The sequence below is a fragment of the Macrobrachium rosenbergii genome, chromosome 21 (genome assembly GCF_040412425.1).
Source record: "Macrobrachium rosenbergii isolate ZJJX-2024 chromosome 21, ASM4041242v1, whole genome shotgun sequence".
Taxonomy (NCBI): domain Eukaryota; kingdom Metazoa; phylum Arthropoda; class Malacostraca; order Decapoda; family Palaemonidae; genus Macrobrachium; species Macrobrachium rosenbergii.
In genome coordinates this window covers 545,736-689,914 of record NC_089761.1, presented here as the reverse complement: position 1 = coordinate 689,914, position 144,179 = coordinate 545,736, and the positions used below count along the sequence as shown (strand labels likewise).

The 144,179-nt window shown below is 40.4% G+C and overlaps 3 protein-coding genes across 5 annotated transcripts in view; 2 read left to right on the top strand and 1 right to left on the bottom strand.

Annotated features, from left to right (window-relative positions):
* Window positions 1–28,129, top strand: part of LOC136849652 (uncharacterized) — a 759,811-nt gene extending 731,682 nt beyond the window's left edge. Inside the window, exon 20 of the mRNA XM_067122953.1 lies at window positions 25,195–28,129. Coding sequence (XP_066979054.1) covers window positions 25,195–25,817 — 623 coding nt within the window. The 3' untranslated portion in view covers window positions 25,818–28,129. The remainder of the gene's footprint in view (window positions 1–25,194) is intronic.
* A 10,951-nt stretch (window positions 28,130–39,080) lies between these two features.
* Window positions 39,081–101,737, top strand: LOC136849656 (THO complex subunit 4-like). 3 transcript variants are annotated; one of them, XR_010856348.1, is made up of 5 exons: window positions 39,081–39,420; window positions 79,068–79,145; window positions 99,325–99,571; window positions 99,793–100,994; window positions 101,440–101,737. XR_010856348.1 is itself a non-coding variant. In XM_067122957.1 (5 exons), the coding sequence occupies exons 1-4, from the start codon at window positions 39,211–39,213 to the stop codon at window positions 99,954–99,956; spliced, it is 699 nt and encodes a 232-aa protein (XP_066979058.1). In that variant the 5' UTR covers window positions 39,081–39,210; the 3' UTR covers window position 99,957; window positions 101,440–101,737. The 3 variants fall into 3 exon arrangements, 2 of the variants coding, with proteins under 2 accessions (XP_066979058.1, XP_066979059.1); XM_067122957.1 differs by having other exon boundaries at window positions 99,793–99,957; XM_067122958.1 differs by lacking the exon at window positions 79,068–79,145 and having other exon boundaries at window positions 39,125–39,420; window positions 99,793–99,957.
* A 31,764-nt stretch (window positions 101,738–133,501) lies between these two features.
* Window positions 133,502–134,971, bottom strand: LOC136849651 (uncharacterized). The gene is made up of 2 exons (XM_067122952.1): window positions 134,448–134,971; window positions 133,502–134,081 (listed from the first exon to the last, which is right to left on the bottom strand). Exons 1-2 carry the CDS (start codon window positions 134,969–134,971, stop codon window positions 133,502–133,504), a joined length of 1,104 nt encoding a protein of 367 aa, XP_066979053.1.
* Window positions 134,972–144,179: the final 9,208 nt, after the last annotated feature.

Here is a 144,179-nt window from a genome sequence, read left to right as displayed (position 1 = left end):
TCCGTAGTAGGGCTGATTGGGCCTGGTCCCTCGGGAAGATGACCGTCTCCTTTGGGACCTTATCGGACCGGATCCAAGCCTCCTCCGTAAGCCTGGCATAACCTGCGTAAGGAGATTTCAGGTTGGGAGGGAAGAATTCCAGTTCTTCCAACCTGCGAGTGCCTAAGCCCTCAATAGTGAGGGTACCCTCATGCTGGGGAGCAAAGAGGGTCAGGCGCCAGGGTTCCCTTTATCAAAGGGGCAGGTTGGACGTATCTGGGACGGAGAAGGGTTTGTTGGCGCTCCGCCACTCATAAACCCGGAGATCAAAGTCCTCCGTGACTTCACCTCCTCTGATAAGGAGAGCATCAAGCGTTCAAGAAGACAGCTGATTCGAGAATTGCGACAGCTTGTCGTCAACCCTCTTGTCAAACTGCTTCATAAGAAGCTCAGCAAACACTTCCGCGTCAAAGGAAGGAGGTGGGAGTCTCCTTACTATGCTTTGACCGTGCTCCCTTCCCAGAAGTAGAGGCCTTGCTGAAGCGGCACGGGGCTAGGGGCCGTGGCGTCTTCGAGGAACCTCGGAGCGGACTTTCTGGGATTTCAAGGTCTTTTTCTTAACAGATTTCACCTTAGGGACGGTAGACCTTGCACCGTCCATAAGGCAAGAGGATTTCACAAATCCTCTGAAGGAAGAAGCAGTAGAAGAGGGAGAACTGAATAGAAGATCACCTGCCTCACTTACCCCCTTACCTGGCTGTTCCAAGTCTACGTTCATGGGTTCTAGGTTGAGGTTGAGGGCCGCAACGTCTTTCGCCACAATACCGCATGCAGCGACTTCTTCTTGGGAGGGCTGCGTCATCTCCCGGATCCCGGCGATTAAGGGGGCGGCTATCTCATCCACAACTGAAGCCGAGATCCAGGCGCCGGGGAAGAGAACGTTGCAAACTTCCTTGCAGAGGATGTAGGGTTTCCCTGCCCCGACGTTCCTCCCGAAGCCGCCGACCCAGGACTTAAGGGTGGATACAGTGGAGTCCCGGGAGCTGCGGTCAATCTGAAAGGGGGAAAGAAAGACAGGTGACTGAGCCTCCTAAAAGGAGAATATGTTGCAATTATCCATCAAAGATAAAACTCAGGTTAAACGTGAATCGGGAGTGGAAGATTTTCTTACCGACTCATCCAGAACCTGCTTGTATAGAGCGTAGCACACTTCACAACCGTCTGGGTGCCAAACAGTCAGGTCCCCCACGTGGACTGCGCAGCCGGACTGGGACCTGCAGACTTCATGCCCGCTGGCCTGGTTCAGCACAGCGGTGCACCCCTGCTCCTGACAACGCACCATCTGCAAGTTGAACGATAAATGAGTATGCTAATAAGACTGCCGGAGTAGTGTCTTAGAATAGTAGTTATCCAAGTAGGTCCCGCCGGAGTTAACCGGGGAGAAAAGGGGCTACTGGAACGACATGATTAACTACCTAGAGGGACCGCCAGAGTTAATCCGGAGCGACGGGAAAGGTCCCAAAAGGATAGTTAATTACAATATTAAATAATAATAAACGAACACACACACACACATATATATATATATATATATATATATAAAACCATATCGGATATATATAAAACCCGCCGGAGTAAACCGGGAAGTTAACGGGCCTACTGGGATATGTAAAAGTACTCCATGGGGCCGCCGGAGTTAATCCAGAGCCAAGGGTAGGTATCAATAAGTAAAAAACGTATAAAATATGTGTATATATGTGAAGCGAACAAAAACATCTGCGACTAGGGAAAGATTAACTATAAGGTGTACTTTTCCACTTGGGGCCGGAGAGAGTCCTGTACTTCAAAACGGTGACGGCGGAGGAGGTGTAGTGAACACCGTCCGACCAAACACCGTCCCCACCAGAGTGGGTGAAACAAGGGCATCCGGCCATTAAGCAGAGAAAAACACCAAGATAAATAGCTGGTGGAGAGAAGATACTGGGAATAGGTGTACTTGAAGAGGACAAATATAAGTGTCATACCATGTGAACGACAGAAGACAGTCAGGTGGGATACTCCAACTGGCAACCAGAACACAATCTCCCCACCCGAGGTGTGTTCGAAGAACTATCTCGGATGGGAAAAGACGCGTACTGACACAAGAATGGGAGGGGATAATATAGGCTATGAGTGTGGGACTCTGGTAGCGACCAGGGAGTGGGTAGGCACACCCCGAGCGCCATGAGAACCTACTCCCTCCCTCCGATCGGACGAACATGTACGAACGATACTGAGAGAGAGGAAGAAAGGGAACACTCAAGGACAAAGCAAAGAAAGGGATGAGAAACAGGGGTGTGGGAGCACCCCCGGTCCCCTACTGTGGTCTCGAAAGGAATGACCGGATAAGGTCAGGTGACGAGAGAACAGCCAATCAATGCAGAGGGAGGGGATAAAGGCTATGGCGAAAGGAAAGGATAAATCTCGGCCTTGGTAAGATAACATATAAATGAAAGCTAACCAAGGGTGGGAGAGGGTGGAGGGGGAAAGGCGATAGGAGAGAGAATGTGTTAGGAGGGGTAAAACATGAAGTGGAGAATAACCCGAAGATGTGGCTCGGAAGGAGAAGGCAACATGAGGGACCCTCGTTATTCCAGCTTAACTATTTAGTACTGTAAAGACTAAACGGAAAGGCCGAAATAGGGAGAGGGAAAAGCGTCAGCCCAACTCACCAACCAACGCCACATAAAGGGAAGCCAACATGAATCCCCTACACACAGAGCTCTCTCCTAGCCAGTAGGAGACCGCCAAGCCATAGCCTAGGCTAGCCTTACCCAGCTGGGGGCTGGGGAAGGAAACCCAGGAGAAGTATCTACTCCACCAACTTACAGTTAACTTAGCCTAGGCAAAATGAAAATGATCTAAATAATCATAAGCGCATGTAGAAAGGAAGACCAAGCCCCACGCGATATGAGCGCGGAGGGAAAATGGCCGACCTCCCTGACAAAAATTCTCAGTTAATATCTGTAAATATCAAAGACATCCGTGCGCTTAGCATAAAACAAGCAAAATAAGCATAAACGTACCATCTCAAACAAAACATCCCAACCCTGGAGGAAGCAAATGTCCAAATTATAACGCGTATAACAAGGGATAAAGGCGGATAGGCCCGAGAGGGAAACTCGAAGCCTAAACGACAATAATAGAGACTTCCCCCAGAGAAGGGTGATATAATATATAAAACCCAATTGAATATATATATAAATAATAAACAAAAGGGTACAAAAGGAAAAAAGGACGGGGAATAAGCCCCGACCTAGTCCCGAGCCGACATAAGGTCACATGGCGTCGGGCGATGGGGATGAGACTGGCAATAAATCCTCCTAATTATTTAACTAGGGGGAAATAAAACACCTCAACCACCCAAAGTAATACACAGAGATGGTACTCAACTTAGGTGAGGAATCCAATGAAGATGCCATTGCTTGAGAATTCAAGAAAAGCGCACACGAATAGAAGCACAACAATAGCGAACGCGTGCTAAAAGTGGAATGTGGGTGACGCCGGCTTGTTTACAGTCCGCGAGTGGTGCGGGGTATGTAACGGCACCTCACTCTGTAGGACTTTTGACATTGGGAAGGTTTACAGGGCGGAGGCCTGTGATTGTGACAATCTCACCCTTTCTCATACACGACTCCATACCATGGAGATCGCACTGGGGGTAGTAACTCCGGCTTAGCTTTTTAGCTTTTCTCTGGTATATTTAGCAATAGCTTTACCTTGAAATAAGTGCTGAAAGGTTATTTCACCGGCTGACACAGGTCGAGAAACCCAGAAATGAAGCATTTGTCTACAAGCTAAAATTATTGTGAATTGGTGGATCTCGTATTAATATTTTAAGAGAACTTTTAATGGGCAGAACCCAAAGGATCTTTGTTGTTGTCCATAAGAGTAACTTGAGCTATGTCATTTCAGGTGTTCCTCAGGCTTGTGTTCATGGACCTTTGCTATGTATTATCTATACTAATTGTATGTGACAAGGTCAGGCAAACAATCTGATTCCATATGCCAATAATGCCAACTCATCTAGCTGTTGATCCATCTCCATGCCTTACGTCTGTAGTTGCAGAATCCTTGAATAGCGGTCTGGCACATATTCATGAGTGGATCAGGCTTTGGGGCATGGCGCTTAACCCGTCTAAAACCCAAACTATGGTAGTCGATCCATAACACTTGCCTTTGCATCCTGATTTGACTTTTGAGAAGCTTGTATGTAATATTGCTTCCTCAGTTTCCCAAAAAGTTTGTATCTTGCAGAAATTTTTCGAATATTTCGTGATGATGCTATTATATCTAAATGTTTTAATGCTTTTCCTCTTCCTTGTTTGGAATACTGTTCTCCAGTAGTTTTCCTGTGCTGATTCTTATCTCAAACTCTTGGATAGAATTATGTCATAAGTCAAGTTTATTTTGCCAACTCTTATGTTGACTTGTTGCATAGACATAAAGTGAGTTCATTATTTTTGTTGCATAAAATGTACTGCAATGACAAACATCACTTTCACTCTCTTTTACCTGACCTAGCTGTTTTTGCTTGCACCAGTAGGCAGGTGGCTGCCTTAAAATTTAAACAATTTACAAATTTATTTTGATATTAAAGGATCAAATTTATACATCCCTTGACTGATATTCATATTATGGTTGTAACTTTCTTGTATGAAGCTAGATTCAATGATATTCCTTTCCAGTGCATTATTAGAATATACAGTCCTTTTTGCCTCTTCCCAGTTGATAGCATGATTGCTCTCACTAGCATGTACAAAAATACCACTGTTCTCCTGTGCATATCTTACACATTTCTGGGTTGTCCGACCTGTGTCAGCCGGTGAAATAACCATTCAGCACTTATTTCTAGGTGAAGCTATTGCTAAATATACCAGAGAAAAGTTAAATGCCAAGCTGGAGTTACTACCCCCAGTGCGAGCTCCGTGAAATGGAGTCGTGTATGAGAAAGGGTGAGATTGTCACAATCACAGGCCTCCGCCCTGTAAACATTCCCAATGTCAAAAGTCCCACCGAGTGAGGTGCCGTTATAGACCCCCGCACCGCTCGCGGACTGTAAACAAACCAGCGTCACCTATATTCCATTTTTAGCACGTGTCGCTTTTGTTCGCCTTTTCTGTGTGCGCTCTTTTGTGCCTTATTTTCTTGGCTTAATGGCATCCTCCCAGGATTCTTCATCACCTAAGTTGAGTACCATCTCTTTATTTTATTTTAGGCGGTTGAGGCTCCTTATTTCCCTCTAATTTAATAATTAGGGGATTTATAAAGCCCGCCTCGTCCACCTTCTCCCGGCCTCATGTGACCTTCAGTCTCAAAAGGGATTTTTATGTCGGGGGCTTGTTCCTCTTCATTTTCTTATGTTTTGTGCCTTTTGCTTATCCTATATTCAGTTTGGCATTACTATTTATTGTTTTGTTACCCTTCTCTGGGGAAGTTCGGGTCCTTGTCGTTTAGGCTACGGGTTTCCCCCTTCGGGCCTATCCGCTCTTTATCAATTCTTATATGTGTTGCATTTTGGACCCTCACTTCCTCCAGTGTTTGGGTATATTATTTGAGATGGTACAGTTATGCTTATTAGGTTTATTTTAGGCCTAGCGCACGGATGTTTTTGATATTTACGGATTATGTCCTTTGTTTTTAATCTTGAAGGTCGGCCATTTTCCCTCCGCGCTCTTATCGCGTTGGGTTTGGTCCTCCCTTCTATATGTGTCTTTATAATTATTTGAATTATTGAATTATTTTATTTATGCCTAGGTTAGGTTAACTTTTTAGGCTAGTCTGGTAGATACCTTCTCCCCCTGGGCTACCTCCTTCAGCCAGCCGGCTGTGTTAGGTTAGCCTAGGAGTTAGGCTATGGCGTTCTGTTTCCTTCCTCGGAAGGGAGGTTTAGGTGTGTAGGAGGGCCTCATGGTTGGTGCTTCCCTTCGGGTTGTGTTATGGTTAGAGGTGTTGGGCCTGTGTTATCTCCCTCTCCCTGTTTCGGCCTTTCCGTTTGGACTGTTGAGTCCTAGTAAGGTTAAGCTGGAATAGCGAGGGTATCTTGGCGTAGCCTACCCTTGTCCGATCCACACCTTCGGTTAGCTTTCCAACTTCATGTATATACCCCTCTCCTACCTCCTTTCTCCCCTCCTTGCTCTCTCCCCCCTTGGTTCGCTTTCATGTACTTTGTTAACTTACCAAGGCTTGAGAGCTTTATCCTGTTCCTCACGCTATAGCCTACATCCCCTTCCTCTGCATTGATTGGTTTTGTCCTCTCGGTACTGGGTTTCCGACCTTACCCGGTCGGCACCCTGTCGAGAGTCTTGTTTGGTGACCGGGTGCTCCCACACTCCTGTTCACCATTCCTTTACCTTTCTTTGCTCATTTGGCCTTTGAGGGTTCCCCATTCTCTCCTCTCTCATTATCGTTCGTACATGTTCGTCCGATCGAGAGGGAGAAAGGTGGATCTCATGGCGCCCGGGGAGTGCTTACTCACCCCCTGGTCGCCGCTACTGGTCCCCCTCTCCTGGCCTGTCCCAACTCTCCCCCCTCCCTCTAGCGTCAGTGCGTTGTTTTTCCCCAACCTGGGTGTCGTTCTTCCAGACCGTCACCTCGGGGAAAAATTGTGTACATGTAGCCAGTTAGAGTTTCCCACCTGACTGTCTTCTGTCTTATTCACACGCCATTGATGTTTACCTTCGTTCTATTCATTTAGAACGCGTACGGTTCCCTAGTATCTACCCTCCGCCGACTAGCTAATTTTGTATTTTCCGCTAGGTAGTCGGGCGTTCTCGCCGCTACCACCGTGGGTACGGTGTATGGTCGGTCGGTGCTCACCACACCTCCTCCGCTGTCACTGTATTAGAGTAACAGGACTCCCCTGGCTCCAAGCAGAAACACCCAACTCTTACTTATAGTTGACCTTTCACTAGCATGTGCATGTATATATATATTTATATATATTTTTGAAATTTTGAATTTTACATGTCTTTTCGGGACCTTCCTGTTGCTCCGGATTAACTCCAGCGGTCCCTTTATGTTGTTTTTGATCTTGCATGATCTAGTAGACCCCTTATCCTTCCAGTATGCTCCGGTGGGGCCTATCTGGTCTAATTATCTATTATCCTAAGACACTGCTCCAGCACCCTACTCCGGCGGCCTTATCAGCATACTCATGTACCCGTCCACTTACAGATGGTGCTTTGTCAGGAGCAGGGGTGCACGGCAGTCCTTCAGCAAGCTAGTGGACATGAAGTCTGCAGGTCCCACTCCGGGTGCGCCGTTCATGTAGGGGACCTGGTCGTCTGGCACCCTGATGGCTGTGAGGTGTGCTACGCTCTCTATGAGCGGGTTCTGGATGAGTCGGTAAGTTAGTTATTTCCTTTCCGATTCATGCTTTTCTTTGAGTTTTGTCTCTTATGGATAATTGGAGTATATTCTCTTTTTAGGAGGTTTAGTCACCTGACTTTCTCCTTCTTTCAGATTGACCGCAGCTCTTGTGACTCTTTGCTTATGACCCTCAAGACCTGGGTCAGTGGCTTCGGGAGGAACGTCGGGGCAGGGAAATCCTACTTCCTTTCTAAGGACATCTGCAGCGTTCTCTTCCCTGGCGCCTGGATCTCAGCGTCAGTTGCTGACGAGGTAGCCGCCCCTTTGATCGCTGGGATCCAGGAGATGACTCAGCCCTCCCAGGAAGACGTGGCCGCATGCGGAGAGGTCACCGAGGATGTTGCGGCTCTTAATTTGAATCTGGAGCCCATGAACGTAGACCTGGATCTCCAAGCAGGTAAGGTGGTAAGTGAGGCAGGTGAATATCTGTTTAGCTCTCCTTCTTCTTCTGCTTCTTCTTTCCGGGGATTCGTGAAATCCTCTTGCCTTATGGACGGTGCAAGGTCTACCGTCCCTAAGGTTAAATCTGTTAAGAAAAAGACCTTGAAGTCCCAGAAAGTCCGCTCCGGGGTTCCCTCGAAGACGTCACGGGCTCCTAGCCCCATGCCGTCTACGAGCAAGGCCTCTACCTCTGGGAAGGGAGCACGACCCAAGCAAAGTAAGGAGGTTCCCCCCCTCCTTCCTTTGATGCAGAAGCATTTGCTGAGCTTCTTATGCAGAAGCTCGACAAAAGAGTTGACGACAAGCTGTCGCAACTCTCGAATCAGTTGTCATCCTCTAATGCTTCCGTGCTTTCCCTATCACAGCAGGTCAAGTCCCAAGGGACCTTAATCTCTGGATTCATGCGTGGCGGAGCGGCCAACAGATCTTTCTCCGTTCCGGACACCTCCAGCCTTCCTCCCTTTGATAAGGGGAACCCTTGGCGCCTGACCCTTTATGCTCCCCAGCATGAGGGTACCCTTACTATCGAGGGCCTAGGCACCCGTAGGTTGGAGGAACTCGAATTCTTCCCTCCTGGTCTGGAATCTCCTTACCCAGGTTTTGCCAGACTCACTGAGGAGGCATGGATTCGGTCCGATAAGGTCCCCAAGGAGACTGTCATCTTCCCGAGGGACCAGGCCCAGTCGTCTCTGCTAAGGACTCTATCGGAGTGGCAGGCGGAGAACACCAAACTCACCCCGGCCAAGGGTGCGTTTACGATGTTCTCTTTGGGAGAGGTTCTTCCCACCCCTTGCACCTCAAAAGTGGCTTCCCTCACTAGCCAAGCTTGCATGGAGGGTAAGCCTCTTCCTCATCTCTGGGACACAGATCCCACCTCTCTTGTCTTCCCCAGAGATTCTCAGTTTTGGGAAGGAGCCCCAGCCACTTTCACGGTAACACGACTTGACCCTGACTGCGCTTCTAACCTGTTCAGTGAGCAACTGCCTAAGATCCCGGAGTCGCTCCAGAAAGCTGAAGCTGAGACTAAGGACAGGCTTAGCAGGTCCTTAAACTCTCTGACTTTGGCAGAAGCAACGTCAGTGGTCTACAGCGAAGACGCTTTATTCCAGGTACTGACGAAATCTCTCTTAGCGAGTTTTCAGCAGGACCTGTATGACTTCATCAAGGCCCGGATGAACTGCCGAAAGCACATCTTTTTGGCAGCCACCATCCTTCATGAGCCTAACAGGCTTATGAAAAGTTCCATCTGGGGAGCTAATCTCTTCCCCCAGGAAGAGGTTGATACGGTCCTAGCTGAGGCAACTAGGGCCAATCAAAGTCTCCGCTCCCGTTGGGGTCTGTCATTCAAGAGGAAACAGTCTGAGCCCGCCGGAACCCACCCTAAGTCCGGGAAGAAATTTAAGAAATTCAAACGGTTTCCTACTCAGACTGTCTTGCAGGCTGTCCAGGTTCCCGCTCCTGGTCATCCTTCACCCTAACAGTCCCAACCTCAACCTCAGTATGTGCTGGTCCAATCAGCCTCTCGCTGCCCCTTCATATGTCTCTTCCCCGGCTTTCAATGCTTCATATGAAAGCCAGGGGGCATTTCGTTCAATACAGAATGCAAGGGGAACTAGAGCCAGAGGATACTTTAGAGGTAGGGGAACACCTCGCTCCTCCTCCAGAGGAAGAGGAGGCAGAGGCTCCAGAGGAAGCAGACCCTCTCCCGCCCAGTGAGATATCTCAGGTAGGTGGGAGGTTGTATCATTTTCGGGACCAGTGGAGCTTCAGTCCCTGGGCCCAGAGCATAGTCTCCAAAGGACTGGGGTGGAGTTGGTGCAAGGGTCCTTCCCCCCCAGTCAGGTTCCATCAATCACCGTCCAAGGCTCTGAAGGACTTTGTGAAAGATCTATTACAAAAGAGGGCAATAAAGAAAGCGAGACCTGAAATTTCAAGGCAGACTGTTCAGTGTTCCAAAGAAAGGTTCCAGTCAGCGAAGAGTAATTCTAGACTTGTCTCATCTAAATTCTTACATTCAATGTGACAAGTTTCGAATGCTTACAATCTCGCAGGTTCGAACCCTACTGCCCCGTGGAGCCGTAACCACCTCTATAGATCTTTCAGACGCTTATTATCACGTCCCGATTGCGAGAAGGTTCTCTCCTTATCTGGGGTTCAGACTGGGAAATCAAGCATACTCGTTCAGGGTCATGCCATTCGGTCTCAATATAGCCCCCAGAATCTTCACCAAACTGGCAGATACGGTAGTTCAGCAACTCCGGTCTCAGGGGATCATGCTAGCCGCATACCTGGACGATTGGATCGTTTGGGCATCCAACGCCAATGAATGCCGGAGAGTGACAGCCATAGTAATCGGCTTTCTGGAATCTCTAGGCTTTCAAATAAACAGGGAGAAATCCCGCCTAGTACCGGAGAGTCGCTTTCAATGGTTAGGGATCCAGTGGGACCTGTGTTCACACAAACTATCTCTTCCGCCGGCCAAACGGAGAGAAATAGCCATGGCAACCAGGCAGTTCCTCAAGAACAAGAAAGCTTCCCGTCGTACCCAAGAAAGAGTCTTAGGTTCTCTTCAGTTTGCTTCAGTGACGGATCTACTTCTGAAATCCAAACTGAAAGATATAAAAAGGGTATGGCGGAGCCGAGCCAACGTCAGGTTCAGGGACAAGGTGTCTCTGATTCCGCCGATTCTGAAAAAGAGACTCCGGCCTTGGACGACAGTAAAGAGCTTATCGAAGTCAGTACCTCTTCAATTTCCTCCTCCGGCATTAGTAATTCACACCGACACTTCCCTAAGCGGGTGGGGAGGATACTCTCAACACAAGAAGGTACAGGGGACTTGGTCCACCATGTTCCGCCAGTTCCATATCAACGTCCTGGAAGCTATGGCAGTCTTTCTAACCCTGAAGAAGCTGCGTCCAAACAATCTGATTCATATAAGACTGGTTTTGTTTAGTGTCCCAAAGAAAGACTCAGACAAGCAAAGAGTAATTCTAGACTTGTCTCGTCTGAACTTATACATTCAATGCGACAAGTTTCGCATGCTTACAATCTCGCAGGTACGGACCCTACTTCCTCGTGGGGCCGTCACCACCTCTATAGATCTTTCAGACGCATATTATCACGTCCCGATTGCGAGAAATTTCTCTCCTTACCTGGGGTTCAGACTAGGAAAACAAGCATACTCGTTCAGAGTCATGCCATTCGGGCTCAACATAGCGCTCAGAATATTTACCAAACTGGCAGAGACAGTAGTTCAAGAACTACGGGCTCAAGGGATTATGCTGGCCACATACCTAGACGATTGGATAATATGGGCATCCAACGCCAAGGAATGTCGAAAAGCAACAATCACAGTAATCAACTTCCTGGAATTCTTGGGATTCCAAATAAACAGGAAGAAATCCCGTCTAGTTCCGGCTGCTCAATTTCAGTGGTTAGAATCCAATGGGACCTAAACACACACAAACTGTCACTTCCGCCAGCCAAGAGGAGGAAATAGCCAAAGCTACCAGGCAGTTCCTCAAGAACAAAAGAGCCTCTCGTCGTACCCAGGAAAGAGTTCTAGGCTCTTCAGTTCGCTTCAGTAACAGACTTGTTACTAAAAGCCAGACTGAAGGATATAAACAGGGTATGGCGGAAACGAGCCAACAGCAGAAACAGAGACAAGGTGTGTCTAATTCCGCCGATATTGAGGAAGAGGCTTCGACCATGGTCAACAGTCAAGAGTTTGGCAAGGTCAGTGCCTCTTCAATTTCCCCCTCCATCGCTAGTGATCCATACGGATGCTTCCCTAAGCGGATGGGGAGGATACTCCCAACACAAGAAAATTCAAGGAACATGGTCGACAGTATTCCGCCAGTTCCATATCAACATTCTAGAGGCAATGGCAATATTTCTAACATTAAAGAAACTACGTCCAGCCAGACAGATTCACATCAGACTGGTGCTGGACAGTGCAGTAGTTGTACATTGCCTAAACAGAGGGGGCTCCAAGTCGAGCCATATCAATCATGTAATGATTGCAATTTTCTTTCTGGCAAGGAAACATCTTTGGCACCTGTCAGCTGCCCACCTGGCAGGTGTTCGAAATGTCATTGCAGATTCACTATCCAGGACAACTCCGCTGGAGTCGGAATGGTCCTTGGACAAGACATCGTTCGAGTGGATTTGTCTTCAGGTACCGGGTCTCCAGATAGACCTGTTTGCCACAGAGAGCAACCACAAGCTTCCGTGTTACGTTGCTCCCAATCTAGACCCTCTAGCTCATTCCACAGATGCGATGTCAATCGACTGGAACAGATGGCAAAGGATCTATCTGTTTCCACCAATAAATCTATTGATGAAAGTTTTACACAAACTCAGATCATTCAAAGGTCAAGTAGCACTTGTGGCACTCCAATTGGCCAAGAGCAATTGGTTTTCTTCTACTGGAGTTGAAGCTCCGCACAAACAGATCCCCAATCCAAGATTGACACAAGTAGTGCAAGCTCAGACTGTGTCAGCTTCCTCAAGAATTCTGAGTGCCCTAGCTTTATGGACTTCATGAAGTTTGCAGCTCAGAAAGACGCTAACATTGACCCTCTCAATACACTGTTCATAGAATCAGATAAGAGGAAATCTACACTTAGACAATATGACTCAGCAGTTAAAAAGTTAGCATTATTTCTAAGGGAATCTGAAGCTCAGAAAATGACCACGAATCTAGCAATCTCTTTCTTCAGATCATTATTTGAGAAAGGACTGGCCACTAGTACTATTACTACAACAAAATCTGCTTTAAGAAAAATATTTTTACATGGCTTTAATATTAACCTTACAGACTCATATTTTTCGTCAATTCCTAAAGCATGTGCTCGTCTTAGACCAGCAATCTGTCCACACACGGTTTCCTGGTTCTTAAATGACGTACTTAAATTGGCATCAGACACTGATAACGAATTATGTACATACCCGAGTCTGTTAAGGAAGACATTATTTTTAGTAAGTCTAGCCTCAGGGGCTAGAATTTCTGAACTATCTGCTCTTTCTAGAGAACCAAATCATGTTGATTTCCTCCCGTCAGGAGAAGCTCTGTTGTCTCCAGATCTCAGATTTCTAGCAAAGAATGAGGATCCACAAAATAGATGGTCTCCTTGGAAGATTATTCCCCTTCCACAGGATCTATCTTTATGTCCAGTTAACACTTTAAAAGCTTATTTAAATAGAACTTCTAAAAGAACTTCAGGCCCTCTTTTGTTAGGGAAAATGGGGGTACCATTTCTTAAAGGCCATCAGGCAACAAATTTTTATTTTATTAAACAGGCTAACCCGGATTCAGTACTCGGGTACATGATATTCGGTGGTAGCCACCTCAGCTAATTATTTTCACAATATGAATTTTGATGACCTTAAAAGTATATGGGTGGAAATCACCAACGGTATTTAAACGCCACTATCTTAAGTCCCTAGAGGCTCTTAAATATTCCACTGTAGCTGCAGGAAGTATTGTTCCTCCTGGTCCAGCTCAAGACTAGTATATATAACTTTTGTTGATCCTTATTGTAATGTAATTCTTGATTAAATTACCTATTGGCATATTCTCTCGCCTACCTGCCTCGCTTGCTAGCCCTGCTTTCTAGCCCTTTTAGGTCAGGTCTGCTTCACAGCCTGACTCCTGCCTGTAACATTGATATCCTGTTTTTAAGACATAATCTGTTTAGCATTAAGTATCTTGGTGTTGGTTATTTGGTATTTCTAGACTATGTGCCCTATAGTTTTTTAATTATATTTTGAACTTTATAATTTGAGGTTATTAAAACTCAGTATTGTTCTCTTAGTTTTATTTAGCTCCATTAAGGTAATCTTTTAGATGGTACCACCAAACTATTGTATGGCTGATTCTCTGTTACTATTTCACTGGGTGACACAGGTCGAGCCCAGAAAAGGGATTTTGACAACGGAAAATCTATTTCTGGGGAAGACCTGTGTCACCCAGTGACCCATCCTTATACTTCCTTTCCCACCCGGATAGCATACCAAGCTTGGAGGGTGCTAATTTTGGGATGAAGATGGCGGGCGAGTGGTAGGTGGCAGCAAACGGAAGGTAGTAGGTAGAACGGCTCTCCCATGTTGGGGCTTTGAGAATGGAGAGATCTGTTGGGCAAAGCATCTGTGATAGTGGCTACCACTCACCCCTTAGTGCATACCGACACCATTGTGGTGATCGATCCAGGGTAGTAAACCCTGGCATTATGGATAGCTTTTTCTCTGGTATATTTAGCAATATTTATACCTAGAAATGTGTGCTATTGGAACCGTTTCACTGGGTGACACAGGTCTTCCCCCAGAAATAGATTTTTCTGTTGTCAAAATCCCTTTATAAGGCAGTACAAGCAAATTTTTTGTGTTGTAAGGTTCTTTTTGGTTTTGATATATAGTCTTTTTTGCGCTTCAAATGCAGTGTTTAATACATTGTAAGGATATTTCAATTTCTTGCCTGCATTCCTAATCTCATCTATTTCCCCATCAATATATTCAGGGCTACATACCCGTAATGCTCTTAAAAACGGATGAAAACACTGATTTTTTAACCTTATTGCTTTGTCCAGAATAGAAATGCACATAGGAAGAAATATTAGTGGGTTTTCTATACACACTATATTTAAACCCACTACTATTTCTACATATGAGGACATCCAAAAAGGGTAAGCACCCATCATTTTCCATTTCCATAGTGAATTTAATTGATGGTACTAATTGATTTAACTTGGCAAAAAAGTTATTAACATCTTGGTTCCCTGGCCATACACAAATTATGTCATCAACATGCCTAAACCATGTTATATTGCGTGGGGTTATGTTTAATATTTTCTTTTCAAAAAATTCCATACATAAGTTACTTAACACTGGGGATAGAGGGTTCCCCATTGCAGTACCAAAGTTTTGTGAGTAAAAGTTACCATTAAATTCAAATTAACGTTCTTTCACACATAATTTAATCAGTTCAAAATAAAGTACTTTTAGAAAATGGGATATCCAGCTGTGCGTTCTCTAATAATTTGGATAAAAACTCCATCAGATCATCAATTGGTACCTTTGTGAATAGTGATACTACATCAAAACTTACAAGCCTGGATTCACTATTAATCTGTACAATATTTAGTTTGTTTATCAGGTCCACATTATTTGAGATGATACCTACTATTGGGTTAAGAATATCCACTAGGTACTTCGCTAGCTTGTAAGATGTGGAACCAACTGAACTGATAACACCGTGTAACACAATTTTTGTTCCCCGGTTCTAAAGGTAATTTCCTTGCTTGTTATATCAAATTATTATAAAAAAACACCATTATTTAATCAAAAGTTTGGGTTTGTGGTCAGGACTTTGAAATTTCAAAATTTTCATATTTCTCAAGAAAATACAGTCATACCTCGAAATTACGCAAGGTTAGGTTCCGGAGCCCCTCGTGCAAGGTGAATTTTCCCGTAAGTTTGGCATGGTCTTTAAAAATGCTAATAAATGTTTATTTCCAGAGTTTAAGTACTAAATATGACCCTAATCATGCTCCCAAAGTATTAAGCTAACTTTTAAATGAACTAAAGTTAGTGTAATTTCATTTAAAATTTAGCTTATTACCCTTAAAAAAGGAATACAGTAAATGGTTGACATAAAAACTGAGTACTGCACAGTTTCATAATAGCACATTTACAGTAGGTGCGTATGTATACTAATGTTACCCCTAATTCATGGGATGCCGTTTTCTTTGTCACTTACAGTAAAAGCCGTTTTCTTTGCGTCACCAGGCAAAACGTCATGTGTCAGTCAACAAAAGTACAATTCCATAAAATATCGAAAACATGTACATAATGTTCGTAGAAGGTAGTACAGTACAGGTAAAATTCAATCAATTTAAAATGATATACTGTACAGGTAATGACATACAGAGAAATAATAAGTTGTAAAAGTATGTTTGAGCGCTAACTACGAATGAGAGAGAGAGATACTGTAATAAAGTAACTGTACTGCTTTTGTATTATATTTACGTGCAAATATATAAATACAAATTTTCCATTCTGATTTTACACCAAAAAACACAAAAACTTAAAAATTAAACACTTTCTACAGGGGTATCATCTTTGAAAAATGCAGTAACTAAGGGTATCACATCTTGTAATAAAAGTACACCAACTGAACGTGCTGTAATTACATGCACATACAGATAGCACCAGCACTTTTCTCCGAGGTGAACAGAGTAATTTTCAAAGAATGACAATTATACAACTCTTAGTTACATCTCTGATATTACATTAACGAATTCATTTTATCAAATGAGCGCGACTGAACAACCTCATCTCAAGGTCATGTAAAGTCCTTGTGACAAAGACTTTGCAAATGGACATAATACTTGTATGATATTTATGTACAGAAATATAAATATAAATTTTCCATATCGATTTTACAGTTAAAAGCATGAAAACTTATAAATGTACTTCAAACATTAAACAAGCATTTTCTGCAGGGTATCATCTTTGAAAAATGCAGTAACTTTGCAAATGGGTATCACATCTTGTAAAAGTACACTAAGTGAATGTGCTGAAATTACCTTTGCATCATATTTATGCATGTACAAAAATAAAAATAATACATTTTCGATACAGATTGTACACACGAAAGCATGAAATTTTTCATAGAGATTTTACACATGAAAGCATGAAATGCATTTTTCATAGAGATTTTGCACATTAAAACATGAAATGCATTTTTCATACAGATTTTACACATAAAAGCATGAAATGCATTTTTCATACAGATTTTACACATAAAAGAATGAAATGCATTTTTCATACAGATTTTACACATAAAAGCATGAAAACTTGTAAATTACTTCAAAAATTAAACACCCACTTCTGCAGGGTTTCTCGAGAATTTCGTGTGTTTGAAAAAATCGCGTATGCCCATTAGTTAGGTTCCAGTGAAAAGTTCGTGTGTGTGTGAATTCGCGCAACTCGAATCGTGTAAGATCGAAGTATTACTGTACATTTTTTAAAATGAACCAGTTTATAAAATTCAGTCAATAAAGTAAATATATTTATTACGTGACACAAGCTTATCAAAAGCAAACAAATAAAAGCATATTACACTTTTGAAACAATTATACACATCATAAATGGTTGGATTTCCTCGATTTGCGGTTGTAGTTCAGGTCGCATTCTCGCACTAGGTTCCAGATATAGTCACCCATCATTTTTTCATTGTTGTGGCCCTGGTACCTCCTCTCTATCTCTTTCATATCTTGGTGGAATCACTCGCCTTGTTGTTCTGAGTAGGAGCCCATATTATCCTTGAATCTGTCCAGGTGAGCGTCCAGCATATGGAGTTTCAGCGACGTCCTGCATCCCATGGCTCCAAAAGCCTTGATCCATCCTGCATAAGTTGCTGGTAGTTTTCTGCTCTGTAGTTGCCCAGGAAACCCTTAACAACTGCTTTGAAGCAGTACCAAGCTGTTCTCTCAGTACTACTGAGCTTATTGGAGAACTCAGTAGACTCAAGAACCTTCTTTATCTGAGGTCCAACAAATATTCCACCTTTGAATTTGGCCTCAGATAACTTGGGGAAAAACTTAAAGTACTTGAAAGCAGATGATTCCTGGTTTAGGGCGTTCACGGACTGCTTCATCAGCCCCAGCTTAATGTGCATTGGCGGCATGAGCACAACTCTAGGATCAACCAGTGGCTCCCACATGACGTTCCAGGTCCCAACTACAAATTCTGTTCGCTGCTCCCATTTCTTTCTTTTGTAGTGGTCAGAGGGAGCTCTGCTGTCCCAAAGGCAGAGGAAGCATTGAACTTTGACAAATCCTCCTTGGAGCCCAAGCAGGAAAGCCACCATCTTGAAATCACCAATGATTTCCCAATTGTAGTTGCTGTATTGCAGAGCTTCCAAGAGAACTTTCACACTGTAGTAATCTTCTTTCATGTAGACTGAATGAGCTAGAGGGAGCGTCGGTAACTTGTCATAATTGTGGAGGAGGACAGCTTTTAAACTTGTGGTGCAGCTGTCTATGAATAGTCTCCACTCGCTGGGCACAAACGGCACTCCAATAGAGTCAGATAGTCCAGGTACGTCATGGCAGAAACAGAGGCCATCCCTAACAGTGTAAAAGCCTGAGAAAGGTTCGTGTTGAACTCTCTGACCTGTAATATGCACATCTTACTTGACCAAGTTCCACTGCTTCATCCTGGATAGGAATAACTCTGCATTGGACTATGTCAGACCCATATCCCTGTTTAAGTCATCGAGACTGACAATCGTTGGTGCGATTCACCCCACTCTAGGCTCTAGAATATTTGCGATATTTTCATCAAGCAAGACTTACATCTTTTTATGTAAGAATGTTCTGGAACGATGTCGTTATTTCTTTATTACTAATATTGTGAAAAATTTTAAATATATGATTAAAACATAATATACACAGTAAGTTTTGCAAAAAATAAAGGCATTTTTTAATAAATTTTAATGAATAGCCTAGTATTTTTTACAAACCAAACTTTATATTGTGTAATAGCACTTTTTTCTTTATGTAGAACCTAAGCAACACGAAAAAAATTATTACAAGCCAGGAACAGAGAAATATTTTTTTTTTTTGTTACACTGTGTAATTGGCCCATGGTCGGTATGTTTATCAGTATTGTCCCCTGAGAGTATATTGTGATTTTTAGCCAAATGAGCTTTGAAGGCCACTCCTACCTCGACACTGGCCTGTGGGTGGATATGTAGCTCCAACGGTTGTATATGTTCATCAGTACTGTTCCTGTAGTATATATATTTGTGACTTCTTATACTCTGTATCAGTCTTTCGTCAATGGCTTGGAAATAAAGTCGAAACTGGTCAGGACCTCTTATATTTCACCTGTGGTAATGTGTGATAAATGAATCACGTATAAATAATCATATATATATATATATATATATATATATATATATATATAATATATATATAAACATATATATATATATATATATATTTATATATATATATATATATATATATATATATATATATATATATATATATATATATATATATGATTATTATCACTTTTTGTATGTGATTCATTTATCACACATTACCACAGGTGAAAATAAGAAACGGGCTACATAGGTCCTGACGGTTTTAACTTTATTTCCAATATATGGTATATATATATATATATATATATATATATATATATATATATATATTACATGTAAGTGATCCTTCAGTTATCCGCAGTAAGAGAGCCAAGACCCTGCCGATTAACTCTTTCACGGTACCAGCTTTGTAAGAGCCTGACGCCATCTCTTCCAAACATGTGTGTGTTCGTCGCCCATCGGAGTGGACAAGACAACAAGAGCATCTTGTTTTCTTTCTCTAACGGAACGCGACTTCAACCACACAATATTTCCGTCTCTTTCTTCCTAACCATTGTTGTCTTGATGTATGTACAATCACCACTACTTGCATTGCCATGCAAGCATTCTAATCATGTACTCATAATGTTCCAACGAATCTTCTGTATCAAACTGTGTGTATGTTTCTGTTTGTGAAGACGCCAAATGTCTCGCCATTTCACATATATTATGCTACTGCATTGTATTCATTAATCTGTCTTGGATCTCATGCAATTGGCCATATGTAGAATTTCCTGGCCTTTCCATTGATATATGTTTCATCACTGTATGTTAATCATGTCTCTCAATATCGCCATCTGTTTGTTTGCCGACAAACGCAGATGCCCGAATCTGTACCTGTTTTTACCTGTCTGTGTGTAGATGCTACCTTACTGCTCGCACATGTCAATAACATCTTCGATGATTCTGTACATTTATCTCAATAAGGAACTACCAACAAGCCAGTAAACACCCAGCCAGTATGTCACTCAATCCCCAGTCCTTACACTGGTGACCCCGGAGTGACCCGAAGGACCCAGCCGACCCAAGATGACAACCCACGCTCCAACAGACCCTTCGCTGCCTCGCTGCTTCCCGCTGTTCCGGAGTTCTCAGTAGAAGTCCGACCCTCCGAGATGACCCACCCCACCACCGGAGCCCTGGATGCCTCCTCCAGGAAACCTGAAGCCGCCCCCGCACTCGTACTGGACGAGCTGACCAACGAAGGACCAGCCAGCATCATCCTCAGCCTGCTGCCGCCCCTCTCGAGCTGGCTACCAAGGATCAGCCGCCGTCATCCTTCAGCCCTCGAGCCAGCCACCGAAGGATCATCCAACGTCACCCTTCAACCCGCTCCTGCCGGCCGGTGCCGCCCTTCAGCCTCCTACCCGCCCCTAGCCCAAGCCCTTCGAGCCAACTACAATTGTCGGCAAGACAATTTCCGCATCGATGCCTCGCTTTGGGGGGGAGGGGGAAGTATTGTATGAGCCCGTCGCCCCGACGCCGTCTCTCCCAAACACAACCGCACCGCACCCTCTGCCTGAGCAGTCGTCTCCGCAGCCGGGCCGATTAATCAGACGTTACCCACATCTTGGGGGAGAGTATTTGTAAGAGCCCGACACCGTCTCTTCCAAACACGTGTGTGTTCGTGTGTTCGTCGTCCATCGGAGTGGACAAGACAACAAGGGCATCTCGTTTTCTTTCTCTAACGGAACTCGACTTCAGCCACACAATATTTCCGTCTGTTTCTCCCTAACCATTGTTGTCTTGATGTATGTACAACCACCACTACTTGCATTGCCATGCAAGCATTCTAATCATGTACTCATAATGTTCCAACGAATCTTCTGTATCAAACTGTGTGTATGTTTCTGTTTGTGAAGACGCCAAACGTCTCGCCATTTCACATATATTATGCTACTACATTGTATTCATTAATCTGTCTTGAATCTCATGCAATTGGCCCTATGTAGAATTTCCTGGCCATTCCATTGATATATGTTTCATCACTGTATGTTAATCATGTCTCTCAATATCGCCATCTGTTTGTCTGCCAACAAACACAGATGCCCGAATCTGTACCTCTGTTTTTACCTGTCTGCGTGTAGATGCTACCTTACTGCTCGCACACGTCAATAACATCTTCGAAGATTCTGTACATTTATCTCAATAAGGAACTACCAATAAACCAGTAAACACCCAGCCAGTATGTCACTCAATCCCCAGCCCTTACAGCTTCACCATTTTTGGTTGGTGGCAGATTCACCAACCCCTCGGGCTGTACAAACATGCATAGCGAAAAGTTTTTTCTTTTGCCCCCTGTAACCTTATATTTCATGCTACCTTAATGAATTTGATGTTACAGTAAAACTAACGAGTTGTAATTCATTGTATTATGTTAAAAAGTCTCTAAAACTTAATAAAGCGTCCACATCATGAGTTGAAGTTAGCCATATTGGAAAATTTGTTGCCACTTTTTTTCTTAATTCACCAAAAATTGCTACAGTATACGGATACCTAAATTGATTTTTATTCAGCACAAAAGCAAAATAAATTGGCTCTCTTTTGAGATATAATTCACTATTATTTGTGTTGGATATGATCTGACAAAGATAACTGAAACAAATGCAAGATTTACGCACGAGTTGTAGGTTATCGGTAAGTGATACCTGTTTGTTAATAATTTTCATAAAATCACCAAAAGTGGGTCAATTGAGATATCTAATTTTTTATTTACACAGTGAGAAAGTAATATAATTTGCATTTCATATGATATATCCTTCATTACTATTTGTTATGTATGACACAGCACACTCCTTAATAAAAAAAAAGTAAACAAACTCACATGAGCAGTCAGAGAGAACTTATGAATAAAAGGAAATTTCAAAATTTATATATATATATATATATATATATATATATATATATATATATATATATCAATAAGGGGTAGAGGAGACACACACATGTACAAACTGTCTTTATTCCAACGTTTCGTAATTATCCATTTAATTACATCATCAGGGCTGTTAAAATGAAACATAAAATGCCTTGTAAAATTGTAAAAAGTAAAAATTAAGAATTTAAAAAGGTAAAAATTATTCTTACCAAATTTAAGAAGTATATACAACATTAAAATTAAGGGAATGAACACAATTTAGAAAATCTTTACATTAGACTAAAAAGTAATAGAAATTCAATAAACTAAAAATGAAAATAGCAGCGAACAGAGTAATAGAACAAAAGGTTAAACGCCCGACCTAGAGGAGTGACAGCGTCAAACTAAACGTAAACATAAATGGAAACAACACAAGTCAAGACAAATACAGAGGGGAGGAGGAAGTATGAGTGTTTAAGGACGGAACAAGTTGTTTAATCAAAAGTGATTATAAAATAACAAGATCTTGGGGGTTGGTGGTATGGCCCAAAATGGAGAAGTCCCTATTATCGATATATGTTTTACAAAATTTGGAGTGATTTCTGATATTGTTCCTTATTGTAATTTTAGATAAAGTTGACTACATATCACGTATGCAAGCCCTACCGGATGATGATACGACATACAAAAAACTAACAAAAAATCCCCTTGATCAAGTCATAAAAAGTTTCAACATCACAGTGAAAAAAATCCTTAAAGATAAAAAAGAACTAATAGGTCAGTTGTCGGTAAAATTTCCCTCGTTACCTTACTTGTACGGATTAGTAAAAACACACAAAGAAAACAATCCTATGCGGCCTATTATCAGTACTGTTGGCTCAATATCATATAAACTTTCGAAACATATTACCAAACTCTTGTCTCCGTTACTTGGAACTATCTCAGATTCTCACATATATAATAGTCTAGATTTAGTTGATAAATTAAACAAAATAACTTTTTGCCCCACTGATAGATTCGTTAGTTTTGATGTTTGTTCCCTTTTTACTAAAGTCCCTATAGATTCCATTTTAGAGTATCTTAGTAATGAATTAATCCATCACAAATTACCTCTACCTGTAAGTCATATCATTTCTCTCACTAGGTTGTGCATTTGTGATTGTAAGTTTATATTCAATGGTGCATTTTACCAACAAATATTTGGTATGGCAATGGGCAACCTTTTATCCCCACTCCTGTCAACTTGTACATGGAATTCTTTGAAAAATGATATATACCTAATATCATTTATACTCCTTTAAAGTGATATAGGTATGTTGACGATATTTTAGCTGTTTTGCCTGCTGGTATTGATGTAAATGATTTGCTCTGTAATTTGAATAACCAGGTACGATCCATTAAGTTTACGTTAGAAATAGAAAAAGACAATTGCCTCCCTTTCTTAGATGATTTAATACATAGAGAACCATTTCAATGTAAATTCAGTATTTATAGGAAACCAACCAACAACTTAACTTATGTCCATTTTTATTCAGGCCAACACCTCAACATCAAAATATCAATTTTTTCCTCTATGTTTTTACGAGCCTTGCGCATTGTCACTCCCCAGTATTTGGATAAAGAAATTGAATACATAAGAAAAATAGGGACAGATTTATGTTATCCTTCACATATACTAGATATTTGTTATAACAAAGCCCACAAAAAGTTTTATAGTGAAAGTAACATGAAGAAAGAAACCCCTGAGAACATTCTTAGCTTGCCTTATTTTAGTGGTTTTGAAAACATAAAATCATTGTTAAAACCTTTTAATGTAAACCTTGTTTTTTCTTATAATAACACACTCAAAAGAATGTTAATAAAAAATAGCCCTAAAGAAAACAACAACATAATATATAAAATTCCATGTTTGGATTGTCCCTCCTTTTATATTGGCCAGTCTAGCAAAGATTTAGATGTACGTATTAAGCAACATAAGTATTCAGTCAAAACTGGACAAGCATCCAAAATATATTCATTCATTTAAGTGAAAACTCTCACAGGATAAATTGGACTGAAAGCTCAGTGATTGCCAGATCGAAAGATTTCTCTTCAAGAAATCTATTGGAGTATTTTATTATCCAGCTTACTTCCAGTTGTAATTTTAATCTTATCCCTGGCATGTATTATTCGGACCCCTGTATTAGAAAAATGTTCAAGAATGACCTAAAAGATAATATCACTGACTTAACTACAAGGTAGCTACTTGATATATATTTTCTATATATCCGTATGTTTAATATAATCTTTTTTATTTGTAAAAATGTTCATCTTGCAAAAAGTTATTATTGTTTACAAAAAAAAAAAAGAGAATTATTGTGTTGTACTGAAAATTTTTAGGTGTTCAGTCACGAACCTGTATAATCTTTTAATTGTCCTGTCCCTGCTCTTGAACGGTTGATCCTAATCCTTTGTAAAAACCTCTTAAATATTTAATCCTGTTTTGGCAGATCTACTAATTCTTCAATTGTGTTGGATTCCAGGTACATATGTTTCCTTTATAATCCCCATCTGTCATTTATATGAGCTTTCTTTGTAAACATACTTTTATATTTCTTCAGTCTGCTAAGTAAAGGACTAGTGTCGAAAGGCCTGCAGCACTCCAGTGTTTCCGTTTCCTTAATATTGGATTCTATCTTTATTTATATATTCATCACGTTCCATATTTTCATGATTCAGTTATATATATATATATATATATATATATATATATATATATATATATATATATATATATATATGTAATTCTAATAGCTACAGTGCCCTCTTAACTTCTCGAATTCTTCGCGCTTTTTTGGATATGCTTGTAACTACGAAGCCGAAAGGATCCAAACGGAAGAAATTGAAGAGTCTGTGAATGCCAGGTTGGCAACGTGACCTCCCTGTGAATATGGAATTCGGGTTCGCTTCCCGCGACCAGCGTTCACAGGCTCTTCAATTTCTTTCGTTTGGATCCTTTCAAGCCAGAGTTACAAGCATATCCAAAAAGTGCTAAGAATTCGAGAAGTTAAGAGGCATTGTGGCTATTAGAATTACATATGTGTCTAAATTAAAAGTGACCAGTAGATTCTACATTATATATATATATATATATATATATATATATATATATATATATATATATATATATATATATATATATATATATATAATGTGTGTTTGTGGGTATATAGTTAGATCATTTTGTAGTTGATATTTGAAGTTGCAGTTTATGACACTCAGTGATATATATATATATATATATATATATATATATATATATATATATATATATATATATACACACATATATATATATATTGTATATAATTTGTAAAAATGTGTATGGGTATATAATTAGATAATTTTGTAGTTGATATTTGAAGTTACAGTTTATGGCACCCAATGATTTAGAAATGATATGTACACATTGATTTGATGCTTATGACTTTTCATGTGAATTATTGTACAGTATTTGTTTATTTTGTAACTTAAGTTGATTCCAGTACTTTTGAGTTTTACTTTTAATAGTACTATAGCTTTGTTTTTCTTTCAGCTACAATAATACTGAAGCGTCTCGGCTTATTTACTTTGTTGTCCGAAGAAATGAGCAGACTGACTGAAGAAGAAAGGTTATCTTCAAGTGTTTCAACTTCTTCTTCAAGAGAGATTCCAAAAGGGAAAGGGAATTCTTCATCTGAGAAATTAGAAACTTTTAGTTTGAGGTTCTCACACAGGGCTAATTTTAAGTCATCTGTAAATGACAGCAAGTGTGTGCCAGGCATTGAAGAGCTTGAAGAACGAATAAGCTTAAGCCAAAAAAGTAGTCAGGATTCAATGGTTGGACATGATGGCAGGCAGGGGGGAAAAGTTTGCAAACCCGAACTTGCTTTGGAAATATCCTTTTCTACAGTTACAAATGGAGTAAATAGATCAAAAAAGAGTTTAGAGCCCCCTAAATGCAAAAAAAGAAAAAGAAATTTTGAAATGGTTACAAAAAGAAAATCCAAAGCATTTGCGGAAGAAAGGGAAACTATAATCAACAAGAAGTCCAAAGCATTTATGCAAGAAAGTGGGGAGTTAGATATATGTGCAAACTTTAGTACTGAAGAATCACAGAGGAAAGTAATGAGAGGTGCGCAAATAAGAATGATCCCGTGTTTGAAGCTGTACTTATGAAAACATCAAAGTCTACAGTAAAATTTGGCATGTCAGGGGTAGACTTAAACGATGAAAATGATGAGCAGATTAACGTCAAGTCTCTTTTGACTGAGATAGACAGTTACAATGTTCAAGAAAAACAGCAGAAGTTCAATTCTCAAAGGAAAAGAACTTTAGAGAGCTATGATACCTTTCCAAAGCAAATAGTATCACATGCAGACACTGAGTCTCAGTTCAGTCACGCGGTTAATGAAATGTCAGAAAAAAATTATTTTGATGATAGCATGAAATGTATCAGCATCTCTAAAAAAAAGCAAAAAATAGAGATAAAAAATCATGGAAGTATGAGCAATAATGTAAGTTATGAAAGTAGTAGGAGCAATAATAAGATTTATACTGAAGAAGATGAAACTGAAATTGGAATGGTCACTGAAACCATTAACATGAAACTAAAAAAAAATCAAACGAACAGTATCTGTAAGGGAGGAATAAGTTCAGCACTGGATGAAATAAATGCTGATAGTACTAGAGGAGTAAATACTGGTAGTACTGGAAGTTATCCAGAAACTGTGGTTGTCAAGAGTAGTCCTCCTTTTAATTTACTGCATAGATTTGCTTTTCAGACAAAGAGTGAAAACTCCAACAAAATGTATCAGCTTGCTGGAAAAGGAAATGAAAGTGTTAATAAAAATATAGGGACTCATAGTGGACACTCGAACAGCATGTGTCAGCAAATTGCTAAAACAAATGAATTAGAGAATAAAAATGTAGTTTATCCTAAGATGAATTTATTAGATAAGGAAGATACAAATGAGATAAATGAAAGAGAAAGTTCTGTATACCATGAAAACAGGGGTATATTTATTCAAGAAAACAAGCATCCTAAATCAACAAGGTTTAAAGAGGTACCTAATGATGAGAAAGATAGACAAAATGGTGAGATGAGTTTTACTTATCCTGACACACCAAATATTAATCCAAATAAACAGGAAAACAGTTGTAGCAAATATAATTTTAGAAACAGCACACCTGATTCCTTGGTATTGCAAAAGGATGAAGTCTTTGTAGAAATGACATCTGTTAGTAAATGCATCAAGGATACCACTAGCAAGGATCTTGCAAACGTAACTTGTAAGGAAAATACAAGTAGACCCAAGCCCGGTAAACAGGTGTCAAATTTCAAGCGACTTTCACCTTGTTCGAGTCAAGGGTCTTCTTTCAAGTGCCACCCTTCTCCATATTTCATTGGAGGACAAGTTTCGTGTGAAGACCTCGAGGATGTTGATTTTGATTTGAAATTGTGAGGCTCAATAATAGGTTGCAGATTTTGATTACAGGCATTGTTTTTATACATAGATGTAAATTTGGGGTTTTTCAATTTTATTTTTATTACCTGATTTTCATGTTTCCAAGCACTGCCAAAATTTTCATACATATACTGTGTATTTGCCCCTGTGCTTTCCACATAAGCTCAGTGTGTATTATGGTGATAAAGTTTTGTAGTAGATTAAACTACATTTTTGTGTCCAGCCAAAATTGCACTTTTAAGTTATTATCTTTCTTTATTATCAAATGAGTTATAGATGGTAGAAGAAATTCATTTTCCATTTTTATCTAGTTTACCTTCGTGCTCAATAATCTGGTAATTTAGAATTCAGTTCTGCACACAATGTTCTGCCACAGAGGTGAGTAATAAAGCCTTACAGAGACCTTATTGTAGGCTGACTTTTTTAAATGTAAGAAGTTGGGGATTATGTTTGAAAGTCACTCTATTGTATTTGCCAGTGTATCAGACGTGATGGCGCATTAGACACCCTGTTATGAAGGATATTTTGAAGGAAAAACTATTTTGAGGAAAAAGAACTTTGGTTGTGAACCCTAAAAAACATACAGCTGCTCAGTGCCTATGTTCTTTCGCATAGGCTGTAACATCTAGCTTCAGTTTGGTGTTGTGATAAAGCCTTTTGCTGCTGCTGCTGCTGCTGCTGCTGCTACTTGTGAGGCCAGGCTTCTTCTTTCTGCTCCGAAGAAGAAATTCTGTGGTTGTTAAAATGACCAGAGAATAATTAATCGACGACTTAGGTTTGTGTTGTTTACATCTCTGCATTCCATACGCTTCAATAGTTGAAGGAATCGCCACTAAGGTGTAACTCCATTGCTACAATGAAATATCAGTAACTTGAAGAGTTTGAATCTTGTTTCTGTATAATCACTTGTTGACTTGGTCTCTACATATTCCTTAATAATTCTTGTCATTTATTTCTGTTCACTTTTAGTTTTTACCATTGTAATTATAAAATGTATACACATACATGAAACCAGTCGATGCATTCTTCTTTTATTTCAGTCCTATGACCTGTGGTATATACTATGTATTATATACTATGTGTATTTTAACAAGGAATACCGGCATCAATAACCTTTGATGTTCCGATGGTAGAAAACTTGAAATGAAATGAGATACTGAATGCTGAAAATTGAAAGTCTTCCATTGCAGCCACACATAGCCTGTAATGAAAAGTTGGAAAGAGGCCAAAAATAATAAATACTAATGGGAGATTGAAATAATAGAAAGTGTGCAGTAAGGATATATGATTTACCACATAGTCCTGGCATATAAAGACCAAAGACAAAAATGAGAAATGAGAACTATATAATCTGTAACATGGGTATAAACCTGAAGTAAATTTTGTTAAGCAGTATAGCTCCTCTGCAAGGTACAATTCAGTGCCACCTCAGATTAACGGACAGTGGGGATATTATACAGTGAGTAAAAAGCAGCAGCTTAGGGGAAACGAAGGGAGGTGGCAGGGGGTCATGTATGATATCCAGGAATGCCAAATGAAATCAAGATCTAATGTACTGTAATCAGACCTGTGATGATGCATGGTTCAGAAACGTTAAGAAGGAAGGAGGAACAGAAGCTGGTGCAAACTGAGATGAAGATGCTGAGGTAGATTTTTGGGATCTCGCTGTGTGAGAGGCTAGAAAATGAAGAAATTAGGAGAAGTGCAGGAGTGGTAGAGATCACTGATATGATAAGAGAGTTAAGATCGAGATGGTTTGGGCACGTGGTAAAATGAGTGAAGGTGGTTTGGATGGAACCTTTTAGGGATGGAAGGTCAAGAGGAAAGGCAGATGGTTACTGGTTAGACGGCATAAAGTGAGGGAGGTTTTGGAGAAGATTTTAGCCGAGAAAAATGCTTTTGATAAGTTAAGATGCAACAAATATAATGAAAACATTTTATGTCTGTACCACAAGTCAGCATTAAGAGTTTGCAAAATAAAATTGCCTGGTGACATAATTCTGTTCAAACAAGGAGGGAGAAAAGAGTTAAAACATTGTACTAGCTTCTTTCAGAAACATTAGAAAACATTTACGCAAGATACCAACTTTTTTGAGAAACAGAGGAAGCAATATTACACATACTGTATGCTTTTAAAAAGTCAATTTCTTATCCAAAGTTACACCAAAGATGAAACATCACTGACATTTAAAACAGTACTGTTTAAATGTAAATCAGGATGCATTTCTGGACTGACTGTCGTACTTTGAGTTTTAAAAAGGTTAAGCTTCATGCCCCAAAGTCTACTTCACTCATGAATAGATCTCTATTTAAGGACTATGCAACCACAGACCTAAGGCATGGAGATGGAATAATAGCTAGAAGAGACAAATCATCGGCTTATAGGATCAGTTTGTTCTTAAGATCTAGTCACAGGTATAGATAATAAGTAGCAAAGGCCCAAGAACACTGTCTTGAGGATCTGCTGAAATTACATTGCTATAGCTAGCATATTGGCCTTCAACTGAGGCCCTATGAGTTCTGCCTATTAAAAATTCTTTTAAAATACTAATAAAAGATCCACCAACTATCAAAAATCATAATTTTTAGATAAGTGCTTCATGATTCAGACAGTCGAAGGTTGCACTGAAATCTAAACTGACCATGCATGCCTCTGCAGCCTCATCAAGATCACTCTGCAAGGTGGTAGATATTGACAACAGTGCATCACAGGTAACAAGGCCTTTACAAAACCCAACTGTAATGCTTTTATCTAGTTACTATCTTCAACAAAACTACGAAAACAATTAGGGAGCAGCTTCTCATAAACCTTGGTTAGGTTAGGTTAGGTTAGGTTAGGTAGATGAAACAGGTGATTGAAATAGGCCTATATTCTGAGGGGCATGAAGATGAAATTAGTCCTAGGTAATGGAGAAATGTTTCCCTTCCTCCAAACAGAAGGAAAATTTGCAGGTCCAACTAATCTTCTGAAAATAGCAGCACTCTTAGGAGCAATGAAATCAGCAATCTTTTTAAAAAGATGGGATAGATCCTGTTCGGTCTCTGCCACCATAATTGTCAATCCCCAGAAGCAAATTTTGATTTCCCTAGACCTGAAGGCATGACTGGGACAACGTCAAGGCCACTGCACTCAAAGACGTGAGCCAAAAGTTCAACCTTTCTATTTAGGACATTATGCAGCAGTTCCATCAGCTTCTACAAGGGGAGGCAAGTTAATCAACTCCAAAGAGTGATAACTTGAGGGTAGACACTGCTTATGGTCGCCACCCTCATTATAAGCTCTCTCATAGACAACCCGAGCTTAACTTCTAATCTCATTGAAATTATGCCACAAAATTAAGCGTCTTGTTTTTCATGGTAAGCAAGCTTAAATGCAGCACTACACCATGGTTTATCTTTAAGACGAAACTTGTGGATTTTAGAAGGAATTCTTCTCTCGACAATAGTATTAAGATGACCATTTAAACCATCAGTCATATTCAGACTTTATAACTGCCACTCCACCTGACCTCGATAAGATCACAGTGAGCACCTTCATAATAGGTGCAGGGTTTCAAGTATACTTTTCTTGAAAAGCTGACATCAGGAATAACCTGATCCATCCCCGCATTAACCTTAATCAAGCCATGATCAAATGAGCCCACTGATACAATCCCTGTAACATCTGTGAACACAACAGTTTGGTGTGTTCACATCCAGAAATAGTGGAAAAATCTAGAGCAGCAACATCATGATTACCTGTGGCAGTAACTGAACTCAGCCATTCAGTGCAATGAGCTTTGTAATCGCCAACAAAAATGAAACAAGCCTTGATGTCAGCTTCCTGAACTGCTGCCTTCTTAGTAAGCAAGCAGCCACAAATAGTCATCCAAATCCGGTTTCCTATTGCTGGCAAAAACAGTCTTCCACAGACTTTAACCACCTGTGTTTCATGAAATCCACACTCATACAGTGGCCTATGAGAAAACCCTTTATGCACAGAGCCATTCCACTGGCCCTTGGAATGGCATTATTCTTAAGGAAAATTGACTTTGTAAACCCTGGAATCAGCAGTTCTGAAATGTGTTGCAAATCAGATAAGACTTTCAGAACAAAAGAGGATATCAAAATAGACAGTGTGAGGCTCCAAGAAAAGTCAGAGATACGAGACTGATGCTTTATTATTCTCGACAGGTGTTTATAAGACAAAAAGCGGACAGAAAGGTAGCGGGCGACCCGAGACCCCCTGCGGCGTCCATACAAGATTTGTGTTTTGCAGCAAGCATAAAAATACGTACATTTGTTACATGACATAAAAGATAGTCTCGGCAATTGGGCGGCTACTTGGAAATCTTAGCTTAAAGATGAATAATATTGCCAAGACCAGGAAGAACATTTTTATTAAGAGCTTTCGAGGTATAAAACCTCATCATCAGGCTGAAAAACCGACAGGGATGGTAATCGATGAAATTACAATAAAATGAATTGTCATAATAATTCTTCAGCAAAAATACTAACCAAATATATGAAACGAACAGTAAATACAAACTAAAAGGATGAGACGCAAAATAACGAAAAATTAAAAACAAACACAACATAAAAATATAACAATAAGGTGAAATGCAAACAAACTACCACTCACAAAGTAAAATATTTAACGACCCAATTGTGTACCTACTATGAAATTACACGATAGCTAGTTGAATACCAGACGAGTTGTTGTTCAATTCCGGTTTCATCTTTTTAATAACCAACGACTCTGAAATCAAAAGGTCCAGTCTATTTGAACAAAAAGACAGAACCTGAAAATCCAGGTCAGTGAAAGGATGGTCCTGTGCTAAACTGTTCCCTAATGGCAGAAAAGGGTGGTTTGAAAAGAGGAAACCTACCTAGTTCTAATAGAAAGACCTCTGTGTTCCAAAATTCAGTGTCTGAGCCAGAGGGAACTGGATCCCACGTATCGCAGACCACACTAACGAACAAGTAAACGACACAGAAATTAAGGTCCACAGGCAGAGTAGGCTTCTCCCTCAAAAGTGATCTTACAGTAAAAGGATTATTGAAAACAAACCAGAAACTAATTTGAGGGAATCAATGCTTAAGTATTTCTTGTAACTTTTTTCGGACCATATGGCTAGTATGACCAAGGTAAAGCAATTTAATGTACTTTACATCTTTACTAGCAGTACTGTACACTGGTCTGGGACAAAACTTTTCATTTAAAAAATTTTTCAGAACCTTGTAGAATATAAAAATGGTATATGAGTTTTCAGAAAAATAATTCGGGAGGAAGACCATGTCTTGATGAAAAAAATTAAAATCACAACAAACATTGTAGGCTCTATTTATCAAAGTGCGTATTGAATTCATCTTAAACAACTTTGGTGAAAAACAGGTAATTCAATCCCAAGCCAGTAAACGTACTTTTCCTATAAATAGAGGTCTCAAATTTCCCACTGTTTCTGTATACCTGTACATCTAAAAATGACAACTTATTATCCTGTTCTGTCTCACAAGTAAAAGAAATGTTAGGGTGACGAGAATTAAAATATTCAAAAAACAAATCAACATGTGATAATTCCTTAAACACAAGGAAAGTATCATCTACATACCTATGAAAATACAAGGGTTTGAAAGCACTAGGGCATTCAGGCATCCAAATCCTTTCACAATAACCCATAAAGCAATCTGCATTTACAGGTCCAAGGGAACTTCCCATAGCTACTCCATCTATTTGATTATATAATTTACCATCAAAAGTAAAAATGCCATCAGCAGTTGCTAAATGTAATAATTTTTGCAAGTGTATTTTATTAAGTCCAAACATTGATAAGTGATTTTCACACATAATATTAAGAATAATGTCAGTTGTTTCTGTTAGTGGGATATTGGTGAAAAGAGAGGTTACATCGAAACTAACCATTACAACAGCTTGGTTAAAATCGAAAGAGCATAATTCTTTAACAAATTTGGAAAAATTTGAGATGTTCAATTCACTTAAAGTTAGAGGGTTTAAAACTGGAACTAAAAACTTAGGTTATAACTAAAAGTACCAGTTGAGGGAATAATAGGTCCTATTTTATGTACCTTAGGCAGACCGTACAAATAACCAGGCTTAGACCCTGAAGCAAATAAAGAACTATATGTGACTTCCCCAATCTTATCTTTCAGACCTCTTAGCAACCTATTTAGTTTGTCTTCTAATTTCAAAATGTGACTCGCAATATCTACATTTAAAATCCTAAATTTTGTATTGTCGGAAAGTATTTCATTAATTTTATGTAAATATTTGGACCTATTCATTAATACTACACCCCTACCTTTATCTGGCTTGGTAATAACTATATTATTGCAATTACGGAAATTTTGCTAAAACGTGAAGTGAGGGGTTTCACTGCCATAAATGTCACAGCCTCTCAAAGTTGAACACAGTTTAGCACAGGACCATCCTTTCACTGACCAGGATATTCAGGTACTGTCTTTTTGTTCAAACAGACTGGACCTTGTGATTTCATAGTCGTTGGTTATTGAAAATGAAAAAAGATGAAACAGGAATTGAACAACAACTCGTCTGGTATTCAACTAGTTATCGTGTAATTTCATAGTAGGTACACAATTGGGTCGTTAAATATTTTACTTTGTGAGTGGTAGTTTGTTTACATTTCACCGTATTGTCATATTTTTATGTTTGTGTTCGTTTTTATTTTTCGTTATTTTGCGTCTCACCCTTTTAGTTTGTGTTTACTGTTCGTTTTATATATTTGGTTAGTATTTTTGCTGAAGACTTATTATGACAATTCATTTTATTGTAATTTCATCTATTATCATCCTTGTCGGTTTTTCAGCCTGATGATGAGGTTTCATACCTCGAAAGCTCGTAATAAAGAATGTTCTTCCTGGTCTTGGCAATATTATTCATCTTTAAGCTAAGATTTCCAAGCAGCTGCCCAGTTACCGAGACTATTTTGAGACGTTATGGCTGCTCGACGCTACGGCTGTTTAGACAGACTGAGAAGGTTTGTATAGATCCAAGAAGATTGAGAGGAAGGATTACCATGTTATTCCCAATTTCATTAAATTTAAGGTTTATTCCAGGGATTTCCACAACACGACAACTTATCTCTCATGGCAGTTTAAACTAATTAGACTTTGAGGTTAGAGCACAAAAACAAAAAAGTAGTTTTGATAGATTTGTCTTTACTAGACAGGGATTTAAAGAACAACCTTTCTTTTTTGGATTTTAAGTGTTTGTCATCTACTTTAGATTCCAACGTTGAGAAAAAATTGGCTGATGTTAGGCTTACACACAGCAAAAAGTTAAGAAATCTCGGTGTTGATGTTAATAAGAAAATAGTAGCAAAGTTATCTTAGGTTTTTCTAATAGAAATTTAACAACAGATGAAAAGGAAGTTCTTTCTCTGGGTCTTGATTTTGCTTTGAGCCCCATGAAATTCAGTTTCTTTAAGTATTTTTTAAGTTGTGAAAAACTATGTTCGGCTTTGAGAGGCTGTGACATTTATGGCAGTGAAACCCTTACTTCACTTTTTAGCAAAATTTCCGTAATTGCAAACGATACTTTAAAAAATTTTAATCGAAAAAAGGAAGGTGACAATCAGTTAAATAAAGACAGGATTTTAAGAGGTGCGAAATAATGAGCAGGAGGACAGGTACTGCTAGTTTATTCAGAACGCAGGTCGCTTATAAAGCGACGTGCGGACGTCACGCAGAGGAATACAATAGAATTTAGGTGAACCGAGGTCAATAATTACTCTCGGTGATAATTACAATGGATAAATACAAGTGATGTAAAAAGTGAGTTCACAAGAACTGAAATAACATTCTAAGACATGTGCAAAGGAAGCAGGTGCGAATGAATTAGTAATAGATACATATTTACACAGGAAAAATATGGCTAATTTCGCTTGACCTGATCCTATAGGAGCGATATAGAAGAAAACAGGTGGTTCACCATAGAAAACTCGCTCAGCAGGGACTTTACAAACACTTCTGTGCCCCCCCCCACAAAGACGTGGGTAACGTTTGATTAATCTAGGTATCTGCTGGGTTGTTGGAGAGTGCCGCGGCTCCGCAAAGTCAGCTGGGGGGTGCAGTGTGAGCGGGAGCAGCTGGCTGGTTGCTTTCGGGGGCGGCCACGCAACCTCCTTCTGGGGTGGCTCAGCTGCAGAGGCGACGGTGCTTGTGGAGGGTGCTGCGTGGTATCATCTGCTGTTTCCTTCAAAAGGGCAGGCTTGAGACGGTCGACCAACACCCAGTTGTCCTTCTCATGTAGGGCGAGGCGGAATGCTTTGGTGTTCCTCTCGAGCACGCGGAAGGGCCCCCTGTAGGGCCTGGTTAGTGGAGGGCAGACAGTGTTGTCCTTGACGAAGACGTGGGTGGTGGAGGACAGGCCGGAAGGCATGAAGGTTGCTGACCTATCGGTATACGTCTGCTGGCAGGGGCTAGACTTCCCGACTATGTCGCAGAGCCTCTGGAATGACGGGTTGTGATGATCTCCCGTGACGAGTTTGCCTGGGACTACGAGGGGCTCCCTGTAGATTTTCTCTGCTGCGGACGGGTCGCTGTTGGCTCTGGGGGCGGTTCTCAGTCCGAGGAGGACCCAAGGCAGCTGGTACTTCCAATCCTTGGTGGTGCAGCGGGCCATGAGGGAAGCCTTCAGGGACCTGTGGAATCTCTCCACCAATCCATTGGCTGCGGGGTTGTAGGCGGTGGTGTTGCGGTGAGAGGTCCCCAGCAGGCATGCCAGGGAGGACCACAGCTCGGACAGGAAGGCTGGGCCCCTGTTGGTGGTTATGTGGCTCGGGACACCAAACCGGCTGATCCAGCTGGAGAGGAGGGCCTTGGCACACGCACTGGCGGTGGCTTCCTGCATGGGCGTCGCTTCAGGCCACCTGGTTGAGCGGTTGACGATCGTCAGGAGGTATCTGGCCCCGCCTGATGGGGGGAAGAGGGCCTACGACATCTACGTGCATGTGTCCGAAGCGCCTTCCTGGCTCCACACTGCTGCCCGCGCCCCGCTCGCTTCCCTGCCCAGGACCCTGCCCGGCAGGACAAGCAAAAGCCGCCCTTGCCATAAAGCTGCCGCCTTTCACTCGGGGGAACCCGTCAGCATGGCTATACAGGGTCAAGAGTCAATTCAGGCTGGCGGAACTCAACTACGTGGTACTGCAAACTGACACAGTACTCAATGCCCTGCCGGAGGAGATCTAAAAGAAACTTGTCACGTGGGTGTCTGCCGCACGCCCCCCTCACCTACCACCTCCTAAAGAAGTCCCTCCTTGAGATCTGCTCCCTGCCGGTCGCCAAGCGGGCTGCCCGTGCCCTCGACCTCGCCCAGCCCACAGCAGAATCAGAGCAGGCTGAGAACCGTCCCCAGGGCCGACGGCGACCCGTCCACAGCTGAGAAAACCTATGGCGAGCCTCTCATAGTCCCGGGCAAGCTAGTAACAGAGGACCACCACAACCCATCTGTCCAGAGGCTTTGCGACTTAGTCGGCAAGTTCGCCCCCTGTAAGTGGACATATACCAACAGGTCAGTCACCTTCATGCCACACGGCTTGTCCTCCACCACCCACGTCTTCGGCAGGGATGATGCTGTCTGCCCTCCACTGACCAGGCCTTACAGGGGGCCCTTCTGCATGCTGGAAAGGATTAACAAGGCGTTCCTGCTTGCCCTTCACGGGAAAAAAGACTGGGTGTCGATAGACCGCATCAACCCCACCCTCCTGGAGGAGGACACAGACGTCACCACACCACACCCTCCGCCTGGACAGCTGTCACTGCAGCTGGCCCCCCGTAAGAAGCGGACATGCGGCCGCCCCCGGAACACCTGTCCACACCCGCAGCCAGCCGCCCCCACGTACAGGGTGTTCCCCCGCTGTCTTCACATAGCCGCGGCACCCTTCAGCGCCCCAGCAGATATGCCGACTAATCAGACACTACCCACGTCTTGGGGGAAGTCCCCACTGAGCGGGTTTTCTGTGGTGACGACCTGTTTTCTTTGCCTCTGCGATTCGCCGCACCGGGATTGGCGGGTCACGTAGATCCAATCATTTTAAACTATGTATATGATTATTTACCTGTCTCCAATTTGTATATCATGTATTCCTTTTTCTCAGGTATCAGATTGTATTCAACTCAATTCCTGTCCATTTGTATAACTCAAAGTGTATTCGTTCACTGTATTTATTGTTATTTGTTAATGACCTCAGGTCACCCTTGCACTTATTGTATTCTGCGGCATGACGTCAGTCTGCCGCTATATAAACCGCCTGGGTCACCAATAAAGTAGCAGTAACTTTATCCTGCTCGTTTCTTTCGCACCTCTTAAAGGCTAACTTCCGGGGGAAATTGCAAGGATGAATTGTACGATCGGTGCCGAGCTGAGGAGAACTACGCCGAACATTTATTCTCCTGCAAGAAATTATAGAAAATAAAGACTCAGGACATAAGTCACATAACGTTAGAAACCCTGAAAGCTCCTAACAGAAATTTAGGGGATTCATAAGACTAGCCTTGAGTGTTGAGAATTATATTAACCTGGTTGTTAAAATCGAAAACAGCACTACCACAGTAACAGTAAGAGGCAAAAAGCGGAGTAAAATCACAGTAGAAACATGTTAACTTTTGGTGAAATTGGGATTTAAGAGTTACTTGTTAGTTGTCAGTATAAGTATAACAAAGTAATATCACCCAAACTTTTCGGAGGTAATTAGAAAAGGAAATGAGTACAAGTGGAAGTGCAAAAGTAGAACACTGAAGCGAATGCTTACAAAGAATAAAATACTCAGTTTTTATTGCAGAAATGTGTAGGCCTGTGGTCTGGAAATAAAACAAACTCAAACTATTGAAGTCCGAAAGAAATTAAAGATAAAGACGGTATTAAAAAGCTTAGAAAAGGTAGAAACATTAAATAACAAGGGAAATCAGTGTCATTTGGAAAAAATGGTTTGATAAAAGCTCTCGAGTTTAATTAGTTCTGCACTTAATTTAACTGAAACAGTATAGCGATCTCGCAACTGTTTATGAAGTGAGCGCTGAGGAACGAAGGTCTATTGGAACCTTTAAACCTCATGGAGCCCGTCAATAAGGGAAAGTTTAATAGCAGAAAGTTCTAGTTTAGTTGAAGAGTACCAGAAGGAAAGTCTGTAGGTCAATAGACAAGATAGGTCAAATTCATCCCATACGCTTTAAACGCTCGACCCCGCAAAATCCAAAATGTTCGCGCCCGAAAAGATGTAATAATGCTAAATATAGTAAAAAAAAACTGAGATGGCAACCTTGCAGTGTGGTGCCCTAATTGATGATACGTATCACAAGATCCCGATAAATAATCGTTCATGTTATAGCATCATAGCGCCTTTTATTAAAGCTCGTGTTAACACGTATTTTTATCAACGGTAACTGTTAAACATAATACAGCACCACATATGTTATGAAAAAAGGTATAACAAGAGCAATGGAAATAAATGTGAAAGAAATATGATATCCCTCGCGTTTTCGGTAATTTATATTTACTTTATTAAATCGTTTGTCTTAAATACACATTCCAGTAAGACTAGACAGGGGACGTGATTGACAAACAGAGTTGCTAAACAATAAAGGTGAATTCATTTCTCAGAGTGATGAATTTCTGGGAACACTTTCTTTTTATCTCTGCTAAAATGTGGCTTGAAACTGACTAATGATGAAAAACGTTGTGTTTTAATTTCTGGTTTGCATTGACAAACTAATGCACGCTGTCACCAGATGGTGCTCTGTGAACATAGGAAGAAGCTTACTTGTTTGAGTTTCATATCAAGATATAATTTAATAAAGAAAAAATAAAAAGAACGCCATCAGGGCTCATATATATTTGTTTTTGTCGAAATGACTACTTATTTGTTTCTGTTTTGTGTTTCTAAATTTATTTATTGTTTAGACAGTCCGCTCTTTTGTGCAATAAAGTGAATGAGCAAAACGAAGCCAATGCCAGTATGATAGAGACAAGAGCATCCCTAACGCGCCAAAGTATCCAAGTGCATTGTGGGAACAACCATTCTCCTCCCGCCATACTGCCCAACGGTTGGCTGAAGTGGCGACGTCTAGGTCCGCAAAGCTCGATAGACATGGCTTCGGGTGTTGATATGAGTTTGGAAGATATTATAAAAACCAAGAAAATAAGACCAGGAAACAGAAGAGGCGGTGGACGTGGAGGCGGACGAGGTGGTGCCCGAGGAGGACGTGTAAGAGGTCGCGGCGGTGCTCGTCCAGGCCAACGTGGAGGACGCCCCGCCGGTGGTCGGGGCGGTAATCGAATGTTCAATGCTCCTCCGAGGGTAAGCACTTACTTCATTCGAGTTCCGCATTGGCTCCTTTGTTGTAGGTAACGCGTGTCTTCCGCCAGTTTGTCACGATGAAGATCTGTGAAGGACTGCTGCTTATTAATAGGTAGCCTAATGTTTTGCCAGTGTCGTTAGCCTATGCCTAAGCTGATAGACCCGGTGACCTGTAACCAGCAGAAACTCGAGCACTTCCCTTGATTTAGAATGCAACTTTAAAAGATCATTATTTGGGTAAAATTTGACAAAGAAAACCAGGCCCACTTGGCCGAATCCCGCTTAGTACCGACCGCAGAATATGAAGGCAGAAGTTCAAACATGATTATTCCTATGTAGTGTCTGTGAAGTGTGAACGCGAGGCCTCTGCCCCTGCCCCTGCCAAGGGTGCACATCGGCCACTTTAAGTACTGTACACGTGAGACAGATAGATCATTTGAGTACTGTTAGTCAGGGTTTTACTTTCATCCCCGAGTGGCTGGTGCTAAATTCGCCTGCATTGTCTCGTATTTTATATAAAAGCTGCCAATACAAGATCAGAAATTGTGACCTACATTTATGAAAAGAGCTCCTCATTCTCTCTAATTTGAACCCATAAACATGATGCGCAAATGATAAATAGAAAATCAAATTACAACTTATAAGGTATGACTACTGCCCCCCTTCCATGGCTAATACGGAAAAATTGTAACTAGTAAACACCCCAAATTACGTTAGGCCGGTATTATGAGGTTCTTTTAGTGGCCTGGCTTTTCCCAGCATTTTGGGTTTTTCATGCAGAAATGGCTGGCTGTAGTTTTATTGGCAGCATAGAAGTTTTGCCGCTCCTCTATAATTATTGAGGAGCGGATGCTGAGTAGGGAGACTGGTAAGCATGAGAAATCTGACCGTGAAAACTGACCAAACCTCACCTTTCCTAGAATGCCGTGCCATGTCCTAACCTAACCCGACCTTACCTTCCTGCTCTGACCTGGCCAGGCTTTTCACTCCCCCTGCCTCCTTCCAGGGCAAAACTAAGATACCTGTACCACTGTGGGCTATGTGGAACAAGAAAGCTCACCAGTTTCTTTTTGGCATAATTTTGGTCAAGGGGTGATTAGGCACAATGAATGGGCAAAAGTCTGCAACATATGTTAAAGGGGGACTTTTTTGGAAATTTGCATTTTTGGGTGGGGGAAACTGAGACAGGTATAGGATGCTCATGACTTGAGTAATTGATGGAAAACCATGAAAGTGATGACAAATATCACAAATCGAGACGTACTACAGACAAGGACTTGTTCCACTGCAGATACCTTAAACATAATAGCAGAAATATCACTAATTTGAGAAGTAGACCTGCTGTTCTACATCAAAGGGCTCTTTTTAAATAAAATACTCCGAACACATTGTTTAAGTGTATTTTTGGGCATAAACTGGTATAGGCTGTTTCCAGATTTCTTTTAAATATGAACATAATTTGAGTATTTGGGCCTTTTTGAGAGACTTGTCGATCTGCACGCTGAATGTTAATTGCAGTATGCTAACCCCAAACATGGAGATGAAGACGTAGCGTAGGCCTAGGCTATGTTTGTGTTTAGACAAATGGACTGGTCTACGCTGCTGATTATCTAAAGAGGGAAATTTTGTGAGTTCAGAAATTTTCTGGAACATAAGGTAGCACTTTTTGAGAGGACCATTGTACTGCATTTTGGGGGAACTATAGACTGCATTAACGCCAAACATAACAAGCACGTGGCCTAGGCTGCGTTTACATTGTGACTTGAACTGTTCTAGGCTACAGATTACTTACTGAATATTGGAAAAAGAAAAAAGACTTATGAGGCCACTGCACTACCAGACGATGTTGACTTTCCACACGAAAAAGAGTAAATATGAAAATCAAAGGAAACCTGTATATTTTTCTTTTGAAGCGGGAATGAAATCCTTGCTATTTAACTAAATTTTGCGATGACCCAGTGTTTACTAATTGTGCCTCAACTAACGTAATAATTGATAGGTTTGTCCCGCTTTTCTGATGGGCGGGAAGAACGATCTGTTCAGACACTTGCTTTGGCACTGGCTGTGGCCTAACCAAACAAACCTAAATAAACCAAAATCTAACTTTAGCTAGAGTATCTTGTCCTGACCTAACCTAACCCAATCCAACCCAACCTTACATAACCTAACCTCACCTCACTTCACATAGGGCGTTGTACCCTGACCTGGCCGGGGCTTCACCCCGGACCCCCCACCGTTGTAACCCTGTACTTCGAACTTGTGGGGTAAGTTGTCCTGTCGTTCCCATCGGCAGGACAAACAATCTGTGCGGTCACGTGCTTTGGCACTGGCTGTGACTTGACTTCTTTCACTTAGTTTCACTTTGGTGTTATGCACACCCCCCCATAGGGGTGAGGCCATGTATGTTTTCAAGATCAGGTGCTTCTTATATTTTATAAATGTCTTTCAGTGTTTTCTTGTCAGTATTGTAGCTCCTGCAAAATAGGAGTCTTTAGTTCCATTTTAAATTTCCATTCTTGTATGCTCTTCTTGGTGTGCAGCGTACAAATGCTGCCTCGCCTGACTTAGTTCGTTATAGGTTCAAATAGCCTATATGCTTCACTGGCATGTCTGATTACAATATTCAGTTTGGTTCTCAAGAAGCTTAAACAGTTTCCCAGATATGTTGGTTCATATGTTAGTGCTTTAAAGATTGTAAGTAGTATTTTTTATATTCAGTTCTAGGTTTTACTGGGACCCAACGTAGCTCAATTAGTGCTGGGGTTATTCTGTCATAGGAACATAGTCCTTTTATTAACCTGGCAGCTCTATTTTGTACGCCTTGCAATTTTCTTCGTAGGTAGTTAGGGAGACTAGTATATAGTGCAGTAGTCAAGGCTCGAAAATATTTAGTTGCAGATTGCTGTTTTCAGAGTATCTTCGTTTGGGTATTTTCTAATAAATGCAATGTTACTTATAGAATAGTTACATGTTTTTGTAATATGCAATATGTGGTTCTTCATTGATAATTTATTATCAATAAATACTCCTAAGTTCCTCACTGCTGCTACAATATTTATTGTGGACGAATCAATAGTTATTCTATTGAAGTGTTGCATATTTTCATAGTGCACTGTCAGATCCAAATAGCATATACTCGGTTTTGTCTTAAGTTTCAATTTCTTAGCTGACATCCATTTTTTTATATCTCATTATTGCATCAATATTACTAATGGTGTTTTCTACCATTTTGACATGAAAACAGAACTGGGTATCGTCAGCATACAGTTTATACTTAACCTTGTGCTTATTTAGAATTCTAGATAATTATATGCCAAATAGTGGACCCAGAATGCTGCCTTGGGCACTTCTTTTGTTAGGATTTTCTTTTCTGATTTCACATTTGATATAACCACTAACCTTCCTATTTTGTAAGTAGCTTTTGTGCCCGTTGTGTAAGTCATCTGTGATGCCTACGGCTCTCAGGTCCTTAAGCAGTACATTGTGGTTAACTGTGTCAAATGCTGCACTTTGGTCAAGCATAACCAGGATGCCACATTTTCCATTTGCTGTATTTTCTACCATATATCTTTTGTAATTGCACACACTGTAGTCTGTTAACCCTTTCATATCTGTATAGTTATCACATCACTGAGGGCACATGAGCCCCGATGTGTCTGGGGCGCTTCGACAGTGCGAAAAAATAATTATTTGAAAATTCAGCAAAAATATAAATTTTATGCCAACAACGTTCATTTTTGCTGTCCTTTTTCTAAATGTTTATATTTTATGGTGGAATAGTCAGAATAAGAGTCCCAGCCCTCTAAATACAAAAAATGTGAGTTATTGCACGAAAAAAAAAAAAAAAAATCTTTATTTATTTTCATATTTTCGTTAAGTAACCCAAAAACTATGAATGTCAGGCTAATGAATTATTTTTTATGAGAAAGCCAACAAAATTCTCTAAATATCGACATATAAAAGAATGGAAAACGAATAAGTCCAGCTGGTTAAAAAATTGCTAGAAAAAAGGGGAAGAAACAGAGCGCTCTGCTGGCGTATGGTGAGAATTATCGCTAGAAAAAGATTTTTTGAAGAGCCTATCTCGGTTATTTTTCATAGAAATTACTTTGTAAATATACGAAAATGTAGAGGAAAAGTTGAAGAATAATGTGAGAGTCAAGAAAAATGGCTTTGGTAACGACAACAGTTTCATTTTGGCGTTATAAATTGATTGAAACGAAAAAAATGTTACCGTTGTCAACATTATCGTTCAGTAGCTCAAAAGCTATAACAGTTAGGCGAATGGATTATTTTTTATGAGAAAGCCAACAAAATTCTCTAAATATTGATATATAAAACAATGAAAAACGAATAAGTTCAGTTGGTGAAAAATTTATAGAAAAGAGGGTAAGAAACAGAGCGATTTGCCCGGCGTATGGTGAGAATTATCGCTAGAAAAAGTTTTTTGAAGAGCCCTATCTCGGTTATTTTTCATAGAAATTACTTTGTAAATATACGAAAATGTAGAGGAAAAGTTGTAGAATAAAGTGAGAGTCAAGAAAAATGGCTTTGGTAACAGCAACAGTTTCATTTTGACGTTATAATTTGATTAAAACGAAAAAAAATGTTACCGTTGTCAACATTATCGTTCAGTAGCTCAAAAGCTATAACAGTTAGGCGAATGAATAATTTTTATGAGAAAGCCAATAAAATTCCTAAATATTGACATATAAAAAATGGAAAACGAATAAGTCCAGTTGGTGAAAAAATTGATAGAAAAGAGGGTGAGAAACAGAGCGCTCTGCCCGCCTATGGTGAGAATTATCGCAAGAAAATTTTTTTTTTTGAAGAGCCCTATCTCGGTTATTTTTCATAGAAATTACTTTGTAAATATACTGAAAAAGTAGAGGAAAAGTTGAAGAATAAAGGGAAAGTCAAGAAAAATGGCTTTGGTAACGGCAACAGTTTCATTTTGACGTTATAAATTGATCAAACGAAAAAAAAAGTTACCGTTGTCAACATTATTGTTCGTAGCTCAAAAACTATAACAGTTAGGCGAATGAATTATTTTTATGAGAAAGCCAAGAAAATTCTCTAAATATCGACATATAAAAAAATGAAAAACGAATAAGTCCAGTTGGTGAAAAATTGATAGAAAAGTGGGTAAGAAACAGAGCGCGCCGCCAGGCATAAGGTGAGAATTATCGCTAGACATTTTTTGAAGAGCCCTACCTCGGATTTTTCATAGAAATTACTTTGTAAATATACAAAATGTAGAGGAAAGGTTGAGGAATAAAGTGAGAGTCAAGAAAAATGGCTTTGGTAACAGCAACAGTTTCATTTTGACGTTATAAGCTGTTGAAAAAAAAAAAATGTTACCGTTGTCAACATTATCGTTCAGTAGCTCAAAAGCTATAACAGTTGGGTGAATGAATTATTTTTATGAGAAAGCCAACAAAATTCTCTAAATATCGATATATATGATAATGAAAAATGAGATTCAGAGCCCTGCTTAAAATCCAGACATCTCTTATGTGATGCACTAACAAATTTCCGCTAGTTTTACCGTAAAAACTTTGCGAAAGAATGTTGGAAACTGTTCTCGATTGACGCCGCTGTATGTAAACAGCCACACGTGTTTACCCAGCCTCGACGCATGGTCTCTGACAGAAGTGTGGCCTGTCAGGCCTGCGTGGGTGCGATCAGCTGATGTCATTGTGAGAATTTACTACGCCATGGATTTGCATGCGCAGTAGAGGAACTAAAAAATTTATAGAAAATAGAGGATACCAAACAGAGTGTTTCCAATAATGTAATCCTACATTTTATAAAAAAAATGTAAGATACGAGAGAGAAACGTGGGTAGGATCAGCTGATTTCATTGTGGGAAATTTACTATGCCAGGGTGCGATGCGCAGTATAGGCACTGCTTGCCTGGCGATCGATGCCTGAGTTATACGGTCCAAGGTATGCTTTAGCCTATGGAAACCACCAACTGTCCGAAAATAAAAAAATTTACCCTACCACACGTGCATTTAAAAATGTCGGTAAATTTTACGTACAATTCGTCAGTCAGACAAGAAGGGGGTAGGGGTTATTGCGTAATATGACGTCAATTGGGCAGGAAAGGGTTAAGTGGTTTTTTCGGTAATTCTGTGTATTAGCTCCGCGCCTGTTTTTACCTTTTCAACTGGTTTTTTCTACACTTAATGGTTCTGATACTGGCGGTGCATCTGTTTGTTGTCGGCCAAATGGAATGTCCCTTTGCCGTGTTTAGTACGGGCCCGGCGGTGTTGGGTACCCATAAGTTAACAAGTTATTGCACTTGCTGGACGGGATATGAACCGTTCGAAACAGACGTACCCGTGCTCTGTCTTGTGAAGATCGCATATGGAAGCCCCTTGTTGGATGACTTCAGGGGTTTATTACAGGTTAATTACACTCAAGTGCCAAAAATTAAAGGTAAATTCACAATTAGCAACCAAAAGACTGTAGAAAAAGTTGTTAGAAGGCAGTTGCTGATGCTGAGCTACTATATAGTTCTACTGTTTTTTCTGTATGCTGACTGATCAGGTATAATTTTGAGTTGTTTCAAGTGTCTCTGTGTTTTGTTTGTGAACTTGCATTTCTGTAAGTTTTGATAAGTACGATAGGTTCGATATTGGCCTATAGAAGCTTAGATTTTCTGGAGTCTGTGAATGACCGCGGGACCCCACTTTTGGCGCCAAAAAATCGTTATAGAAAACTCGCCGAAAAAATTTACTCCCTCTGTGCTTCATGATGGTAATGGAAAGCGTGCTTTTGTTGGTGTTGCCCAAAGGAAAAGCAACTGAAAAACTAATAAACGGTAGGGAGTTCCCTGTTGGGAACTGGGGTTTTGGGTGGGGAGAAGCAAAAGTTGGGTTTCCTGCTGGCCGTAACATACAAAAATCGCTAGTTTCTGACCCACTAGTCTGCATACAAAAGGTTGCCCTGCTAGGTTACAACCGTAAGGCTGACCCGCTAAACTACTGAAGGAAAAGTCTGGTTTCCTTCTGGCCATAACGTACAAAATTCGCTAGTTTCTGACCCGGTAGTCTGCATACAAAAGGTTGTCCCGCTAAGCTACAAACGTAAGGCTGACCCACTAAACTACAGAAGCAAAAGTCGGGTTTCCTGCTGGCCGTAACGTACAAAATTCGCTAGTTGCTGACCCGCTAGTCATTATCCAGCTAGGCTACAACCGTAAATCTGACCCACTAAAGTACATATGTGATGCTGACCCGCTACACTACATGTGTGAGGCTGACCTGGTGTTCTGCACACAAAATGTTGTCTCGCCACTCTCCTTACATTAGGCCCTGATGCAACTACGGAAACCGCTAGGCTAGGGTACTTGCATCCTATAAGAACCACGGTTAGGCTATTCCCTACCTACATTAGAACGGGCGTTAATTTTGTAACGGTGATTTTTTTTAACATATCTGGTCTCTACAGGGTGGCTGAACGGGGCTGTGCGCCTTATCCGCATTTTTAAAAATTCTTGGCAAGCTCGTATGCTCTGGCAAGAGGTAACATCTATATTCTGTGTAGCCACAGGTTACAAAAAACGACACTGCACACTGGGGTCAGTTCCAAAACACTACCTAACCTAGCAACAAAACAAACTTAAAAAGGCACGTAAATGCTCTGCTTACCTTATTCCAACTCGCTGCTGTCCAACCATGTAGGTAACAGTATCGGCTTCGTAGGTCCTATTGTCTTTGCAACTGCTGGCTGCCAAACAGGTGAATCAAATTACTCTGTCCGGGTCTTATTGTAGACGGTTGGGAAAGTAAATCAGAGATAGGGGATGTCGGGCGGCTCTTGAGCGGATAGAAGCACTTAACTAAACCCAAAAAGGCCTGAAAAGTGAGTTTCCCAGTGTTCTGTAGGAACTCTAGGACTGTGCCAATGTACAAGTCCGTGTAGGAATTGAAATCTTCCACAGTGTCGACCTTTGGAAACAAGTCAAGTCGTGACGTTCCATCACGCTGGTTCGAGAAAGAAAGAACGCGTGATTCTGGTGTTGGCCTAGGCCTATGAATCATATCGATAGAACGCATTGTGATTGGTTTGAAGTATTTAATACGTAAGCCCTAGGGCATGACCTGGGGCTGTCTGAGATACGATTGGACGGAATTAAATTTCCCACGATCAGGTTGTGGCAACGTGTGACGGCACCCTTAGGAACTACAGGTTGAGAGGAGCGCCGCACTTTGGCCATCTGAAGAACTGTGGGAGAGTGGTGCTGCTTGACACTGTTCACGTCAACTTGGTACTTAGAAAAGTTACGCTCTGCTGAAAAAATTGTCGTTCGGGAAAATCAAGCAAATTGTTCAAGTAAGTAATTTTTTTGGTAGAATCTGGCACGCTGAGCAACATTTATTCTGGGCAATTTTTCATTTAGTCGTTAATGAGTTATGGGTGCGTCCCTCGGTCGTCCAAACTACCCGATTTTCTCTGTCACCTTTTCCTTTACAGGCTGGCTTTATACAAGCAAGCTTTTCACTATTTAGCAAAGATGCCTGTGCTAGACTCATGTTGACAATATCAAAATATAGCTCAGGTAGTTTGTCTATCCAAGGGATGCACATATAGCTCATTAACAATGACTCCAAATGAAAAATTGCATAGAACAAAAGTTGTTTAGTGTGCTGAAATCTACCCAAAAAATAACTTCCTCGGCCAGTTTGCTTGATTTTGCTGAACGATAATTTTTTCAGCATAGCGTAACTTTTTCCAAGTACCAAGTTGACGTGAGTGGTGTCATGCAGCACCGCTCTCCCGTAGTTCTTAAGATGACCGAAGTGTGGCGTGCCTCTCACCCCACAGTTCCTAAGGCTGTCACCATACGTCACCCCGACCTGATCACGGGAAGTGTAATTCCATTGAATCGTATCCCAGGCTGACCCAGGTCATTCCCTAGGGCCCACGGATTAAATACATTGAACCAATCAGAATGTCTGATCAATGTGATTCATAGGCCCATGCCCTGACCATAGTCACTCTTTCTTTCCTTCTGTAACTGCCGAGATGGAGAGAGTCACAACCTCATTTTATTTCCTAAAGTAACGTCCATTGAAGAGTTTAATTCTTTCACAGATTTGTACATTCCGATTGTTCTCGAGTTTTCACGTAACACTAGTGAGTTAATTATACAAGTGGCTTTACCAAGAAGGACTGCTTGGAGACTATTCTGGTTTGTGTACTTCGTGTACACTTGGAAACCGACGTATCCTATAAGATGGAATCGAGCCAGCCACTGGACATCCAGTACACATGGCGCTGTGTTAATCGTCGTGCCGAAAGAAGGTATCAGTGCATGGTGAAATATGGTATTTTGGCCCTGTTGTACGAAGCCCGGTTTCATGTGTTCATGCATGCTGTCGCCACCCTCTACCCACCTGTTTCCCCAGCGGAACACGAATTTGAAGCCTCCCAGCCATAAGGTAAGTTCATTGATGTATATGTAGGCTAAGGTAAATGTCCCTAAGTAAGGCTAAGAGCAAATGGACAGCATATATTAGGTAAGTGTTCCTGTTGGCATGGGGAAGTCAGGGCCGCTCACACTGTCCGGACGTCCCACGTGTTCGGACTATGAACTCAGCCAGAACAATAACCGTATGTTGTGAGGGTTTGTATACGTATATGTAAGAAGTAGCCTAGGCCAATCGTGTCTGAATGTACAGTTAACCTTTAAGTTTGGAGTAAACAGTTTAACAGAGCCTAGTATGCAGGTTGTTGATAGAGCTATATAATCTTGTTTTCTGTTACTACCTTCCTCATGTCGCTTGTTTTCTGTAACCCATGGCTAGCGCGCGCATCACAGCTACATTACAGCCTGCCAGAAATGTTCAAAATTCAGTTAAGGCGAAAAGCGCCGTTCTGCCTCCCCCAAACAGAAAGCAGAAATGTTCAAATGTGTTGAAAAAGAATTGTTGCCCGCATTGTTGGTTTTGCCGAAGATATCAGAAAACAAGAAAACTAACATGGAAAAGTAACTTTTTATACTGCCTGGATACTTCTGAATAATGACCGACTTTAAAAAAAAGTTGAAAACTAAGCATTTCCAAAAACAGTAATGGTATGAAACATGCAAAGCCATCAAAGTAATTAAGAAAAACATCTTGTGTGGCCTGAGAGACAGTCCGGGTGTAAAGTATAATTTTACCCAGAATATTTCTAATATAGGTAGGGAGTAACCTAACCAATGTTTGTGGCCAGCAAGTGTCTGAAGGTGCAGCAGCGTAGACTACCCGAATGTTGTAACCTGTTGCAAGTAGATTGGCGGGACAACATTCTCTGTGCAGTATTGAGTCAACCTCACGTATGTAGAGTAGCAGGTCGGCCTCTTGTATGCAGACCAGCGGGTCACAAAATCAGGAATTCCGTATGTTACGGGCTGCATAAAACCTGTCTGTTACTTTCCCCCACCCAAAACCTCAGTTCCCAGCGGGGTCCCTTACCGTTAGCAGTTTTCTTGTTGCTTTTTTTTTTTGTTGCGCCACCGAATACAGCAGTGATTTTTTTTAAAAATATCAAACGCGTAAGGAGCTATTTTCGTTGTGTTTTCTATAGCGTTTTTTTTTTTTTGGCAGCAAATTGGGCATATCGCGGACATTCACACGCTCTTGTAACTCCCGCAGCTGATCAAAGTTTTTGCATCTTTGTCACCTAAGGGAAACTGCTCATTTTCTCAATAGGTGTTTTTACTATTCTCATCATTTTGTCAACATCATTCATGTTCAGTTCTTTAAACTTACTGAATTTGCTATTTGTCATTGCGATCACTGGGAGATCAGGAGGGCTCTCCTTATCTAAACTATAACAGATTCTTTCAATTTTTTCTTCAATGTAGTCACCAGTTACATCAGGTAGAACTTTTTCTTTCTTGAGTCCCAATATTCTGGCTAAATTGACATGGATTTTTTGGGGATTATTCTCTACACTAAACATTTTATTGTAATGTATTTCCTTGGTTTTCATAAGTCGTCGTAATGATTTCTAGCTGCTTTATAGTGACCAATTTTCACTGCTGTCGACCCTCGTTGAGACCGACTAAGTGGGGCCAGGGTGTCTGTCTTAGCTGATAGTCCGGTTTAACTGGCAATATCTATATACACCTATAAATACCTATAAATATAATGTCATTATTTTTATAAAGAGTATGGATAATAAACCAATGTAGAAATGTTTGAATTAAAGCTCATGGTAAAAGATGAAAAATGAAGGAAAAAAACATGATGAAAATGATAGAATTCAGCCACATATTTATGCCTAGGCCAAGACATAAACGCGTAATTGTTAAGTAAAATGAAGTGGTCTCCAAAATGAGTAAGATTTTTTCATCCATTGTTTTTTACTTAGTTGTGTATTCATTACACTTTATTTATATTAATATACTAATATACTGTTAAATATGAGATGATTAAGATCACCAGTAATAAAATAGTGGGACAATTAAGACCTTAAGTTCACAAACATTTTGTTTTCAACAAAAACATTCCGTAAAACACAAAAATGTACATGATCAAAACTATAGTAATTCAACTTCTGAATTTTAAGTAAGAATATAAAATACATTTCATTATATCGAGCTTGGAGAGGGTTGTTTTTTATTGTTACTGATGTCATCAGTTTGCAGTTGTAAATCTGAGGACGGTCCGGAAATAGAATTTGCAAGTGATGACGCTCACCACAAGAGACTGTCATGGGATTTTTTATACATCTATATTAAAGTTAAAATTATTGTTGAATTCATGTTTTCATGAGGAAATAATTATGTAAGGCAAATTATTGAGTAATTTTTGCCGTAGCAGTCAAATAATCATGATCATGGCAACGTTCAAACTTAGTGCCGTCACGGCATATATCTATAAGTAGAACAGAAGAAGAGGGCTGTCATTGGCTAGCAAATTTCCATCTCGGCATATATCTATAAGTAGAACAGAAGAGGGCTGTCATTGGCCAGCAAATTTCCATGTCAACCAGCCAGCCAATCAGGTTTTAGCTGTATTCTATCTGAGAAAGAACTTGTGATCAGAGAAGCTTGACGATTACATAAAGTGCGTGTGTTTTGAATACAAAACGTAGGTTTTAATATTGTATGTATTTTATTGGTTACATGAAGACTAGAATGAATTCCTTCTTATTACTTTGAGTGTAAAATTGTTGGTTCAGAGATTCTTCAGCAACAAAATATATAATTTTTTTTTTTTTTTTTTTTTTTTTTTTTTTTTTTTTTTTTTTTTTCAGAAGATATTTACTAAAGCTGTGCGTTGACATACCTTTAAAACAAAATTCTTCTCTCTAGCCTCTGTTAAAAAATTTTCTCTCTCTCTCTCTCTCTCTCTCTCTCTCTCTCTCTCTCTCTCTCTCTCTCTCTCTCTCTCTCTCTCTCTCTCTCTCTCTCACATCTCGGAGAGAGAGAGGAAAAAAATACTACTCACCATCCTTTTAAGAAAAAAGTTAAGTATATCTTAGTTTAACCAGACCACTGAGCTGATTAACAGCTCTCCTAGAGCTGGCCTGAAGGATTAGATTTATTTTACATGGCTAAGAACCAATTGGTTAACTAGCAACGGGACCTACAGCTTATTGTGGAATCCGAACCACATTATAGCGAGAAATGAATTTCTATCGCCAGAAATAAATTCCTCTTATTCTTCACTGGCTGGTCGGAGATTCGAACTCGCGGCCAGCAGAGTGCTAGCTGAGAACGGAACCCACTCGCCCAACGAAGAACTTCGCCCTCCTTTTAGTGTGTGCAAAGCCCGTGAGGTACAAGCCTTTTGGTTGGTTAAAATCCCACCCTTCCTGTCAATAACATGTCATCAAGGAGGGCGAGAGGGGGAGGAGGGTTTGTTACAAGTTGTTATTGGTTACTGTCAGTCCTCCCAGCCAATAGCATATCACCTTGGAGGGAGGGGGTTGCTACGAGTTCTGTTATTGGCTACTTCTAATCCCTCGAGCTGATATCATCTTGTCATGAAGCCTACATCAAAGCAATAAAAAAATTGTCACGCAACTGATGGTGGGATTTTAGTATATTTTTATGTTTGTATACACAGCAATCCATATTTCTTTGAAGGATATATGAGGTACAGAGAGAGAGAGAGAGAGAGAGAGATATGGGCAGTTGGCCTTACTTAAATCTCAAGAGTGGAATTATTTTGGGGGGGGGAGATAAGGGGTTTGGCCTTACTTGAATCTCAAAAGAGTGAAATTATTTGTGAATTATTCGAGGGGAGGAGAGAGGGGCTGAATGAAGTGATTACATCAGTAAGCAGTTTTATGATTTCACGGGATTTTAATTTAACTTTTATCGATACTTTGCTGTGGTCACCTTAATATTTTAAAATTAATGAATAATTTTTTTATTGTAAAAAATGTTTGTCATGAAAATAAAATGAATATCAGTAATTTTAGTGAATATTGCTCTATGAAAAAATCTGCGAATGTGAATTTTCTTCTGTTGTATGCGTTGGACAGTCATCTGAAATGTTTTTATTGAGTTTTTAAAGAAAACACTCCAAATATTCACCATTCTGCTGTTTTGGATACATAGTTTTTCTGATTGGCATTGGACTGGCATCGTCCGAAATACTGTCGAAAATTGTAAGAAAACCTTACTTGTAATCCTTTTGGTTGTCTTGAAAACAATGTATCCTGCATTTATACTAAGTTTTTCAACAGAAAAACCTCCAAAATTCGACCATTCTGCCATTTTGGAGCCATAGTTCTTCCGTTGGATTGGTGTTGTCAGCATCGTAAACCTAGAACATGCGTTGTAACCCAGGAAATAATTTTTATATAAATATATTTGAAAAGCGGTGTAAACTCGGAACGTCATAAGCTGAGCCCATCGTAACCCGGAGAATGTCTGTATAACTTTTCCAGACATTTATACTAAATATAAAAATAGTTTATGTATTGGAGATATCACGCATTCAGGCTCAACTTGTATGTCACTCACAATCTCGTTTTTTTGTATCACTAGGTCAGTGGTATGGTTCAATAACGATGTTGGTTTTTTCACAACATTTACGAGGTCTTTGACATATGTCATCGTTGTCATGCAGATGTAGGTTGAAGTCACCACAAATCAGTAAATTTTTATCAGCTAGCAAGTCAAGGAAGTCACTAAATTCATCGAGGAATGATCTCTTGTGCTTGGTGGTCTATAAACTGTTATGATTTGTATGTGTTTGTTTATATGTGTAATTTTGGTGTTGAGTATTCAAATGTACTGAACACATTTTGGTTCATTATAGATACTTGTACACTTTTTTGACAAAAATTCCCAGCCCTCCACCATTTTTTTCTCAGTACATGGTGAAAGTTGAGGCCCTGGAGTCATTTTGTTTATTTTAGAATCACTTACATTATTGCTTAGCCAAGTCTCTGTTAGCATGCATATATCTAGATTGTGATCATTTATAAGATTTCTAATAGTGTTAGTTTTATTGCCAACGAACTGGATGCTTATTAAATTGCATAGAAGATTATTAGAGCCATGGTCTGTATTATTTTTCACCTGTGACATAATTATTCTTTATGTACTGTGCTGTGCACACATTGCCATCATCTGTTTAGTATCACTATGGCCCCTCTTTACACAATTTTTACACTTGAAGATGCTGCTAGCACATTCATTTGATTTGTGATTTTTGGCACGTCATTTCTACAATTTTTTGTGCTATGACCAAATTCCTGACATTTATAGCATCGATAGGGCATGCAACAGTCGTATACGTTGCAATGGCTATGCAGTGTACACAATTTGTCACCTCTATCATGGATAACCTTTTGTATATGTGGTGTGCATTTGATAATAGTGTTTATACTTGTCATCCTTGTCTATCATTTCCTTTACAAGTTTTAGGTCATTTTCAGAAATGAAGTTACCTATCCATGGATTTTTCTTTACAGTGTTGTCGACAATGTCATCTTCATCCTTCGGGACATTATGACGTACTTTAATTTTTGGTTTAAGTTTACCGTTCTTATTTACTGATGTATTGCTGATTTTCTGAATCTCCATTTTTGCATTTTCTAAGTTTTTCCTGTCTGGAAATGTTACAAATAAGTGTCCATCTCTTGTTGTTTTAACCTGTTCAACTGGTGCTGTTATTTTACTCATAATTTGCCTATTTTCATTTTACTCATAATTTGTCTATTTTCATCTGCTGCTGTGCTCTCTTCATTTTTAGATGTGATCAGAAGGCCTATTTTTGTTTAGTGATTCATCATAGGTTTTGCCCATCTTTGTCATGGTCTTTACATCTTTATCAGCATTGTCAATTTTGTTTTGGATTTCATCTATGTTGATCATTGTCGCTAGTTTTCTGAGCCGAATCCTGAATCAACTTTAATCCCTGTGTTTTATTTCTTCAAGTTCATCTTCAATGAGTTTTTTTGTTTCTTTGTTCAGGCCTCTTGCAATTATTACAGATGTACAATCTGTTATCTCTACGAAGTATGGGTGTGTATCTGACCTCGATACTTGAGCATTCATAATGGAATCATACATCACACATTTCACAGCAAGTTCCTTCATCATCAACTTCTCCAGAACAATGTCCGCAGGTTGCTGACACTCTTGATTTGGGTTGACTCGTCCTTCTCCAGTATTTCCCTTAGAGTTCCATCTTTACGTGCTGCTTCAATAATTATTATGAGATAATGTTCGTATGATAGTCTGATCTTCCCGTACTTAATTTAATTTCTACAGTATTTATTTTCTTTTTCCTCTTCTTTGTATTCACTTTAAACATCGCGCAAGTCAGGCACTTTTACACAGCTCTTCACAGACATCCTACCTGCACGATCACTACATAAACATTCAAACAAACCAAAACCTAATCTAGAGCTCTTCACAGACACGTCCTACCCGCACGATCGCTACATAAACATTCAAACGAACCAAAAACTAACCTAGAATATCATGTCCCAACTCCATCCAACCTAGCCTTACTTAGGGCGCTGTGCCCTGACCTGGCTGGAGCTGCCCCACCATTGTAACCCAGTAACAGTAGGTCCAAATCATCATTATTCATTATGTGATGTTAATTGCAAAGAATGAGAATTGCACCACTGACCTTACTCAAAATCGGTGGTAAAACTTTACAACAGTTGCGCAGCCTATTCACATTAGAAAATGCACGAAAAATGTTTATTTTGGTGTAATTACCGTAAACATGCAGTAAGTGAATATGCAAAAACCTATAACAGACAAAAAGGGGGGATGATGTTGGGAAACTGGGGTTATTGGGTGGGGGGAACGGATGCAACGACAAATACAATGAAGAAATTCACGAAAACAGATAAAAGTATACCTTAATTTTACCAGACCACTGAGCTGATTAACAGCTCTCCTAGAGAGGGCTGGCCCAAAGGATTAGACTTATTTAACGTGGCTAAGAACCAATTGGTTACTTAGCAATGGGACCTACAGCTTATTGTGGAATCCGAACCACATTATAGCAAGAAATGAATTGCTATCACCAGAAATAAATTCCTAACTTTTCATTAGCCGGCCGGAGACTCGAACTCGGGCCTAACGAGTGCAAGGCCACAACTCTACTGACTCGCCCAAGGAAGAGCTACGAAAACAGATGTTTGACGCCATATGCATATGCATATGCATTACCAACAGTAAGGGGCCTGTTGGGAAACCAGGGTTTTTTGGTGGGGGGGAACGAACACACGGGTACAGTATAGGGTGTCCACGAATTTCGTAATTCCTTGATTTACTAACCCCCCTACTCTACATACTTGAGGCTGACCCGCTGCTCTACATACATGAGGCTGACCCACTACTCTACACACACAATGTTGTCCCGCCACTCTACATACAATAGGCTATAACGTTCGGGTAGTCTACCCTGATGCACCTGTGGACATCGCTAGCCTAGGCTACTTCTAGCCTACATAAGAAACATCGGTTATGCTACTCCTTACCTATATTAGACATATTCTGTATTATAGTAAACCCCTGTATTTGCTGGGGTGCGTACCACACCCCCCCGCGAATAGCGTCTGCGAATACTTTAAACCCCTGTAAAAACACTGAGAACTGCTATTTTGATGGTTCAAACAAAAAAAAAAAAAATAATAAGAACCATGTAAATGCTGATACCTAAGTATTTTAACCCTTTAACGCCGAAGCCCTATTTACAAAAACGTCTCCCGTATGCTGGCGGCGTTCGGTGAGTTAGCGCTGAAGCGGAAAAAAAGTTTTTTTCAAAAAACCACAGCACGCTTAGTTTTTAAGATTAAGAGTTCATTTTTGGCTCATTTTTTTGTCATTGCCTGAAGTTTAGTATCGCGCTGTAAGCAAAACGGTTAAAGCTAATGAGTTAATTTTTTTAGTTGTATTGTACACTAAATTGCGATGATTTTGGTATATAACAAATTTTAAAATGATCAAAGCAACACAGAGAAAATATTATCACAAAATGATGCATGAATTCGTAACGCAGCGGACGCCAAAAATGTTTTTTTAAAATTCACCATAATTGAAATATTGTGCTAGAGACTTCCCGTTTGTTGAAAAATGAAGCTAATTGATTGAATATTACTAGACTGTAAGTGTTTTAGCTTACAATTGCAGTTTTCGACCATTTGGTCGAGTTAAAGTTGACCGAAAGTCGAATTTTTCTATTTATCGTGATTTATAGGGAAATATTTCAAAACTGATAAAAGCTACAACCATGAGTTATTTTTCTTGTATTGTACATGAAATTGCGCACATTTTCATATATAAAACTTTATGTAACAAGTAATATAAACCGTGCAAATATTATGACAACGAGACGAAAGAATTTCTGAGATGTTCGCCGAGGTTACGCGCAGACGTAAGGAAAATGTTTTTTTAAAATTCACCATAAATTGAAATATTGTGCTAGAGACTTCCAATTTATTGCAAAATGAAGTTAAACGATTGAATATTACTAGAATGTAGGAGTTTTAGCTTACAGTTGCGTTTTTTACCATTTCGGTCGAGTTAAAGTTGACCGAAGGTTGAAAATTTGGCAGTTATCGTGATTTATGTGAAAATATTTCAAAACTGATAAAAGCTACAACCATGAGCTATTTTCTGTTGTATTCTACATGAAATTGCGCACATTTTCATATATAAAAGTTTATGTAACGACTAATGTAAAACGATGCAAACATTACGACAACATGACGAAAGAATTTCTGAGATGTTCGGCAGAGTTACCGCACGCAGACGTAAGAATTTTTTTTTCAGAAATTCACCATAAATCGAAATATTGTGCTTGAGACTTCCAGTTTGTTGCAAAATGAAGGTACATGATTGAATATTACTAGAATGTAAGAGTTTTAGCTTATAATTGCGTTTTTACCATTTCGGTCGAGTTAAAGTTGACCGAAGGTTGAAATTTTGGCAGTTATCGTGATTAATATGAAAATATTTCAAAACTGATAAAAGCTACAACCATGAGTTATTTTCTGTTGTATTCTACATGAAATTGCGCACATTTCCATATATAAAACTTTATGTAACGACTAATATAAAACGAGTGCAAACATTACGACAACGTGATTTAAAGAATTTCTGGCGCGGACGTAAGGAAAAGGTTTTTTCAAAAATTCACCATAAATCGAAATATTGTGTTAGAGACTTCCTATTGGTTGCAAAATGAAGGTAAATGATTGAATATTACTAGATCGTAAGAGTTTTAGCTTAAAATTGCGTTTTTTGACCATTTCGGTCGAGTCAAAGTTGACCGAAGGTTGAAATTTTGGCAGTTATCGTGATTTATATGAAAATATTTCCAAACTGATAAAAGCTACAACCATGGGTTGTATTTTGCTGTATTGTACATGAAATTGCGCACATTTTTATATATAAAACTTTATGTAACGGCTAATATAGAACAGTGCAGAAATTACGACAAAATGACGAAAGAATTTATGAAATTTTCGGCTGAGTTACCGCCCTTGCGTAAGAAAAACGTTTTTTTCAAAAATTCACCATAAATCGAAATATTGTGCTAGAGACTTCCAATTTGTTGCAAAATGAAGGTACATGATTGAATATTACTAGAATGTAAGAGTTTTAGCTTACAATTGCGTTTTTTTACCATTTCGGTCGAGTCAAAGTTGACCGAAGGTTGAAATTTTTTGTAGTCGACGTACGGTACGTCCACTCAGCACCCAACAGACAATTTTAGTCGACGTATGATATGTCCAATAGGCGTTTAAGGGTTAATAATTATATCACAGAAAGTGCATTTAGTCATGAAAATATGAAAATACAGCAATTAGTGAATATTTCTCAATGGAAAATACTGCGAGTGGGCGGATTTTCCGCAAAAATGTGTATGTTCCAAAGAGAAATCCACGAATAGGCGAGTCTGTAAATCGTTAGAATGCGAAGTCGGGGGTGGGGTGTTTACTGTATTAAGTGACCCTCCACTACATACAGTAGACTAGTTTATCGGTTAAGTGTGGAGGCATCGGTTAGGCTATCCTAATGTATCTCTACAAGAACTGTTACCAATTGAAAGATTGAAAAGACACGACAATCTGCATATTAGGCTCCGTACAACTGGTTACTTACTTAGCTCCTCGTTGGGCGAGTCGGTTGAACTGTGGACTAGCATTTGCTAGGCCCGAGTTCGAGTCTCAGGCTGGCTGATGAAGAGTTAGAGGAATTTATTTCTGGTGATAGAAATTCATTTCTCGCTTTAATGTGGTTCGGATTCCACTATAAGCTGTAGGTCCCGTTGCTAAGTAACCAATGGGTTCTTAGCCACGTAAAATAAGTCGAATCCTTCGGGCCAGCCCTAGGAGAGCTGTTAATCAGCTCAGTGGTCTGGTAAAACTAAGGTGTACTTAACTTTTACTCTGAACTTAAGGGTTAACCTTACATTGGATATGATTGCCCTAGGCTACCTACGTGTACGTAAACAAACCCCCCAGCATACGGTTATTGTTCTGGCTGAGTTCATAGTCCATACACGTGGGCTGTTCTTAGCCTAAGTGGACGTTCGGACAGAGTGAGCTGCCCTGTCTTACGCTTGCCAACAAGAACACTTATCTAATATATGCTACCTATTTGCTCTTAGCCTTACTTAGGGACCATTTACCTTAGCCTCTACATATACATCAATGAACTTACCTTGTTGTTGGGAGGCGTCAAATTCGTGTTCCACTGGGGAAACGAGGTGGGTAGAGGGTGGAACAGCACACATGAACGTGTAAAACCAGGCTTCGTACAATTGGTATTTTCAGTGGAAGAGGTGATAGGCCAGGTATTTGTCGAAGGCTTCTTCCCTTCTGCCATATCACGGTACATCAGCCCGAGCATCCCCCCCAGCAACGTTCAGTGTTCTAGGTTGATGCCCGTGTCTGGATCCACGAAGTTGTGCGATTGGTTCACAGTTTCATTTGTGTACCGAAGTTGTGCGATTGGTTCACAGTTTCATGCGTGTACCCTTCCAGTTGTAATTGGGAGTATACCGCCCAACAATCACTTCTTATCTTTGTTTCCGGCAGCATCCACTTGCAAAGTTTCCTTCATACTGTCACCTACCGGGACCATAAACGTGTTTTTGGAATATCTCTAAAACCCTCCGAACACCCACACTCCTTTGACACCTCCCTTATTATATTTGCTTTTTCAAAACTTGGCCTCGTCTATTTTGACTACTTTTCCTGGACCACCTATTGGGGTCTAGTACTTTCAGTATGGTGCAGTACAACTTTCCAGCAGAAGTTGTATATACCAGTCATTTACGGTACGTCCACATACACTGGCGGCACTTGCAACCTCTGGTTGAGTACACTGGCTATAGTTAAAAAAACAAAGAACAACTTGCTGAACAGAAATTTACACATTCTCAAACCAGGTTCCTGTCAACCCTGATATATTAAGGCGACAACTTGCTCGTCGACCAACTGAATTATTGAAGACTTTATCACAAAGGAATCTAATTTTTAGTTAATTTGGCAACATAAAGGCAACAAGGGCATTTACACGTCAAATTTAACACTGTGCCGTGCAAAAACTTAAGAGTTGGCTCCCTGTCCCTGGATTATCCCTAGATATAACGGAAATATCTACTGTACTTAAATCAACCAAGACAAAGATCCATTGCAATTCATGGGCCGAAATCAAATGGACGAGTTCAGAGCAAGGTCAACAAATCAATCCCTAACTGGTATAATCTTAGGCCTGTGATTGGTTGGCCTGGATCAAATCTGAATCTGAGAATATGATAGGTCAATTGGAAAAAAACCGCGCATGTGCAGTAACCCAAACCTGGTCTGCGCATGCATACAAGCCTTTGACCCAACCTTCAAAATGCCCCCGACTGTAATGACATACTGTGGTGACTGGAATAGCTAGTGGAGAGCGGTGTAGTGTGTCACTAGTAACAGCTACTTGGGACTTGAGAAGTATCACGTTTTCTAACAAAGTGATGTGATTAAGAAAGTCTCGTATTTGAGTCTGGTACGTGTTTTTATGGTTGTATTTTAGGATGGAGAATAAATTTTCTTTAATGTTTTGCATTTAATGGGCTATTTACTGAGATATAGGATGCGCAACTGTTGTAAAGTTTTACCATCGCTACTGTCTGACCACGAGGGTACCAGCCTTGTCTTTACAGCTATAGGGAGTTCAGGTGAATCGGAATTACTAGGTCAGGGTCATTGTTTTTGGCCGTGAAAGTAAATCAGAGACGGAGGATATTGGCCAGCTTTTGAGTAGATAGACATGTTTGATTAAATCCAGAAACACCCGAAATGGACACAGAACAGATTCTAAATATCGTTCAGGAGTTGAATTCGCCAGTGGACACTGTTACGGAACAAAATTTTATCTTGACACTCCATCTCAGCGGTCAAAGACAGGAAAAAGCCTTGACTGTGCGTCAAGGCGTAGGTCTGTGAATCATAGCAATCAGACACATTCTGGTTGGTTAGATGTATTTAATCTACAGGACTAGGGATTAACCTTGGGCAACCAGGCATACTATTGTATGGAATTAAATTTCCTGCGATCAGGTCGGGGCGACGCACGACGGCAGTCATAGGAAGTACGGGTGAGAGTAGCGATGCACTATGGCCATCTTAAGAACTACAGAGGTTGGGGCTGCGTGTCACTCTTCATGTCGACTGGGTACCTAGAAAAGGTTATGTACCTTTGAAAAAATTGTTGCTCAGCAAATTGATGAAAATTGGCCAGGTAAGTTACTCTTCGGGTGCTTGGGTAGTTTGTATATTCAAGGTACCTGCCTACAACTCATTAACAGTAACTCCAGATGAAAGTTATATAGAATAAAAGATGTTCGGCATGCCGTAATCTACCTATAAAAGTAACTTACTTGGCCAATTTACCAATCGACAATTTTTTGTGAGGAAAGTAATTTTTTCCAAGTACCCAGTTGACATGAACGGTGCGACACAGCACCGCTCCTGAAGTTCTAAGATGGCCATCGTGCGGAGTTCCTCTCACCCTGTAGTTCCTAAGGCTGCCATCATGCCTTGCCCTGACCTTGTGAGACATAAATCCATCCAATTGTGTTGAGTCATACCCTAGACCCTAGGGTCATGGATTAAATAAATCTGGCCTGTCAGAATGTGGTTGATTGATATTCATAAACCTGTGCCCTGACCCACAGTCACCCTTTCTTTGACTTTTTTTTTTTGACCCCTGAGATGGAATGTCACATTGACATTTTGTTCCCTGAATTATTGACCACACAACAATTTTAAGGGACACCCTGAACGCCAAATTCCTAGAAATTATCGATTTTTAGTTTTTTACAGTATTTGACTAGTTGGTATATATTCTAAGTAAACATGTCCTGTAATATTATTATTTTTTTTTTTTTTTTTTTACCGCATTTACCAGCATTTGAGTGGCATTGAGCGAAAAATTGTCACAAACTTTCTGTATGACTTTTTAGGTGGAAGTGAGAAATATATTTTACTTTCCTACTAAAATACACATTATCTATGATAAAAACTTGCTCTCTCAAAAAATACAATATCAAGTTGTGGAACCTTTAGCGAGTCCCAAACCCATCTGTTCACGACTGCCCAAAACACTACCAGTTTACTGCCCTTCATGCCAGGATCCTTGGATATGGGCAGTTGATGCATTCGTGGCCCCAAGGGGAATGGTTCTCTTAACTTTCTTTCCTGGTAGTAGATGTTCCTTGTCATCGTCTGCTCAGAAAGGATATTTTCAGGCAAGTCTTATTCAAGAAGATTCCATCAAACCTCCACAGACTTCATCACTGCCTGAAGAGAGTCATTGTCTGTTATGAGCTAATGACATTTCTAGAATGGCCAAGGAAGCAATCCTTAACCCTTAGTGGAGGGATTGAGCTTCAGTCTGAAGTAAAACAGGTTTGGGGAGGTGGACAGATTAACTCCCAGTGTGAAGTAGAATTACGCACCACTGTTATGGTAATAATGATTCGAAACAAAGGTGCCAATACTTCTATATGCAATAAATTCACTAATGGCAACTTTTATACAGACATGAGAGTTCGGCCAGTATCAATAATGCTTGTAACTTTAACCCCTTCGCCACTGGCCTATTGCACTGCCGATAACGCTTGCATACCACATGAGACCCCTGTCGACCGCAAGTATATCAGTCATCATTTGCTCCCACTAAACTTTGTTATTCATATTTTTCGTTTATAGTCTTATGTGAAAACACCCTGTATATATCAATGAATATTTTTATCATTGGCTATATATATTATATATATATTTTTATATATATACATATATATATATATATATATATATATATATATATATAAAAAGTAATTGCAGAAATAATTGCAGAAAACAGCTATAAAGTGGTAGAAATAGTAGTAAAGTAGTAGAAATAAAGTAGCAGAAAAAGTACTAAGGTATTAGTAAATAGTACTAGTAGTAATAGCAGTATATAATAGTTTTCTTACAGAAACAGTCAGTCTAGGTTCATACGGAAACAGCGTATACATCAATGAATGTTTATGGCATTGGTAATAATAATAATAATAATAATAATAATAAAAATAATAAAAAAATTCAACAGTAATACCACTACTACTACAACTTGTAGTAGAAAAAAATGATAATAAAAATTACATGTTAGTGTAAAAAAAAAAATGAAAGGTTTTCAAAAAACATAGTACGTATGTAACACCAAAAATATATCCTCTGCTGTGCTTTGTTTGGAAGGGTTGATTATTACTGCCTCGAAGACCCAGCCCTTGGGGCTTTGGAACCTTGTTTTTTATGTGCATGAGAGTGCCAAGCTATAAAGTGTTCCTTCGAGCATATACATATACATACGGGGCATTTTATTCACTCCCATTATCATTAGCAAGCTCTGAAAAACATACATCTCGTCACGAGTGACAGCCCTCCGCAGAAGTCCATTTACCTTCCGCTTTCCTGTTGACCGAAAATACTCCTCTGCCCGAGCATTCATCCATTCACACAGTCTGTCAGTAACATCATCACAAAAAAAGAAACAAAATGCATCCTGTGGGCTGGTGAAGTCTGGTGTGCAAACAGGGATCCCATTTGCCACCCTCCGTGAAATCGGGGGATGGGTCTGGGCGCACGTCACAAAATGGATCTGTTATGAACTGCCAACCCTCATTGACAATGGGTTCAATGTCTTCTAAATACTCGGTGTCCCTGTCATCCTCTAAGCAACTATCACTATAATCATCTGACAGATCTGGCAGGTATTCAGACCCAGAATCTGAAATACTATCATCCAACATCATGATACTAAAAAAAAAAAAAAAAACTGTAAAATAACTGCAATCAAAAGGGAAAAAAGTTTAGCATTCGAATCCAAATGGTTTACTCACAAGATCTTGACAATGTTTCATACATAAGAGCTTGAGGCGCACTGGCATGTGCTGCTGGACGATACCCCTTATAATATCCCATATGAATATGACGTCACGACGACCATCAGACACTCATTGGCTAGAATGAATAGTGGGTGGAGCTTCTGCACCTCTCTCGTACACAGTACTGCGCCTGAAACCCATCCAAGCTGAAGAAAACAGCTTTGCTTTTCGAGGAGGGATGAAAGACGTATAGGCGTATGTCGCGGTCTTTTATTACTGTACCGTAAAAGACGTACATGTGTACGTCCCGGTGGCGAAGGGGTTAAGGGGGAAGGTACTGCATCTCTCAAGAGTCTTTTTGTAAATTTGCATGTAAATATACGAAGGGGTTGCTGTTGTTTTTTATTTTTGTCTTTTACGATAGTATGTCGGTTGTAAATGTAATTTTACAAAGAAAATTGCAAAGAAATATTAGAAAAAGCATGTAAAAGTAAAAAATAAGTTACTGAATCTTCCTTCTCGTAAATTTACATGAATATTTTACAACAAATATGCAAAAAATTTGTTACTGCTTTTATTTCTTACCTTTTTTGATATTTTGTGAGCAGTAATAATAATTTTACAAACTCCAAAAAACTTATTTATTAGAAAAAACATATAAGTTGGCAAAATTTATGATTGTCTTGCAAATGAGGCCCCACAAGGGATTGTAAATAGTCATTTTTAACTTCTCATGGAAGGTAGGGAAATTTTTTTATAATTTTTTCTATTTATACAGTGTGAATGTACGTGTCATTCTCTTTCCATTGATGTGATTTTTTTGTATTTTGCCGACCTCAAAGTTTCCCCGGTCTGGGTTGCTGCACATTGATAAATTATGCCGTCCTTTAAGGGTTAAATGTAGAAGGCCCTCCACTCTTTGACTTGTGTATCAATAACAGTGGTTAGATTTATTACCATGGTGCTTGTCCCGAGTGATATGCAGCACCCATTCCACTAGGTATCTGGATTTAAGCTCTACCAGTGTCTTGGGTATGCAAAGCAGTTTTCTGTCACAGCAACCAAGGATACCACTTTGCTTTCAGGTCTGCATCATGGTGACTGGAATATTGCTCATGATTTAAATTTTGAAGAGGTTTTCAATCTTTTGATGTTCCATCATGATTTACAATGAAATTTAGACGTAATCCTTTATATGTTAACATAACTGCAGTTAAGCCCTTTTGATAAATCACTTGAGAACTTTGAAGACACTTTTCTTTTAGCTGTTGTTGAGGCAAAGTATTTTAGTGAGCTTCAAGCCCTCTCTTGTAAGGGGGCTTTATTCTAGTGGCAACCTCTCTTTTCTTTCATTGTTTAGAGAAATATAAGAGGTGGAAGCCCTTTCCATTTTTTTTTTTTTTTTTTTTTTTTTTTTTTTTTTCGTGCCTAATTGAACTGCTTTGGTAGGCAATGAAGTGGCTGTCTTTGTGTCCAGATTAGAACTATCAACCACTTCTTTAATGACAATTTGTTTGGGTGGTGCACAGAATACCACCATTCAAGACTATTGCCTAGTGCCGGGTACATGAAGGTGGTATGCACGTACTACCAACCTTCGTCTTTTCAGTTCTAGACCTCTTATGATTTCGTGAATTAGGTTTGAAGGGTTTGGAGCAAAACAAGCAGTACTATCACTGCCAGGCATTTGGTGAAGAAGCAAAAAGCATCATTGCTGGCTATAGATTCAGACATTTGGATATACTGTATACTGTGTATACTTCCATGCACACTTTATATATAGTGTCACTCTCAAATAGATGAAAAAATGTTACATGGCAACACTCACTGCATTCATGGGTAGCGAGTGGAAGGGAGCTTCATTTTGCTTTGCGCTTCTGGGCAGCATAGAAGTATCTAATAGGTTCTGGATACAGTTGGGTAAATAAAATTTCAATAAAAGTTTATTTCACTTACAGAATAAACTATATTGATCTATTATTATCGTAATATAAACTTGTATATATATATATTGAACTTGTATATGTAGTGTTATTTTTAGTAGTATGATAGTGAAGTAAGAAAACTACACTGTCTTCCTAAAGCCTCCTGGGACTCAAATGCTACTGTAACAACAAAGCCAGAAACGATAAAGCAACTATAAAGAAAAATATAAACTACTTTACATGTGCAATGAATAAAATAAATAAGAATGGGAACATCATCATAAAAGGTGGTAAAGAAATATTACAAAAGGACAAAACATCACATATTGTATATAAATATATTATATATGTATATGTATATATATGTATATATATAAGCAAATCCCACAAGAAAATGACAGGCAGAAGTTCAGTACCAAGTGCTTTCATGTTTATTAAACGCATCATTGGGGCACGAATGAGACACATATAACTTTACAATCATTTATGGCTCAGAAACTTGTTTCCAGATGAATGGCGAAATGCCATATTAATTCCTATACCAAAGCCTGGAAGAGACCATAGTAATGTGAACAATTATAGACCAATATCTTTAACAAGTTGTCTATGCAAGTTGTTAGAGAAAATGGTAAATGTACGACTTACATGGCACATACGTGAAAATAAAATGTTAACTCCTTCCAAGTTTGGCTCACAACGTAATCGATCTACATTAGATTCTCTATCTAATTTGGAAGATCACATATGTAGAGGATTTGGAAGAAACCAAATTACAGTAGCTGTCTTTTTTGACATCCAAAAGGCATACGACACTACATGGAGGTATGCAATATTAAAAACATTACATAATAATGACATACGCGGCCATCTTCATAAATTTATTAAAAACTTTATGACTGGTCGCACTTTCCAAGTGAGAATAGATAATGTTTATTCCAAGACATTTCCACTTAAAAATGGAGTTCCACAAGGGAGTGTCCTTAGTAGTACTCTGTTTACATTAGCAATTAATGACATCAGTAACATTCTACCGGTTGGAATTAAGAGTAACCTGTATGTGGATGATTTTGCCATATATTATATGGCATCACGCATAAAGCATGCAGAACGAATGATTAATAAAACCATAATAAAAATAGATGAATGGACCTCATCTGTAGGCTTTAGGTTATCCATAGAAAAAACTCAAGCTGTCATGTTTTATAAAAATAAAAACTGGAAAAAAGGTGAAGAACTAGAATTGAAAATCAGAAACCATAACATACCAATTAACCATACTGCAAATTTTTTGGGATTAATATTTGATGCACACCTGAATTGGAAAGCCCATATAACTTACATAAAATCAAGATGCAAAAGGGTGCTAAGTCTAATTAAAAAACTATCACACACAAATTGGGGAGCTGATAGACATACTCTTACCATACTGTATAAAGCAACAGTGTTATCAATCATTGACTACGGAAGTGAAGTATATGGTTCAGCGTCAGAAGCAGCACTGAAAATATTAGATCCGATTCACAATGAAGGACTAAGAATATGCACAGGAGCATTTAGATCCTCACCAGTCTCCTCAGTACAAGTCGAATGTAGCGAACTGCCACTGTTCCTCCATAGAGAGTTCATAACAATGAAAAGTGCATTAAGAATCAAGGCAAGTGATTCACCAACAAAAAATCTATTTGATCTAAGAGATATATTTATAAACAATCATCCACCTCCTTTCCCAATTAGAACTAATAGATTGTTTGAATCACTGAATATAGATATACAAGTACCTCCAACAGTGAAGTTACCACCCCATTGGACTATGAATAAAATAAGGACTTGCACTCAGTTGAAATATTTATCAAAGTTTCTCCTATACCCCAGAACACCATAGACAAAAAACCATAGATCATATAAGACGAAAGCATTCGCATTATGCGATTTATACAGATGGGTCTAGATCCCAACATGGAGTAGGATATGCAGCTATATCCCAGAACAAGTCATATCAGTTATCTTTGCCTAATAATGCCTCAGTCTTCACAGCAGAGTTATGTTTACTACTCAAAAAATAATATTGTACAGGAAATTAAATATGAACTCCACAAATTGTATAATGATGGAAAAAATATTGAAATATGTTGGAACCCTGCCCATGTAGGGATTAAAGGAAATGAAGCTGATAAAGCAGCTAAAGAAGCAGTCCGCATGGTAAGAACAAATATAAAAATCCCAATTAGTGATTACATAACAGATATAAAAACAATCATTATAAATAAATGGCAAAACATAAGGAACGAGGAACCTATAAATGATAAGTTGAAACAGATAAAATCCAGCGTTGGAAAATGGAGCTCATCATGTCAGAGAGAGAGAGACAAACATAAGTAATTCTGACGCGTCTGCGAATAGGCCATACTCGTTTGACACATGGACACTTGATGAACAGTTCATGTGGCCCTCCTCCCGAATGCCCAGAATGCAAAGTGTTGATAACAGTCAAACATGTGCTGTGCGACTGTACAAAATATAATCAACAGCGAGTATCAACCTTTGGAAATAAAATCCAGTGTTGGAAAATGGAATTCGTCATATCAAAGAGAGAGACAAGCACAAGTAATTCTGACACGTCTTCGAATAGGCCATACTCGTTTGACACACGGACACTTAATGAACAGTCCATGTGGCCCTCTTCCCAAATGCCCAGATTGCAATGTGCTGATAACAGTTAAGCATATACTGTGTGAATGTCCAAAATATAACCTGCAGCGATTATCAAATTTTGGAAATAGACCGATAGAAGAAATTTTGTCAGAATCTTCAACGTTCTCAATAGCACCCATTTTAATGTTCATGAGAAGCTGCAAATTAATTGGAAAAATATAAGAAAAAAACAATCAATCAGTATAATGAATTTTAAAACAAGTAAATTTTATGATTTTACTTAATTTATTTTAAATTTTAATATACCTTTTTAGTGAGTATGTATGGAAGCATGAGTTTAAATGTATTTATTGTGTGAGTGTGTTCCAGTATGAAAGTGTATGCCTTTTTATAGCTTTTAATTTCATTTTCATTTTCGTTTATCATCATTGACAAGTGACCTATTAGGTCCCAGTGCTAGGCTTCTAGCCTAGACTTGTCATTCCATCCTAATCCTTCGGGCCAGCCCTATGAGAGCTGATGGTCAGCTCAGTGGTCTGGTTAAACTATTTTAATAATAATAATGGAAATAAATCAGTGGGGGAAATTTTATCAGAATCTTATACATTTTCAGTCATCCCAATTTTATCTTTCATTAAGAAGTGTAACTTGATAGACAAAATATAAATCAAAGTAAATAATGAAAATACAGAAGCCTGTAGGGCGTTTAAGAAAAAAAATATTGTAATTCTGAATTTTAATTTTAGATTTTTATGAAATTTTATTTTATTTTTAATCTTTAATTTTTTTTTTGTATGCATGGAAACGAGCAAATGTATTTATTGTATACATGCATTTCAGAGTAAAGCATATTTGTTATACAGTTTTTTTTTTTTTTTTAAACTTCATTTTCATTTATTCATCATCATGTGAATGACCTGTTTGGTCCCAGTTCTAGGCCTATGGCCTAGACCTGGCATTTCATCCTAATCCTTCGGGCCAGCCCTATAAGAGCTGATTAGTCAGCTCAGTGGTCTGGTTAAACTATTTTAATAATAATAATAATAACAACACGGTCAAGGGGGTATATTGAACCCCATTTTGGAAAATAGAAGTTGTAATCAAAATTTATTAAATCTGAAAAAAGTACAAGAATATAGAATGTTTCCACTTTCATTTCCCTTGAGATTTAAGTTAATACTGTGGCAAAGTGAATATGTAAGGGGCAACTCAAAAAAAAAAAATATATATAGTTTTAGATTTTTTGAAAAATCTAAAACTACAGTTGAAGTCTTGAGCGATGACCCCTACACACCCAGGAGCCTCAGCTACGGGAATCACAGCCTTCTGGTAGCAACACACTGTACGGGAGAGCGTAAAAAAAAAAAAAAAAAAAAAAAGTATTTTTTGTAAGTGAAAAAATAATGATTTTGCAAGTAAAATGCTTTTTATCTTTTTTGGTCGTCTATAAACACTAAATAATCGAAAAATTACGTGATTTATGTTATGTGCGCACACGACAATGGTTTTTCAGTAAAAATATTGTTTTGCATTTCTTTACCACTGTAAGTAAACAATAAATTTTCCAAAAAGTCAAAGAAAGATGTATATGCTCTACTGTTTTCTGCCATTGTAAATGAGCAGAAAGTGAAAGATTTTAAAGTTCTTACCCTTGTGTACTGATTACTGTTGACAATCCCCACAGAATGGGTAGATGTGGCGAAGGCACAGTGGGTTTCCACAGCCGGTGCACCGGTGTCGGGTCTTCCTGTCCTCGTTCCTGGGACACAGTGAGCAGCAAATCATGGGAGCTCTGCTGTCAGTCATTACCACATGGCCTGCTGGAGCAATGCTGGCAGGTAGAGGGATGTTGCAGACAGTACATATAACCTTCTTGAGGTCAGTTGACATCTTTGGAGTGTTGATCAACCTCTTCTGCCCATGGTTTGATAAGGGCCACTGCCAACTGCTGCGTATGTGCCCCTTGGCATTGTAGAACCACCTGTCCTCTGCTGGTTTTCATTGTACAGGCAGTCCCCAGTTTACGACGGGCTTCCGTTTTTACGCTGCGTCGTAAACGAAAAAATCGTCAAAAATCATAAGAAAACCTTACTTTTAGTGCTTTGGGTGCATCGAAAACGATGTAAACTGCATTTTCATTGAGTTTTTCGTCAAAAAAAAAACTCCAAATTATGATTATTCTGCCGTTTTGGAGCCATATTTCTTCCGCCGGATCGGCATACGGCGCGTCATAACCCCTGAACATGCGTCATAAACCGGGAAATAATTTCTGATGAATATATTTGAAATCGGAACGTCGTAAGCCGGACCCGTCATAAACCAGGGACTGCCTGTATATTATCCACAAGGTGATAACAGCCATTTATCAACCTGTAGAAGACACATGGGCCATCGTTTTGTCTTTCAACCAACTGCATAGAAGGAGCACATCTGGTTGAATGTATCGACCCCACCCTTGGTCTCATCATAAAAAATGATTATCTCAGGCTTCCCATTTGGCATGATAGGTGGATGAGTGTGCTTGTCGACATAAGATGCACCAATTTCTTTTTGGTTCTTGATGTGTCCGTAGTATGAGAGTAAAGTTATATTGTTGGAGTATAAGAAAGCACTTGAACCTGGCCTCCGATTTGTGGTGTCCCTCATTTACTCTCATAGTGCTAACATGGGTCATGCCGCAGTTCTTCAGGAGGTCGGTTGCTAGGGGCACAGACGTGAGCCAACTGTCTGTGGTGATGTTTCTGTTAGTGTGGTGGTAAGGTCTTTGGCAAACTGATGGCCAAGGGCTATGCCAGCCCAGGGTCTGGTGCCCTGCTTCCCCAGGTAGGGAATTCCACCTAGCATTTACGTGCTGCTGTTGTCATTTACAAGGACAAGCTTTATTCCGTATTCGCCCAGTTTGCTGGGAATATACATACGGAACGGGCAATTCCCATGGAAGGCCAGCAGCTGCTCATCCACAGTTAGGTTTTCGTGAGGGACATACATTTTGCCACAGTTCGCAATAAGCATGCCCCATACTTTACCCCAATATACTTATAGTGACACGGTTAAACGGTATATAATACGCCATACATTTTTATACGTTAACACGGCACAGGGTAAAATATACCTGACGCATTTATTACGGAGCCCCACGAACGCACTAGCACCGAAACACTACCTTCCACAACAGCAGCACAAAGGCAAATGAACTTACAGGGAGACCCAAGAGGCTCACTCAAAGTACCAAGCCGTGGCAATATGAAACAAGCTCCGTATCAGATACCCCATGACCGTGTTCTAGGGTTAATCACTATACTGTATATGTATAGAGTAAACTTTATAGTGTAGGGTAGGCTACCATGCATGTATACTTAGTACCGAATACCCTAGTGTAGGCTAGGCTATATTTGAGATGTTTTTTCCAGCACATGATGGGTTTTTTTTGGAACCTAACCCCATCATAAATAGGATAATGCCTATATAAGCTGCTGCTGCTTTTTTTTTTTTTTTTTTTTTTTTTTTTTTTTTGAACTATCAAAATAGGCAGTTCTAAGTGTTTTTAGAAGGGTTCTAAGTATTTATGGTTCTGTCTTTTCACGGGGAGGTTGGGGGGTGGGGGGTTGTGGTACGCATCCCCTGCAACAAGATTTACGGACACTCGTATTCACGAATTTCTCTGTGGAATATATCTACCCATTATTCGCGGAAAATTTGCCCATTTGCGGTATTTTTCACTGAGAAATGAATACGGGGGTTTACTGTATGTAATGTGTACATATGTAATATATATGTATATATATATATATATATATATATATATATATATATATATATAATATTATTGAAAGCAGTTATATATATTTTATTGAAAGCAGTTGCTTTTGTGGCATCAATGAGTTTTTTGCTGGAATCTTCATATCGGCAGAGTTTTTTTTTCCGTTTCTCATGCGTCGAGCTTCAGTGAAAAACACAAACTTCTTTGTTTCTTTTATCGTTTTCTGTCACGACAGCTGTTTCTCCGCTCTGTGGTATTTTCAAGTGACTACTGGTTTACAACTTGGATTTACAATCATTTTGTCTGTACATGTGGATGGAAAAGTAGACCTGAGCTGTGATTGGTCCAGGGATTAAAGGGATGAACCACTTTTAGGGTCGAAAGCTTTAGGCATAACATAGAAAATATAAAATGAATATTCTGCTGCAGCTACAAAACAATACTTGATAGTTATGTATAAAAAGAAAAAAAATTATTTACTAAGTATGGTTATGCTGTATATATATTTACAAAAATAGAAATATTAAAAAAAAAAAAAAAATTTTTTACTGACATCAACCACGAAATGCTGGCTGTGGTTTGTGTCGGGCGAGGCCTCAGGGACATACCAGGTGTTACTTGTGTTTCCCTGGTTGCTCGTGTTTCCTGAAGGCCGTGCCGTGTCTAGTGTTCGGGGATGAGTGTCTGGTCTGCGTTCGCTCACGCAGTCCTTTTTCTACTGGGAAGGGAGTATGTGATCTGACTCTTGCTGGATGTTAAGAGTCAGTTTTTGGATGGCGATGCTCACCGCTTCCACTATTAAAAGACGACCATAGTTGTTTTCTTTATGGACGACCTTAGCACCTTTGAGTTCATGTAGAGATGGCTTCCTATCATGTGTATCAATGAAGTGCTGGTGTATGGCCCCTTGGTTTCTGTGGGCCAGCATTTGCCTCCGAAGGGTCGTAGTAGTGTGTCCGATGTAAGTATTGCTGTGAGATTTACACATCTCCGGGCATATGAATTTAAACACTACGTTCGTACACATCTTTGGTCACACGGGGGCGGTGCTGTTTTTCATTATCAGGGCTGCTACTAGGTTAGGCTTACTGTATAGCCTGAGATTAATTTTCTATCAATGATTCCCTGTAGGATACGGCATTCCTCCCTGTATGCAGTCCCATAATGCAGACGATGATATATGATAAGGTTCTCTTTTGCCGCTGTTGTGGTCGGTTGGTAGAATTCAATTTTCTTTTTTAATTGCAGTTTCGATGATACGATCTGCATTTCCATTGTTTGTTAATAACTAAAGTTCTGTCCAGTTCGTTGTTCACATCTATCCAAGAAATGCAGTGTGTGAGTACACTTTTGACATAAGCACTCACTACTGACTTTTTGTAGGGATCTCTGCATTCTCCCCGGGCATTCAAGCAATGGCCAGCGTTCGTTGTTTTTGTGATTACCGTAGTTATAAATTGTCCTTCCTGTTGTTTAACTAGGACATCCAGAAAAGGCAGGGTCTTCTGCTGGCTGTGCTCTGTAGTGAAATTAAATACAGAGTTTCCTTTTAAGGCATCTGATATTTTCCTGGCGATGTCAGCTGCTTTTATCGTAATGAAGATATCGTCAGTGTATCGCGTGTAGATCTTGGGTTTTCGGTGTTCACGGAAGGTCCTCTCTTTGACGGTAGCAGTGTACGTTTGCGAAAATGACCCCTAGTGGAGATCCCATGGCTACTCCGTCCACTTGCTGATATAGTTCCTGATGGGAGAGGAATGGGCTCTTGAAGTACATGCCTTCAGCATGTCACGAAGGATATCTTCAGGTATGGGAAGCCATTCTTTTTCTGACCTGTACACACGGTCAAGGGTGATGTTGATGTTTCTTTGATGGGAGCGTTCATAAACAGGCTTTCCACGTCAAGCAAGGCGACGTCATCATCAGGTCCTTTTTGCATGTAGAACATTAATGAATTCTACTGCTGATTTCAGTGAGTACGCCCCAGGGATGTAGGGCACCAAAAGATCATATAGGACCTTAGCTATTCTGTAGGTTGGGGATGCCATTTGAGGAGATGGGCCTGAGGGGCTTGCCGGTGTTGTGGGTTTTTACTGTCCCGCAGCAGTAACCTGGCCCATAGTAGCCTATTACTTTTGGGAATTTTATCAAGTCTTGTTGGTTGTTGGCCCTAGTCACGAGCCGTGACATCATCTTGAGGTCCTCAGTAGGGTCCTTCATCAAACGTTGGAACTTGGAAGGGTCCTGCAGGATCCTATCCATCTTATCAAAACAGTCAGCTTTTTTCATCGCTACGTAAACTGATGATTTGTCTCCTTTCCGTATGATGATATCCGGGTTGTTACGCAGTTCTTTAGCAGTGTCTTTTCATTTCCTTGGTGATGGTCTGGCTATGAAAGTGTCCTCTATGGCGACCTGCCTCTCCAGTAAGTTCGTTGATGCAAGTGAATGTCAGGTCCAACTTGCCGTTATCCCGGACTTGCAAGAATTTGTCTATTAGGGCCTCTGTTTCAATTCTCTTTGCTTCCGGGTGCAGTTTCTTTGCATAGTGGCATTGGAAACCCAAGTTTATATATAATATATATATATATATATATATATATATATATATATAATTGAGTATTTGAGACTTGCAAATATGTATTTCATTACCGAGAAATTCGATTCAGTAGTGATCATAGTGTATATGTTTTGTTAAGCTTCTCAGTAAAGAAGAGGTTAAAGGTTTATATTAGCTTCAAGCCCTTTCTTGTTCTTTGGCTTTGCTGTAGTGGCAACCCCTCTTTTCTTTCATTGCTTAGAGAAAAGATCTAGAATTGAAAGCCCTCCCCTGATTTGTGATGGCTCCTAATTTAGTGACCTAGGTGGCAATGGAATAATGGCAGTCTTATGTCCAGTTAGAACTCTTAAGGTTTTACCTGGACAGACATGACCTGTAAGAGATGATGTTGAATTTATCTTGGTGTTAGAAGTCTAAACACTCCCGTTTCTAAGATGGCTTAAGTCAGTGCACATGGAATTGATTCCTGAGCATTTAAAATTTTTGGAAATATGTAATCTTCATGGCGTCCGTATTGTAAACGTGTATTTATTTCCTTGAAAGCCACTTTCTAGAGAAGGTTGCCTTGCAGCTCAGGGAAGATAATGTTTTTGCCTCATTAGTTGTCAATGTTGAATTTTAGCATGAGGTGTAAAGCCCTTAGTCCTATTGTTGTGGTGAGGACACTTTCGCCTGAACTAGATATGATAGTATCTTTGTCTTATCATTAGTAGTTAGGAATCCCGCTATTGTATTGGGAGAATGAAGGTACACACTGCTGTATAGGAGTGTACCTTCATATATATGAGGGTGGTAGTTATCTTTAGATTTGAACTGTTGGTTATGGGCTTTCGACTTAGGCACAGGAGTCACCAGAACTCCACGAGATGGTCCTTGTTTCCCCTGTAAGGATCCTCTTACAAGTCTCGCTATGAGGGCCTTACACCCTGTTGTGTTTCCAACGTCTGGCGACAGTCCTTGCCAGTAAGGATTACACATCCGGCTGGAATGTTGAGAAGCTTTTTCTCCCTATTAGAGCACTTAGTATGTTATAAAGAAAAACAAATGAATGTTGTGAAAAAATGAGAAAAAATCCAAGTTGATAATACAAAAAAGAAAGTGAAACTCAACCGCTATAACATGTTTTCATTAGCTATATTATACACTGGAGTGTAAATGGTCTACAGACCAGATTGCACCCAGGAGAAATACTAAGATTACAAAAAGAATATGAACCAATGATATTTTTACAACATGGGAAACAAAACAATATCAACAATAGGTAAATATACCTGAGCATCTACGTCTAGAGAGGAAGAAGGAAAATTAGGTACTGCCATTATGTACATAAAGCATGTTATGACAAAGTACCTGTAAACTTTACTGACCTGCAAATATTGAGCATTAGAATACAAATAAACTACAATTATGTAATTTATAATTTATACAACCAACCTAATAAAAATTGACATTGATAAACTTGAATTATTTAAAAATGTCAAAGAACCTACATTAATAGAGGTGGTTTTAATGCTCATAACCCAATATGGGACTGTAATTGTACAAACTCAAATAAAGCAGGAAGTAAAATAGAAGAATTCATAGATTCAAACGACATGTGATGCATAAATGATAACGGAATCAGCACATATTTTTAAAAAACACATGGAACTTTTTCTTCAGACTTAACTGTGTACAACCAACATAGTAGATCGATAACTCTATGTACAGTGGCGGCAAAAATAATCTTAACAGCAAAAATAATGTTGACATATTTCACAGAATGATAGCAAACCACTGTGGATAATTAAACAAACAGAAATCTATACTTATTTATTATTGAGATACATGAATTAATCCTTTGTCATCTCTCCTTTAGCCTGCAATGCAGCCTGGATGCGCTTAGGCATGGAATCGGCAAGGAACACGAAATATTGAGGGTCCATCTTAGTGCTCCATATCAACTTAATCTCATTCTTAAGCTCAGCCATATTTGAGGGCTGGGCACCTGCAACTTTGTATTTAATAACTTTCCAGGCATTTTCATTTGGGTTTAAGTCAGGTGAATTGCCTGGCCACTCTAAAACAGATACATTTTTCTCTGCAAGCCACTTTGTTACTGTCTTAGTCTTGTGACATGGAGCCCCATCATGCATAAAAAATTCAGAATCATGTAACCTGTAAAACTCTTTAACATGCGGTCCTTAAGCACTTTTAAATATGTTGTTCCTTTCATTGTTTCCCCCTTAGGCAAGAAATACAACCCAGCTCTACCCAATTTACCAGTAAATGCCCCCCACGCCATAACACTGTGGATGCTTCACTGTTTTCACGGCAAACTTGTGATGATAACGGGACACACTCTTGGGCCTCCTCACAACACTGCTGGCACTTCTAACCATTCTGAAGGTTGATTCATCTGAAAACATAACATCACGCCATTGTTCCTGGGTCCAGTCTTTATATTTCCTACAGAAAGCCAGCCTTTTCAAGTGAGAATTGATGATGTCAAATACATTTCTACTTGAAAATGGTGTTCCACAAGGAAGCGCCCTTAGTAGCACACTGTTTACTGTAGCAATAAATGACATCAGTAATAATCTACCTATTGGAATTAAAAGTAACTTGCACATGGATGATTTTGCCATATATCATTCAGAATCTCGCTTTAAACATGCAAACATGCAGAATGAATCATTAGTAAACTATGGTAAAAATAGATGAATGGTCCTCATCTGTAGGCTTTAAATTATCCATACAAAAGACTCGAGCAGTAATGTTTTATAAAAATAAAGTGGAAAAAAGGTGAAATAGATAGTATACGTTAGCCAGACTACAAAATTTTTGGGATTAGCATTTGATACTTGAACTGGAAGGCCCACATAACGTGTGAAATCTAAATGTAAATGAACATTAAATCTAATTAAAAAACTCAAACACTACTTAGTGAGCTGATAGACATACCGTTACTTTACTGTATAAAGCAAGTGTTGTCTATCGTTGACTATGGAAGCGAAATTTATATATCCTCATAAATGATTTATGCTTCAAATTTGTGTATCATTGTGCTGCTCTTATTGATAGGTTGAATCATCGTTGTCATTGTTGATATTCGTTTCCCTAAGCCTTCCAGTGTAACAAGTATTTATCAATAAATATTTTAACTCAGGCTGCAAATTCCCTGTTACTTATTTAATGAAAATCAGATAGCAAGATATTATTATTTTCCTCAACTGAGTGTTGTCATATTTACTAACATCAGCATTAGGTGTACTCGGCTGGGAAGACTTGAATTAACCAACACCTGTCATTAGTTCTTTAGGACAACTAACATTCCATCCACTCACTGACCTGAAGTCTGAAGAATTGTTGATGTGTTATATTTGGCTCATTCAAGAAATCTGAGTATGCTCCAGCAAAAATAATTCAAATACTGTGGTGCCAATAATAATTCTCGCACGATGATGGCAAGGCCACCAATCCCAAAGTTACTGCAACTCTTAATTGATGATTGGTGGACTCAGGAGTTAAAAAGTGATCCCCCAATCTGGTATGAAAAGATCCAGTTATGCCACATATTTCAGGAAAGTTGCAAGAAAAATGACTGACCCCTCTCCAATACAAAAAATTTGATAGCTTATATTTTTCTGATTTGATAGCATATACAGTGTTGAAATCGACCTAATAGAAGGTCATGCATACCTCTCTCTACTTTTAATGGTAGCAGTGCACAAGTGTGTGACCAGTGGCAGCTTACTGATTATAGAGCACATTCTGGTTCACTACCCCTGATTTATAAGTAGAAGGTATGGCCTGCATTTGAAATCACTTGAAGGTAAAGTGTCTAACTTGAGAATATTAATGCTGATAATTTTGTGTTTGCTACTTTCATGTCTTAGTACTCATCTCTTTTGCAGAGGCCAGTTGTACGATCGGGGCCAACCAAACTCCTCATCGCTAATTTAGATTTTGGCGTGTCAGATTCAGATATCCATGTAAGTAGTCATTGTTTAAATATTTTACCCAAGTTTTTAGTGTTTTATACCACCTAAGGTTGATTGTTGTTAGCCATTTTGAATGTTCATAAACAATTAGTGTATATCCTGGCGTGATGGTGATCAGTGAAGTGGGCTTAGGGTTTTTCTCATTCAGAAGCAGTTTTTTCTTTGTAAACTGGTGTTTGATGAATTCCAGTATTTTAATTACAATTTCAAATTTTAGTACGTCGTAAATAATGCCAGAAGAAGGCTGCTGAGTAAATGTTAAAAAAATATCTTAAATTATTGATTAAAATATCTACTAAATACATTTACAACCTTGTGCAGTACTAGGTGGACTTCTGAAGACTAACTACTACATATTTCATTCAGTTTGTACATTACCTATAAATAATGGGTGGACTATGAATACCAACTACTGTACAGCAAGTATAAGTTGGTTTTTAGATTTTAAAATTAGAAAAATGAAAGCAAACTATTAGGTAAGGATGGGAGACAACTATAGTTGGGCAGAGGAATAAGGGTTATAATAGACACCTCTCCAATAAATGCAAGGGGGTTACCCTTGTGGAGAATTTATGTTATTTAAAATTTATAAAAATATTTTTCCCCATAAAAAATATTTTCATAATCAGGTGCAGTTGGCATTCAAAATTAAACAAAACATTTGGCTAGCCTGCTACAGTAAAGCCAAAATAATTATGAACATGGCTGTCATTAGCTACAATGCAATAAAAATATTTGCTCCTCAGTGACTGTTAATTAAGCTGGCCCTGTCCCAGAACGGCCTCTTTCTTCTGGAAAGCCAGTGGGAGAGAGAAGTAGGATTGTATGAATGAACTAAAGAACCCTGAATTTAGAAAAAGTGCTGGCAAATTTACTCTGTCAACCACAAGTTCAAGGGTTGTGAAGTTGCAGATCCCCGGTTAGTCTTAAATGAGTTTGCCAATTATTTTGCTATAATGTTGCTGAGAAGACTGATGACACCCTGTTTAGCTCAAATTAAAAAGGCATTGAAAGAATCTTGGACAATTTTCATACCATATTCATCATTAAATTAAAAAACACCTCTGCCTGTAGTGTGGAAGAAAGTTAGAGAAAATAGCAGGCAAATTTACTCCTTCAGTTATCAAGATCAGTGGTTGTGAAATTGCAGAGCCCTGGTTAGTGGCAAATGAGTTTGCTAATCAATCATTTTCATAATTTTGCAGAGCAATGATGAAAGATTCTAAGAAGGGTAATAGAACAGGTAAAAATTGATTTTAATATATCAACCAATGAACAATGCAATGTGCATATTACTGTGAGGGAATTTGAATCAGCTCCTTCCTGGATGATATAGCATCATCTAGTTTTAAGCATACACAAGGAAATACTAGTGTTCATATGAAGCCTTAATGGAGTTTTTACTAGAATATTTCTTCTTAAGGTATTGGAGATCGTAAAAAGTACTGCCATTGGTGAAACCAGGGAAAGCCCCTTGACAAGAATTAGTGTTCCATTGCTCTGACATGTCTGTGTAAGGTCATGGTAAATGGTGAATACACATTTGTTGTGGTACTTGGAATGTGGTAAATATTTCTCTGCTGCTCACTGTGGTATTTTTGAAGTATGCACTCCACAACCGAGGTGTTGGTTTGAATCTGATTTCAATATGAGAAGCTTATGCTAACAGACAGCATCACGTCACTGTTTTCGTTCATCAAGGCTTATAATACAATATGGAGATATGGCATTTTGAGGGTTCTTTTGTGAATGGAGCCCAAGAGGCAGTTTGCCTCTTTTTATCAAGGCGTATTTTAAAAAATTCGCTGTTTCAAGTTCAGGTTGGAGTAGGTTTGTGGGGAAAAAATTTTTTCAGGAAATTTTTTTTTTTTTCCCTTGCATCCAATTTCTCCACTTTTTGAAGACCTACAGTACCCTATAGTTACTGTAGACTTATATGGTATTTTGTTATTTTAGACTCGCACCTTCACCATACGCATCACCTCGTGTAATGAGCACAGTAACCCTCCACCCACTCTCCAAGCACAAAAACTGCCTGCCCACTGCCATGCGATGCACATTTACTTTGGTTCTGGAACACGAGCTTATTGGTACGATTATGATAAAAGTTTCAGTCAAAAATGTTTAATACTGAACACGTGTTGTACCATCACCTCTGAGTCTGATACAGGAAGTGCTTGAGTTACGATAATTTGCTTTACAGTAATTCGATTTTGCTGTGGCGTTAGGAATTAAAACCGATACGACAATATTTAGAAGATTAAAATTTCGCTTGGTTGCAGGCAGCTGCATACAATCTGGCAGCGAGAGACCAAATTACAATAGACCAACTTCTTTTCCTCCATCTCTTTATACCATCTTCTAGTTAAAAAAGTAAAAGAGAATGATAAAAGATAGAAGTGTTGTTAGTAACACTATACTCTTTCGTAAATGCGTACAGCCCTAAACAACCAAACGAGAAACTGTTGTTTTGATGATAACCGAATCGGATAACAACAGTAGTTTTGCTCGTAGTTCAACCATGGTACAGTAGTAAACAATTACTGTAGTTACAAGTGACGTTAAGGGGATCGGCCGGTTTCCCACTTTTTTAACCCTTTAACGCCGAAGCCCTATTTTCAAAAACGTCTCCCGTATGCCGGCGGCCTCCGAGAGGTAGTGCCGAAGCGGAAAAAGTTTTTTTCAAAAAATCACAGTGCGCTTAGTTTTCAAGATTAAGAGTTCATTTTTGGCTCCTTTTTTCCTCATTGCCTGAAGTTTAGTATGCAACCATCAGAAATAAAAAAAAACATCATTATCATATATAAATATTGGAATATATGACAGCAAAAAAAAAAAACTCTTATATAATTGTATACAAATCGCGCTATAAGGAAAACGGTTGAAGCTAATGAGTTAATTTTTTTTAGTTGTATTGTACACTAAATTGCGATGATTTTGGTATATAACAGATTGTAAAACGATTAAAGCAACACAGAGAATATATTATCACAAAATGAAGCATGAATTCGTAACGTGCGGACGTAAAAAAAAGTTTTTTCAAAAATTAACCAAAAATCAAAATATTGTGCTAGAGACTTTCCAATTGTACCAAAATGAAGGAAATTGATTGAATATTAGTGCGCTGTAAGTTTTTTAACTTACAATTGCATTTTTGAACCATTTCGATAGAGTTAAAGTTGACCGAAGGTTGATTTTTTTCTATTTATCGTTATTTCGATGTAAATATAAAAAAACTGTGAAGAGCTAAAGGAATGATATATTTTTTGTATTCTACATGAAATTGCGCACATTTTGATGTATAACACTTTATGTAACGAATATGAAACAGGGAAAAAATTACGGCAAGCTGACGCAAGAAATGACAGGATTTTCAGCGGAGTCCGCGTGCGCGGAGCGAAGGAAAATTTTTTTTTCAAAAGTTCACCAAAAATCTACATATTGTGCTAGAGACTTTCCGTTTGTTGCAAAATGAAGGTAAATGATTGATTGTTACTCGAATGTAATAATTATGGCTTACGGATGCGTTTTTCGATCATTTCGGTCGAGTCAAAGTTGACTGAATGTTAAAATTTTGTCAGTTATCATGATTTCGGCGAAAATATTAAAAAACTGTGAAGAGCTAAAGGAATGACATATTTTTTGTTGTATTCTACATGAAATTGCGCACATTTTGATGTATAACATTTTATGTAACGAATAATATGAAACGGCGAAAAAATTACGGCAAGCTGACGCAAGAAATGCTAGGATTTTCAGCAGAGTACGCGTGTGCGGAGCGAAGGAAAAGGTTTTTCAAAAAATTCACCAAAAATCTAAATAATGTGCTAGAGAACTTCTGTTTGTTGCAAAATGAAGGTAAATGATTGATTGTTACTCGAATGTAATAATTATGGCTTACGGATGTGTTTTTCGATCATTTCGGTCGAATCAAAGTTGACCGAAGGTTAAAATTTTGTCAGTTATCGTGATTTAGTGAAAATATTAAAAACTGTGAAGAGCTAAAGGAAGGACATTTTTGTTGTATTCTACATGAAATTTCGCACATTTTGATGTATAACACTTTATGTAACAAATAATATGAAACAGCGAAAAAATTACGACAAGCTGATGCAAGAAATGCTAGGATTTTCAGCGAGTACGCTACAGCGTCTAAGGATTTTTTTTTTTTTTTTTTTTTTTTTTTTTTTCCAAAAATTCACCAAAAATCTAAATAATGTGCTAGAGACTTTCCGTTTGTTGCAAAATGAAGGTAAATGATTGATTGTTACTCGAATGTAATAATTATGGCTTACGGATGCGTTTTTCGATCATTTCGGTCGAATCAAAGTTGACCGAATGTTAAAATTTTGTCAGTTATCATGATTTCGATGTAAATATTAAAAAACTGTGAAGAGCTAAAGGAATGATATATTTTTTGTTGTATTCTACATGAAAGCGCGCACATTTTGATGTATAACACTTTATGTAACGAATATGAAACAGGGAAAAAATTACGGCAAGCTGGCGCAAGAAATGACAGGATTTTCAGCGGAGTTCGCACGTGCGGAGCGGTGGAAAATTTTTTTTCAAAAATTCACCAAAATTCTAAATATTGTGCTAGAGACTTTCCGTTTGTTGCAAAATGAAGGTAAATGATTGATTGTTACTCGAATGTAATAATTATGGCTTATGGATGCGTTTTTCGATCATTTCGGTTGAGTCAAACTTGACCGAATGTTAAAATTCACTTTGGATGCTGGGTCCTTCTCCAGCATCCCAGTCTAAAACTCGCCTCACACGCTCACTTCCGACAGGCAGTATGCGCCTTTCACAGTCCTGACGCCTTTGTGACATCTCTGCAAACGTTCTGTTGCAGCACGAATACGCTAACACTCGCAAAAGTTGAACAAAACACGTCTGCGTCAAAATATCGCTCCCGCAAGGTGCTGCTCTGATGCTCTCTGATGCGAGATGGGGGAAATTTGCGCATGCGTGTCTGGGTGACGCTCAGAAACAAAACAACAGCTGGATCCGTGAACTCCCAGCATCCGCCGAGGCGCGGGATTTGAAATCTTCCGCAAACTAGGCCTACAATTATTTTTCCGCGAATATTTAAAAAAAGCATTTTCAGTCGACGTTTGCAACGTCCGCTCGGCATTCAACAGACAATTTTGGATGATGTTTAAAACGTCCAACAGGCGTTTAAGGGTTAATGACAGGTTGTTGATATATAAGGGGTTTAAGGACATTATGTGGAACTTCTGGGGAAAAAAATTTTTGTGACGCCAGAGCAATTTTCGGCTAAAAATGGTCATTTTCAAAATGCATCTTCTCCTTTCCTTGTAGTTTTTAAGGGATGGGATTTGAATCATGTATAAAACACATATGAACCTTCAATAAATTGCCAGGGATTTTTTATTTTTCAATTCTTCTTTGAGATATGAATTTTTTCTTTATGAAATTTTCCTGGAAAAATGAAAAAAAAAATTACCAAAAATCAGCAACTCAAAATATTAAAAATCCCCGGCATTTTATTAATCTACCATGTTTACCCATGTTATATATGAAATTTCATTTAGATTGGTCCAATACTAAGAGAGGAGATACATTTTAAAGGTGAAAAACTTATGTTTTGAGAAATGGGCCTTCAAAGTTTTAGTTACATAAAAAAGTAAAAGGGACTTCAAAGACTTACAATTAATTTTATGGTTTTAATTTTTATTTTTGGGTATTAATGCAAAATTATTATAAGAAAAATGATTATGATCAACAGGAAGCCAAATAATTTGATAGGCAGCTACAAAAACACCATTAGGAATAAAATAGTTAGAAACAAAAAGTCTGTAGAGGGGGAAGAGATTAGAGGGGGGTTTTATATGGCAGCGTGTCTAGACTGTGAAGAAGGGTACTATGGCGACGAAACGGGCAAATCATGTAAAGAGCGAAGCAAACAACATCTGCAGAACATAAGACGTTGGCAGTTGCCAAACACTGTTGGGAAAATGATCACAGAATAGTCTGGGAAAATATGAGTTTTCTGTACAGGAACACCAACAAAACATCTAGACTGGTTGTAGAGAACGCCATCATAACTTGCGCCAACAACACGATGGCAGGGAACACCGGAAACGGCTTTGAAGACAGCATATCTAGAAAAATCCCACAGTAGCAAGGAAACAAAGAAAAAACGTAAGAGACCGCACGGAAAACGGTCACCTGTGAGGAGGGATCAGAGAAAGACCAAGGTCAAGAGGGGGTGGAGGTCACACAGGAAGAGCTAGGCGATTATAAGATTAAAAGTACCCAGCACACAGATATAAATACAGCCGGACTACGCGTCTGCTCATTGTAACGGATACTTGATAATGTGGACTGTTTGTCCAAGAAAGCTTGTAACTTTTGAATAAAAACTCCATTAGATACCATCCAGTTTGAATGAGGTGTATGTAATATATATATATATATATATATATATATATATATATATATATATATATATATATATATATATTAATTTTTTTCCCTTTTTAAAAAGCGAGATCTCTTCTTTCTTACTTTTTCCTAATGAACACCACATTCTCTGGAAGGCTGAATTTCAAGTTCTTAAGACTTATTTTTTCAACATAATGTTTCAAAAAGAATTAATTGTTTTATTGAATTAAATTAAAATATAACTTGTTTAGACTCTATTCTAATTTGATTTCAACAGAAAATTGTGATTATTTTATGTAAAATTGTAATTTTTAGAAACTCCACTTGAGACCTTTTTATGGCCAATAACGAGTTATCTCGTATAAATTATAATCATTTTGTTCTATCACGAGATATCTCGTATGCTTCGTTTTAGTAATTTTGATAATAGGAATTGAATAAAAAACATATTGGTGCTTGATAACTTTTTATTTTTCCACTTTATTTTGATAAACAAAAGTATATTTTCATTTCATTTGAATAAAAAAACAATTTCACCATTAGAATAAACAAAATCATATATTTCTCTTCATTTGGGTAAGAAAAAAAAAAATTCACTTCACATAAACCAGTGTATTTCCCAATCATTTTGTGTGGTATGATTTGAAGCAGGGGTTTATACACATATCTCACACATGTAGCGAGACTCGTCTGATCGGTTTTCCATTATTATCCCTTTTCTTAGAGCAAACAACACATTGCCTTGTAGGAAATTTCTTTTTGGGTGTAGGAGGAATGTCAATTGGAAAATGCCTTCCTGAATAGCGGGTAGGATTCGCTGAAATAGATGGTCTACCTGGTCTTGTTTGAGGGATTTCAGCATGATACTTCTTCAGAGTTGAATCAATTATTTCCAACCTGAATTTGAGAGATGAACAGCAGTTTTCATTACTCATCTTGAAACACTGATATGCATTCCAAAGGGCTAGATAGAGATGATGGAAGAAAACTTTTTTGTAATATTTTTTGTTCTTTTCCTGGGAACAGGATAATTTGCCAAGTTTTGATCCAACTTATCCACACCACCCTTTGTGTGGTTATAGTCTACTACAACTTTGGGCTTCTTTTTCGTACCTCTCCTACTCGCAATTTCAACTTCATCAGTATTGTGAACTGTGGAGAGTAGAACATCATCTTTTTTTATCCTTCCATCTCATGGCCATAACTTTACCTCTACGATAAGCAGACATTTCCCCCTTCTTCAAATTATCAGTTTTCAATGAAACTGGCAGGTCTTTTCAATTTATTCTAACAGTGCCATAGCAATCTGTTCTACATTTTACTAGAATATCCACTAACTCAGGACTGGTGTAATAATTGTCTATTGTAAGGCAATAGCCTTTATTCAGAAGAGGATTCAATAAAGTCATTACAACCTGTGAGGATTTAGGCAACTCATTGAAATCCTGGTCGAATTGTGTTCCTTTACCTACATAAATCAAAAAACTCCACACATATCCTGTACTCGCTTCACATAACATAAAGAACTTTATGCCGAATCTTGATCTCTTCAATGGGATATATTGTACCCATCCCAATCTTCCTTTATATAGCAACAGACTCTCATCAATTGAAATATCTCTTTGTGGGGTGTGGACAGTTCTAAATTTATTTTCTAAGTGCACATAAATAGGATATATCTTATTCAGTTTGGGATTAGGATGCGAATTTGCATCGTATGCTTCATTATCAGAAAAATGCAGGTACTGCCTGATTTTCTTGTATCTTTTGAAAGGCATAGTTTCAGCAAAAATTGGGGTTCTAAGAAGTGGATTTTTAGACCAATACAAGGATTCTTCAGGCTGCTTCACAATTCCTTTCAAAGTATTTAGTGCTAAGAAAACTCTTGAGTTCAGGTGGAGTTACAGGATGCCACGTATTTGGGTCTGCATTGCATTGCTCAGCAAATCTATTGGTTTCAGTGCAAATAAGTTCAATCAGTTCGTCATCAAAAAATACATGGAAAAAATCTAAAGACGACATACTTTCAGTATTCCCTGGGATATTGAGACCTGTTGTCCCTGTGAATGGAAATCGAGGGGGTGGAGGGGCAGTAGAATCTGCGATTCTCCTCCATTGTGTTTCATCCATTACTGTATCTGTATTGGTATCGCTGTCATCGTCACTGGAATCATCCAAGCTTGAATCGTCAAGCTCTGTAAATGATTCCACAGTATCACTGTTGTCATGGTAATTATCACTGTTGTCATGGTAATTTGCCATAACTGGGCTAAAATAAAAAATAAATAAAAGTATAGAATAATAAATAAATAGTCAAGATACTAACAAATTACTCGACAATATATCATATAAACAGTCTTAAAATAAAAAAAAAGAACAATGAAACTTACCTAAAATGTGAAAATTAAGAAATACAGAAGTTTCTAAAAGTCATCGTAAAAAAAGGGGGAAAAAAAATCCTCGGAAAAAATTATACTTGACATATCACAAAATGGTCAAGAGACTAACAAAAGACACGAAATCATCATAATAAGTCAATAATATAACATATAAACAGTCTTAGATGACAAATAAACAACCAAATTTATTTAGAACAGGCGAAAATACGATATAAAATACGTACATACGAACGAACAACCTCTCAAGATCACCGGTTACTCTATATACCACAAAATACTCATGGGGTTAGCTAACAAAAGACACAACAGCAACACGATGAATCAATAATATAACACATGATGAGTCTAAGATGACAAATAATGCAACCAAACTTACCTAATTAGGCAAAAATATGCAAAAACAAAAAAACAAAGGTCAAAGATGGCAGCTGAAGTGCTACTAATGACGCGTCATCTGCACGAAAAAATACAGAAAATTATGGTTGGTAACTCACGACTTCCAGCAGCAAATACCACTGCCAAACGTATGATATAGGACGAGATATCTCGGAGAAGCCTGCTGTAACAATACTGAGCCACGAGAAATCTCGTATTAGCCCAATATTCACGTTTAACTTTTCAACGAGATATCTCGTGGTAAGTCCAAAATTTTTAGCACACTGATAACGATACATCTCGGGTTAATCTTGTAAGGGGTTAATGGCCCCTGTGGGCTTGTTCAATATGAATAGGGTTTGTATATGTATATATATATACCGTATATGTATACAGCGAACCCTCGTTTATCGTGGTAGATAGGTTCCAGAACTGGCCGTGATAGCTGAAAATCCGCGAAGTAGGAACACCATATTTACAGTATTTATTTAACATGTATTCAGACTTTTAAAACCCTCCCTTTACATAGTACTGTTAACCAACCACCCTTTACAGTAATGTACAGATATCTACAATACGTACATACAGTACACAGGCACAAATGATAAGCAATAAAACAGTAAGTGAACATAAAAAAATAGAAAGATTGTTATGGTGCATACTGTACAATTGTACAGTATTTTACTCACCACGATAGAGTTGAAGTTGGAAGTTACAATAAAGCCCTCCTCGTATGTACTGTTAACAAACCACCCTTTAATGTACAGAACACTTAATGCATGTACAGTACCCTAATCTAAAACAGGCACTAATATTAAAATGTTAGAATATTAAAGTATATAAAGAAATAAAGATTGTTACTGTACCCACCATGAAAGAAGTTGAAGAAAAACTTGATGATGGCGATGAATTTGCTGCACAGTAGAAATGATGATGATGAAGCTGATGATGTCTTCTACTGTGCAGCCAGTGATTGTATTTTACGTCTCTTCAGACTGAGGTGTCTTTTACTGGGACACCTCTTCAACTTCTTCCTGGGACACTTCTTCAATTTCTTCCGAAGGCATAGTAGCAGGAGGAACTGGCTCTTTTTTTGCGAGGCTGGAAAGACATTGTGATCGGAAGTTGCTGCCGCTGCTTCTTTTTTCGATCGAAGAGCATCCTGTAGGGAGTCATGTCTTCATCGATTTTGTTGCAGAACTGCAGAGAATGAACCATATCCTCGTCCCATTCTTGTGACAATTCTTTCAGCTCCTTCGCTAGGTTGCAGAGCTTGGCAAGCCGTTCTAATCTTAAGCCTGTTCCTTCGACAACTTCTTGGGTCTCTTCCTGTGGTTCATTTTCTTTCTCACTGGCTGATTTTGTCAGGTCTTCGAGGTCTGCGTCAGTTAGCGGCTGGGAATGGCAGTCCAACAACTCGTCAACGTCTTCCGTCGTCATGTCGCCAAACCCGTCACCTCCAATTATCGCAGCCAACTGCACAGATTTCCGTACTGCAGAGTGTTGAATCTCGGCAGGCGTAAATCCCTCGTCGTCGTAAACAATCTCGGACCACAACTTCCTCCAGCTCGCGTTAACGGTAGCAGGTTTCATTTCTTGCAGTGCCTACTGGATGTTCTGAAGGCACGTGGCAATTGTGTACTGCCGCCAGTATGCCTTCAAATTGAATGTTTCATCCTCATCTTCTTGGGCGGCATCCACATGCAACGAGGTCCGCCAAGGTATTCTTCGTGTAGAGGGCCTTGAATGCCCTGATAACCCCCTGATCCATCGGTTGAATTAAGGACGTTGTGTTGGGTGGCAGGAACTCAACCTGAATGCCCTCATGCGAAAGATCAGTCGCGTGTCCACCAGCGTTATCCAACAGGAGAAGGATCTTAAATGGCAAGCCCTTCTCTAAGAGATATTTACTGACTTGTGGGATAAAACACTGGTGGAACCAGTTGGAGGTCAGCATCTTTGTAATCCATGCTTTTGGATTATGCATCCAATACACGAGAAGGAGATTCTTATTTTTATTTTTCAAAGCACGAGGGTTTTTCGACTTATAAAGAAGCCCTGGCTTTACCAAAAATCCTGCAGTATTGCCACACATCACGAGGGTAACACGATCTTTGAATGCTTTAAAGCCAGAGGCTTTGGCTTCTTTGAACAGGAAAGTTCGCGATGGCATTCTCTTCCAAAACAAACCCGTCTCGTCCATATTAAAGACTTGTTCGGGCTTGTATCCACCTTCAGCGATAATATTCTTGAACGTCTCATTCGCGTAAGTTTCAGCAGCGACCGTGTCAGCGGAAGCAGCCTCGCCATGCAGGGAAACACTTTTCAGGCGAGCGTTTCTGAAACTTGGCGAACCATCCTTTGCTGGCGGTAAAACGTCATGTCTGAGGCTGGGAATCAGTGGATGTCCCTGCTTGAGGTTCATCTACATCATCTTCGCTGCGTCTTCCTCTTCTTCTTCAGCGTGGTCGCCATCATCTTGAGGTTCCTTTGCCACGAAATTCTCATACAACCTCAAAGCCTTGGTTCGGATGGTGTTCGTATCAAAGGCTATTTTCTTCTTCCGGCAGTCGGCAATCCAGATTGACAAAGCACCTTCCATACGGACGATCGTTTTATTACGAGCCGTAACAACTCGCTTTGCTGACTTGCTAAAGGTGATGGCAGCCGTCTTCCTAATCTTCGCCTCATCCTTCTTAATGTAGTGAACGGTGGATTCGTTCACTCCAAAATGGCGGGCCACGGCCGCGTAACTTCTCCCTTCCTTCAACATATCGAGAAGTGTCACCTTCTCAGCAATCGTCATCATTTTCCGTTGGCGTTTAGGCTCAGTACCAGCCTTAGCAGAAGCAGAACGCTTGGGAGCCATTGTAGGAGTTAAACAAAGTTAAAAAAAAAAGTTCAACTTCAAACACACACTGTCACGCACAGCACTGGTAATGTAAACAGCATCTATCTACCGAGAGAGCGGGAAACGAAGTGGCCGCGAGAAGATGCTGCGGGTCAGAGACAAGGGAAGCTGCTGCGGGTCGGAGGTCAAAACACCAATCACAGGCGAGATTACAAAACTTGGGAGCTGATTCGTCATCTATCGCCAATGGAACCAATCACAGCCCATCTTCCATGCTAGTTTCAAATTCAAATATACTTTACGCTATTTTATGCTTTTTTTTTGTTGTAGTAGTATAGGTTTATTCGAGATGTGATTTTTGCAACAAACAATATTATTGGATGCAGTACAAAAGATTAATGGAAAAGATGCACATTCATTACATTTGTATTTTATAATTAGTATATATGTAGCCATCAGCAGCCTTACACCATTCAAATATGACAATGTCAGACTGCATTTGATTAGCGTTTCATGTTCAGTTTAATTTTGCTAGTACTATAATGAATTATTGTATCATCACATTCTCTTTTTGTTTAATTTCATTTTGTACTGAATTATATGTCATAATGCAATGAACCAACAGTACTAGCAGATATTAATAATTATTAATGGAATTAATGAAATATTTGGGTCTTCATATATCGCGACTATTTTTGAAATTTCCGGAAAATCCGCTATATATTTTCTCTTATAATATACATACGTAATGGAAAAAATCCGCGAAGTCGTGAATCCGCGATAGTCGAACCGTGAAGTAGCGAGGGTTCACTGTATATATATATGAATTATATATATAGTGACCCCTCGTTTATCGCGGGCGATAGGTTCCAAGACTAGCCGCGATAATTGAAATTCCACGTAGTACGAACAGCATATTTATTTAATGAAGTAGCGACCTTGTATTTATTTTATTATTTACTGTATACATATATATTTAAAGACTATAAACCCTCCCCACACTTATAAACCTTTCCCACACTATTAGCCTTTCTCACCGTTATAAACACTTCCTATGCACTTGAACACTGTATTACTATTTTGATCTGTTATCACCGTAATATGCATAAAAAAAAGATCATCCCATCAGAGAGAGAGAGATTGGTAAGCTGTTTTGTGATTTTGTGGATTTTAATTTAGCATTCTATATATTTTAATAATTTTTTTATCAAAAAATGTATTTAGTCATGAAAATAAAAAGTTTTATGCTAGAAAATGCATATTTTACCAAAAAAAAAAAAAAATACAAATAATAAATACTGCAAAATCCAGCGATATAGCGAAAAATCCACGATACAGATTTAGATATATAAAAATCCGTGATTTGGCGATGGATAACTGTATAGGCATCACTTTCCAGATTTTTTGTTTTTCTTTTAAGAGTTACAAGTACAATTTTTTTTGTCTTTTACGCTTGTTTTGTTGTTCTTAGACCAGGAAATACTATTTATTATTAATATTTTAATGGATTTAATGAGAAATTTTGGGTGTTCATATATCGCGATTTTTCTCCTGAAAATCCACGCTATATTTTCCATTAATATATATTAAAAACTGTGAAGTCGTGAATTCGCGATAATCGAATTGCAAAGTAGCGATGGGTCACTGTATTTTTTATTATATTTATAATTTTTATAATTTATGTGTATATATATATATATATATATATATATATATATATATATATATATATATATATATATATATATATATCGTACTCACCTAGCATATAAATATATCATACTTGCCTAGCATTCGCCTAGGCTGCATTTGATTCTCAGCCCGACCACTGAAGAATTAGAGGAATTTATTTCTGGTGTTAGAAATTAATTTCTCGGTATGTGGTTCAGAATCCACAATAAGCTGTAGGTAACCAATTGGTCCTTATCCACGTAAAATAAGTCTAATCCTTCGGGCCACCCTAGGGGAGCTGTTAATCAGCTCAGTGGTCTTGTTAAACTAAGATATACATAACTTTTTATTTATATATACACATATATATGTGTAATCTACTGGTCACTTTTACCAGATACATATGTAATTGTAATAGCCACAATGCCCTGTTAACTTCCCGAATTCTTCGCATTTGTTTGGAAATGCTTGTCACTACAAAGCCATAAGATCGAAGCGCTAGAAATTGAAGAGACTTTGATCCCTGGTCGCGGCAAACGAACCCGCGGCACCATAATCACGAGGTTACGTTGCCGACCTGACCACGAGAAGGATAAAAGTCTATTACCTCTTGTACTTTACATATACCTGTCATTTTTAGAAATATTTATTAGAGCTGGAATATACCATCAACACCATCGTAGCCAAGTGGGCAATCGTTTTTATTGCTTTTTAGGCTAAAATATATATCTAGAATTATTGGTCACTTTTACCAGATACATATGTAATTGTAATAGCCACAATGCCCTCTTAACTTCTCGAATTCTTTACTTTTTTGGATATACTTGTCACTACAAAGCCATAAGATCAAGCGCAAGAAATTGAAGAGACTTTGATGCCCAGTTGCGGGAAACGAACCAGTGTCACCATAATCACGAGGAGGTCATGTTGCCGACCTGACCACAAGAAGTATAAACCTATTACCTCTCGTACATACATATACCTGTCGTTTTCAGATATATTTATTAGAGCTGGAATAGACCCATCCTCATCATCGTAGCCAAGTGGGCAATCGTTTTTATTGCTTTTTAGGCTGAAATATATAATGTAGAATCTACTGGTCACTTTTACCAGATACATTGTAATTGTAATAGCCACAATGCCCTCTTAACTTCTCAAATTCTTCACTTTTTTGGATATGCTTGTCACTACAAAGCCATAAGATCCAAGCACAAGAAATTGAAGAGACTTTGATGGCCGGTCGCAGGAAACGAATCCTCGTCAACATAATCATGAGGTCACATTGCCGACCTGACCACGAGAAAGATGAAAGTCTATTACCTCTCGTACATACATATACCTGTCATTTTCAGATATATTTTATTAGAGCTGGACTAGACCCATCCTCACCATAATAGCCAAGTGGGCAATCATTTTTTATTACTTTTTAGGCTGATATATATATGTAGAATCTACTGTTCACTTTTACCAGATACATATGTAATTGTAATAGCCACAATGCCCTCTTAACTTTTTTAATTCTCCGCCTTTTTTGGATATGCTTGTCACTACAAAGCCGTAAGATCCAAGCGCAGAGAAATTGAAGAGACTTTGATGCCTGGTCGCGGGAAACGAACCTGCGTCACCATAATCACAAGGAGGTCACGTTGCAACGTGACCACCTTGTGATTATTTACCTGTTATTTTCGTAACACATACACACACACGAATAGCCAAAATCTGCGAGTACTTAAACCCCTCTTAAAACACTTGGAACTGCCAATTTTGATAGTTTAAACACAAAAAAAAAACCTTCTAAAAATGTTTATACCCAAGTATTTTAAGTTTTGTCATAAAAAGTGCATTTAGTCATGAAAATGATAAAATACAGTAATTAGTGAATATTTCTTGGAAAAGTACCGTGAATGGGCAAATTTTCCACTAATAAGTGGTAGATACGTTCCACAGAGAAATTGTGAATACGCAAGTCCATGAATAGCGAGACTGAGAATACCGGTTTTTTACTGTAATCGATTTCCAAATCAGCCAGTTGATCGCTATGATCACAATTTATAATAAAAAAGCATATAATATATACAACATTATTGGGTACAGTGAATTAAAGCATAACATTTTAGAGGATCGATGGAAAAGATGCATATTCGTTATGTTGATGTTTGTATAATACGATGTTATGTGAATATAGAGTACAGTATAATGTTATGTGATAATATAAGCTATTCTTGTTTGTTATTCAACTTCTCTTTGTATTGAATTATAAGTTATTGCTAGAGTATACTTTATAGTGTAGGCTGCTACATATGTACTGAATACCCTAGTGGAGGCCATATATGAGATACATTTTTTCCAACAGTAGTTTTTGTAGGATAATACCTGCATAAGCATTTTTAGTTATTTATTGTTTGAACTATTCTTTTAGAAGGGTTTGTTTGTTATTCAACTATGCACCCACTCGGGGTTTATTGTTATGTATTGACAAAATTATAAGTTATCAAAACATGCTAAATTAATAATCTAAGTCTATTACCTTTATTAGTATTCATATTTATAGACAACCTTAGTTTAATACCTCCAGTCGTTTTGGTCACTTTGGTATAGGTATGTTGTTCCAAGATGGATTTAGGCTATCTTTGTCCTTTACGATCTATTTGTATGCATAGTATTGATGAATAGCCACCAGATTTAGTGGAGGCCAGGCTGCAAAATGTCAGAGCTCCAAATAATTATACTGGTTAACTTTTTCATTTTTTCCAACAGTGGGGTTTTTGGAACCCCATTCATCTGACCAAAGCAGGCTTAGCCATTGAGACTCATAATACCAAATTTGCATAAGCATTTTTAGTTATTTCCGAACTGAAACATATTGTTTGAACTCAATTTCCCTTGAAATTAAATAGGCAGTTCCCCAAGTGCCCTTCCACCCTGGTTTGGCAACCCAGCGTCTAACAGATCGCCGCTCACCCACCTGAAGGGTTCTAAGTACATATCTGTGGATATTTCAGCTAAATTTCCCCATCGTAAGGTCACAGGGTCCCAGGATGTGACCAGGGTAGGCCAAACTGCGGGGCGTGGAGCAAAAAATTCACAGCACGTGAATCGCCAGCCAAAACCTTTCTGTCAACTTTTCTTTTATCGAGCCATAAGCTCCTCCCCTTAGCTACTCTCAGTAAGCGGCCTAATGATTTGGAATTTTTTTATTCAAATTTGGCCATATGTTTATGACTAAATATATGTATATATGTAGTTATGTGTATGTATATATTTACAGTATATATATTCAGATAGTATATTCCTTACATGAAACTCCTTTTAAATTTATTTTGTAGTTTCTTATTTAAATTTATTATTTGTCAATAACCTAGATGATGTAATGCTGGTTTTAGTAGCCGTAAATCAATAAATTATTGTAAAAGGTTGTTACAGAAAAGGAAATGTCTGTTTTTCTCTGCCACATCAGTGAGTGTATACCAAAGAGAGTGGGCCATCTTTTGCAATTGGTGTTGTAGACTTGGTCACTCCAATCAGTCAGCCAGAACCTCCCTCCTGTTTGTAGTCACTGTAGTGGACTCCTTGTTTTTCTTTACTGAGAGAAGGACTATCAGTCACTGCAAATAAAGTTTATAAGGTGGCTCTTTCTTCCACCTCAGAAACATCTTGGGTGATGAGTTTTGAGCAGCAGTTTGCCCAGAGCAAGACAAAACCACCCAAGTGGGACCTAACCTTAGTCCTATGCAATCTGATGGATGCCCTGTGCAAGCCTGTCTCTAGCATTAGATAAAGATTTGACCTCGAAAGTAATTGTTTTGGGCTTTGCGTTGGCCAAGAGAGAAGGGAAGTTGCATGACTATCTGTTCTTGTCCAATATATTGTAGGGTGAGATCAGTCCCCTCATTTGTTCTGGAGTTTGTGGCTAAAACTCAAAACTCTTCTGGGTGTGAGATTTGATCCTATATCAGTCCCCAGATTATTGATGACTAACAGGACATCCCCACTGGGGAAGGTGGTGGTATCATTTGAGTACTTAGGTTTGGGTGTTTGTGATAATGTTGTGGTAGAAATGGCACCTGTGTTTATCCTGTAACATCAGGAACATTTGTACTGGAGTAACTAGTTGGACCAAAATGGAGATCGGCAATTACACTGCAAGCTCACTTCTGTTAATGTTAAAATGCAGTCCTTGATCCCTCAGAAGGGGGTAAAGCGATCTCTTGAACCAATTGATAAACTTAATCTATTGGAGGAAGCTGCTTACTGATAGTACTTCGTTCTTGGAGTTCTGGATTCCTAGGTTTTAGTGGTGATGTGCATCCCAACAAGGATCTTGGGGCAACTAAGTAATGCAAGTCCATAAGGGGAAAGTCAGGGGAAGGGAGCATCTCTTCACCCCACCCCCTTTCTGGGGATCTCCCTTGTTATTACATGGGCTTGGTCCAGTGCATGGTTGCAAGGTACTCCAGATATGAAAAATTGAGGTTGTATACCTAGGTAAAATGGAATTGCGTCAACAGTATGGTGTTTGTATGTAGTACTAAATGTGCATTAGTCAGCCTGTTTATGCCCATAACCCCAGTGCCTCATACAAACCAACATTGGTTATACATGAGAAGTAACAAATTGTGGATACAGTATTTCTTATACAAATAAGAAAAAATTTAATGTAAATGAACAATTTATGATGTACGTTGTAGCATTAAATGCACATAATCTGGATTGGGTGTGATGTATCTAGCAGTGTAATTTTTATCACTTTTCATTGTTTTATGTAGTGAAAATTGACAGAACACCAAGGGAAAAAAATGTCAGTGGCAGAGAGGGAAGGGGTGTGTGTGTTTTATGGTATAGCTATGTTGGGGAGTATCTTAGCACAACATAGGAATCTGTGTGTGTGTGTGTGCACACATGCATATGTGCATGGTTGTGGTGTAAAAGCTGCTTGTAATCAATGTGAAATGTGAACTTTTCTGTGGTAATGACTATCTTTAGAGTTGAACATTATTGAACACGACCATGCTACGTTATATTTCCCTGACTGTGTGTGTGAGAGTGAATGTATACCTTGGTTTTATGACAAAGAGTCAGTTTTCAGCTTGTAGGCCACCCACAAGCGACGATGTGGGACTTGGATGTGTAGCTCATAAGTGGCTGAAAATCAATGTTTCCAATATTTTTGGCTTTTATTTTTGATAAATATTCAAACTATTTCCTCAAAACATATTTGATTTTTTATGCAAGAGCTGTCGTCACTATTAATTATGAACATGACAATTTATGTTGATAATCTACCTATAAAAGCATGAGAATGACAAGCTTGTATCAATGTATTAATATAAAAAAACGAATGATGAGCTTTCAATAGTTGTTTTAACTTGCTGCTATAGCCCAGACTACAAGTAGACTTAACGCCCACATACTATTCGGATCACAAGATTTCTGTATTATAAGTTTAATTCTATGTATAATTTCATTGCATGAATATGAAAATAACTTATGGTATCAGTTATATGCACGTCTGTTAACTGGAAAAACCACTTTGAATGATGTTGAATGCTAGGACATGAAGCATTGACATGAGAATGATAGGGCTATGCTGCTGATCTGCCGTTTTTTTTTTTTTTTTTTTACTGGCCTTTCTAGCGCACTCCACTTATCTGTCAGAATTGCAGGTTTTGACCATTTTATACATAATATGTCAGAATTGCCTATTTTAACCATTATTCATACTATTCAAGTGTTGTTCCAGTGCCTTAAATTTAAAAAAAATGTTCAGGCTAGCGTTTTATGCCTTATATATTTCAATAACACACAGGATGATGGGAACTCAATGAGATATCAAACTTGTTCGATAATACTCTTGAAACAGTCAAATCACTGAGCTATTAAAATTTGTATGCTCAAGAGAAAATGTAAATATGCAAAGTATTTGGAAAATAAAACCAGAATAACATTGCCATACATTAACTGAAATTACCTGCCTTCTATTTAACAATGGCTGTTCATTTCACCCACCTCAAGAGAGCTGCATATTTCGTGCTCTTTCAAACGTTACCCTAGTCGTGTAATTTAAATGCAAGAAATTACTAAAATGCTTATTATTTACACTCGAATTTCCAGAAGTCTTTATTTACCCACAAATGATATAAAACATTAAAAGCCCATGATGTGCTTGATCCACACAGACTATGTAATACAAGCTCATCTTTTATGTGCTTGTATTTGTTATATTTTTAAAAATAATTTGCATGTTTATGATTTACATAAGGTACAAAGGTTTTTTGTATACATAATTCAGATGCATCACAGTAAGCCTGTGGTATTGGAAACATTGTTTCAACCAATCATGAGTTAATTAGTATTGCCACATCTACATAAAACCTACATTGGTGATTGGACAGATAGAACGAAATAGGCTAAAGTGAAATTTTGTATACAGTTTAGTAGATGTGTATATATTTTTTTCCAGGAACTCTTTGCGGAATTTGGTAACATGAGAAATGCGGCTGTTCACTATGACAGATCTGGAAGAAGTTTAGGTACAGCTCACGTATCATTTGACCGTCATGCAGATGCCTTGAAGGCTTTGCGGCAGTATAATGGCATTCATCTTGATGGGCGCCCCATGAAAATTAGCATTGAAGGTGGCACTGGTGGTGGAATGCGAAATGGTGTTGGGCCTGTAAAGAGACTAGGCCAAGGACCTCGACCTGTTGGTGAGTAGCAGAATTCCCCCCAATATGGGCTGTAAAGCCAACATTTAGGCTTATTTACAAGGGCTGCAGGACATGAAAGGTATTAGTGGTTGAATTGATAGAGTGAATTAGTGTAGAATTCTGATTTTAGGTTTATGGTCTGTAGAACACTGCCTATAAGGCCTTGGCTATTCATGTGTAGGACTGTGTAGCAGAATAAAAGTTTTTTATTTTTCTCTCAGGTAACAAAGGTGGTAGAGGCAGAAGTGGCCGTGGCGGCAGAGGTGCGTCCAGAGGTGGACGTGGAAGAGGGGGGGCTGGAGGGCGGGGTGGCAAGGCAAAGGTGCCAACAGCTGAAGAATTGGATGCAGAACTAGATGCTTATGTCAACCAGGTCAACAAGTGAGGTAATTGGAAGCAGAGACTGGAAGCATTCAACTACAGCTGGTTTTGTCTCGCAAGGCCTGCCAAGCTACCACCACCTGCTACGTCTCCTGCTGAGTTTTCTAAGTTTTGTCGGGCACTGTAGTAAGATTGATAACAAATGAGCCATTCTTATAGATTTGAATTTACACAAGCCTTTCTTCGATGTGCAGCCTGCAAAGTAATTTTTTTTTTGTACATGTTTTGGGACAAAGAAATTTAATAACTAAATAAAAGTTAGTTAATGAATGCTTTAAGCTAATTTTTTGGATGTATTTGGTTCTGGGAATATGCCCCTGAAAATGGATTTTTTTTTCGGATTGTGTGGAGAATTCCACACAATAGCAATGGTGTTTCCTGGCCGAGAGGCCGTAGTGAAAACAACCTGTTTAATCACTGAAAAGCTTGATATTGCAGCATTGGCTCATGCAGTGAACTGCCACCATAAAACTAAATTAGTGTAGGTTGCTAAAGTTAATACTGAATTGATTAATGGATGAAATGTATTAAACTTTAACATTGTTACTTTGAAGTAGCATCATAGAATGAAGAGTCCCTTTGGTATCCCCAGATAACACACAATGCCAATACATCACTTGCAAAAGCCAAGGCCTTCGAAGTTGATTTCAGGCCAATGTTTTGTACTTAAATGCCTAATATGTTAAACATGTACTTGCTAAGACTGAAGCCTGCACATGTAGTTTGGTTACATATAACCTTTGGGGTGTGCTGGATTAGCATTGTTTGGTGCAACTAAACAAGGCAAAATATACATATATATATTATATATATGAAAATACTGGTAGAAGCCAGTTTTCTGTTGGGCTCTGGAAGTGCCAGCCTTTAAAATAGTGCCACATACCATTTATTCGTATTGGGGTGTCTGTGCTGATTTTGGGATCGTGGTGAGCCAGGTCTGAAAGGAGTTCTGCGACGGTTGTGTGGAGACTGGTGTGGTGGCTTCCAACAACTGGACCATCTGTCCCGCCGATCTGAACTCTCCTGCCAGCCATTACTTGAAGTATCCTGTCTTGTTCTTAATGATTTGAATTTCTTACTACAGAGCTTGTGCCTATATATTGATTGTAATATGTTCTAGTAAGGTTGTTTGTATCATGTCAGTATATTGCCAATCCTTATTTACTTAGCCCATTAGCAAAAGTATAGATGTTAAAGGCTTCATGAAGTAGGTTGGGAGGTAGAAAACCATTTTGTGAATCAATGTTGAATCTTACCATGAAGGGGAATAGTTTTAAGATAGTGTGAAGGCTTATTTTATACAGTGGGTTCTAACTAAAAATTTGCTCTTAGGATTTAAGCATCAGCATAAACATGTTGACAGCAGTAAAGGTACAGTTTGTTTGAAAGGGACTTTATTAAATGGGAGGGCAGAATGGCAATATATTGACGTGGTTATGGTACTCTTGATTTTGCTTTGCTAACAATGCTTTCTATCCTTTTGACAGGTGAAAGAATCTTTATGGAGGAGACAATTGCTTTTTAGTGGAGTGTGCAAGCATAAGAAGTTGGTCTGTGCACGAGAGTCCACTTGACGGTTATGTTACATTCTTTTCTATGTGGTCTTCAGAAATTTACGTTCCAGAACTGAATTTAAAGTGGCTTGCTTTAGTTTGTCATAAAAATGTTTCTATATTGTGTATTGTACAAGTGTCTCACTACATGATGTAATTAGTTTTTAGAATCCTGAAGTACAATTAAGTTACAGAAACTAATTTTTCTCTGATTAAAATTAGTGTCATTTTGTGTATGAAAATTTATTAACCTTAATAATTGATGAATGGTTTTAGCGTAATTATGTTTGCCGTGATCAAGCTTATCTTTATTCCTCATTAAATACAAGGAAACTACAGGGTGTTATTGATTTGTATCAACAACTATACTTGGACTGGGCTCACCAGCTTTAGTGTTTGGATTGAGAGAGACTAAATACACCTCATTTGTTCCGATACGTAGACTGGCTAAGTCATAATAGCCTACTGCCAGTTGAATGGCTGCCAATAAACATACCAAATTAAGAAGAAATTTGTATTTTCCTAACATAGGAACATACGCTTTCATATAAGGAGTCATCTGCACTTACCTACCTTTGACTATTATTGAATCATCTCTGAAAAACAAAAATCTTAACTCTATACCTAAGTGATGCAGTGTGACATGGATCGACCTACCATCTAACATTGTGATTGCAGCCATCCTAGAGTGCATTTTTTCCAAGTCGTGTCTCGTATTTGTTCATACTGTTCTCTGATCATTGTGATTGGGAGTACTTACTCCCTGTGCCTAGCCATTGTCTGGCTGTATTTGCCGCACTAAGTTTTCACCTTCGTAGTGGGCCAGAATAAGACTATTAGGGCCAAAGCACTTCCCCTTTATATGTGTAATTCAAAATATAAACGATAATAAACCATGAAGTAAAATTTATCGAAATTAAACGACTTTTAGTAAGGGGAAAATTTTTTTGTTTTTATACTTCGTTGTTCTGATGGGTTTTAATATTCCTCAGCTGAGAAAATGAATGCTCAGCAGAGTAATTTTGTGACCATTTTTAATGTTAAAAATACATGGAAGCTGATGTCTACGTATGGAAAGGCACTCTCAATATTCCCTTAAATTGTTTTATAAAATTCAGCACTACTAAATATTTTTACATTTTTTATTGCACTAAAATTTGGCGCGCACAATGAAATATCTGAAGCTTGGCTGAGAAATTACTGTTGAAGTCCTCTGGGTAAGCATCAACCGGGTCATGACAGCACTGAGAATACCTTGCAATGTTAGTTGATGATGAAGTGACATTATGTGGCACAAAACTTAGAAAAGGAAAAAGCTTTCTTTTATATGTCTTTCATCTGTTTCAACTTGTCAACAATTAATAAAAAAAAAAAGTGTCACAAAATTTCTCTGCCTTTCAGATATACTAATGGTGCATCACCGCCATTGGATACCTTCTTTCTGATAAGTGTGCAAGTTGTAGCTGCCTTCTAATCAAATTCTGGGAGCATATTCTTTATGACGTTTTCGTATCTTTAAAGTTCATCATGTGTAGTGCACAGTTGATCAACTAATGATATACAGATCTGCACTTTTTAAGTTCGCATCCTCATTTTGTAGAACGTGGCAGTACAATGAAAAATCTGCAAAATCGGGTTCCAAAGTGCAACATAAGACCTTGTATCTTGACTGCAGTATTATTTCTGCATATCTTTTGTGACAGGTTTTCGGCTATATAATCTAATGCTAAAATTTTAATGAGATTTCAAAAATTTCCATTTGCCTTAGAATGTGCCCCCCATTTGTTATCGGGGGGGATTTTAAGACTTTTCCAATACAACTTTAGATGTTAGGAATTTTCCACTGGCTGCTTCAGGTTGAAAAAATGTTAGAGTAACTGCATTGTAGAGAAAAAATTTAACTGCCCCTTGAGGCTGTGGCCTACCAGAATTGGTCGCATATACTGTATAGTAAACTTGGTTTCTAAAAATTTTCACCATCCCCTTTATAACAGACAAGTTAGCAGCATTGTCATATAATGAAGCCCTCTACTTTGAAAAGTGTACCCTGCCAGCTTCCTGTGTTTATTGCAACACTTGTTTTGCCTTGTCCTCACCGGTATATACGCTTTTTCATTCCAAAAGGTAAAAAGCGTTCAATAGGCTGTCCAACTTTAAAGGACCTGGCCACAACACTTCTTATCGATATGTGATAAATCTGGTGTTGAATCGGCTGTTAAAAATAACCAGAATTTACTTTGCCAATGAGCGCATGGACCTTTTCTGCCATTATTCGAATTAGTTCACAGGTGCTTCTGAACAGGTAAGGATGATTTCCCTTGCCAGAATTAACGTATGTCAAAATGTGTCCTGCTAGAAATGGATAGAACGGGCTTATTAATTTAAGCAGCAAAAAAAATTCCCATTTTGCAATGATCCAAACCTTTCCTTCTGTAACTGGAAGAGCCAAGCCACCCTTGGGTAACATAACAGCTATGACTGCACCAGGACATGTTCTCAGTAATGACACTTCCTGAATTTGCTTCTCCAACTGTTGCCTCAACCCCGTATCTTGTCTGAGAGTTAGCGTGTTAGCACAGTCTCTGTGAGAGAGCTTTTTTCATGATGTCGCCAGTCACAACCTTTTTCATAGAGAAATTTTTAGGAGCAAAACTGTTTACAAACAAAACTGTAAACTGATCCTGTTGGTGAATTGAATGACACCACACACTTACACCTACTACAGTATTGGCTTTTGTCCCAACAAAAATTTACGTTGAACCATACCTTATTGGTTTACCACTATTACTGAAATGCCAGTAAGAATTGTGAAATGGCCCATTTTGGTGTTGACAGTCACTGGGTCCACAAGCAATCCAATAAGCCACATCAGCGAGAAATGAAGGCACAATCCTGGATCCTATGCTACATTGAATTTATTTTCTGCGGACGAAATAATTTCACCGCTCATCACCATTGTCCTCTCAACTTTCATTTTCAGTAATTTTTTCAGTACCAGTAAAAGTATCAGAATTTACAGGTAAGTTAGATCAATAATAAGACGTCTGCTAGATGAACCTGGTTGTGACACTACAGTGAATCTGCCCCCAGCATATTCTGATACTAAAGTGATCATAGTGGTATGTAAGGTTAATTCACTATATTTTTGTCCACAACTGATGATGTAGATTGGTTTTTATCCGCATTCGGTATATGGTAAACCCCCCGTATTCGTGACTCGCCAATTCGCGGATTTCTCTATGGAACATAAATGCCCATTATTTGCAGAAAATTCACCTATTCGCGGTATTCTTCATTGAGAAATATTCACCAATTGCTGTATTTTCATATAATTTTCATTACTAAATGCACTTTTTGTGATAAAACTATTAAAATAATCTGGTATAAGCATTTTTAATTTTTTTTTGTTTTAAATATCAAAATTGGCAGCTCTAAGTGTTTTTAGAGGGGTTTTAAGTATTCGCAGATTTCAGCTATTCACGGGGTGTGCAGTGCGCATCCCCTGCTAATACGTGGGTTTACTGTACCATGTTTTGGAGCTTGGGACTGTTCAAAAATTACGTAATGCCTTTTGGGGCGGGAAAGGTTGGTATGGTGAAGGGTTACGAGTATGACAGTCGGGGCAGGTGGGTGCAGCCAATAACATTTTCAGATTTTTAACCTTTGTGTCTTTTGAAAAGATGTAAATGTAGAAGGACAAAAGAGAGCGAGTAAAGATTCTGCAGTAGGCTACTGTATTATAGTAATATTGAGAAAATATTTAATTTTTGCTGTGTAAAAAATATCACAAACTCAACTCTTGTTTGTAATTAACATATTCTACTGTCCCAGAATTTAACACAAACTTGTCCCTTTTCTGAGCTCCGACATTCTCTACTTTATGCATAAATATGACAGAAAAATATCACAAATTAATCCTCTTGTAAACATGGTGTAAGGGAACACTTTCATTTCAGTTTTATTTAATATAAAAGTATTAAAAAACCGAAAGGTAATTTCCAAGTATTAGGCTAGACTTGAATATATTGTTGCATTACAAGAGGGGGAGGGAGGTCAAAATTAAAAAAAAAAAAAAAAAAAAAAAGTCGGGTAATATTTGAATGGCTCCTTATGTGAAGAAACCAGTCAGCCTTGCAATTTTGGATTCTAAACCTAAAGTTTTCTCATGTTTCATTTTTGATAGTTTTTTGCTTTTGTCCACTGCTTAACAAGTTTCATCTTGGTTCTTGTGGCCTAAAGTGCAGAAATAAAAAGAATTTGTTTGAATTATTATGCAGCAATCGGCATGGTTACATATCAAAGGCAGAACCATACGGACAGTTTAATTCCCGGCTTACTGCTGAATCTTTTAGGCAGAATGTGTGGACTTGCAATCGGTGAGAAAATAAACTTGGTCTCTTAACGGCACCACGTTAAAAATAAAATACGAAATCCCCAGCACCATGTTAATTGGCAGACAATGAAATACGAATTCAGTTATCACCAACATGGAATAAATAACAAAAATAGAAAATACATGCACAGTCGAAAGCAGCATACACTACGTATATGTACTTCGCACCTCAAATCCTTCTTGGGGTCCGAAAAAGGAACCCAAGGGGTTGGTAAGGCTGCAGTGGTCCACGCTTGCCGAGGAAGTCCTTGATCAAGTGAAAAATCTTGTTTCTGGGAAAGAGAATTCACTTTGAACTGCTCGGACAAGCTGCTTCCTCCTCCTCTGCCTCAACAGAAACGTTTTTATGTACCCTTGGAGAGGGCATTGCTGACCAAGCAGGTTGACCCGGATCTGGTGCATCTAGGCTCGGGTCTCTCACTGCAGTAATTTACTGCGGAAGGCGTCTCCCTTTCGCAGCAACCCTAGAAGCCACCACTATGGCAGTTCCTGGCTGGATCTGTGGCCATTCACAGTAACCAAAATGGCTGCCTCCTCGGCCGCTATCATGCCTGGGGAAGACTGCTTTCGGGAGGCTGTACCACTTTGGAGGTAGAGTCATCTCTTACCTTACCTCCAAGACTTGCAAACCTGGTGTTAAAGAGAAGAGGCACAGTCCTCTCTTGTTTCGCCAGGTCTGTAGGTCCCGAGTCGGCAATGACCCTATGGAAGGGACCATTGCTGGGTTCTGCCTCTCTCCAAGAGAGCTGGAAGATGCTGTGGTGGACAAGCGTTGAGCCAAAGACAGCGACCACCTTGTCCACGAGGCAGTGACCAAGACCTCTGGGTCTTGGTGCTCGACTACAGCCTGGCCTTTGGGTCAGGCTAGCATTTCCTTGGCCCCCAAGAAGTCCCAGACTTCGAAGGGTTCCTGCGGGAACACCCAGCCTTCTTCCGCTGGGAAGGGTAGGCAGCCTCGCCCCTTTCAGCCCTCTTTCCAGTCTGGTAAAGAGGGCAAGGTGAAGAAGAAGGGGAAATGCTAGGGGCAGCGTTCCCCTCCAGCTACTGCCAGTGGTGGAGGGCGGGGTGCCTAAGAAGCCATTGGGCAACATAGCGTTATGGAGCCGAGACCTGTGTAGTGGATGGCCTTCGGGAGGATATCTACTCCCCTTTGATCTCGGCCACCCCTCACCAACTCTCTGGTGCGTCTCCTTGCGTTCCTGGTTCAATGAAGGATCTCGCACTCAAGCAAGAGGTGTCGGATTGGTCTCCAGGCTTTTACAGCCATGTCTTTCTCATGGAGAAAGCTTCAGGGGGGGCTGGAGACCGGTCATAGACCTCTTTCCCCCTGAAATGGTTCGTTCGCCAGACTCATTTCACAACGGAGATGGCTCGTTCCGTACTCGCCTGCATCATGGACAATTACTTCATGCTTAACAGTGGACCTGAAGGATGCGTATTTCCAAATACCTTTGCTTTATCCTCAGGGAGTTGGTGTTCCAGTTCAGGGGGCACTGTTTTGGGCTCTCAACAGCTCCCCAGGTGTTCACGCGAGTGTTCACCCTTGTGTCAGGTTCAGCCCATTCGCAAAGGATATGTCTGTTGAGGTATCTTGACGATTGGCTGGACCTGGCGAGGTCTCGCTCGCAGTTGCTTCAGGACAGGGATCAGCTCCTTGAGTTTTGCCGCTATCTAGGAATTGTAGTAAATCTCGAGAAGTCAGATCTCACCCTCAAGCAGAGGATGAAGTACCTGGGCATGTTGATAAATACGGTAGTAGCAAGAGTCTTCCCCTTTGACTTTCATATCAGTAGGTTCAGGAAGGTAGCACAACTGTTCTGTCTCGACAGGAGCAGCCAGCTTGGCAATGGTAGGTTATCGGTCACCTGTCATCGTTGGAGAAGCTGTCCCTCATGGGCATCTGCATCTTTGGTCCCTGCAGTGGCGACTGAAGTAGTACTGGTCCCAGTCTCAAGACCCCGGGTCCTTTCTCACCCCTCTTTCGGGGGAAGGTGAGAGAGGACCTAGACTGGTGGATGGACGACAGGAACCTCTTATTTGCGGACTCACCAATGTGTAGGATTTTTTGTGGAATGTATCTATAAATTATTTGCAGAGAATTCTGCAGTTCATGGACTTTTCGTCGGGAAATATTCACTAATTAGTGTATTTTGATATTTTCATGACTACATTTTTTATGATAAAAAAAGATCTAATTTTCAAATATTAAGATTAATAATAATAATAAAATAATAATAATAATAATAATACTGTAAGATTAAATAACTCAAAGAGAGAGGGTAACTAGTTATCTCCCCTTCATTCAGGATGGACTCAACCTCATTAAAGTGAAGATAGATGCTCAGAATTTATACTATGAAATATTAAAATTATATTTAAAGTACTATTGAAATTATATTAAAATATGTGTTTCAGGATGATAGTATAAGCATTTTTAGAGGGTACATTTTATGATAATGATTTATGGTACATACTAATTTCCAAATAATATTAAATAACATTAAATAAAAATAATTCTCTCTCTTATTTAGATGAGAGAATTTTTTTGACGTAATATGTATGTATGTTTTTGTATGATAAATAAATGATTTACCTGCAAAGTCCCTGCTCAACGCATTCTCTTTAGAGAACATCCCGTTTTCTGCGGTGCCTTCACATCGACCTGGTGTCGATCAGAATATGTTTATCACCATAATTGTAAACTGTATATTTATTGTCTTTCTAAACAATTGTGCTTTACGTACAAGTAACGAATTATTTGTGTCAAACATTACTGATCATTATGTTTTCTGTATGAACCTGTCCTGTTTTTGTAAAGAATTTGTGTGACCTCAGGTCACCTGTAAATCTTTGTACCCGTGGTCTCTGCGAAGTATGCAGATGTCTGTACCCCGCTTTATAAACGGCTTACTTCATCAATAAACTAGCAGTACTGTACTTGTCTTCCTGCTCATTATTTCGCACCTCTCTCACAGTGGTGACCCTCGGAGTGGTTCCTGGAAGCCATTAATGGACCCAAACGGCACCTTTAAGTCTTGGCCCGATGAACCTTACCCACGCCCCTAACGGACGAACTACGGCGCTCTAACAAAGTGTTCAGGCGTTTACCGACCTTAGTCAGCAGGTCGCCAGCGTCATTAGTGGACCCACACAGCACCCTCCCCCAGCGTGTATTGGCGCGAGTATTCCCTCACACTCCAAGTGAGAGTGCGAAATGAGCATGGACGCGTATATTCCCAACCATGTACAAATTAACTGTGAACCTCTCTGAGGCAGACACCTCCCTCTTGCAACCCCCTCCCACAGCACTTCCACACTGGTACCTGCGCCCCACACGATGACCCCCCCTCCCCCCTAACGGACCAACCAAAGACGGCCCTTAACATAAGGCTGCCTCCATTTACCAGAGAGAATGCAGCGTGCTGGTTCTATAGGGTTGAGGGGCAGTTCAGGGTAGGAGGCCTAACAGATGAGGTGTTGAAGGCGGACATCGCCATCAACTCCATCCCGGAGGAGATATACAAGAAGATCGCCCCTTGGTTGATGACGTTGGGCCCCGCCACCTTCCAAGAACTAAAATCCACTCTTGTCAAAACCTGCTCCCTGCTGGTCTCTGAGAGAGCTGCCCCCGCCCTCTCCAGGACCTCCTCCTTCTCCCTGAGACTGACAGCAGCGGCAGGTGCAAAGAAATCAGACTGTTGAGGGAGATGTTCCTGCCGGAGGTCCGTGGGCAGAACACGGACGCGTATACCCTGCCGGTCGAGGACCTAATCAGGGTGGTGCAGCAGCTGACGGATTCCACGAAGGCGGCCAAGCACAGAGCCCGTCAACACCATTGAGCAGAAAAGGCCGTCCCGCCAGCAGAAGAGGAAAGGGCTGGGGCTTTGTTATTACCACCGGAGTTTCGGTAGAGCTGCCTGGAGGTGTGAAGCCCCCTGCCCTTTCTTCCCTTCAAAAAACGGAGGAGGCAGCGGCCAGCCACACAGGCCGCCATCCGCCATGGCAGCAGCAGCAAAAACACCCGGGGGCCCCTTACCATTAGGATTCTACGTCCGCGATGCGATCTCCGGCTGGATGATGTTGGTCGACACTGGAGTCATGCGTTCAGTGTTCCCGCCTTCAGGAGAGGACCGCAGACGTCCGCCAGAACCAACTGCCTCCCTGATTGCCACAAACGGGTCACCCATCCTCTCCTACGGCACCAAGCTCCTGTCGATCTCCATCCTTGGCCAGAGGTACAGCTGGGAATTCATTGTCGCGGACGTCAGGACCCCACTCCTGGGGGGCGGACTTCCTCGCCCACTTCGGACTGGCAGTCGACGTCAGCCGCAGACGCCTGCTGGACACCCAGTCCTGCCAGTCCCTGCCTAGTCGCCGGGCCCCAAGGAGCCTGCCATCTGTTCCGTTCGCGCCCCACCAGTACAGTTCCCTACTGAAGGAGTTCCTGGAGGTCTTCAAACCCGAGCTCTGCCAGATGCCCGGGACTCCTGCCAAGCATGGGATATACCACTACATCAAGACGAAGGCCCCCCCCAACACACACAAAGTTCCAACAGTTTCCCCCGCAGTGCCTTCAGGAGGCCAAAAAGGCCTTTGCTGAGATGGAAAGAATGGGGATATGCAGAAAGGCTCTCAGCCCGTGGGCCTCCCCTCTTCACATGGTGGAGAAAAGTGGATTGCACCTAGAGGCCCTGCGGCGACTACAGGTGGCTGAACCTTGCAACAGAGCCCGACCATTACCCCCTGCCGAACATGCAGGACCTGCCTCTTTCCATGGGGCCAAAATATTCTCCAAAATGGATTTGTTAGTCTTATTTTCAGGTACCGGTAGCGCTGGAGGACATCCCCAAAACCGCCACTGTCATGCCCTTCGGGTCCTATGTCTTTGCCTTCTCCACCTTCGGCTTGAGGAACGCGGGCGCGACCTTCCAGAGGTTGATGGACATAATCCTGGGGGACCTGGACTTCTGCGTCTGCTACGTCGACGATATCCTATTCTTTTCCAGATCCCAGGAGGAACATCTGTGATACATCCGGAAGGTCCTGCAGTGCCTGCAGGAAAGTGGCCTCATCGTCAGGTTTGACAAGTGCACCTTCGGTGTCGAGAAGGTGGAGTTCCTGGGCCATGAGATATCCCCAGAGGGCGTCCACCCAATGTCGTTGAAGGTCGAAGCCGTCGAGAAGTTCCCCACCCCTACCATCAGGGCCTTACAAGAATTCCTCGGGGTGTTCAACTACTACAGAAGATTCATCCCGGGGATTGCTCACACCATGGCCCCCCTGACGGAGGTCCCCAAGGGACATCCAAAGACCTTAGTGTGGGGCCCCGACCAGCAGAAGGCCTTCCTCCTGACGAAGGCCGCCCTCGCCAAAGCAACATTTTTGGCCCACCAGGACCCCAGCGCTCCCCTCCAGCTGATGACGGACACCAGCAACGTCGTTTGCGGAGCTGTCCTGGAGCAAATCATCAGGGGGACCCCTCAGCCCATCGCCTTCTTCACTAGGAGGCTAAACCCCACCGAGTCCTGCCACAGCACCTTCAACCGGGAACTCTTCGCAGCATACCAGGCGGTACAGCACTTAAAGTTCCTCCTGGAGGGGATGCCCTTCACAATTTGGACCAACTACCAGCCGCTGGTCCACGCCTTCACAAAGCTGGGCAACGCATGGTCCTCTAGGGAACAGCGGCACCTCGTGGAGTTCACCTGCACCATCGAATACCTCCCCAGCAGGGAGAACCCAGTAGCTGATGCCCTCTCGAGGATCGAGATCAACTCAGTACAGCTCGGGATCGACTACGAGGGCCTCGCCCGCAAACAAGCTGCTGACCCTGAGACCCCAGCCTACCGTACAGCTGTCACGTCACTGAAGTGGAAGGACGTGTCCTTCGGCTCAGGAGGATTAACATTACCGAGTGATGTCAGTACTGGACGGCCCCTGCCCCTGGTGCCCGCCTCCAGACATCGGGTCCTTCGGAAGGACAACAGCCAGGCTGCTGACGGAGAAGTTCGTCTGGCACGGCATACAGAAAGACGTGACGGCCTGGGCAAGACAGTGTATTCAGTGTCAGGCAAGCAAAGTAGTACGGCGAGTTCCCCCAGCCAAAGACGTAGTGGGTTCTCTTCCCCATCAGGAGGAGCCAGATACCTTCTGACAATCATCGACTGCTCCACCAGGTGGCCCGAAGCTACGCCCATGGAAGAAGCCACCTCCAGTGCATGCGCGGAAGCCCTCCTCTCCAGCTGGATCAGCAGGTTCGGTGTCCCAGACGAGATAACAACAGACAGGGGACCCATTTTCCTGTCCGAGCTGTGGACCATCCTGGCACGCCTGCTGGGGAACACTCACCACAGCACCACTGCCTACAACCCCGCAGCCAACGGAAAGGTGGAAAGATTCCACAGGTCTCTGAAGGCGTCCCTCATGGCTCGTTGCTCCTCCAAAAATTGGAAATACCAGCTGCCCTGGGTCCTCCTCGGGTTGAGAACCGCCCCCAGAGCCAACAGCGACACGTCCTCAGTGGAAAAAGTCTACAGTAGTCCCGGGGGAACTCGTCGCAGAGAACAGGGACAACATGGAAACGCAGAGGCTCCGTGACAGGGTTGGAAAATTCGCCCCCTGCCAAAGGACATTCACCAACAGGATGTCCCCCTTCATGCCCCCCAGGCTATCCTCTGCCACCCACGTCTTCATCAGGGACGACGCCGTACGCCCACCATTAACTAGACCCTACAGGGGACCTTTCCTTGTACTGGAAAGGAACAAGAAGGCATTCCGAATAGCCATCCACGGGCTAGAAGACTGGATATCTGTAGATTGTCTCAAACCCGCATTCCTGGAGGAGGACAATGGAGGCAGACCCCAAAGCCTCCTGCAGGAGATGGCACCCCTCGGACAGCCCCATGCGCAGGAAAGAGGCACGGGCGTCCCCGGAAAACCCAGAAACCAGACAGAAAGGCACCCCAACAAACTGCTCCAGAGGACACCGAAGAAGGCAACCACCTTCTCCAGTTGACATCGAGAAAGCGAGGCCCCTTCGTCGTCCTAGCAGATACCTACTTTGATCAGACGTTGCCTCTGTCTTTTGGGGGAAGTATTGTAAAGTCCCCGCTAAACGTGTTCTCTATAGAGAACATCCCGTTTTCTGGGTGCCTTCACATCGACCTGGGGTCGATCAGAATATATGTTTATCACCGTAATTGTAAATTGTATATTTATTGTCTTTCTAAACAATCATGCTTTATGTACAAGTAATGAATTATTTATGTTATGTGTCAAACATTATTGATCACTATGTTTTCTGTATGAACCTGTCCTGTTTTTGTAAAGAATTAGTTTGACCTCAGGTCACCTGTAAATCTTTGTACCCGCGGTCTCTGCGAAGTACGCAGATGTCCGCATCCTGCTTTATAAGCAGCTCGCTTCATGAATTTACTAGCAGTACTTGTCTTCCTGCTCATTATTTCGCACCTCTCTCACATACCTAATAAGTATTAATTTTCAAATAAGATTAAATAATATATATTTTCCATGCAATTGTGCAGTGAATCTTTTAACATTTTAAACAAAGTGATTCCCAGTCTTTTTTTTATCCTCGGCTTGAGAAAGGAGGGGGAGGGTAAATGTCAATTTACTTGATGCTTTGACTTATTGGTCAGAGGGGAAGGAGTGTGTTGCCCTCAGAAGCTCAAAGATTTCAATCTTGATAAAGTAGGCCATTATTCTCTCTCTCTCTCAGGAAAAGATACTGTTTGCGTGTGTGTTCATAGTGTTTTTAAAATGTATAGTAAAGATTACATCTTTGGAAGACAAAAAACAAACGTACATTTTTGTTGTTGTCAGAGAGATTAAAGAGATAAACTCTCTCTCTCTCTCTCTCTCTCCTTTGCCGCAGCCAGCCTTGTTGAATATTCTCTCTCTCTCTCTCTCTCTTTGCCACAGCCAGTCTTGTTGAATATAAGTTGAAGTGGTAACGCACTCTGCTTTGGCTGGAAGACTTAGAATTATGTATGTATGTATATATTTTTAGGGATACTAATGTTGAAGATGACTTTGAAATTTATTATTAATATAATTTCAAAGATTAATATAGTAATAGGATAATAATTTGAGGTATATTTGATGTAGGATGATACATTTAGTATTTGAACTTTTGAGATAGGCAGTTATAACCCTTTTTAGAGGCCGTTAGCAAGTATTTGTGGATTTCACCTGTGTGGGGGCAGGAGGAGTCTGGAACACATCCCTTGGGAATACAGGGTTTTTACTGTGTGCCTGCATACTCCACCTCTGGACATGCTTCTGTTCTCGGACTTATTGACCGAGGGATGTGGCGCACAACTGGAGGAGTTGCTGACTTCGGGAGTGTGGCACCTAGGCAACAAGCACCTTCACATCAACATCCTGGAACCAGGGCAGCCCTCCTGGCTTTCCAAGAGTTTCAGGATCGAGTGATGGGACACTGTGGTGTTGATGAGCGACCACACCACGTTAGTGGTACATCAATGAGCAAGGGGGCCTGTGTCCCTTTTGCTTCATCAGTTGATAGTGCAGGTGCACGAGTGGTGTCAGGCCCACTCAGTAGAGCTATCAGCCAGGTACATTCCAGGCAAGAGGAATGTAGTGGCAGACAAGCTCAGCTGTCAAAATCAAGTGATATGGACAGAGTAGTCTCTTCAACCAGACATCGTGGAGAGGTTGTTCGATCTGTGGGGGCATCCAGTCATAGATCTGTTCGCCACCCAGCATAACAGGAAACTTCAGGTCTTCTGTTCTGTCGTGCCAGACACATGGGCTGCTGTGGAGGACGTGTTCCAACACCCATTGGACAACTTCAGAGTCTACGCCTTTGTCCCATTTTGTCTGATTTGCAAGGTGACCAGCCAAGTGATTGTGGCGGGATTTTTAAAACACAAAAAAACAATACACAACACAGATACACCGAACATATAACCACATACAATACTCACTATGATCCTCGGTTGCTGGGAGATGGTTGAGGGTGCCCACGGTCGCCAACACAGTAGACAAAATTCACAAACAACCGGAAAACAGACTTCCAACCAAAAAAACGAGCAAAAAGAAAGAGACACATGCACAGACAACAATCACATCCAACAGAAAACACTCGACTCACGGAACATACAATAATCATGCACCATCAATGTCCGCCTTGCACAGAACTCAGCTCAAGACTCTCTCAAAACCGAAAAAACTCCCTCGACATTTGCACAGACAGACAGCACCGTAAACAACCTAACGACCTCATCCCTCTTCCAACAACTTGAAGCACTCACTAACGACAATTACACTCTCTCTCTCTCTCTCTCTCTCACAAAACGTTGGGAAATGCTAAATAAAAACAAATTTATTCATCCCTCTATATTTCTCCCCCCTTTTTAGCATTTCCCAACCAACAACTTTCACACCTCTTTCAAATCGCCTTACGCAACACCCACGGATGCTCACTAGCAGGTCCTCTAGATCGCGTTCGCGGGCACGCAATCATTCTCTCAGAATCATTCTCTCTTCTAGCAACATTCAAACTCACATCTTCTCCTCCATTCTCTCTCAGATTCACGCTATCTTCTTCACTATTACCACTCTCAATTTCATCCACAATCTCATCTATACCCTCTAACTCGTTCCCAAATACCTCCCCCAATTCTTCAACTAACCCATCCCATTCGCTCATTGACCTTTCCAATTCTTGCAACGATTCATTCATGCTTTCAATCACTCGTATATTACTGCTACGCTCTCTTACTCTTACACTTTCGCTCACCTCCAACCGTTCATTAACCCCTACACGTTCAGTCAACTCAGTTATATCAAACCCGCATATGCTATACGTTCTATTCATACCATCCCATTCATCCGTATTACACGCTTTATCATTCATTTCCATTTTGGCACTCACACCCCTATCACACAACTTACGACAATTCAGTTTACTTACGTTCTTCCCTTTCTTACGTTTCCTACCATACTCTATCAAAACAAATTGCTGATCCTCCATACACAAGCTCTCATGCATACTTGGTTCACCCACATTCGATTTCAACCATTTATACACCCCATTCTCTCTCACATATTCCGGTACATCCTTCCATCTACGCAATTGGTTATGATGCGCTCGTATTTCTTTCACACTACCATCTACACATGCTTCCCCTACAACATAACTAAGCCCACTGGGACCAACTTCCAACACCTCATACGGACCCTCAAATTTTTCACGCACTTTATTTACATTCAACCGCCCTTTCTCGATTACTTCTTTCAACACTTTCTCGCCCACCTTGTAACTTCAAACCTTTCATGCGCCTTCTTCCATACCTCCCTATCATTCTCAGATAGACCCAATCTCGGTCTCACTATCTTTTCAAAATTTAACACATATTTACACGGAGACAGACCAATACCCTTATGCACGGTGGCGTTGTATACCCACAACGCTCGCCCAACATTTACATCCCAATCATTATCACATTCACTCATCATACGTAATATCTCTGTCAACGTTCTCACCGTTCGTTCCGCCAATCCATTCGCACTGGGCATATACGGCGTAGAGTACACGTTCTATGCCCCAATCACGCAACATTTGCTCAAACTCCCATCCAACAAATTCAGGCCCATTGTCACTCAACATTCGCGTCGGCTTGCACACACACATTGGCAACATCACTTGACCCACCATTCTCGCTACAGTCTCACTCTTTTGTTCGAATCGCTACCGCGATATGCAAACTTACTCAAATGATCTACCATTACAACCATTCCCACATGTCCTCTAGCAGTCACAGGCAACGACACAATCAATCACAACCATCTCAAATAACTCTTTCATCTGCAATCGCAACACAGGTGGATTCGCATGCACACTTTGATACTTACCCTTCTGACAGTCCGCACACGTAATCGCTACATCCGCACAAATTTTACTTAATCCAGGCACATACAATCTCTCTCTCATACATTCCCATAATTTATTTTTCCCCAGATGCCCAAACCTATCATGCACCAATAAACACATACCCACGGCTGCGTCTTCCGAAAATACTGGCACATACACTTCCCCATCCCATATTCCTTCCTGATGCAAAAAATAAACTATACCTTTACATACAACAAATCTCTTAGCACTTCGCTTATACACTTCTAACTCAGATGGCCAACTTCCTACTCTTACACCCCCTAACACACACTCTCTTAACATATTTATTTTCATGCACTGATTTTGCATCTGCTTAATTTCCTCTTCACTCAACAAATCATTTTCACTCCTTGCAATATCTACCATACCTACAAAACTAGTTTTAGACACATGCCCTCCTTTAACCTTCGTTATCTCCCTGCTGCCCTTTCCTAAAATTCCCCTCCCGACATCCACACTTATATCATGCATTCTCATAAAATCAATTCCTAATAAAAAACATGTTGGCATATCATTCTCATCCATAACTACAAAATTATGTATTATTTCAAATCCCCCTAACTGAATTTTTAATTGTACCTCCTCCCATACTAACACACTCCCTTGTCCCAAACCATGTATCCTTACACTCGTTGATTTTCTTTTTATATCCCAATCGCACCTTTCCAATTCACTAACTACTGTACTACTCACTAACGACACTTGTGCTCCCGTGTCTACCAAACTACAATATTTATTCTGATCCACCACTACATTCGTTACTAATTTACCTTTCGCTTCATGCATACACGCTCTCACGGCTACATTCACCTGCTTAGCTTCCTCACAACCATCCTCATCGCATTCATCTTCAACAATATCCTCAACCCTACCCCTTATTCCCTCATTTTCCCCACAATCACCTTTCTTAACCAGCCAGCTACAAGTATCCTTTCCACAGTGAACATTTAAAATCACATTCGTACCACTTTCATTCATCCTTCCTTTATACTCCACCGGCCTATTCCATCCAAAGAACAATCGTACTGTAATTTTAAACATTTCCGCCACTACCAACAACACTTTCACTAACTTTTCCTCCTCATCTAATTCCCTTCCTTCCTCACGCACTCCTCCTTCCGGCATCTCATTCATCACCTTTTCACGCAACTCGTTCATGCTCACAGGTACTCCGTCAATCAACCCATTTATTTCCAAACTACTCAACCCCCCAAACAGACATTCCCACACTCGATTCTCCCCTACATACTGTTGCTTTACCACAAATCCTACAGGTACTTGGTCCGGGTCCCAGTCGCTCCTAACCCTATCATCTCGTTCAGTCCACATACGCGACATAGCATCTGCAACAATATTCTGTCTACCTTGTACATACTCTACCTTAAAACTAAACTCATTCAAATCCTCTATCGTTCTCGCAATTCTAGCATTCACACTCTCCTTTTTAACCATATATACTAGCGGTCGATGGTCCGTCCGTATCACAAAATCTACCCCATACAAAAATACTTTCAACGCTTTCACACAAAACCTTATAGCAGCCAATTCCTTTTCAATCACCGAATATTTCAACTCTGCCTTTCCAAACGCCTTGCTCACATACGCAATTACTCTCAATTGTTCTCCCCCATTCGCCTTCTGCATTTGTACCAAGCATCCTCCCATACTATACTTACTTGCATCCGTATACAGTTCTAGTTTATTCGCATTCTCACTATAGTCCAGGAAAGCCAACGTCACGTCTCTTGCAGCCTCCTCTTTCAATCTCTCGAACGCTTCGATCATTTGCTCATCCCATTTCAATCTTACACAATTTCTCTTCCCCGTCCATTCAGTAAGTGGTTTCCCGATCCCTGAACAATCTTTTATAAACTTCCTTCCAAACTCAATTAAACCCAAAAATCCTTTCAACTCACGCACGGTCCGGGACGTGGAAATTCCTTACCTTATTCACGAACTCATCACTCTTCCTTACACCTCTTCCACTCACCATATGCCCTAGAATTCCACCTCCCAGCCAACCAAGCACACTTTCCAAGTTTTACTTTTATTCCTACTTCTTCCAACCTTTCTAACACTTGTTCAAGCAGTTCCATATTCTCTTCTACAGTCTCACTGCAATCAAAATATCATCTATAAAAACAGTTATCTTCTTGCGATCAAACCCAGCCAGAACCACATTCATTGCCCTTTGGAAGGCAGCAGGCGCATTAGCCAGTCCGAAACTTAATCTCCGGAACTGGTAGTGGCAGGAACTACTAGAAAAGGCCGTAATATGCCTGCTCCTTCCTCCAGAGGCATCGGGTAATAGCCCCTTACCAAATCTAATTTTGTAAACACTTTCATTCCATTCATCTTGTACACACAATCAGACACCACATTCATCGGGAATCGCTCTTTCACAGTTACTTCATTCACCTTCCGATAATCCACACACATTCGCTAAAACTTCCATCTGGCTTACGTGCCGGTACAATGGGGCTATTCAGGCGCTCGTACTCCTTTCAATCACTCCCACCCTCTCAAGCTCCTCACACTGCTCCTCTATCTCACGATTGATAGACGGAGAAAAATGTCGGGGACGCTGATATATGGGGTGTCGCTTTCCAGAACTATTTTAAATTCGAAGCTTGATCCCCCAAAATCCTCGTCACCACGACTCAATGCCCCCTGCCTATCCCACAACATTCTCCTCAATCGTTCTCTTACGTTATCACTTACATTTTCATCTACCTTTACTCTTTCTTTCAACTCCTCATACATCCAATTATTAGCTCCTTTCAAATCACCTGTCATCACCTGCCGTACCTTCACGTACCTCTCATCATCCACATTCACCAACGTCGTAATATTCCCACGCCAATCTCCCTCATATTCCTCGGACTCGCTTCTTCCTGACACTCGGCAATGACGTTATATATACCCTCGGATCTCCCATGTTCAAAACCCCATCATATACACACACATTTGCCCTGACTAATTTATTTATGTCTATTCCCTCAACCACATACTCACACCTATCATTGTTGGCTATCCCGAGGCTATCCGGCCATGCCACTTTCACACTCAACTTCTCCAATCTCATGTGGCACTTTTACCCTCTCTGTCGCAATTACAGGCACTCTCTTCCACAATTTTTGCTCAACCCTACCATCCTTCCCCAAATACAATTCCCCAAGCACATCCCCTTTCATTCGTAATTCAATTACATTCATACTAGGACGGACCACCATCCCGCATTTTTTCAAAAACTCGCATCCCAATAAAATATCATATTTATCATTCGTACTCTCAATCACACAAAAATCACTTTCATCCACCACTACACCCCCAATTTCTAACCGTTCACACTCTTCCAACCACTGCTACCCCTAAATTTCCAATTCCTCTTACTTCCCCTGACAATTCCTAATCTCACGTATTCCTCAATTTCTCACATCCATTCTTAAATATGACATTCATACTACACCGGTATCTACTAAGGCAATCAATCTTACTCCCTTACAACACACTTGCACACTCATGCACTCGTCAGTCTTTCCAGCAAAACCTCCCTCATGCAACAACCCCTCACGTACATGCATCACGCACCGCTTGCATCCTGGAGGATCCACCCATTTGAACCCCTTCACACTCAGTTTCCCGAATTCGCTGTCACAGTCACCCTCTTTCGTCTACATACACTTGATACATGCCCTTCCATTCCACATTCGTCACACTTCGCTCTCGGTTCTGAACACATTCTCGCATAATGCCCATTCTTACCACAGTTGCCACATATTACATTCACTTGGGTACCCCTACAACCATTAGCAATATGACCCACCTGTAGCATTTAACCCCCCTATCTTTCGTACACTCCCTTACCAAATGTCCCGATTGCCCACACCCGAAACACGCTCCTAAAGCCCACCTACACTCATTCTTTGTTTGTCCTTCCTTTCCACATCTAAAATACTTCGCTCGACTTCCACTCATCGACCTTCCCCTTTGTACACTACTATCTCTAACCCGTCCAACCCGTTGTTCCCTTACAAACCCACCATTCATCCTCCCTGGCACCTCCACATTACTTGCTCTTACACTCCTATCTATTACACTATCGGCCATTCTCATTGGGCCCCTCAACACTGCATCCCTAAAGCTTCCGAACTCTGGTACCCTCTCATCTACCCCAGCCCTTACACTTACACTTCTGCTCTCTTTTATAACCCTGTCAAGCTCATAATCTTCTACAATTTCCAAAATTTCTCCCCAAGTCAACCTTTCATTCGTCCATCTTTTCTTCTCCTTCCTTCAAGTTCACAAATTCTCTAACTCCATCTGGCACTGTCCCTAACAACTTCCGTACTAACTCCTTACATTCATCTATCCCATCATCCCCAAACTTCTTCCTTGCCAACGTCTCCAGCCTACAAGCATACAGTGACAAGGTTTCCCCAGCTTTCATTCTTGCCTCATCAAATTCATTCTTCCTCTTATACTTAACACTCGCTTTCACCTTGTCATACTCAACATCCCCCACACTCATAATAACCCTATACATATCAAGCAAAAACCCAGTAAAATATTCTCCTAATTCTCGTGCCCACACTCTCTTACTTTCCCCATACTTATCCTGACAAAACCTTTCATACTCCCTAAAGAAATCATGCACATCCCTACTTCCATACTCATTATACTTTTCACACGGGTACCTCCCTCACATACATAGCCTTTCTCACTTCTTTCTCACTTTGGCTACTTTCACTCTGTCCTTTCATACCCTCTTCCGAATACAAAGAGTCCACTTCTGCACTTACATTCATCTTACTCATTACACTCTTCTTCCCCCTCTTTTTATCCACTTTTATCCACTCACCTCCATCCACCTCAAGATCACTACTGCCTTCACCCTCTCCCTTCTTTCCTGCCTTTCCCACTTCCTTACCCTTCTTACCAGTTTCTTTTCCCTTTCCCTTCTTCCCTTTTTCTTCCCCTGACTTATCCTTACTTTCCTCTGTTCCTTCCCTTGCTTTTCATTCCCCTTTTCCTTACCCTGCCTCTCATTCCCTCGTTTCTTACTTCCTATTCCCATATCACTTTCATCACTCACACTTCCATTCACTTCTTCCTCCTTTTCTTTCTCTCTTGCCCCTTCACACGTTCCAGAGAACCTGCCTCCAACAGCCCCTTCTCCAAAAACACCCTTGAACATACCTTTCACCATTTCTTCCACACCTTTCATCATTCCCTCCAACTTTTATCCATTCTCTCTTCGGACTCTTTCATCTCCCCTTTCATTTCTTCTTTTGCACTTCTTAGCATTCCCCCATCTCCTCCAACTGACTCCTCAACTCCTCATTCTCACTCCTCAGCCTCCCATTCTCCTCCTCCAGCCTACCCTGGGTTCCCTAGCCACTGAAGTTCCTCTCTCAGTTTCTCTATCTCACTCATCCTGACCTCTTACTCTCACTCTACCCACCACAAACAATCCTAACGGCTATTATACAACAGCCCCACGTTGGGCGCCAAATATTATGTGGCAGGATTTTTAAAACACAAAAAAACAATACACAACACAGATACACCGAACATATAACCACATACAATACTCACTATGATCCTCGGTTGCTGGGAGATGGTTGAGGGTGCCCACGGTCGCCAACACAGTAGACAAAATTCACAAACAACCGGAAAACAGACTTCCAACCAAAAAAAACGAGCAAAAAGAAAGAGACACATGCACAGACAACAATCACATCCAACAGAAAACACTCGACTCACGGAACATACAATAATCATGCACCATCAATGTCCGCCTTGCACAGAACTCAGCTCAAGACTCTCTCAAAACCGAAAAAAAACTCCCTCGACATTTGCACAGACAGACAGCACCGTAAACAACCTAACGACCTCATCCCTCTTCCAACAACCGAAGCACTCACTAACGACAATTACTCTCTCTCTCTCTCTCTCTCTCACAAAACGTTGGGAAATGCTAAATAAAAACAAATTTATTCATCCCTCTATATGATGATCATCCCGAATCTCAGGATGATTGTGGTGGGTCCCAAATGGCCCCAGGCTATTTGGTATCCTGACCTCCCAGCTCCTCTTTCCAAGGCACCAAGAGAGATTCCAACCTGGCCCAACCTGCTGTGTCAATTCCATGTAGAGCAGTATCACCAGGCAGTGCAGTGGTATACCAGGGAAAGTGGGCCATGTGGTTGGTGCCATAGATGGGGTATCCCTCTTGGAAAACCACATACGAAGAGGATTTGAACGAAAACAAATTGCAATAGCCGTCTTTTTTTGACATTGAAAAGGCATATGATACTACATGGAGATATGCAATGCTTAAAACGTTACATAACAGCATCCTAAACTTTCTGACAAATTGCACTTTTCAAGTGAGAATTGAAGATGTATTGTCAAGTAATTTCCACTTCAAAATGGTGTTCCACAAGGAAGTGTCCATAGTGGCACACTGTTTACTTTAGCAATAAATGATTTCAGTTGATTTTGCCATAAATTGTTCAGCATCTCACATAAAACATGCCGAGGGAATGATTAATTAAACTATAATAAAAATCGATGAATGGGCCTCATCTGTAGGCTTTAAATTTTCTATACAAAGAACTCAGCAGTAATGTTTTATAAAAATAAAAAGTGGAAAAATGGTGAAGAAATAGATTTAAAAATCAGAAACCGTAATATACCAATTGGCCAAACAGCAAAAGTTTTGAGATTAGTATTTGATACTCGCTTGAACTGTAAAGCCCACATAACATCCATAAAATCAAAATGTAAAAGAACACTAAACCTAATTAAAAAATTATCGAACACTACTTGGGGAGCCGATAGACATACTCTAACTGTACTGTATAAAGCAACAGTTCTGTCGACCATTGATTATGGAAGTGAAATATATGTCTCAGCTTCTGATGCAGCGCTGAAAATGTTAGACCATGTTCACAATGAAGGCCTTAGAATATGCTCAGGAACCTTTAGATCATCAACGAAATCATCTTTACAAGTTGAATGTGGTGAACTACCTCTCTCTCTCTCTCTCCATAGAGAGCTAGTAACTATGAAAAGTGCACCAAGAATTCAGACCCCAACAAAAACATTATTTGAATTAAGAGATATATTTATAAACAGCCATTCTCCACCTTTCCCATTTAGAGCTAAAAGATTGGGTTGCTGAATATGAATATACAAGTGCCTTTAATAGTAAAATCACCTCCTCCCTGGACAATAAATAAGATGAGAATTTGTACACACCTGGTATATTTATCAAAAAGTTACCCATATACACCAGAACACCATAGACAGCATAAAGTAGATCATATAAACCAAAAACTTCCACATTACACAATATATGGTTCCGGAGTGGACGCATCATCGTCGTGGGACCTCTCCAGGCGGCGGTGGAACGACGGCCGCCTGGATCAAACGTCCACAATACAACCCCACTGCGAAGACAAGGGAGGGGAGAAGAGGAGGAGTGGCTCCCCAATGCTCCGCAGGGTACCGTGCCCGGGGTGGCGCCGCGCAGCTGGATCTCCAGTTTTTCTCTGAAGGGATATGGTAACCCGGCTACTATATCCCTACAATTAATCCTAGCTGGTGACATAGAATTAAACCCAGGCCCCTGCACATGTCCCATCTGCAGCACACGAGTCACAGCTTCTTGCGCTGGGGGTGGATCAGTCCACTGCAACTTGTGTGGTGGGTGGGTACACCTTCGGTGCACTACACTGAGAACACTAAAAGACTACAATGTACATTGGAAGTGCATCATATGCCGTAACACACACACGCAAACAAACAATAACAATACACAACAAGCACTTCCTATCCAACAAACACCAACCAACCAACACCACACAGATCACCATCTCCACATCTACCACACTTTCCTCCAATCCCAGAACACCATCACCCATTCCTACAAATCAAACATCCCCACAAACCCCAACACCCCATAGCACACACTCACTAACACCCACAGAAATACACCACTAAATACACGCACTCACACACTTAGACATAATCGCCGCAACATAAACATCTTACAGTTAAACATTGGCGGCATTCATAACAAACACATTGAACTAAAACATTTCATGCACAAACAAAAGATCCACATAGCCATCATTCAAGAAACAAAACTGAAAACACGCATAAAACACCCAACATACCAAATTACACAGCCATCAGACAAGACAGACAACATGGTGATGGCGGAGGCCTCATCACATACATACACCATAACATATCCTACATTGAAAAAACCCAGCACATCAGAACACTAACACAAGTAGACAGACATACAGAACTACAAGCATTTAATATCAAAATAGGGCACAATAAACAAATCACAATCATCAACACATACATCCCTCCAGAATATTCACCGGGTTTACCAGCAAACTTCACAATTAGACTGCAGGCGTTGAATACCCTCCCAGATATACTTCTGGGAGGAGATTTCAATGCCAAAACACAGAACTGGTACGCCCACCAAGACATCACACAAAAGAGGCACAGACATCTCAACACAATTAGACCAGCTATACATACTAAACAACACAGATATGCACACACACATACCACCAAGCCAACTTTAGTCTCACTTCCCCAGACATAACATTTTGCTCACCCAACATAGCACCATCAATCACATGGAAAACACAAACAGACCTATCATCAGACCACCTTCCTATTTTAATAACACTCCGAACCACACATGACACTTTCTCACATACAAGACACACCATCCCTAACTACAAGCGCTGCCTGGGATGAGTACTTGAGAAACCACTGAGGCTCATTTCTGGGAGCTAAACCACACACACATAACATCATCAGACACTAAACAATACAACAATACAATTCAACGACATAATAAACAATGCAGACAAAAGAAACGTTCCTAAAGGCAACAGAAAACACTACAACCCAAACTTCACGCCTGACATAAACAGACTCATAACAGCGAAACAATTTAAGAAATACACCAACCTCACACACACAAATCACAACAAATCACATAGGGGAGCGCGGTGATGATTCGGACAGTGGGATGGTCCAGACAGTACATTTCCTGGAAAATGTGAGGGGCCCTCAGCTCTGAGAAATCACGTGAAATCGCGAGAGTTTGTTCGCCATTGACACATGGACTTTGGTTGCGAAGAAAATGGTTACTTTAGGATTGAGGGTAATTTTGTGGTTTTTCTCATTTCCTATGTAATTTTTTGCGTTTGAATCATAAGCTTTGGTGTAGTGAATATGATAAGGGAGCTGATTATGAGTTTTGGGTGTGAATTTGCACTTTATGACGAAGATGTTGTGGCTATTACCCCGCCTGTAATCTGCAAGGGTTTGAAGTTGAGGGTGTCATCAAATGGTTTGATTTGTGGGGATGATTCGGACACTCTAGGGTTGGGATGATTCGGACGTGTCCGAATCATCCCTCCTAGCAAACCTTTACTAATTATGAATTCCAACAAAAGAAACAAAAGATTCTCACTAACATTAAGTTATATTTTGTGTATATGCATTTATTAGCCCCTCATTACCTTTACCGTATAAAGCACTTCATAAACCATCATAGAACCCCCAAATTACAAATTAAAATGTGAATATCAAATCTGGATTCCATTCCATTGGCATTCACCTATATTACACTGATGTTTTTCAAGAAAGTCACTTTGCCAGGGCTTTTGTGACTGATAGGCCAAAGCCAACTACACCACCTTAAAGCACAACCATCTCACATGAAATACCTCAAGAACATTAAAAAGCAAGAAAAATACAAAAAAGTTAGATACAGAGGCCCAGACAAGTGATGAAGACCTTCATCATCTTGACAGCCGATCTTAACAATAATTCTTCTGATATCTCAGAGCAGATAGAAGACAAAGAAGTGGTTTTTATTGATAAAGTCCCAGAGGAGGGAGATTTTGTTCTTGTTGGGATAGATCCAGTAAAAGGTAGCAAAGTCTATTATGTAGGCAAATGAATCAGCAATTTAGACGAGGGTGATGAATTTCAGGTTTCTTATTTAAGATAATCACAGAAATTTGCTGCTAATAGTTTTAAATTTCCAGAAATTGAGGATGAAGCAACTATTGGTAAAGAGGCAGTAACTGGAGTGCTTCAAACCCAGTTCAGCAGAGTATGAAAAAGAAAGCAGGGGTATTTCAAATTTTGTTTTTCTTTTGCAGGATACAATATTCATTAGGCCAACTTTAATATTTAGGCACAACAAATTTCAAGTATTTGAGTTACGATTTATGTTTGGTTTTTACTCATAGCGAGAATAATTTCAAGTAAATTTTGGTCATTTAAGAATTTGGTGGCAAGGATATTTCAAGTTTAGTTTTTGTTTTGAAGGTTTCAATATTCTTTAAGACTGCTATAACATTTATTCTCAGCAAACATCGTAGATTTTCTGTCTGCCATTCACTAAGGAGAGAATAATCTTTTAAGGTGATTATGATTATTTCAATAAAACACTTCGTTTGGTATTTCTGTTTCTGACTTGAAGGTAAATGTCAATTATAATAATTGTCCGAATCATCCCATGCTCTTGTCCGAATCATCACCATGGGTAGGGATGATTCGGACATTTTGGAAACTTGTACTTGAAGATAAATAGCTTCAAGTATAGTAAAGTGAACGACTTGCTACATTTACCGGTAAATGTAGGATGATGAGGCTACACATTGACATGCCAAGGATATCACTGCTCCTTAAACTCTGACTTCTAGAGAGCAATTAAAAAAAATGTCCGAACCATCACCGCTCTCCCCTACATGATTTAAACAAAGAAATAAACACCAAATTAACTCATAAACAGACAGAACTGGCAAACTTTTCAAGGTACACTAGACTACATAACCAACCCATCCAAACTACACAAAACTATCAACAGTCTCATCAATTCAAACAGTGGGAACACTCAGTCACGCCTCAATCACCACATCTGACAAGATCCCTTCACGCAAACAACAAGCCAACATCTTAATAAACCACTACGCAAAAAATCAGCCACCTACGCAAATACAAAGAAGACAGACACATCTACAGATGCAAACAACAGTTCCCATTAGATTACACAGTAATACTAGCCACAACAGAAGACACTGCTAGAATCATTAAACAACTTAAAAACTCTGCAGCCATGGGCATCGATAATTTTCAAACATTCACTTAAAACATCTAGGTCCCCATGGCACACAAACACTGACAAACATAGCCAACTATTCATACGCACACTGCATTATAACACACATTTGGAAACTGGGAAAATAATAGCACTTCTAAAACCAAACAAAACACCTACACAAGCAGCTTCATACAGACCTATAACTTTACTCTGCACACCATCAAAAGTAGTAGAACGCCTCATCTTACGCAAAACCACACCACACATACCACTGTCACCCACTCAACATGGCTACAGACCACACCACTCTACAACAACACTACTCACCAACCTCACACAAAAATACAAGATGGCATTAACTCCAGACGCCCACCACAAAGAACACTGCTAATCACAATAGACATAAGTAAAGCCTTTGACGCCATCTCTAGACCACTTCTCATCAACAAAGTTTACAACACCACACTACACAACAACACCAAACGCTGGCTCGCCAATTACTTAACAGACAGACAAGCATTTGTACACTACAATGGCGAGTCATCCAAAATCAGAAACTTCCCGAACGGCGTCCTACAAGGCTCCGTCCTAAGTCCAACACTTTTTAACCTATTCATGCATGACATACCAACACCACCAAACAACAAATACATCTCCTCATATGCAGACGATCTAACAATCATATCAATACATGCAGACAAAAACGTATGCTCCACACAAGTACAGACTTACATAACACAACTTGAAAACTGGCTCACACAAAACAGATTACAGGTAGCACCAACAAAATCCACAAGTACACTACTCACTAGTCACAACAAAGAACATCATTACAGATCCACAGCAATGCTGAACAACACCACAATTCCACACACAAGAAACAAAAATCCTAGGAGTCACATACAACACTTCAATGTCATTTGCTCCACATGTCAGTAACATCATCAAGAAATGCAGACCTAGACTAAATGCACTAAGATCACTAACAGGTACAACATTTGGACAACAAAAAGAAACGCTCATCACAGTATACAAACAATACATCCGCTCCATAATAAACTACGCCAGCTCAGCCTGGCACCCTGCCATATCCAACACACAACTAAACAAACTACAAATAATACAAAACACAGCTCTTAGAATCATCCTTGGCAGTACACAATCCACACCAATAGAACACTTACACGCCGAAACCAAGATTCTCACCATCAGGCAACACTTAGACATGAGAGGCACACAATTCTTGGCATCAGTCATAAACAACACAAACAGCCCATGCTATTACCTTCACAACCACCCTCCAACACACAGGCAAATAGCGAATACACCACACAGACACTATACAAATATCTTGAATTCTATACCACCACCCACAAACATCACACAAAACAAAAAGCACATCCATACTCACCTCACCAGACAAGCACTTAATAACCTTCCCAACAACAAAATACTCGGCACCCCCCACCCAACATAAGCAGCACAAAAACACAGCTCTCAAGATTGGAGAGAGTACACCTGACTCGACTTCGCTGTGGTCATCACCAATCACTAAACACCCACAAACACCGCATAGACAACACCCAAACAGACATATGTCCACTCTGCCAAGTTAGTCCCCACACAATTACACATCTCTTAGTAGATTGCCCTAACTTGGCAGCCCTTAGACAACAACACAACATCCACACTACCACACAGTTATGGTCAGATCCAGTAAGCGTGGTGTCCTTCTTGCGCGGTGCAGGCTTCCTGGCATAACAGAGTCTGGAGAACCACAACAACAACACAATATATACAGATGGATCTAAATCAGAGCACTGAGTGGGATATGCAGCAGTGTCCCGAGACAAAACTTATCAGTTCTGTCTACCTAATAATGCTTCAATATTGTGTGCAATTGCATCAGCTATAAAAATAATTAAACATTCAATAAATTTGTGATTTTTAGTGACTCGAGAAGCGCTATAGAAGCTATTCAGAGTTACAAATAAAAAATATTGTACAACAAAAATTATTTCTTCTTAAATTATATAGTAATGAAAAAAATGTAAAAATAATGTTGGATACCTGCCCATGTAGGGATCAAAGGAAATGAAGAGGCAGATAAAGCAGCCAAGGAAGCAACCCACATGACAAGATCAAATGTGAATATCCCTGTTACTCATCATGTAACACACATAAAGGTGGGTATCATAAACAAATGGCAACACATATAAGTTGAAAAATGGAGCTCATCATATCGGAGAGAGAGACACGCAAAAGTAATTCTAACATGTCTCAGAATAGCCATACTAGCTTTGACAGATGGACACTTAATGAGCAGCCCATGTGGCCTGGCTCCATAGTGCAAGGTGATGGTAACGGTCAAACGTATTGCGTGAGTGTCCAAAGTATGACCAACAGCGATTCAACTTTTGGAAATAAATCAACAAATGAAATTTTGTCAGAATCTTATACATTTTCAGTCGTTCCGATTTTGTTGTTCACGAGGAACTTGATGTGTTGGTATTTATAACACATACTACAATTCTTCGTTCTTACCTGCAAGGTAAATATGATGTAGGCTATTTAGTATTTGAGGTTTGGTCCCATTCTCGTCGCAGATGTCCGAGGATGAAGGGCGATAATGAAGCTATATCTTTCAACTCGTGTTTATTCTCCGCTACATTTGAGAAAAGGCGGTAACAGATGTATACAAAATACAAAAAGCATATACAATGGAATCATAACATACATATGAGCATCGGAGCTCGATACACAATAATGAATTATATTCTACATACATGAGGTAGAACTCATAGCATCGAAGCCTGTGTGTCGGATTCCATACTAACACAATAACAACTGATTACACTTATACTCTACAGCATTAGCAAACATTTAGCTGCAGCTTTGAACTGAACGCGTCTACGGACGGCGTTATTTAACGTCTTGCACTTACGTTAAGACATACATGACAGTCTCCTCCCCCTTTACATGTGACTAAGAAACAGAACTGTTTCTCAACACTTACAAATCTAATCTTTCAGGAGGGTTTCCTCTATTCATTCGGTTAGGGAGTACTGGAGATGTGTCCTGAGCTGTTGCGAGATTTTCCTCTATATTTATAGTTGGAGGTTCAACGTCTTGGTGAGCAGTTTGCACATCTGTGTTATTTAAGTTTGAGGTATTTGAAACTTGTACTTCTGTATTATTTGTACTGAATGACTGCAACTGATCAATGTGACGTTTTACAATCTTTCCACTGACATTAACATCATAATGTAAATTTCCTATCCTCCTGACAATTTCTCCTTGCACCCATTTTTCTGGTGTATTGTATGACCTTACCATGACATAACCTGAAGGAGTGAAATGTCTTACCTCTGGAAGTTTTTTTTTACTTGATCATAACCTTTCTGTTCTAACTGATTCAGGATTCTGCAAGCTAGGATACATAAGATCTAACTTACTCCTGATCCTCCTCCCCATCAACAAAAAAGACGGTGTTACACCCGTAGTACCGTGTAGGCTACGGTTGTTCTATAGGATAAGAGAAACTTTGCAATATGAGATGCTACATTACCAGAGTTTGCTGGTGTACACTTCATATTATGTTTGAAGGTTTGGCCAAATTTTTCTGCCTCACCATTCGTGGATGGATGGTAAGTTGCTGATAATGTATGTTGTATACCATTCATTCAGAAATTCTTTAAACTCCTGTGAAGTAAACTGTGGACCATTGTCTGACACTATTCTTTCTGGCAAACCATGCATTGCAGATTTGCTTGAGTGATTTTATAGTTACTACCGATGATGTTGTTTGCAATGGTATAAGTTCTGGCCACTTACTATATGCATCTACTAATATCAAATATGAGTATCCTAAAAATGGACCTGCAAAATCTATATGCACACGTTACCATGGGTATCGGGGTAATTCCCATGGATGCATTCTTGTTTGTTTAGGATTATTTTGTTGCAATGCACAATTCATACACTTTTTAACCAAATTTTCAATGTCCCTATCCACACCTGGCCACCAAACATAAGTTCTAGCAATTGACTTGGATCTCACTATACCTTGGTGGTCAGCGTGTATTTCTGATAAAACCCTACTTCTTAGTGCATTTGGAATCACTACTCTTGATCCTCTCAGGATACAATCTTGTGTGACACTCAATTCATTCCAAATCTCTTTGTATGGTTTACAATTGACATCATCTGCACAGATATCTCTGCCAGTTGTTAGACTCTGTACTACTTTCATGAGTACTGGGTCTTTTTGTACCTGTGCTATTTCCTTAGCTGTAACAGGTAAATTATATGCAGAAATTAAAAAGAATACTTTCATCATGTTCTTCTGGTGCTTTGTCCACAGGCAATCTCGACAAAGCGTCTGCATTACCCATCTTTGATGTTGGTCTATATTCTAAGTTATCGTCATATTTAGCTAATATTATTGAACTAACGTGAACTTTTTCCTGCCATAGAGATACATATGGAACTTCTTTATTCCATACACTAGTGCTAATGCTTCCTTTTCAATTTGTGAGTAGTTTCTTTCTGCTTTGTTTAATACTCTAGAGGCAAAAGCAATAGGTTTTTCTGTACCATCTGGCATCACATGTGCTAGTACTGCACCTAAACCTATGTTTGAGGTGTCACAAACCAACTTTACTGGCAAATCCATTTGATAATGTACTAGGAATGTGGGTGAAGTCACTTCTGCTTTGATTCTTTCAAAGGATTTTTGACATTCCTTTGTCCAATTCCATTTAACATCCTTGTTCAGCATATTATATAATGGGTGTGCAATTGTTGCTAAGTTCTGAATGAAATTTCCATAAAACGTTACTAAACCTAAAAATGACTGAAATTCCTTTACATTTTCTGGTACTTTTGCTGACTGTACTGCATTTACCTTATCTTTTGTCTTGTGAATACCTTTACCATTTACAATAAAACCCAAATATTCTACTGAGTCAACTTCTAAAATACATTTACTCTTGTTGAATTTGATATGTTCCTTTAGTTTCTTTAGAACTGCACGTAACCTTTCTCTATGCTCTTTCTTGTTTTTACCAGCTACTAGTATGTCATCAATGAAAATGAATACTCCCGACATACCAGCAAATATTTTGTCCATTGTTTGTTGCCATATAGCTGGACTGCTAGCGACTCCATATGGAAGTCTTTTTGGACGATACAACCTTAAATGTGTGTTTACAGTACATAACTTTTGGGAATTTTCATCCATAGAAAGCTGTTGAAATGTCTGTCTTAGATCTACCTTAGAAAATACAGTGCATCCTGACAAAGTTGTGAACATATCTTTGGGTTTTGGCAATGGATGTTGAGCTACTTGCAGTTGTGGATTTAGTGTTACCTTGTAAACTCCACATAACCTAACTTGACCATTGTCCTTAAAATCGGAACTAATGGTGTAGCCCAATCTGAATAATCTACCTTTTCCCATGAACCTTCGTTTTCTAACCTTCTAATTTCAGTTTCACAGCTGTTTTCAATGCATATGGAACTGGTCTTGAGCAAAAAATCTTGGAGTGGCATTCTTCTTCAAAACTAAGACTGCTTGTGCATTCTTTACTGTACCTACTCTGTCTTCAAAGACTTCTTTATAATCTGATAGAAGATTAGTTATTGAAATTTCTTCTGTTGGTTCTTGTTTTGTACCTGTAACCCTTAGAATACTAGGCCAATCTAATTTGATACATCTTAACCAATCTAGAACCAATAAGGTTTGTCCTTTACCTTTGACTACTGTCAATGGTAACTTGCCTATCTCTTGATTATTATACTGTACTTTTACTTGTGATGAACCTACTACTTCTATGTTTGTACCATTGTAACTTTTGAGCACCTTGTCCGAAGGTCTTAAAACTAGGTTAGGTATTGTTTGTGCAACTCTTTCAGAAATTATTGTCACGTCTGCTGCTGTATCTATCTGCATGGGTGTGAGTTTCCCATTTATTTCTATTTGAGCCATAAGACGTTCTTGTGCATCTTTGTTCACAGAATTTATGTGAAATGCAAATTCTTCTACTTCTGTTGTCTTATGTACACTGTCTTCATTGGAACTAGAGCTGTCATTTGAATTCACGGTTCTATTAATATGTTTAGTGGTCTTTTGCTTGGCAAATTTACACTGACTTGTTAAATGACCACTCTCTTGCAGTTATTGCATGTCTGACCTGATGCCGGACACTTATCCCAATCATTATTATAATGATCTTGTCTACCACACCTCTGGCATGGCTTCTTTTGAGGGTTTTGTGTGCCTATGTGACTCTGATTTTTCTGTGAGTTTGCAGTTGGTTTACCTTTGTTATACTTGGATATACCTGGGCTAGGCTTAACTAATTGATGTGTTTGCCCTTTCTTTGCATATTGGTAACTCTTTTTATAGGCTACACGATTTACCTGGCTACTGCTGTCATTTTGAGTCTAACCTGACATTTGATTGATAATTAACCATTTCTAATGCTCTTGCTATTTCCAGAACTTTTTGCAAGGTTAGTTTTTTTACTTGTAGCAATTGCTTTTGTAGCTCTTGTGAGTTACTTCCTTCTATAATTCTCTCTATTAAACTCTCTTCTATATCAACAAATTCACAAGTAGCAGCTAATTTTTTTAACCTTGTCACAAAAGTGTCTATTTTCTCACCTGATTCTTGTGATGCTAGTACGAACTGGTGACGCTCAAAGTATTTATTGACTTGAGGAGCAAAATAGTTTGTAAGCCCTTCAATTGTGTCCTCCAATGAACCATTCGTTAGATTCAAAGTTTTGTATAATTCCTGAACTTCCTTACCTGCAGTATGTAGCAATAAAGCCTTCTGCTGCTTTTTATCAACTTTCCCTATTGCTTCTAGGTAAATTTCAAAACTGCCTATCCACTGTTTCCATCTTGTACCCACTGATTTAGGATCCTCTCCGATACTAAAGCAGTCTAGACTTTTGATATCTATCGGCATGTTTGCTGTTAGGTACTTGAAGTTTTGGTTAGGCTAGGAACTTGGAAGCATTTGTACTTAGGCTAACAATGGAAGTTTTGAACCTAGGTTTGGCTATATTAGACTATGTCAAACCTAGTTTATGAATTCCTACTAAATTTCTATCTAGGCTAAACCACCTTATTTCGTTGTTTACTCTTACAACTCCTACTTGGTACCCTGGTGTAGGCTATATTTGCATAGACTAACTTGAGCTCTTTTCAACTCTCAACCAACCTATTTGTCCTTTTGGCGCTCCCGACTTGGCGCAGCGCTGCAAGAATGCTGGCTTGAGTGTGTTGAAGGCATCCAATTGAGATTGTCTTCGACTTAGGGTAGACTTCGTCCATTAAAGCTAGGCGTTGTCTTGTAGGCTTGAAGGTTAGGCGTAGTGTTGTATGCGTAGGCTAGGCTCCATTTGTCTGCTGCGTTCGTAACCGACTTCGTCGCCACTGATGTGTTGGTATTTATAACACATACTACAATTCTTCGTTCTTACCTGCAAGGTAAATATGATGTATTTAGTATTTGAGGTTTGGTCCCATCCTCGTCGCCACTGATGTGTTGGTATTTATAACACATACTACAATTCTTCGTTCTTACCTGCAAGGTAAATATGATGTATTTAGTATTTGAGGTTTGGTCCCATCCTCGTCGCCACTGATGTGTTGGTATTTATAACACATACTACAATTCTTCGTTCTTACCTGCAAGGTAAATATGATGTATTTAGTATTTGAGGTTTGGTCCCATCCTCGTCGCCACTGATGTGTTGGTATTTATAACACATACTACAATTCTTCGTTCTTACCTGCAAGGTAAATATGATATCTTTAGTATTTGAGGTTTGGTCCCATTCTCATCGCAGATATCAGGATGAAGGGCGATAATAAATTTATATCTTTCAGCTCGTGTTTATTCTCCACTACATTTGAGAAGAAGGCGGTAACAGATGTATACAAAATACAAAAAGCATATACAATGGAATCATAACAGACATATGAGCATCGGAGCTCGATACACAATAAGGAATTATATTCTACATACATGAGGTAGAACTCATAGGATCGAAGCCTGTGTGTCGGATTCGACACTAACACAATAACAATTGATTACACTTATACTCTACAGCATTACCCAACATCTAGCTGCAGCTTTGAACTGCACGCGTCTACGGACGGCGTTATTTAACGTCTTGCACTTACATTAAGACATACATGACAGAACTGTGGTTTGATAGATATAAAAATAAGTAAATAATAAAAGCACGAAAACAGCGTTTGTCGAATTTATATTTAAATTTTTAAAAATATTAATTAACTTGGTATGAATTTTAATATACCTTTTAGTGTGGAAGCATGAGTAAATGTATTGGTAATTCTAAGCTGGCTGTCCACGGTGAGCTAGCCTATGGCAATTGACGTTTTCCTATGTTATTTGACCTGCAGAACAAGAATTTAAAATAACATTTTGGTGGTCGGCTGTAACTAAAATGTAATTGACCCTTGAAAACTGCATGTCTGTACGTGTGAGTCGCATACAGCTCAAGGGTAAAATCACAGCTTAGCAGCAGCCTATCGGCAAAATGTTACCCTAAACTCATGTAAAGCGAGCAAAACAACACACAAAAACGTCAATTGCCATAGTCTAGCTCAACTGGACACTTCGTTGCTTGTGACTGGGGCAAAGAAAGTTAACAGGTAAACAAAGCCACCATCTTTGGTTACGTAACCACTAGGGAGCCATATGTTCAGCAGGGGGAAGGTGGGGACACAGTACTGCACATAAGGTACGAGACCCCAAAAAAATAACACTTCCATATGAAAAGCACTATAACTCAGTAACACCAAAACACAGTTGACCTATCTAACTAGTTTAGGAACCTTACCTTAAAGGGGGAGGGTTACAACTCGGCCACTGCCTTTATGAACACGTGCAACCTTGTCTTGGTCTTCAAAATGAATTTTGAAGTAAGCTACAGCCAAGTACCTGACGAAGTTGTACCTTCTACGGCCATACCAAGGTGTCATCTCATGAAGTTCCCTCCACCTCCTCTCGGTAGTGTTTGTATGGACACCGGTTACTGGGTCCACAAGGTTCATGGAGTGGTTGACGGTTAAGTGAACGTAGCCTTCGTCCTTCAAGCAGTCATAAGCTTTCCGGCAATCAGAAACTACAGTGGTCCCCGGTACAATGTAATCCTTGATGGCGACAAGCAAAATCGCGCCGCTCCTGTTATCAACAGGCACCACAAAAAACTCTTTCGTCTGCCTGCAGACACCGCCAAAAACCCACTGGCCTTCTACAACCCTGCCTACATTGTACTTCCGCTTGCCAAACTTCGCTTCGTCAATCTCAACAGTTGTACCGGGACCACCTATTTGTTTCTTCTGCCGGATGCACCAATGTACTAGGACCTGAAATGAAAAATTTGGTTAGGGAAGTAACTAAAGGTTGATAATACAACCAACCACTGAAAAAAATATACCGCAAAAAAACTTACTTCCCTGGAGTAGCTGGGCCATTCATTAATAGCTACGTCACTTAAACCTAGTTCTGTCCTTACAATCTTGTAATCAAAGAAATCACTAACATATATGTAACTGAAGAAGAGGACAGTCTCAACATCCGTGAGGGACCCAGAAAACCATGTGCCCTTAAACAGCGACAGATAGTAGTTTCACCTCTTCTTTGCTTTCTTCTGGCTTGGAGCATACGACCTGTCGCACCTGAAATTAAGAGAAGAAAGCAAATGACTCATTACAACCCTCAAAACATGAAAATATAGTGAACGTACATAGCTAATAGTATAGCTGTTTAAGGAATTGTTTAGCCAACTTTAGATTTGAAAACTGCATTGCGGTTAGGTATGAAAATCAACAAGTAAGGTGTAACTAACTTACCTGAACACCTTCTTTTGCAGGTCAAGCCTACACTCCTTGTCACAGTGAGGGCAAAAGGCCTGTTTCCGCAAAAGACCGTGATCCTGGCAAAACTGTATGAGCCGTTCATAATTGCCCGAGTAATATACCGAGAAGTCCTTGTAGCTCGGGTAGCAGTTAACACAAGTTAAGGGCAAATCCCCTTAGTAACTGGCTCGGAGTCGTGAGAGGTTCCAGGGTTGCAGTCAACCAGCTCGGAGGAGCGAGAAATTCCAGGGTTGCAGTCAACCATCGTGCTACCCAGGTGAGTGTCGGTGAACTATGGGAGACCAGTCTGCTGGCGGACCATGCGGAGCAGGGTAGGAAGGATGAAGGAGGGGGGGTGCGTACAACTGTATTTCTGCTTCCAGTGTTGGGGGTAACGGAATGGCACTACGCGCCTTATCTGCATTTTTAAAATAATCTTGCAAGCTCGTATGTTGGCAAGAGGTAATGCTGCACTGCTTTGCAGCCACAGGACTTACAAAAATATAAAAGTTTCTGTCAACTACTGAGAGAAAGTGGTAGCAAAACATCCTTAAGACTTCTCCTCCTACCCCATATACATGCTTCAGTTGTCTGCCGACATGTGCAAGGTAGTTTCGTAAGCTATTTAAGGTAAAATCATGTTGCGAGGAGAGTCAATATATTTGTGAACTGAAAAGTACTAGAAGAAGGTTACAGGCACAAGCCACGATGGATAGGAAATGGTCATAAAACAGTTGAGAAAAAGGAATACATGTAACAGTGCATGTATCCCCAAAATTCTCCACCCTGGTGAAGTGTAATGTTGGAGTAATATTACAACGTGATTGGTTTAGTACGCCTACCCCCAAAAACCCACCAACTACTCTCTCAGTTAGGGACATTGGGTGAACCGAAGCTCCCTGTAAATCGACACGTGTGAAAAGTGCCTTTGGAACGGCTCCGCTGTCCATTTATTCGGCCTTTTTTTATGCTTGTTTTTGTGTTCCAAATGGCATATATAACAGGAAACACAACAGCAAGGTGACCAAACCTTTTCCCAACTTATTTACCTCACCCAAAACCCTGGATTCCCAACGGGTTCCCTTACTGTTAGCTATTCTCAAAAGTGTTTTCACCTACCCAAAACCCAGATTCCCAACAGGTCCCCCTTACCGTCGGCTACATTTCTAAGGTAAATTACAGCTCAATTACGTTTGGCAGCCAAAATATTACCTTGAATTCTTGTTCAGCAGGTAAAGTTCTATAGAAAAACGTCAACTGCCATAGGCTAGCTCACCGCGGACAGCTGGCTTAGATCTACCAATGTATTTATTGTGTGTATGTGTTACAGTATGAGAACATGTGCCTATGTGGTATTTTATCCCAATCCTTTGGGCCAGCCCTAAAAGAGCTGAAAGTCAGCTCATTGGTCTGGTTAAACTACTACTACTACTCTCTGGTCGGAGCTACTGTTCAGCAGGTCATGGACTCCTTGTCTTTCTTCGCCAAGAGAAGCTTCTCTCCGTTTCAGCTGTAAAAGGCTACCAGAGCTCCACTCAGCCTAGTCCTGCTGTTGAAAGGGGTAGATATCTCCTCTTCTTTCGAGATTTCTCTCTACTTGTGAGAAGCTTTGAGAGGTCTTGCCCACCCAAGGGACCTCAGGCCTCCTACATGGGATGTGACTCTCATTCTAAGGAGCCTGACTCATGCACTGTACGAGCCTTTACAAGAGTTGTCAGACTGTGATCTGACCCTCAAGACCGTCTTCCTGCTTGTGCTGGCATCGTGAAGAGAGTAGAACTTCACGGACTTTCCTTCGATGTTAAACACTCAAGGGGATGAGGATCAGTTATGCTAGATTTCGTCCTGGATTTCATAGCAAAGACTCAGAACCCATCGGTCCCTAACGCTAGGTTCAAGTCCTTCATGATCTCCTCCCTAGAGGACTATGTAAGTAATGACCCGGACGAGATGCTACTGTGTCCTGTTAGAGTGCTGCGGCGCTATCTGAAGAGAACTTGCCATCTCCGGCCTGAGTGTCGACGAGACTTTGTTAGTGCTGGCCTGACCAAGAAAGAGGTGTCCAAAAAAAAAGATCTCTTTCTGTCTTTGTGAGACTATTAGGAGAGTGTACCCAGCTGCTGGAGAAGACGACGTTAGTACCTACCATCCGAGAGCTCATGAAGTCCGGAGCATTGGTCCGACCCTCGCATTCTGGAAGAACCTGTTGGTTCCTCAGGTATTGGAGGCGGGGATGTGGTCTCTGCAGACCACCTTCACTTCTTTCTACCTTTGGGATATTCCCCACAAGTCCTTGGACACCTTTTCCTTGGGACCTGTGGTGGCTGCTCAACAAGTTCTGTAGTTTACCCAGCTCCTCTAACAGGACAGGGTTGCATCTAGCCTAAGAATTAAAGGTTGTGGATGTGAGAATGAGTGGGGGAGTGACTGGCCTTTCCTTCTCTTCATCCTGGCTCTCTTCCTACGGGGAGAGAGTGGATTTGAGTTGTTACATGCTGGATCTGGCAGTCGATGCAGGTAAGCATACACTTCGACCTTCTGTTCTATTTCTTTTCAGGGTCATAGAAGCAAACCTGCTCCTTCTTCTAGCGAGGGGAGGAAGAAGATCATGACAATAAGACAAACTCGATACTTGTATTTGCCTTACTGTCGCTGACTTTTTTAAGGCTCATTCTAGCCTACTTTTGTATGAAATGTTGCCTTCCTCTTTCATGCGAAAAGGCCCAGAAGACTGACTGTTGATCTCGCATTTACTGTAACCTCATGAATTTGTCAGAGGCAGGTTTCTCTTCCTTGCTCTATCGACCAGGAAGGGAATACCAGGTATAGCAAACTCCAGTAGTTCATAGAGACTTATAAGAGGTGCTAAAGAAACGAGGGGCATTGCGTAGGGCTCCGGGATTTGTGTGCGGACCTCCGGGAGGAGGTGACGGAGGAGGATCTCCCACGACAGGCTTATCTCGCGCTTCTTTTTACTGCCGTTGGTGTCTGGGATGGTGAGGAGGTTTCGGATCATGTCCCATGACTCCATGACGCTCTGATCTTGCCGTGGGTTGATGGCGAGGTCGAGGGCGCGGGCGGCCCGCTCAGCAACCAGCAGGGAGCATGTCTGGAGGAGGGTTTTCTTCAGGAGGTGGTAGGTGAGGGGGCATGCTTCAGACACCCATGGGACGAGCTTACTGTAGATCTCCTCCGGCAGGGCGCTGAGTACTATATCCGCCTGCAGCACCTCGTTGTTAAGATCCGCTATCCTGAACTGGCTCTCGACCCTGTAGAGCCACGCCGACGGATTCCCCTGCGTAAACGGTGGCAGTTTTATGGACAGGGTGGCCCTGGATTGGGCCACTGGGCTGAGGAGAGTGCGGGGCACGGGCAGTGGTGTGGAGGAGCATGTGAGCCTCGGCGTGGAGACGGGCGCAGGTGACATGGGAGGGAGGTAGACTTCCGAATCCGCGAGGTCAGCAGTTAATTGAACAAGGGAGGGGATGTCTGCGTCCATACTTGCTCTTTGCCCTCTTATATGGAGTAGGGTACTCGCGTCGAAACGCACTTGGGAGCGCGCCGTGTGAGTCCGCTAATGACGCTGGTGATTTTGCCGACGAGAGTCAGCACACCCAAACGCTGGTTCAGCACCGTGATTAGTCTGCTAAGGGCGAGAGTAAGTTCCTGAAGCCAAGATTGAGTCGCCGTATGGGTCCGCTAATGGCTTCGGGAACCACTTCAGGGGTCACCACTATAAGGGGTGCTAAAGAAATGAGCAGGTAAAAGTTACTGCTGATTTATTCAAGGTCCAGGCGGTTTATATAGTGGCCGATTGGTGTTGGGCTGCGGAAGACAATGGAAGCAAGGGTGAACTGAGGTCGATAACAATTAATAAATACAGTGAACGAGTACAATATACAATGCAGCAATAGACAGAGTTAAAGTTGAGTAAAATCTTGACGCCTGCGAAAGAAGAAATACACGGTACACAGTTGATGAACAGATAAATAATTGCATACACAGTTTAAACAATTGAATTTTCGTGACCTAGCTCGTCCATCGTGACGAATCGTAGGTACAAAGAAAATGGGCTGTCACCAAAGAAAACTTGCTTAGCGGGGACTTTACAAATACTCCCCCCCCCCAAGACGTAGGTAACGTCTGATTAATCGGCGTATCTGCTGGGGCGTTGAAGGGTGCCCCGGCTGCGTGAGGACAACGAAGGGATGCCCTGTGTGTGAGGGTGGCTGGATGTGGGTGTGGGCAGCCTTTTCCGGGGGCGGCCGCGTTTCTGCTTCTTGCGAGGGCCCGGTTGCAGCAGTGGCTGTGCCGGCGGAGGGTAGGGTGCGGTGTGCTGACGGTTGTGTCTTCCTCCAGGAGGGTGGGCTTGACCCGGTCGATTGACACCCAATTGTCCCTCCCATGGAGTGCGAGCAGGAATGCCTTGCTGCTCTGCTCCAGCACGCGGAAGGGTCCCTTGAAGGGCCTGGTCAGTGGCGGGCGGACGGCGTCATCTCTGACGAAGACGTGGGTAGTGGAGGCCAGCCTGGGTGGCGTGAAGGTGGCCGGCTTGTCGGTATATGTCCTCTTGTAGGGGGCGAACTTGCCGACGATTTCGCGAAGCCTCTGGACCGATGGGTTGTGGCGAGCCTCTGTCACTTGTTCGCCCGGGACCACGAGGGGCTCGCCGTAGGTTTTCTCGGCTGCTGAAGGGGCGCCGTCGGGCCTGGGGGCAGTTCTCAACCCGAGGAGGACCCACGGCAGCTGGTACTTCCAGTCCTCGGTGGTACAGCGGGCCATAAGGGACACCTTCAGGGACCTGTGGAAACGCTCGACCAGGCCGTTGGTGGCTGGGTTGTAGGCCGTGGTGGTGTGATGAGTTGTCCCCAGCTGCTGGGCCAGGGCGGACCACAATTCGGACAATTCGGTCGTGATGTGGTCGGGGACGCTGAAGCGGCTGATCCATTTGGAGAGTAGGGCCTCGGCGCAGGTGCTGGCGGTGGCTTCTTGTATTGGCGTGGCTTCGGGCCACCTTGTTGAGCGGTCTACCACCGTCAGGAGATATTTGGACCCGCCTGACGTGGGAAGGGGCCCTACGATGTCGATGTGCACATGGCGGAAATGCCGCCCTTGCTGTGGGAACTCGCCTACCCCGGATTCGGTGTGCTGCCCCACCTTGCTGGTTTGGCAATGCAGGCACTGTCTCGCCCAGGTCCTCGCGTCCTGCACTCCATGCCAGATGAACTTCTCTGACAGCAGCTTGGCTGTCGTCCTGCCAGAAGGATGTGACAGGCCGTGGATGATGTCGAATACCTGGCGGTGGCGGGAGGCTGGCACTAGGTGGCGGGGCTGACCGGTGCTGACGTCGCAGAGGAGATTTGGGCCCCCAGGGGCGAGGGGCACCTCCCTCCACTTTAGGGACGTGATGGCGGTGCGGTAGGCTGGGGTCTCTGGGTCAGCGGCCTGCTCCCTGGTGAGGTCTTTGCAGTTGATTCCCAGCTGCACTGCATTCAGCTCGACTCTGGAGAGGGTGTCTGCCACAGGGTTTTTCCTGCCGGGGAGGTACTTGATAGAGCAGGTGAACTCGGCGATGGCCGAGAGATGCCGTTGCTGCCTGGAGGACCACGCATCCCCCTGCTTGGTGAAGGTGTGGACCAGCGGTTGGTGGTCCGTATAGATTGTGAAGGGCGTGCCCTCCAGGAGGAACTAGAAGTGCCAGACTGCACAGTATACTGCGCAGAGTTCCCTGTCGAAGGTGCTGTAGCGGGCCTCTGCGGGGTTGAACTTCTTACTGAAGAAGGCAATGGGCTGGGGGGCGCCGTTGATGACCTGTTCTAGGACAGCACCACAGGCGATGTTGCTGGCATCCATTGTCAGCTGGAGGGGGGCGCTGGGATCCTGGTGGGCCAAGGCGGTTGCCTCGGCGAGGGTGGCCTTCATCAGGGAGAAGGCCTGCTGCTGGCTGGGTTCCCACAACAAGGATTTTGGTCGGCCTTTCAGGGTCTCTGTCAAAGGGGCCGTGGTGTGTGCGATCCCGGGGATGAACCTCCTGTAGTAGTTCACCATCCCGAGAAATTCTTGGACGGCCTTGACGGAGGTGGGGACAGGGAACCTGGTGACAGCTGCGACTTTGGATGTGAGCGGATGGACGCCATCTGGGGATACCTCGTGGCCCAGGAAGTCGGCCTTGTGTACACCGAAGGTGCATTTGTCAAAACACACAACGAGGCTGTTCTCCTGCAGGCGCTGCAGGACTGCCCTGATGTGTTTCTGGTGCTCCTTGTGGGACCTGGAAAATA

What these genes read in the sequence shown, in the direction of transcription:
- LOC136849656 (XM_067122957.1), top strand. Translation starts at nt 39,211, where the DNA reads ATGGCTTCGGGTGTTGATATGAGTTTGGAAGATATTATAAAAACCAAG. An exon ending in TGTCAGATTCAGATATCCAT is followed by an intron (nt 79,146 to 99,324) that starts GTAAGTAGTCAT and finishes ATTTTTTTCCAG; the next exon opens with GAACTCTTTGCGGAATTTGG. An exon ending in CCAAGGACCTCGACCTGTTG is followed by an intron (nt 99,572 to 99,792) that starts GTGAGTAGCAGA and finishes TTTTTCTCTCAG; the next exon opens with GTAACAAAGGTGGTAGAGGC.
- LOC136849651 (XM_067122952.1), bottom strand. Translation starts at nt 134,971, where the DNA reads ATGCCGATAGATATCAAAAGTCTAGACTGCTTTAGTATCGGAGAGGAT. An exon ending in AATTATCAATCAAATGTCAG is followed by an intron (nt 134,082 to 134,447) that starts GTTAGACTCAAA and finishes TTCAAATGACAG; the next exon opens with CTCTAGTTCCAATGAAGACA.